The sequence below is a fragment of the Coturnix japonica genome, chromosome 3 (assembly GCF_054131305.1).
Source record: "Coturnix japonica strain WE chromosome 3, WE-NBRP24, whole genome shotgun sequence".
Classification (NCBI taxonomy): Eukaryota; Metazoa; Chordata; class Aves; order Galliformes; family Phasianidae; genus Coturnix; species Coturnix japonica.
This window is the reverse complement of record NC_140665.1, coordinates 91,199,739-91,342,901: the sequence shown is the minus strand read 5'-3', so window position 1 is coordinate 91,342,901 and position 143,163 is coordinate 91,199,739. Positions and strand designations below refer to the sequence as shown.

The window sequence follows — 143,163 nt, the reverse complement described above, 5'->3', positions numbered from 1 at the left end:
TGCACTGCAAGATGATACCTTGTGATGCTAAAAGTTGATAATCTAAATGATCTATGTGGAGGTGCCAGCTTTATTATTTCCCCTGCATCTCCCTGTGCATCAATATACAATTCTTTCACATAAAGCTGGAAAAAAGCGTACAATTAAGTACGTTCCCTTCCATCTCTCCTCTAAATGTCACCTGCAACATATGTTTACAACCTAATAACACCACCATTCCCAGAGGAAATCTCCAGATGTTGAGGTAAACCCTATTCAAGCTCCCTTAAAACTAAATGGGGCTTGCAAACCTTCAGGTTCTTTCAAAAAAGAACCTCATGTTGGCTCTTCATCTTCTACACCTCCCAAGGTAAGAGAAGGCACACGAAGCAGTCCAGATGGACACAGGAGGCTGTCCAGTCTTTTTTGCTGTTGATAGGAACTGGGACTCAGACATAACAAATGTAAATCTCATTGACAAAATTCACACTGAGATATGGACTGAGGCTGTCTCAAGATCAAGAAGATAACTGGTCCTTTGGACTTGCATTTGGCTTGCACACAGAGTAGACACTATATCTTACAGGATGACTCAAGTAAAATGCTGTTGCTGTATCAATCACGTGCACTGCATGCAGAAAAGAAAAACCTTTAAGTCTACTAGCAATTAAACACTCTAATAAGGAATACATAAGGGAAAAAAAAAAAAAAAAAGAAAAAAAAATAGATGTAGGTTAAAATATAATTAGTAGTTATATTTATCACTGGGGCTAATTCTGAAGGAATGGAAAGGAAAGGAGGTGCCAGACTGCCAGCAGACATAGCAACTTTCCAGGAGGCCCCAAATGGGTCCCAATCTGCTGCTGCAGACTGTTCTGCCAGTGCTGAGCACCACAGCGAGACAGGGAAGGAGGCACACAGTTGAGCAGTTCTGAATATGTAAAAAATTGTTCCAAGGATACACAGTTACTTGATACACAATTTCTCCTGAAAGAATGAAAGTTGGAAAAAAAAAAAAAAAGGTAATAAAAAAAATCAATTGGATATTTTAGTCCCACTACTTTGGTCACTGATGGAAATATTCAGCCTACATACATTATAACGAATTTCTTTTACGAAAATTGATCATGTTGTGTGTCAAATACTCGTTAATACATTGATAAATCTGATATAAACCAACTCTTTTAGAAGACAAAGCATTTTTGGTTCTGGTTTTCTGCTGAACTGCATTTGCTGAAAGCCAAAATGTTGCAGAGGGAAACAAATTTAGCTGTAAATACGTTGGTCAGCAATTATACTAATCACGCATTAGTAAATCTAATGCCTTATGAGAGCACAGCCCATGGGGAGCCACTTTTGACATAAGCTGTTTGTTGCCACCACATGCAGCCCTGGGTATGAAAAGGTAGTAGAAAAGGTAACGTATCTAGAGAGCTATAAACAGAGTCCCAGGGACTACACTGACTGTCACTGGCTTTTTCATCAGGATTTCTTGAATTTTTCTATGTTATGTGTTTTGGGAGGGAATAACAAGAAAGGTAGGGTTAGCCCTCAGAAACCAGACATTGTCAGCAAACAGAAGGGAAAAGCTGGAGTTTGGGGCACATGTCAGAGTTTCCAGGGCTGAGATGAGGGGAAGGAAATATATTTTCTCCTCATCAAGCTGAGACATTTGATCTGAAAGCAAAGATGGAAACTTTGCAGCTCCTCTCTGTCCTGGCTTACTTTCAGGTAAAACTGTACTTTCCCTGAGAGTCATGAATGCAGCACTGAAAAAAAGCTGTTAATAAATAATAGCTTGAGTATTTACACAAGATCATTATTTAATCTTTCAGTAATCTTTTGCGATGCATAATTTATGAAATGTTTTATTTATTGCTCTTATTTATTAAAAATTGATTATATTTCTTCTACCTAATGTTGATTTCCAGATGCAATAAAATATTAATATTTAATAAATTAAAAGATGGAAGGGAAGAAATATGGAAAAAGAAGTGCTCACTCCATTTCCTCCGTGTTCTCATAGACATGCCTCTTGCTACACTTTAAGTGATCCCAACCTTGTTATAGTGCCTGGAACTGCATTTAAAGACACAGTTTGGGGAGCATCAACAAGGAGATCCCCATCATTCTCTTGTTCTCTGGGAGGCTGGTTTCAAACCAGGGAGAGTTTCTGAGGCCAAGCACTCATCTCGGAGCATTCATCACTCTACTTTCAAGATGTTTAACACAACCCCAAGAACTAGAAACAATAAATAAGACCTGATCCCCAAAGAAATAAAATGGCTCTGGGGCCAAAGGTTTCAAAAGCCAATAAGATATGATGCAACATGGGATAAGATGGTTCAAAACTTTCACTAAAGCTCTTCCCAGCATGAGCACATGGAGCAATGGCAGCCTTAGATGTGATATCAGTGTCATCAGGAGCTGAGAACACTCATTAGATCTCAAAAAATACCCTGTGTGGAGATAATCTAATTCAAGCTTCTCTTTAGCTCTGACCCATTCACACTCGCAATTGGGCTCATGGGGGAATCATTCGGTGTCATCTGGGCTGACCAAGATGTCCACCTGCAAGACAAGAAAAATCTTCCCCAGCCCTGAGGTCTCAAAACGTGACTTCAGCACAAAATGAAATTAGAACATTTACAAACTGTAAGCATTTAAAAATCTAACTCAGACAACAAGGACCTGAGGGGCTGGAAGGAGTTGAAGAATTAAATCTGTACTACTTGGCTAAGAAGTAACTGTGGAGAACAGAAGTACATCCATGAACTCAAAAGGCTTAATTCTCAGTTTACCTGTGTGACCTGGTGTAGGGAACCTGCTTTGGCAGGGAGGTTGGACTCAATGATCTCTGGAGGCCCTTTCCAACCACTACGAATCTGTGATTCAAGGAAATAAGCATGTGGGGGTATGGGCATGCAAATGGAGCTGGGAGACACGGCAGGGCTGAGAGCAGGGTGATGGTAAACCTCAGGTGAAGAAGGGAACCCATGCTTCTCCAAGCATGGACAATGCACCTGAGGGAGCAACAGACAATACAGCAGCTCAGCCTTCACTTGTGAAAGCAAATAGAACAAGAAGAGCTGGTCGTGCCAAACCAAGTGTGGTGCTGGTCATCCTGGTAGCACCCAGCTGGTCTGATGCACTGCCCTGCCCTGTTAACTTGAGAGGTGTTTCAACTGACAGCGGGTCTTCCCGAGCCTGATGCTCCCCCCACTCCTCCCTGCTCTCAATACACCCTGTACAGATGTATAAATCAGGTTACAATCATTGAGAGCTTGGAAATTAAATGTGACTTCTGGACAAATCTCTGCATAGTGACAAATCCAATATGTTCATTTTAATCCTCTTGCGCTGTTAAAGATATTGACTTCACAGCTCTGCCTTTCTGGACAGAGCCAGAAATGACCCATTCTATGGGATGTCTACTCAGAGACCAAATGTGCTGCTCCTTTTAAAAGGCCATACAGATGAACCTGCCTTTTCCCTGAGGTTTTTCCATGCACCCAATTCAGTGCTGCCACTCCGCTGATCATGCCATGCATGGAGGAGATCCTTTGCCCTGATGATATCCAAAGTCAGCACTTTTTCTAAGACTTCATACTGAAAGAAAGTTCTCCATCAGCTCTTCCTATGTGTTAGAAAAACTTCTGAGCGTGTGCCCACCAGCACTGTAAAAAAACAACAGAATAAACAAGGATGTGCCACATTTAACATTGCGCTGAATGAATCTGCTCAACATCCTGCCCCAGGGATCCAGGATATGAGATAACACATTTCCTACCTCAGAGATTGTTTTGGATCTTGTAATGTCTTTAGGAAAGGGGGAATCGTAACTAATTAAGAGACAGAAAGAAATAAACATGCTTCATTTATCCTGGTTATTCCTGCTTATAGCTGATGGTAAAGATCTGTGATCTAATGCGGGGGAGTTAAGCTAATTTAGGACAACACCATATCCTATTGCCCATCATTTCTACTTCTCACAGCTTCATTGCAAATATTACAGTAAGTGTTATTTTTGAATAGATTCTGCCTATTCGGTTCTGACTACCACTTCAGCATTGTGTTGCTTTCTGTTTTCTGCCCTGTTAAACCACAGTTCCTTCCTTGCCTAATGTCACCAAAGTTGAACACAAATGGTGAGAAAACAGAACAGGTAAACCACCCCTTTAACCTCATGATGTTTTTCAAATAAAATCTTGATCTTTTTGCAACCAGTCTCAATCAACTTCTTTCCCAGCTGACTGAGTTGTACAGAAGATCAGTTTTATTTTCCTTTCCAGCAATCATGGGGAACATCTCAATTAACCAGGTGTGTGAGAACTTACTCCCACTGATCCCTGACTTTTAAGGTTTTCTGTGTGCCCCAGGCAAGTAATTTTCCATCTAAAATAGTAACAGCAACTCAATCCACAGAAAGCAGTAAATCCAAGTTACACCCTTGCCACATTCTTTGGAGCCTATCAGCTCATTCTTCTTACTGTTCCAGTTCAAAACTACAGAAAAAGTTGAGCCTGCTACCATCCTGTCTTACTACAGCCTGGTGCTTATCATCCCCAAAGAAACTCCAGCTGTCAGGGCTGCAGCCTCCAGTATTTTCAAAGATTTTCAAAGTGGGACCTTTGCTTAAGAAAGTATATTAAAACTGACTCCCCCCACATAATATCTAAGCACTTTTCCACTTGTTTCTTAAGGTTTAGCACCCTAGGCTTTGGGCTGGATGAGCCATAGGGCAGCTGGTGGCCTTGGAAAATGGGCTGCAGAAGCTGGGCCAGTGTCACTTCACTTGTCTGGGAAACCTGAGACACTTTGCAGCTTTGCTACAACCCATCTCAGGCCTAATGCTGACATCCAACCCAGCCTTGGTCTCCCCACATCCCCACAGAGCTGCACAGTGTCCTGGCCTGGGACTGCTGGAAGAGGTATGGCTTGAAATCCTTCATTATAAACTTAAAACTTTTGACATAAAAGAGGAATCATTCCTGCGGAAAAGAGACATTTCTGCTAAATAATTTAATTTGGTCTGAATTCCTATATTCCATGAAGAAATGCTTCTGACAGAAAATTTTCTTCCAGATGTCATCACAAGAAATACTAAATGGCATTACAGGAACATCTTAGTTCAGATCAAGAGTCTGCTTTTGGAGCAGAATCTCTTGATGGGCTCCAGTTAACCATGCTTTGATTCACTGGGTGATATTGAACCATGCACACCAGTCTCCTTATTGATGAAGGAAAACCAGAAGGTGGGCTTCAACCACTAATGGTATTTGTGTCCAAGAGAAGAGAGTAGTGCCAGATGAAAGCAAACCTCCTTGAAATACCCACAGTGTGAACACTGGGTCCTCAGCATCAGGTCCTTCCAAAATCAATTAATGTTCCTGGAATGTTAACCTTGAAATCAATTGTTTCAACCAATCTTTAAACTGGCCTGACATATCAGCCTTGTTTCTCATCTGAGAAAAACAAAAAGTACTTCCAGACAACCTGTACTATCTGAATTGTCCGTTGCTTAAGAATACAAAGCAGAAATACACTCTGAAACTACGGGCATTTCTGCAAGGTATGGACTAATTTATTTATTTATTTATTAGAATTTGTTTTCTCAGCATATTGAGGTTGTCCGTATCTGGGTGCTTTTGGCCCAATGATGACTCTTTGCATCACGTATTTCACATTTGTGTCGTATGCGTGAATGGAATCAAAGAATGAGAGTTTCTGAGATAACAGAAACGCAGATGGTACCAAACACAAATGTCTGTGAAAGCTGAGTCATTTGCTTCGCATCAGAAGAAATAACTCATGTAAGAAAACTTGATATAAATAGGATTGCAAATAATGAGACAAATTAAGCAATTCAGACTTTCTTACAGAATGGAGCACAAGGGAGTCAATCTGATGATTAATGCAGGCATTGGCATCTTGAAGCTAACAGATATACGTGTGGGTTCCATGACCACCTACAGACTGCCTCCCAGATGGTGCATGTGTGTCTTGTGTAGAGGTGCACAGGATGCCTGGGGGAAGATATGGTGGGGAAGGGAAGCAGATGTAATAAAACTGGTCACCAAATCAAATATTTGAAGAAAATGATGGCTTGACACAGTTAGAATAGAGCATAAGTTCTGCTGCAACAGGAAGGGGAGTGTAACAAAGAGTCAGCAGCAGCTTGGTGTCTGTTGGTCACTCAACTTGTTCTTACTGCAATTAATGGGATGTGTGACATGCAGCCTTTCCTCTCATGTCCTGTGCTGTCAACTGCTTGGAGCTGACCTAACAAGATCTGCAAGCAGCACATGTGCTGTTCAGCGCACCATCATCAAGAGTAGTAATTAGAAGGAAAAGCACACTGATGTTTTCCTGCTGAATTCCAAGCAGCCATACAAGTGAGATTATGACAGAAAAAGGAGACAAAGTCAGGAAGAAGGCATGAAGAGCAGACAGGTATTACAGACAAAAATACAGCATCAGTTCCCTCATCCTTTCAAAGAAGCATTTCATCTCAGAAGACGTTTGATTCCACATTACTTTGGTTTGCAGTTTGATACCCGTAGTTCAATTCCAACCCCTGCAAAATGTAATTGGCCAAAGACCTGCTTCTGTGCTTGAAACTTCAATTCAATCACCTCTCTCCTATTGTATTCCACAGAGATCCCGAGCTAATGTGAGCTTGGGGTATGAGAAAAATGATTCTCTGGGAGAGCTGAAGTTCAATTCTTTTCTTTAATTTCAATAAACTGAGGCTGACTTTTAAACTGGCAGGCTTGTCAAAGGACATTCTTTATCACAATTAGAAGCTCAGGCATGTAGTAGTCCTATCAAAGGAATGAAAGGTAATTTTTCTATAGTTCTGCAAAAGGTTCAGTCAGAAAAGGCAGAGCAGAGGGAGCACGACCAAAAATATTTTCACAAATATTCATTCTGATCTTAAAAGTGAACTTGCTCCAGCTGTGTCTGCTCCTCTTAGGCAAATAACCCAGCTCTGATCACACGGATTCTCATAGAAAACAAACTTGGGAAACTCATGAGGATTCGTGGAAAGCAAAGTTTACACAAAGGAGGAAACAAGCCAGACAGGAATCAGACTGCACTCATCGCAACCAGCACTGCTCACACATAGAGCTCTTTGTGGGAACACTGGAGGGCACGACCACAGCACTCTGTGCAAGGCTTCCAATGTGTCAGCCCACTGATCTTCAGGAAAATGCTGCCTTGGACAAATTCCTTGTCAGACCCAACCAGGGTCAAGATACACTGCTTTTTGTAATTGTTTAAACCTGTATTTCTCCTGCTTGAGGAACCCTAGGCCAAGAGCATTGGAATTAGTTTATTCATATCTGGATTTGATTCAAATGAGAAACAACAACCTTCTGACCTGACAAAGCCATCTCCCCAGACATCATAGCTGGGAATAATGAGTATTTAATGCAGATGATGCATGAGAAAAATAGGAAGAGCCAGGAAAGATAGTAATAGCAGCCTCAGCATGACCTGCAGCCCAGCCTGCCCTAACACAAGCAAGTTTGATGTTAGTGCTGCAGCTGTGACAGGGCAGAACTAAGACAACAAGGTCTAGTGATAAACACATCAAGTATTGTGTCACAGGCAGAATGAGCCAGGGTAGGATGGCAGCATATCTGTTAGTGGCTGTTGTGACCTTGTTGGGAAGGCACCCTACTTCTGTTGCACATGCTGCCAGTCACAGCCTATGGGGACAACCAATTCCGTTTGCAAAGAAACTGGGTTTTGAGGTAGGTTTGAGCCAGCGCACCAGCCTGTCCCACTTGGCAGCTGCACCACTGACAACAGTGGCCAAGAAAGTCCTTTGAGCAGCAGCGCTGAGATGGTTTATCAGGAGCCAGCTGCAGAGCTGCATGGTTAGAAACTTGCTGGCTACACCTTGCATAAGTTTCATGACAACAGTATCCAACCAGCTGGATAAAAATAAACACACGTAGGTCTATGTAAGTGCAGTGATTATTAGGACAGCACAACCTTATGCCAGGGGCATGATGCCATGAAAAGCTAGACTTCTCATATATAAACTCTTGGGTACCAAGAAAGTAGTCTTGGGAAAAAGCAAGAGTAGTTTTGGAGTTGATATAAAAAAGATTCGCTTTCACACAGACAATTTTCTCTCAATGACATTGTTTTCCACCAATAGCAGTTCAGAACCATGCAGCTGGAGGATTCCCGTGCCATCTGGAGCAGTACTGAATAGGAGTTTCATAAACCATTAAGCAACAATTCACCTCCTTGCATATACTCCCAGGACTGGATTGCAGTGTCCCAGGCACTGTGCTTGAAACCCTTGCCATTCAAACATGATTATCTCTACCTTTCATTTCACCCTTTTTCTGACAGCTCCACTTAACAGACCTTGGCAGGCTCAAGAGCTTTTCAAAGGGCCATTTGGGAGCTTCTCTTTACCTGTGCACAAAGAGGCAGAGTGGATTTCTTTTTCACTGCATGGGTTACTCGTTTTATGAGTCGCAACCCAGAGCACGTAGCAGCTCTGCCAGGTTCACCATGCTTCAGAGAGGGTGGATGGGATGGGGCTGACACTTGAGACCATAGTCATGCCCCACCAGGATGGCACCCACCCAGTGCAGCTCAGCCAACCGAGAAGCATCCAAAAGCCACCCCAAATGGAGAACCAGAGTAGATCCCCCTTTTCTTTGTATCATCCTGCTAGGAAAAATGCAGGCTTTAGAGCTCTCTACCCCACTGGAAAGTCAGCACAACTTCTCCCTGTCTTCAGCCCAGAGCAATAAAGCATCTAGATAGAAATGGAACTGTCCCTTGATGGAAACACAAAACTTTTCACGTGCTGCTTCTGGCTCTTTTTGGCCACTGGAGTAAAGCAAGGGAGTGCACTCTCCTCCCTTACAAAGCCCTTCTTGATAAATTTTGAGGAAAAACAGTAGGTTAATAATTAACGCAGCATATAACAGTTTTGCTCATTACTTGTCAATAGCTTAGCCACAAACATACAATATTCTTGTTATTATATATAAACCTTATTTTTTTCAGTGAGCAGCTTCTACAGAGAAGCTCCCCACCTCTCAGTACTCTCCAACCAGCTCACCACCACCATGCTCACAGCAGCACCCAAATATCCTGGTCACACCAGCAGAAGAAAGGACAGTAAGGCCAAGCTGGTTCCAAACTACAAATACATCTGTGCACAACAGATGCTGAAACTGTGTGGTCCCGTTGTCTTTGAAAACAAAAACGATGGGAGGAAGCACACAAGAACTCCCACTCAAAATACCTTGGTAGCTGAAGTTGTCAGATTGTTATTCCAACACCTTGGGTTGGAGAAAGCCTTTATTAGAGGAGTTGGTAACTTTCCTTAGAAAAGTTTTGCTCATAAACTGTAAAAGGGAAAATCATCTCCATTTGTGGCCTATAACAGCCTTGTTATGAGCTCATGCAGGTGCTGTATGGAAGAAGACACTGACCTGCCCACGGCGGGATAATCCATAGAAACATTTGAGATGGAAGGGAACTTTAAGAGTCATGTGGTCCAGCTCCCTGCAGTGAACAGGGATACCTACAGCCCTCAGCCTGACACTGAATGCCTCCAGGGACAGGGCATCCACCATTCCCTATGGCTACCAGAAACTGAACTCCCCACCTCACATCAGCTGCATCTCAAAGAGATACCATAAAGTGCATGGCAAACCACAGCACATAGCAAAGCAGCCCAGCCTGGCTGCATTGAGCATCCAGGCTTTGTCTCCGTAAAGACAAGCATATGGTGGTCTGCATGGAGCAGGAAGTCTCAGCTTATAGCAGTAAGTTGGATGAAAAGGATCATCTCAGGCCAGGAGCCTCAGCAAGGCTCAGCACATCTGTATCACTCTTCTTTTAAAAGTACATTTCTAAATGTGCTGCCCTGAGGCCATAGAAATCCCCAGAGTGAACATACATTTTTCAGGAGGGTAAGATTTATCCATCGCTGTTCTTGAAGATACAAAGGAAACAAAAAGGCAGTTTTCTGACTTCAAAGAAGACCATCACAGACATTTTCAGTGTAACCTTCCAGCAACATGTGCATACACAAAGACATGTGTAAATATAGCACGTTAAAATAGAGAGATATGTCTGTATGATTCCTATTGCTAATCTTCTGCCAAAAAGCTCCCCACTGCTAATCACCCCAGAAGCCCAATCTGGTAAACCACAGTCACATTCCGTCATCAACATTAACTACTTAAGGTGGAAGTAAAGCATTTTTCTTCCACAAAGCACACTAACTGATTAAGAAGAGAAAAAACACCATGCAGAACTTGCTTTACCTCTTACAAAACCCCAGTAATGTGCAGGGCTTGCTCCCTCTTTACACTCACTGCTGGAACAGGTACAGAGGCACTGACAGGTTGCTGGGTGAGGATGGGGAATGGAAGTTAATTTACAGCACCCTCAGAGCTAATTGTGTGTGCCATCAGGTAAACAGAAAACCCATGTACTTGTCCTTCATCTAAAATAAGAGCCTTACCCCACACATCACATTCACACAATGAAGAAAACAAATATACTGTTCCCTCAGAGACTGAGTGCTAAATCTCAATAAAGCCTTGCTGGACTGCTGGAAGTATTCCTCAGCTAAACGAGCTTCAGGTCAGACACCAAGTGATGGCACAGGCTGCAGATTTTGGGCATCTTCTGCACAGGACGCCCAGCCAGCAAGGCTGCAAGTGTCCACCCAGCACCCAGGAAGATGTATAAAATGCAACCCTGAAGCTTGTAGGAGGTGTAGTTGAAGGCTTATCAGTCTGTGTACTTCTAATGGACATCAAGACACTAGCTATTTCTGGTGGTAATATGGAAAAAAATTGTAATCCTCTGTTACATCTAAATTTGACCTCTGCCTCTTCCACGTACATCCATTTTGACTTTCTGAACAAAGGGGCATCAGGTCCTCTGAAGATGGATACAAACAGATATAATAAGACAGGAACCAAGCTTATTGCTGACAAACATTGCTAATATTTTCCTTCTACACGTGGTTCAGCATGAACAAGCCAATTCCCAGCTTTTCAGTTTGGAGAGGACTTCAGGGCGTCCTCTAGCCCATCCCAATGGCCCAATATCCTCCCCTGGCCAACGCTGGCAAACTTTGATGCCTGGAGTCAAACCAGACTATATGTATGAGCAAAATGATCTAAACAACTGGGACTGACAAACATTTTATCTGACAATATTTTTTTCTGATTGGATGTTTTTTGGCTGCAAGCACGAATGTAAATTCTCCTAATTTCAAGCAGGAAAATATTTCTTTATAACAGGGCTGTGAAAAACAGGTCCATTGTGAGTCATTTCAACTCAGGCAATCTTTCATAATTGGGCTACATAGAACAGACTCCACTTGTTATTGGTGTGATATCAGATAATAAAATAAATAATTTCCCACTTTTGCAAACAGAAGGGAAACAAAACAGATTTATAGCGCTGGGATTTGGAAATGCTTGTTACTTGCTTGTTTTCCATTTTGCGTCTTCTCCAGAGGTTAAACAAAAACATCACTAAATATCTGTCTGCAGAGAGGTACAGTGGAAACAACAGTATGTATGAAATTGAGACTCCAGAGGGGAATTTCAATCAGCGTATTATCAGGATATTCTGACAGTGTTTTAGATCTCTGGAGATAAAAACAGTTACTAGAACTCATACATCTGTTTGATGTTCATCTCTGATTGCTCTCATCCAACAAAAAGCAAGACGAGGAAACAAAAGAAAAAGGAGGATGGAGGAATAAAAAGAAAAAATTAAGGAACATGAAAAAGAAGAAGGAAAGAAGAAGGTTTAGCAAGCAAGGTTTACATTAACGTAAATTCTCAGTTTCGTTATGTCCTGTCTAAAATGGTGTGTTTTAATAAAACACAGGTTTGACTTGCTTTCAGAATGGGAGTAATGTGTAATGGATTCAGTAATGGCTGCAATGCTTAAGATTTCAGAGCACACTCAGAAAGGATATAGAAATAAAAGTAAGTAGATAAGCATAAGTCTGAACAGCATCCTCTCCACCGGCAGAACCTGAACAAGGCAGAGTCCCTCAAGAAGAAATGATAGAGTAAGAAAGCAGAAGACAGCAGAGGTGAATGTAGGGCATTTTCCTTCAGCATTTTCCCCCTTGCAAGCACAGGGCAGGGGAGGTTCAGGTTGGATATGAGGAAAAACTTCTTTTCTGAAACAGTGGTCAGACACTGGAAGAGGCTGCCCAGGGAAATGGTAGAGTCGCTGCCCCTGGAAGTGTTTGAGAAACGTGTAGATGTAGTACTTAGGGACACGGTTTAGTGGACAATATTGATGGTAGGTGGATGGTTGGACTGGATAATCTTAGAGTTTTTTTCCAACCTGAATGATTCTATGACACAGCTGGGCAGAAACTCAGTCTGTATTTTGTATCGCTGCCTAGAGAAGGCTGATTCTTTCTTCATGAGACAAAGATCTCATGACTGGCCCAAACACCAGCAGGTGGGTATTCAAGGTAAACGACGCAATACCTCTCAGACTGCTGCCTGCCCGCCTACTTTCCTGACAAGCCACTCAAGGCGCATTAAAGGCACTGACTCAGTGGAATTGCTTTGCGCAAATTCAATTTAGAAGTTTCTCATTAGTTCAGGGATGTGAAATGATGGGCTGAAAGCTTCAAAACTGTCAAGTACAACTGTGAGAAAGATATTCTGCCTAAGCCTCAGTCTAACTTCAATTCATCTCCCATGCTACTTGACACCTATTTTTGAGCAGTATATACTGGTACAGAATTAAATGATAAAATCTTACAAAACACGGACAGCTTCTTCTTCCGTGAACTTCTAAAGCATCATGTAAACCATGGAAAGAATAAAAATACCATATTGAATAGCTCCCATACAGAAGGAAAATAGAGACAGAAGACTTCTTACACATGGAACGTAGTTTAAGAATATATTGGGTTTTACATAATATCCTAAAACACATATGTGACATTTTAAATATGAAGGTGTACTATTACTAAATAAATCATCACTCAAATGTATCTGAAATATCACAAGCACCAGGGAGAAAGCAGAAAAAATATAAGCAACTGAAGCTGAATTTTTAAAGCTCATCACAACTCGAGCCTTTTCATTCAGTCTAGGTTTAAAAAATTTGAGCATGAATTAGGACAAAATATTCCGATTAGAGTCTACTTGGAACCTGCACACATTAACAGAAACCTGTTTGAGGAAATGTGGCATTCAGAAGTGTTACAATTATTCATCTACTTTCATCACTGGCTGGGAAACATGACGTTCTATCACATGAGTCATCTCTGCACGGAAATGAGCACAAAATGTACCACAAAGCGCACAGAGGAGCTGCAAACACACAACTCAAAGGGAGAAGGAAAGAAGGAAAGTTTCTGATGCGTGACAACTGCATCAGAACAACTGCAGAACACTGTCTAACACGAATTGTGATGGATCTTTGGTGTGAGAGACAGGGCACAGTGAGGAGGTGATAGGGGCAATGACACCTCCCTGGAGGAGACATCTCTAGCAGGAGATGTCCCTACCCATGGCAAGTGGGGAGGGAATCAATCAAATTATCTTTAAAGGTTCCTTTCAAACCGAATCATTCTGTGATTCTATGAAAAGAAGGTCCAGAAGTAGACAGTAAGGAGCTTTGACTCAGAGATACCTAGAGGAATGCTCAGAAACCTAAATTTGCTGAGGTAAAAGATCATTCACCTTTTCAGTGGTGAGGAGCAGCCACTTGAAGAAGCACAGGGAAGTGAACTGCGTCCAACTCCTTCACAGTTCCCTTTTGTCACCAGAGGAAGCACCAAGCCACCCCATACCCAAGCAAATAGCAAGCACTGAGCTTTGGTGGTAAGGCAATCTTGGACCATAGTAGCACACAGGCAGACACCGCTCAGGTAAAGAGATTCCCTTCAGTAAAGAAACCAACAGACAGACTGTGGCCCCTGAGCTGTAGAAAGCAAAGCAGTGGGAGCCTTTCCCAGCCATGACTACTCAACTCAGTCAAAGCAATACTCAGCATCTCCTTCTGTCATTCCTGGCTCCTTGGGAAAAGCTGCCATTCAGACCCTGAGGCAGAAGTAGAGCAGGCAGGCAGCACAACAACTAATTTGCCCAGTGCTCGCCCCATCAGCCCTTTCCTGCAGACACAGTCCCTCAAAAGCCAGAGGTGTCTTTCTGGGGAGGTTTGTTTACATCTCCCTACGGTCTGCCAACAGCTCAGAACTGGAGCACACTATAGATTGCTTAATCACAAAGAACACGTCTGAAATCAGATTCCTCTTGGATGACAGCGGCAAGATCGAAAGCTAAGCTCTTATTTGAGTCATTCATCAGCTCATATGTGAGTTGTCAGCCTTATGAAGGCTTTCCACAGAAGCTACCACACAGTCTGTGCTTTTTATCAGCTCTCCAGCTGTAGCAGTAGAGAGGTGTCAGACCCATTTTTCTTTCCCCACTTATTAAGACTTTCTGCTTATTTTGACAAACTAAAGGGAAGTTCTAGATATAACTGAACTTTAATTGTCTTGCATTGCTCTGAACATCTCTAACCACCAGATCAGAATAGTACACGATGTAAAACACAGAACAAGAATTATTCTCCCTTCTTTCAGGTAATCCTAAGACCCTGCTTTTGTCTCCCCCAAACACCCACTCAGGCTGCTTCCCTGGTCTGGAATGTCCCAGATACCACTGAAGCTTCTGTCCACAGCATCAGTTATACATCCTACAATTTGAAATCTAAATAAATCAAAGAACAAAGACAGCTTTTATGACAGGCTCAGGTCCCTACCTTTTCTAGGTATCCTACTCTGGAAACAAGCACATGTGGGTTTTTAGTCTTCTTGGTAGAAAAGGGTGATTCTCATGAGAAGGGTAGTATTAAGTTGGTGTTGCCAGGGATGAAGCCACAGACATGCATCTCCTGATGGTGTTCACAACCACAGCCGTGTCCCTGCCTGAGGCTGTCCCCAGCAGCAGTCACAGCCTGCTCAGATAGCACCTGGGAGGGCTCCCCGGAGCCATTTTAGTCAAAGTGATCTGGGTTAGTGCACACAGTTTAAATAGAAAGACACAGACTCATCAGCCTAAATTCCATATACAGTCAGTAGCAATGAAAACCATTTCTTTAAGGCAGCTGAGTCTCCTAAGGTCCAAGTCTGCACATGCCTGCTTCTCCCTTTGCTCTATATCAAGCTGGATAATTTGTTCTTAACACAGCTAGTGGAAAAGGTTTTGAGGGGTCCTAATCACCCATCATGGTCAGTGGAAATTCAGCACATGCAGTCAGTAGAGCCTTGAGAAGAACTCAGCCCATCCTGGGGTGGAGTATAATCCCATATGTATGTTTGATTAACTAAACCACTTCCTTAAGTCTGCAGTAGGCACTACTCTCTCCATTGGAGTTGCTGAATCATAAAATGCCCCATGGTAGAGGGGACCTTTGGAGGCCACCTACTTCTGCTCAGATCCAGGGCAGAGAAAGCAAGCTGTACAGAGCCTCATCAATTGACTGTTGAGTACTTCCAGAGGCACAGATCTTCAGCTTTCCCGGTCAGCTATTGTCCATCATTATAACTTAGACACTTAAGGAAAGGCATATCATGGTAATGAGATGGCATGTCTGACTCAGGATGTGCAGAAGATCCTTGATCACCTGGAGAGTAAGCTGGAGGCCAAACAGGACATCATAGGGCTTTTCAGCTACCACTGTGTTCCAGTGACTGAATACAACCGCAGGTGTCCAAACATGGAACCAGTCTCACATGTGGTGCGTAAGGACATTAGAAGCCAGCACTATGGTTTGGTTAAGTGATCCCATCAGCACTGGTCTTCATTATGTCCTCCCACACTTTGACAGATGTTCCCTGACAGCTTCACCAAGCTCAAGATTCATTTTCTCCCAAGTAAAGGTCTGAGAACCAAGCATGACAGCAACTCCTACATGATAAGACCTTAGCAATAAAAATAAATAAAGTAATTGTGGACTTATAAAAATCAGGGTGCATTTTCTACCTCATTTTCAAGCTGTGTGCTCATTATCCCAGACAAGGCAAGGATTAAAGACTGTAAAACACATATCATGTGTAAATTACTTTGCCATAGACAGCTGCTGATCTGTGATGCTTCCCTTATCTCAAGGCCACTTTGCTGTCATGTTATACAGTACCATCAAACATTGCCTTGCTAGGAAAGAGCTTCCAAACCTCAGTGGAAGTAGAACTAACTGCATTTCCAAATGGTTCACAAGACCACATTAAAAGCATTTTGCTAGTGATGTAAAACTAGGTCTGCGTTCCCACATAGAGATATAAGTGAAGCAAAATTCACATACAGTTATTTAGGCTAGTATGAGAGAAAGCTTACACTTGGCTATCAAAAAAAAAAAAGGGACAATCAGTTGAAATCAGTGGGAACTGTACTCAAGTACCACAGTGCAGTGATGAAACATCACAGACATAGCAGAAACCTGTACCGTATTGAGGATTCATGAGGAAGCTGAAGACAATTCTAATCCTACTCACAATCCTTTTTGAAGTAGTACTCACAACTTTGGAAAGCTGGGACCTGACTGCTTCATCTGCCTCACAGCTATAAAAAATAGTGTAGTTATTTCTGCAAGCAGGGCGATGAACTAAGCTTTAGAGTTAGCACTGAAGTGTTATTGAAATTAGCGGAGTTACACTCATTAACAGCATGTACTCCTTTGGCTTTAACACAATACTGTTATAAATCATGCAAAATATCTATGTTGCTAAATGCCCTGAACGAGCTAAACCATCCTCACCTATCTCAATGTTCTCTTTAGCACACAGCACAGTAACTTTGTGAAAAGCAAATAGTGTTGAACAAGGGCTACTCCAAAAGTTTATTGCACCCAGGTGGTGTGTTTCAGCAGTGGGTCACCTCTGCTGGTGCTGATTTTATGAGCACAGCATGCAGGCTCTTGTTCATTACTGGCAAAAATACATAACTCATAAAGGTCACTATATTGAAAAAGTAGTGTTTTGTAGCTGGGAATTTGCTCTAATTGTGTTATTGCGCTCTTTGTATCTGCTGTAGTTTCCATGGAAATAAATAGGAAGCATTACTTTCAGAGGGATCCACGTATTAACTCCCAGACAAGAGAATAAAAACTTCAGAACTTCAGCCTACAAAGGTAGCCAGACTGAAGAGGGAGTTCAGAATGGAAACACTTGGATAACCTCCTTTGTCCAATAACTCATGCTCTAGGTATAATATCCTGGCTCTAAAGCTAAAACTGAAGGGGATTTTATTACAAATGCAGCTGCATTTATAATTAGACAGTGAAAAGTAGTAGGAAAAAATAGCATAGGAACAATTTTGCATGGGGACTGTATGACCTAATAGCTGCTTTTCAGCTCTAATATCAACGATTTTGTGCTCTAGTTTCCTTCATCAACTGACTGGGGACTGTTTTTAAAGTCATTAGGAAACTGGGAACATACTGATTTTATTTGACAATTACAGAGAAATAGTACAGATAAGATGGAGATTTTCCTCTCACCTGCGCTCACTGTGCAGCCCTTACAGTTGACCGATGCAGCAGCCATCCCTGCTTTGCTACTGTGAGATGGGAGGGAGGAATCAGACCCCATATATTTCCAGACAGCAAGTTACAGATGAAACTTGTAGAAGTGGCAGTTCTCTGTGTTTCTATAGCAACCCAAGCTGCAGATGTTAGTAATTAAAATTAACTCCATATTTTTATTAGAATGCCAGGAGTCGCCTTCTCAGATAATGGAGACAAAGCAGAAGCCACAATATCTGCAAAAATAATAGATTTACATACACAGCTCAGTTATTCCATTACAGCTGCACTGCAGCCGAGCCCTTGCAACTTGCAGCACTGTTTCAGCATTGGTTTGCACTGGTAAAAACGTAACTGGAAGGCTGTAACCCTACGCCCATGGCATGGCTTGGCCATGCGTATCAAGGCTGGGCCATAGCAGGACTGTTCCCTTAACATGACTATTAGTCTCACTAGATCAGACTGTGCTGTGGTTGCTTCTCTCTGCCCCACTCCAGCACTCTCCCAGGTGGTTTTGCAACCTCATATGCCCTTGTGCAAAACATCAGCTAAACTCATCACCAGGATCACGTGTAGAAACCACCGCTGCAGCCCACTGCGGCTCTTCAGTCATTTCCCTTCAGACAAGTAGAACTGGAAAAACACAATAAACAGCAATAATCATATTTTTATGGCCAAAATCCCCCCTTATGGGTCCAAGTGCAGTCTCAGGGCCAAGTGCTGTTAGGTGGAGATGCAGGCAGCCTGCTTCAGAAAGAGCAGAATGACACGAGCCAGCCCACGCTCCTTGGCCTCACACCCTGCAATCAGCCCTTGGCACTGTCCTTAACCAGTACAAATATATCCACAGAGAGTACCCAAAACTACTCCTGGCTCCAAAACAAAACCAAAACAACAACAACAACAAAAGCTAAAACCAATGCATCACCTTAATTTAGTAGAAAGGTATATGATTTTGTTTCTTAGAGACATATTTGCCAACTGGCCATGAGGGAGATTCTGGGGAAACTGGTCAATAAAACAAGAAAGTTCATTGGAGTTTCCTTTGCACAAAGACTGGATTTGGGTTTGAAAATCAACTTTTATTTTCTGTTTGCTCATCTCCTCTTATTTGGTGAGAAAACCCTGTGAAGTGCTGCCCTTCCTAGATCTACCACACCACAACTACATGCACAACAGCCCGAAGTGCCCCAAAGCTGTGATTCAGCAAAGCGTCCTTCAGGCTCAACAGCTCAGCCACAATGTTTTCCTTGTTCACCATTTCACCTCAGTGCTCCATGTTCTAATTTCATGCAGAAATACAGCTCTGGTACAGGCACAAACCATATTTTCCAGGAACATCTATGATGGATGTTCAGGAAAAGCAAGTAAGAAAGCTCCTAATGCTTTGGAAGCCAGCTGTGCTTAAAAGTCTCCACAACCACCTCTGGCAGCTCATTACACAGTGCTGCAAATATCCAAAGCCCTACCAGGAGCCAGGATAGTTCCCCAAATGAGGCCGTATTACCGGGTGGTGCTGCTCTGCCGCCTTTGGCTGCTTCCTTTCCCTCCAGCCTGAGGCTCGATAAGATCACAGTGGGAAATGGAACATGAGGTATATAAACAATGGTGCTACTTTGTGAGAAATGCGCTCAGGAATAAAGGAAATCCTACATTTCCTTACAAAGATAACTTTTCAAATAAGACTTGAAGCAAATGCACATTTCCCCAGTCACAGGGGTAGCCTGACACGAGACCCTAAATTAATGGGTGTTGCAAAGGGGCATTTAAGCATCTAATTAAGAAACATCTTACAAATGCAAAAGCAGAAGCTTGTATTCAGATTTGGGGTACAAAGGATTTCATGCTGATGAGCATTAAGCTCTGAGTGTTGGTTGCAGTCCCAGTCACAGCAGTAGCTGTGTCCCAAAGATACCACAGGGGTTTCACAGCACCTCAGGTCAGGGTGGTGATGCTGCATGCATCATGCAAGCAAGGCACAGCACCCACACTGCTGTGCAGTGTTTGTTACAAGGACGGGACAGGCTTTGGGGCCAGAGGGCTGTGCCAGTGCAGCACCACAGCAAGACCTACCTGGGAAGGGTTTCCATACAAGGAACAAGAGAACATGCAGGAAATAGCTGTCAGCACCCCCAACCCAGCCCACCTGGACAAGGCATCATTGGGCCAACCAGTGGCTTTAAAACACGTGCTCTAGTTGTGTGCTAGAAACCCTGTGCCACTTGCCATGTGAGCAGCAACACAGCTTTTCCAAAGCAAGCTGTCTGGAAAGATGCCTGACTTTCTCTGCGTAGGATATGAAACGTTTTTAAGGGACACACTCCAGGGACTTTTCACACATATCACATAAATCCTGCCATTTCACTGCTTTGTTGTCTGTTTTTGTTACTATCTTTCACTCATATAAGAAGTTCAACCTCCTGAGCTGCTGAAAGGCAAAGGTACAGCAGGGAACAACAGCTTCCCCTGGTCCAGCAAGGTCCGAGGTGGTGCAGGGGAACAGGAATCCCACAGTGCTGGATCCAGCTGCCCAGGCACTGCCCCCTACAGCAGTCACCATGAGCTCCCTTCATAGGGACACAGAGAAACAGGCACTCGGATTGCCCAGCACAAGATGCAAATCTGCTGGAAGGGCCAGTTCTTACAGGCAAAATCAGCTCAGAAGGAGCAGTCCTGTGCTTAATTCCAGTGCCCACGTGCAAGTGTGTAGTGCCACAGGACATGAGTGCACTGAGATCCTGGAGTTAGCCACAAGCCTCATCTCATTGCATTGAGAGCAGGATTCAGGTGCGAGCACTTTCACACAAGTGCCCACACACCCATATTTTTGCCTCACCTGTGAGCTTCAGAGCAAGGTAATACCCTGCCCATTTTCTCTATCCAGATCAAATTCAAGCCATTAGAATCTCACCCCACTGTCAGCAAGCAGCTATCTGCACAGTGTGCTGGAGCAATAGAGGAGATAGGAACACCAAACCCTGACAGCATCACTGGAGAGCCCAACACATCTCAACCCCTAACCCCCTCCCCTCCATACACACACACAGCAGGATGCTCCAAGAGCAGCACTCAGACAGTGCTGGCAGAGGCAGTGGAGCATACCCAGACTCCAGCAACTGAGCCTCGCTACCTCTAGAATTGGAAAGATTTAGCAGCAGTGAAGCTTTTAGAGAACAGGTATAGCTTCAGAACATCAGCACCCACTCTGAAAGGCTTAAGTCTGTTCTCTGACCTGCCAATACAGAGAAAAGTTCATCTTTTTCTCTAGCAGTGTCTATACACCACTACACAGCAGGACTCCAGCCTACAGACACCAGTCTCCAGCTTCTAAGGGGCTTTATATGCTTTGTCATGGATGGCTGCATTTTTCAGAGCTCTTCCTCTCGCCTTCATTAAATTTGAATAGAAGAAGAGTCTATTAATGAAATGCAAAGGATTCACTTTTCACGGTCAGCAATAGTCTCCAGTTTTTCAAGGTTAAAGCACAGCTTCTTTCATTTGATCTAATCCCAACAGCAAAGGTGAGGAAGAACCCATTGCAGAGTAATTAAGGACATCAGTACCTTTGAAACAGCTCAGCAAGTCTTCACAATCAGCCACACAAGGTTTCACATGGTGAGCAGTAGGAGGAGAACATCTCAGCACAATCATTCATAACCAGAACCCAGGCCAGTGCCCTCTAGCATTGCAGAGCTCTTCCTTTCCCTGATGGGAACTAAATGTCTGAGGTTGTCCTCATCCAGCTGTGTAAATACCCCCCACCATGGGCACTAAGCTCTTCCAGCTGGGATCAGTAATTACAGGAGCACATAGCCAGCAATTTGGGGACTTGTGAATAGAGGTGGCAGAAATTTTAGTTCTGTTGTTTTGCAGCAAAATATCTCTTTTCAAATGGACGTTGTCTCTCAGTCTTCTAAGACCCCCTGGGCTCTTTTTGAAAGGTTACTAAAAAATAAGAGCCCTATTCTCATAAGAGCTCAGTGCATGGGGCTGGATGCTGCCAGCTGCCAGCTGTCCCTCACCTTACATTGCTGGGAAGTACAGTTACCCACAGCCTGAGCTGCTAGCCAGGAGGGGCATCAAAGCTTGGGGCTTCCTGAGGCTTTAAGACACTGAGAGAGGTGCCTGAAACAACAGCCCAGGTTTCTGGAGATGTCCATGAAGCACATACAGACAGACAGAGTAGGGGGCTGCCTGGAACCTGCAAAATCTCTGGGCTGGCAAAACCTCAAGTGAACCTACGTTTGAATGTATGGCTTTATAAATAAAATAACAAATAATTTCCATCAGGCTTATTGATTCCTGTCTCTGCAAACAAAAGTATGATGAGAGAGTAAGATGTCAAAATAGCCAGCACAATGTTTTTGAACTTGTGGTAATGGGCACTAGAACAGCTGCTCTGTCCAGTATTTTACTTCAAGCAGAGAAGAGCATAGCAGTATTGTGTCCATATAACACAGCTCAAGTCTTCAGCAGCTTTTTAGCTGTTTTTTGTTGGGGATTTTTTTTTGCTGTGAAGCATTCAAAGTAAAGGGATCAAAGAGCAGGAAGTGCATGACACCTGCTCATTGCCCATAGCTGATGGAAACTGGAGGTTGGTTCGTGTTGTTATTGGCTTCTGCTCATTTCCTGCTCCAGCCCAGCAAAACAAGTTTCTTTTATGAGAGCATAGGAGGAGGAATCGATTCAGATGCTTCAAGCTTGAAGTCAGGTTTCAGCCGACCCTTCCTGAATCAAAGTGAATATCCCTCGTTACTTGAAAAATCAGGCAGTGCTCTACAACCTGTCTGTATTTTAAGCCATGTTCTTTGCCTAAGCACTCTGCATATACTCTAATTCTCATAGCAGAGTTGTGCAGCCATTTTGTTATTGCTGTTGTTTAGCCACCTTCCTATGCAGCAAAACAAAGACAGAAAAAACAAACAACTTCCCCTGAGCCCACAGGGATGGTTGTCCCAGACCCATCCCACCGTTCCTTGTTGCCTTCTCTAAGGAGTGGAGAGAAAGAGATGGACAGCACAATGCACCTCTCTTAAGAGATGGATCACCTGGGAGGTGCCCACCTTATCCCATCATGATGCAGGCAGCCAGAGGTGGGCAAGGTGCTTAGCCAAGGACCCTGCTCACTGCCGGAGCCTGTGGTCACAGGAGAATTGCAGCGGCTCTGTACACAGCCTGGAGTGGCTTTTAAAATGCCACAGTATTTAGCCAGACTGCTAATTTTGCTTTCTGTGACCATTAAACTGGAAGCCAGTGTTAAAATATTCCATTCCAAATGTCAGTGTTTTGTTATTCAGAGGTTTTCATTCATCTCACAGAAATTCTGTCTATCTTGCAGACCTTGATGAGCCCAAGTGGGTACGCTTAAGGCAGATCATGCCTCCTGGTCCCCTCATCAGTGTATTCTCTGTGCATACCAAATTGCCCTCGCTAATGCTAATGAGCTCAGATGTTTCTATTCTTGTGGCACCCAGGAATGCTTTCCTTTAGGTTCCTTATGAAAGCTGGATTATGTTGGATTAATATTTGTAAAGCATTCTGTTAGATTCCCTCTGACAAAGGGCCATCAAACCATCTATTTAAATCAGAAAGATGAGCCCCAGTTGTGAGTTGAACATTTAGAAAAACACTTTCAAAACTGTGGGGAGAGGAGGAGAAACTATATATATATTCTCATATATGAGCAATGGAAGTTATAACATTTCTTCCTATTCGAAGGCAAATTAGAGTTTAGATCTTCCAGCTGCCACTAATTCACTGCTAACAAAGACATGATCAATTATCGCTATAAACAAAGCACATTCCAAAACAATTGTAGCTGAGGCAATAAAACCACCCATTAGAGCAGACACATTGGACCAACTCCAGTCAGACTCATTTAGGCAAAGCTCCACTGCAATTTTAGGCATCTGGGAGAGGAGTGGAGCATTCTGGCAGCCATAAATACCCTGTGGAGTCTTCTTTACAGTTAATGGAGATATGTGGATGCTACTGAAGGTTTGCAGAGGATGCACGAGGCAGGGAGACATAGTCCTGATACTTCACAGGCCAGCAGGTCAAGGAGAAAGATGCCACCAGCAATAAGATGGACAACACAGTCCTTTCAGGATCCAGCTCTGCCTTGCCTAAGGCTGCATAAGGAATGTGGGAAGTAGGTGATGCTCATCCCTCCCACCTCTTCCTGGCTTCTTGCAATCAGCAGTTTGGAGATGTCTTGAGCTGGGGGATACACCTGACTTTCATGCTTCATTGACACAATTGACCATATCTTCCAGCCCCTCTTTGCTTTTTACCTCCACAGTATTTTACACGTAATACACCTGTATTATTGAGAGGCAGTGAATAACTGTCTTTTGTTCCCTTCCTCCCTGACCATCTGACATCACCCCTCGGTCATCTCCTTTTGCTGCTCAAAGTCTGATCTGTTCAAAACAGGGTTCATACTTCAGGTGTTAATTGCAGCCTAATGTGTGCATGTACATTTTTCCACAGGCACAATTCAGAGACCAGATTATAGAGACAAGATTTGAAAGTCTGACTCCAAACTCTCCATCTCTGACATGCTTTTCTTTTTGAGATGGATTCTTTCTAAGCAAATTTCACACAGATTCCTGTGGAGAGGGTGGGCTGCAGAGCTCAGAGTCCATCACCGAGGAGCTGGGACCACAGAAACCAGACCCACCAATAGCTCTGCTGATTTCTTCCTTTTTATTGCTCTGTGGTGGCTATGTGCACCCTGACTGTGTGCATCCTTTACATGTTTGCAACATAAGCAGAAACCGTGCATGCTGAGAGACTCGCTTCATCTACCACTATAACCACAGTGAGTGGAAATTTCACACAAAGCTTGTTCAGCTTCACAGAAAGTCCCCCACATTTGAACAGCTCATGCTCATGACCGGCTGCAGAACTGGTGACTGAAGCCCAAACCATTGCATTTGTGGAGACCTGCTGCACCTGCTGGGGTCTGATAGACCTGGAGCAAAGCAGACCCTCATGGCTCCCCAGACAAGTCAGTTTGCAGGGATGGAAGAAGGGAAAGGAGGAATCTCTGTCCTTATCAATGAGCATATATGATCAAAGGCCTCCTGAAACCCCTTAAGCAGGGTATCACAGCCTTTTCTGGTTGTAGGCTTTCATCTTGAAACACATTTTATTTCTCTCATAGCTAGGTGTTGGATAAATGCTTGCTGTATTGACCTAAATTTGCTTGCTTCTTGCTTTTATATACTACCCACAAGCTAGCAGCAAACACAGGTTTAGATTCACCTTTTAGCTTGAACACTTCAGCTCTGCCAGTTCCCAAATAGCAGCAGTACTGCGGGTCCTGCTGGGGCAGCTCACAGTTTCGGAGTGTTGTTTTCTTGCTATCCAGGCTATTTTTAAAAAAATAATATTTGAAAAACAGGAAGTACCTCATTAGTGATAATCTAGGACCCAAACCCTGGCTGCCAGTGTTCTTTTAGGATAGAAAGAAAAAAATGGGATGAATCGACAGAACCTTTCAATTCAGATGCCATTTACTAAAATGCAATACTCGCATTGTCTGCAAATAGCAGCCAGCTAAAACTTGTTAGAAGATTAAGTTTCAATTACAGCTGACATTTCCAAACCATCGTGTGATAGAAAAGTCATTCACATCCCGGACCCAGACAGCCATCTCACACGTCTCCTTCCTGGGCACCAGCTGCTTGAAGGGTCATCGCTGTCAGAAGTCACCAAAGACATGCAATCACTGACATTTCTGTGCTCCAGCAATCATGGAATTCATCAGCACCAGAGGCAGACATGAAGAGCAATCACAGCACTCCCAGCAGCTTGCAGGATGCTCTAGTGTTAAGCACTCACTGTAGTGTGATTCCAAGGGAGGTATGTGTATTGTATGGGCAAGGGAGCTCTACTTATATTCTTCCCTATAATTCTATAGGAGATGAAGATGGAAGAGAAGAGCTCAGCAACAGGTGTCAGTGGTTTGGGGAGGGAAGGTCTACTAGGGTGTTGAAGTTGTTTTGTCACTTCTTACAGTGAGAAGTGGATCTTAGGTAATCTGTATGCCAAATTCAACCAAGGAGTACACTGGAGAGCTGGGCACTGTGAGTTTGGAGAAATACCAGAGAATGCATCCTTCATGTGAATACAGGAGGAGAGGAGAGGAGAGGAGAGGAGAGGAGAGGAGAGGAGAGGAGAGGAGAGGAGAGGAGAGGAGAGGAGAGGAGAGGAGAGGAGAGGAGAGGAGAGGAGAGGAGAGGAGAGGAGAGGAGAGGAGAGGAGAGGAGAGGAGAGGAGAGGAGAGGAGAGGAGAGGAGAGGAGAGGAGAGGAGAGGAGAGGAGAGGAGAGGAGAGGAGAGGAGAGGAGAGGAGAGGAGAGGTGAATCATCTTTGGGAAGAGGTCTTCTTAGAGATCTTTGTCTTTCAATGCCATTAAGGCTGTTCAGGCCATTACTAAAATGCTCTGACCCTTGTGTCCAGCACAGCTAATTAGGCAGTTCATCTTTCAATACCTAACAACACTTGGCAATACTGAGATACATTTCTCAGCCACACAGACCACCTTAAAACTTCTGCGCTGCATTAATCATTACACTTATGAGCATTTCCTACCGTTTCCTTTCTCCTCCTGATATCTTCCCTGATAGCATTTAGCACTATTCAGATTACATTGTACAAATAATCTAAGTGCAGGAGATGTACACAGCAGAGCTATTACTACCAGTTCCACTCTGCAAGAGAGAGAACCCACAGCCACAGCTGACAGCTTTCCCTCTGACATGATCCTTTAATCCCAGTGTGCTGTTGAAATGAGGGGCCTGACCCGAGAGCCATCAGTCATTGGGAAGCTCCACAGGCTGTGAGTAGCAAAACCCATGGGCCTCTCTGCATCCTAACCCAGCGTCAGGATGAAATACAAAGAGCTATTAATCACCCTCCCGTGAGCAGGCTTCAATGGGAGGAAAATCGGTTCGAATGGACATGGTTCAGACAACATACTGATACGAATGATTGAGAGATCAGGACCACGGGGCTCACCGTGGGCACGGTTGGTTTATATTCTGCACATAGCTACTGTTTTCCATGAATGTGGGATGCAGCACTGCATGGCAGGAGCAGTGCTGATGTGCATTTGTGGAACTCTGTTGTGCCCACTCCAGAGGGGGCAGGTAGGTGATGGAGTAGGTGGTGGACAGAGCTGAAAGCCTAAAGGGGATGTTTAATGCCCATACACAACAGATAAATCAAATTCCATTTGCATTTAATTCTCATAGAGGGTCTTAACAAGCTGAAGTGATCCTGCTGGGGCTCTGGTCTGAGTTTTGGCAGCTTCAGCTATACCAGATGTCAGGCTTAGGGCTGCAGAGCTGTTCTGTTTACTTGAGTTATTTCTTCTTTTGTAAAACCACTGCAGTCCTTCCTTTAAGAAATTGTTTAAGAACACAATTCTTCAGTGAATATAAACAAAAATATCTCATTATTGGTAAAGAAGCGGATTTACTGGAATATGTGTAATTAGTTGGTAGCTTAGGCCTTTTCCTCTGCTGATTTGAGTGTGAATACACAGAAAACTGACTTGTTTGTCCATAATAAGTCATTAACAAGTATTTGGAAACAAAATGGTACAGCATCTCCTACTTTAGGCTGACCCTTTTTCTGATACCAAGCACATAGCCTTGCGCCTTCTGCAAACACAATATCTCCTTTTATTGCAGACTCCTATGTAGCTTGTTGCAATACCATTAAGAAAGGAGCTCGCTGAAGAGCAGGATGCAGTCGTTGCCAAGGGACAAGGTGCTCAGAGTTTTTCCAATTAGAAGCCCAATGGGTGTATTTACAGTACATAGCAAAAGAAATGAGTTGCACATACAAACCACAGCTATCTGCTCTATATCAAAAAAGCTACCTCTAGACAGTGTGCTCATATGATAGAAAAAACAACAGGAATCCATTTCAGAAGCTGAATCTTAAGCAGTACATGGTGCATACCTATTCTTGCTGTCATATTTTTAACTAGAAAAACAGTAACAAAAATTACCCTTTCTCTGCTTAACAGTGATGCCAAAAGGATCGTTTCTAGTGTGACATTGTACATGTCGTGAAACCACTTACGTGTCTCCTTGACACACGAAACCAACATTTTCCAAACTTTCATAAACTACATCATCATCAACTTGTACACCCTTATTATTTATGTTTCTGCACTCTTCTGGCTCGTATCTCACACCTCTCCTTCTCCACTTTGCTTAAAATGAAGAAAAATAGATTATTTATTTCCAGCTGGAAGAATTCAGTACATTACCAGGGGCGTAAGTGGCCGTGACTTCATTGGACCCTTCCATTAAAACCTGCAGCTCTTTCTCCAAGAATGCCAGCATACATACCAAATAAATGATATCAGCCAAAAGTCCCTTATCAGCATGCTCAGATTTATTAGTTTAGCCTCTGAACTGCTGCAAACACAGTCATAGATTAAATGTCAGGACGAAGTTCATCCTTATTGTTTCCCCCTTAGATGAGAAAACTGAGTACTGCAAGCTTCTAAATTTGTCATTAGCCGTTGTTATAGGTGAGCTGTGTGAGCTCCTCACCCAGCACTGCCAGACTGAGAGGTAAATGAACAGAGGATGCAGTTCATGGCACACAGCCTGCACACAAATGGCCTTTTTTGAATGAATCTCTGTTAGATACATAGTATTATACCAGTACAAGCACTCCAGATACTCCATGCTCCTGCTTTGTGCAGGTCTGTAATTTGTTGTCTGTCCACCTGTAGCACCAAGGAGCCCTGTTTACACCCTGAAGTGTGCTGTACTTGCATTCCCCCACCCAACAGTCCTCTGTCTTGCTAATATTTCTGGAACAAATTTGTTCTTGTTTCACTATGGTACATAAGGCTTCTGGCACCCTGCTTTTCTACACTGATGCAATGCCCCAGGGCTGAACTGTGGCAAGGGAGTGAGACACACAGTGCTCCAACACAGCAACATTTCCAGCTTAGAAGCCCCAGTCATGGCTCTTTTCTCTGCCATATTCTCTCCCTAGCCAGGAGGTGCCCAGCTCAGTGGCTGAAAAAGAGTGCAAAAGCCCAGATAGACCCAGAGATGCTTTATTCCTTGTGTCCCTGTCTTCAGACAGGAGCAGAGAATCATAGAATCACAAGGTTGGAAAGGACCTATAGGATCATCTAGTCCAACCATCTTCCCTTTACCATACCTACAGAAAACCCCTAAACCAGATCTCCTAGCTCCCTATCCAGACGCTTCTTGAACACTGCCAGGGATGGTGACTCCACCACCTCCCTGGGAAAGAGAGGGGCCCAGCTGGGTCAGAATAATGGCCCCAGTAGGATATGGTGTTTAGGGACAATGTGCTGGTCTCACAGCTTTCGCTGATCCATTTTCCTCACACAACTCTCAGCACCCACAAATGTTGTATTAGGGATTTCATACTACCCGCCCTACTGAGTGTCAACTATTTGCTGATAGATCTGGTGAATGGTAGCTCTACCTTCACTTTATCCACTGCCCTTATTGCTGCCCAGCACTAAACCTTCTCCCACTTGTATAATGGCCACAAAGGCCTGACATCTGCTTCCCATTGGCTAACTAGTTTTCAGCCCATAACAGGATTTACCTCCTCAGAATAACATGTAGTGGTCATCCAAGTATCTATCCAACCTAAATGCATGATACTCACTGGAGCCCTGAAGCAGGCCATCAAAAAAACACTTTATCTGTTGTATACCTGGAATTGTCTCAATCTGTTGCAAAATAAGACCATCATCATGATAACTGGCTGAACGCTGAAGATGTGGTTGGAGCAGGGAGACTTGTGGTGACAGACGGCCTTGTTCTGTCCAAAACTCCCATCTGCTGCAAGTTTTGGCTGTAAACGTGTTGACAACATCATAAATTTAGCAGGTGTAAAAAGATGCCCAAGAGAAACTCAGGAGAGCTTTGAGACTTCAGTACTTTGGAACTTCTGGATGAGCACTCTCACAGACTAAGGACCAAGGCTGGAACCCAGACCAGTGACCTCTTTGCCTGTCCATCTCTCTCTCTTCTTTCTTTTTCCCTCATAAAGTTATTAAGTAATGAAAGATTTAATATGAATTCTTGAAAAATCACGTACTTAGCTGCACAGCTTAAATAGATATAACTGTAAGAATGCCAATACATTGAAGATAACTGTAGTACAGAGATTCTCATTAAAACTAATTATTGTGTTTGGACCTTGAGTATCAGCTTCACCTTAATCTAACCAGGGGGATCTGTGAATCTGGTCACCCCTCCCTTCCTTCAGGGATGGGACATGACATCTTAATTCGGTGTAGTCAGCACGATTCCCTCAGTGTTGGAGATCCGGAGGCTACCTCTCAGCTATACACCAGGAAGGCTATTAGCCAAGAGAGGAATCAGCAGTGGCAAGTCATGGCTGCCTGGAAAATGATAGTGCTTCTCTATTTTACTGTTATTGAGAAGTTGATGATATATAAGGCAAGCTCTTCCCCACTGGGGATCACTTGGGCTCAGAACAATTGGCATGATCCCAATGTAGAAAGGATTACAACCCTTGCTATGAGTGGAGAATGTAGCTGGGAAAAGGAAAAGCCACAGAGTGTGCTGAGACAGAATATGTAAGTAGGGTATTTCTGGCTGTCAGAGATTGAGTTTGGTAATCAGAAGATGAAGCACGGGGATACTGGGAGCTTGAAGTACTCTTAACTACCTCAGCAGACCAGAAGTTAAGAACAAGAAGCCACAAGGGGCTACTTATTGGGCTGGAGACATGGCCCCTTTGGAAAGGGGAAATTCAGTATGTATTGAGATCCCACCTGTAAATCATTTCACAGAAAATGTGCAGAAGGATTATTGTCACCAGCTGATATATGACAAATGTTTAAGCTGGCAACAGCCTTCTCCTATATTATTAATAGCCACCCCTAATAGAATGACCCACCCTGACCCAGGTTCTCATTGAAGCTATATGCAGTTCAGTTACAAGACCATTTGTGGGATGCACTGGCCCTAAGAGCCAGTTGAGGGAGACAGGAAAAACAAAGAGCCCGTGAACTTGGGGGAAATTACCCAGCAATTGATAAACTAAGGCAGAAGGATGGGAATCATAGGGAGTAAAGGTAAATCTAAGCCTAAGAGAACGGAATAGTGAAGAAATTGTCCCCCTCCCCAAAGCCTGGGGGCAAAGAGATCTTTGTAATGGGCTGAAGGAATCCAGAAAGGGCTCTCTCAAGATGTGATGCATGGTCTGCCTTCAGCAGCATTAGAAAAGCTTATCGGAGGGTGACCTTGAGTGTGAGTTTCACCTTAATCTAAGCAGGGGGGGATTTGCAAATCAATCACCTCTCCCTCCCTTCCTGGGCAGGACATGACAGTCCCCACTATCCACATACTTTCTGCTAGTTCCCATAACTATAGGAGGATGGTGGGGCAGAAGTTCCCTTTCCAGAAAACGGCAGAATTCTTTCCCTGTTCTGAAGGAGTACTCAGAAAACTTATTCTTTGTTATGGAGTCCTCCATCTGACAAGGAATGTAAGTCAGTCTCACTTGTTTGTCATATCCAAGGCATCTCTACAGCTTCCTGGGTGGCTGGGAATTAAACAGGCAGTTCAGAAGTTATCTGGCATGATGGTGGTTTGTAAACAGACCTTGGCCAGCAGTTTATAAGTCATCTATTTGATCTAATATTTGCAATGTATTAACTTGACATTGATTTCACTCCTCTGACGCAAGGGTCCTAAAGAGTGCATCTGATGTGGGAATGTCTCCAGCATCTTCAGCAGTCAGTTCATCAGGAATTCATTTAGCCATTCAGCTATGCCTTCCTATCCTGGAGGCCCCAGTATACTTTCCCACTAATTCTTCTCTTGGCATCTTTCAAGACACTTAATGAAATTTCTGCTCTTGAGCACCCTTCCTAAGGCGTTTTCCAAATTCTTTTTTCAAGCCTCTTATTTTCCTGCTTGCATTCAATCTCACGTACTCTATGGGCTTTGCTGCTATACTTTCTTTGTGAAATGGTTCTGTTCTTCTTGGATGCTCATCTTTTCCTTCAGAAAGTCACCCTGAATTTTTATAGACCATGCTGTGCATTACTGGACTGCTTTATTTTCTTTTTGATTTGTAGCACATATCCCACCTGAGCCTTTAGCTTTTCTGACTATTTATTTCAGATTGTTCTGTGTGTTTTCTTTAACTAATTACCTCCTATTAACACTGCTCCCAGTTTCTGGATTTCATATCTACATGCTGCATTAATTTGCTCTGCTCTCTGCCACCACAGTGTTAAAACTATTTGTGTTGTGGTTGCTGTATGGATCCCTTCTCCCACTAATGACTCCCAGTTAGACCCTGTGCACCACTGAAGACTAAATCCAGGTGGATGGCTTCTTTTCCAACACTAATTTCATGGTGTTTTGCTTTATGTAATCCTCCAAGCAGCATGCCACTCCTTTTCACTTACATACTTAATTCTAACATTTCTATAAGCCTTATGGCCTGAGAATCTCAGTTTCAGCATCTTTTTTTCCCTTCCTTCCATCACATCTCTGAGATCCCCACTGCACCAGGGTTGTCTTAACTCTTTCATCTTATGTTTTCAGACATCTAGCACTAGTATAAAATGCTTGGAAACTGTGCCTCCAGTCATTTATTATTGCATACATGCAACAATTGGTCTCCCTTATCTGTATCTGTTGCACTGTTTGTGTCCCCAATGGTCTCCTCAGAGGTTCACTCAAAAGAACATTGACTATCTTCACCTCAGAGTTCATATCAGCCCAGGTTCTTCTGTGCCTGTCAGCTTTCCTACAGCTTCTCTAACAGCTTTCCTACAGCAGATGCTTCTCAGTGCCATCAGCTAAGATCTGTTGTAAGGTATGGCCAAACCTTCTTGTGCAACTTTCTCGTTCCACAGATTCCTTTACATCCTATTTTCTTCCTATCTGCATCACTGTCTCATTAACTCAGTGGGATGTTGGAAGTCAGCCTGTCTCTCAGCCAGCACTGCATGGACATTGTGGATTTCAGTCTCCTTCCCAGCATTTGCATTTAGCCTCTAGAGCATAGCTGCCATGATTCCACATGTGACAGGACCCAGTACAGACCATAACTACTGATTGTCCCCAGGTTATCCATCTGGCTATCCTAAAAGGTCCTTTGTACTCAAGAGGCAAGTTATTGTCCAGTCCTCGAGACATCATAAGCCCTGGGTTATTATTACTTATTATTTATCATAATGAGTTGTTGTTATTATTATTAATAAAGATATGAAATCCATTACCAGCACTGGTCTCTCTCTCTTAATGTGCTCACTGTTGCAGCAGTGAAAGAGGACACTATGACACCACTTGCAGGGCAGTCAAAGACAACAGGTGAGATTCTTCTCCTTCTGAGGACAGCCTGCTTCCCTGAGAATGGGCTTTGCAGCTGCTTCTCAGGCACGGTGACCTTTCCATCAGCTTGTTAGTGAGAACTGCAGAGTTGAGGGAAAAGGAAGAAAAACATTTTCATCCCAGTGAGTCTGTGCAGACTGATTTCACAAGCTCAGCCAGTGAGATGTTTCTCCTAAATAATTCCTTCTGGTCACTGGGGAGAGATGGACCCTCTGGAATGTGATTTAGCTTGGAAACCACTCCACAAGGAAGCCATCTCCCTGTTGTGCCCTTAGGTGCCATGCTGGCATAACGTGAATATGTCAATCACTGCCACTTGCCTCATGTGATGAGTATTCCAGGTTAGCAGAACTAACAAGGTTCATTAACATGAAAAGAAGTAGAAATACACGAGTTACTCCTTAGTTTTACTGATGCACCTTAACCCCTTCCTTATTGACTGCTAGATTGCAGAACTACACATGGTAATAATAACAAATTTCCATCCTATGTGTGCAAAAATCTTGACACACCTGTGTATGCAACAGATGCGTGTGCATCATAATCCTATCATTCAGCTCAAAGCATTGCTTAGATCTAGAGCTGCCTTGTTCACGATCGGTGTCATCATTCACAATAGAGATTCTTCTGATGACATTCTTCAGTGAAAAAATATATATATATATCAGACTATATACACATTTCAGCTAAAGAAAAGTTTGAGACAGAAATTTCATGGCGGGGGAAAGATTCTTTTCCCCACCAGCTTTAATACTTGCTATGTCACAGGCAGAACTATAATTTATAAGATTTCTCCCTGAGGTATCATAAAGAATATCACCACACACTGCTCCATTTTTCAGCTCCAAACATTTGAGTCACTCAAACAGCAGACAGTGGTCTCTGTGAATGCAAAGATGTGCTTATCTATAAAACTTAGTTATTACTCAGCATTTCCAGAATGATGCTGTATCACTAGATCATGCAATTATACGACTTTATGGTGATGGCAGGCTAGTTTATAAGGAGAGCATGTGGTAAATACAGCAGCAGATCAATTAAATTGAAGATGACTTTCATTAAAGCGCTGAGGATGGCAAGACAGTTCTCGAGGCTTTAAGATTACCCATGTTTCATAAATGCCACAGCACAAACATTTTCTGACAGGTTCTGTTTCAGCTTGGTAATATTCTCAATAAATCTGTGCTTGAGCTCCAGTGTGCACCAAGGTCCTGAAATCTGACAGCAAGGACTGGTAAAACCACAGGAGTTGAGGCAGAAGAACTGTCAAATTACAGGAAAGCCTCCAAACACAGGATATATCATGCTCCAATATCACCACGTGTTTCTACCATATCTTTCACCCTCACGTGCCCCATTAACGTTGTGGCAGTGGTTTTAGCTCTCACATAGGCTAAAGTAATAAAAAACACATGCGGGTGGGAGAAAATACCACTAAGAAGATGACAAAATAAATGAAAACACCTTTATAAACTGTCACTGAATGTCTTGAATTGCTGTTCAGCAGAGTGGAAGCTCCACCGCACACAGATTAAATGCATTTCTGCCTCCTGATGTACCTTTAATATGTGGAGCACAAATTAAAATTCTGAAAATAAATGACATTTAAGCAAAAGGAAGGTTATGTCTACGGAGACTGTAATTAACTACTGTAGGAAGTTCTGAAATACCTATTAGCAACAAGGAAAAGAAATGAAATCTTTCCGCTGTTAATTCACAGAAGAAAAAGAAAACACATAAAAGTTTCTCTCAGGATTTCAGATTTTTCCATACCAAGGAATAACAAAGACCAGAATGTTCATTCTGCTATTGAAGGTTCCATTTTTCTCTCTACCAGAGAGAAAATTAAGCCTGGTGCTTAAGTAAAGGCAGAGTATGCCTTTACTTTGGAGAGCCAAATATAATATATATAATAATGCCTTTACTTTGGAGAGCCAAAGGACTTCACAGGTTTTGGAAAAATATACCTCTTTCCCCCCAGCATTTGCAATAGCTGTCAGAGCTATTGGTCTTATGCTTGCTCTAAAACCCTTGCCCACATCAGGAATCTCCTTCTACCTCTGTGGGAGGTAGTTGGGGAGAAGGGGGTGCCATGTGCTTGCTGCTCAGAGGTGGGAGCCTGGGCAGACCAAGGAGCTGGCTCAGGTTCCAGGGTGCTCCAGTTCCAGTTCTACACGGCTCTTCTAATTAATTAAATCTGAGCATTTCAAGGTTAGCATTCACCCTAAACCAGGGAAAATAAACAAAGAAATTGGATTGTGTGCTTTAACCTTCAGTTCATGGTTGCTTGTGCAAGATAAAGAAAAAGCTGCAAGAGGAAACTTAAGCAACAAATTTAACAAGCTTCTGTCTAGCTATCTAGCTGTCACCTGGCATTTATTAATAGAGGAGAAATTTGTCATCTTATGTGATTTTTCCCAAGGGCCTGGCCAGTCGCTTGGTAGCAGTTTTACTTACAGAAATGCCCTACACTTGGCAGCTAGGTCATTTCCTTCCTAGCACTTCTGGGTAACTGCACAGGTCTATCTGACTGTGACCTTCAGTGCACCAACACAGCTATCAGCATTGGCTGGTGATGTGGCCACCAAGCATGCAGGGCAGCTGGTAGGATCACCCACCAGCCGCAGGTCAAGGGGTGGTCTGTAACCTGCAGGCATCCTGTGAACCCCCTTCATAAGCCCCCAGTCTTCTCTAGAAGATGCTGCCCAAATCACAAGTGCAGAGTCAGATTTGGTGGAGTCAGGAAACCCCATGACATCTCACCACACTGTGGGATGCTACATCAGAGTGCCATGAGCACAGAGGTAGGTGGTTCCTGCCTATGGGATGCAGAGAGTGGTACCAAGGTGCCAGTATGCCAAACTAACAAACTGCAGACCCTTCTGGGGAAAGAGACAGAAACTGCTTCATCACGACCATCAGTGTCCTGGAAATTGCCCTGTCGGGCCATGAGAAGTTCACAGCTGAGATTGTCCCCCTGTAATACAGACATCTCAATAGCAGCATTCAGTTTTACCAAGTGATGAAAGGTCTGCAGTGCACAGTGCAATCCAGCAATTTCTGATTTTTCAAGCATCACCGAGATGTGAAAATGAGGATCTCTATGGAAACAGCAGTATTAATCATAGGAAATTCATGGGATGGGTCAGTACTTCCAGGTGACTTGGTTTTAGAGAGAGATCAGTCATTTGCTTGCACTCTTTCTTTTGGTCTGGAGAACAAGGTGCTCCAGGAAAGGCAACCACCAGACTGTGCAGCTCTCTGCTCCTGGTGTCCCACAGATGCCTCAGAAGTAGGTAAAGACAACAGCTGCCAACAGCCATTCCAGGCCACAGCCCCTTCCCTGGCCTTGCTTTTGTGTCCTGTTACGCATCACAAGGATGAAACAGAAGGGTCTGCCCCATGCAGACCAAAGGCTTCTCCTCTCACAACCACCTACCAACCATTTCTGGAGTGAGACATTACAGCATGGCCAAGGGGCAGACACAAGAAGTGGCTTTACCCATCAGAGGTTTCTTGATGCAGCCACTTTGCTGTCAGGAAGACAGACAGAACAGTGCCCAGGGGACTCTACTGGCCAAGTAGAACCTCTGTAGAAGTCAGGGACACAAATCTCACCAAATAGCTTTCCAAGGATATTCATGTGAGTACAGTCCAGTGGAGTTAGGACAACCTTTAACAGAGAGCCATGACCAAAGGGCTTGCAAAGAAAGTCAGTCCTCCACTCGCACTGACTTCCAAATTGATCCAGATATGTGATGCCCTTCACACTGTCTGAAAGTCTCCCCCTTCCGGTGCCAATAATAGTGAGTTTTACTGAACTATTCAGAGCTTATTGTGCCTTCCGATCAATAACACAAAAAATACGGAGTACAAAATCTCATCAAACAGTTGTAGGTGTATAGATGGTATTTGCGAGATGCACCAGCTGGTTCTGCTGCCCTCAAGTGCGAGGCACCATGCAGCCTTCATAAAGGTTGTGTATGTAACAGTTTGAAAGCAGACATGTGGTGTTTAAAGGTGAAAGCAGGCATCAAATGGTGGGATGGGTTTTGAAATAGCATCTGTGTAGGTTTTTTGAGAAATGAGAAGGAAAATTAATTGGCTTGAAATATAATTTAGCCTTTTAAAAGGAGAATGGGAGACTCCTCATATTACAGTGAGTTGGGGCAAATTCTCAAGACTAGAAATGTACGAGTTTCATCTTCAGAACGTATCCATGAAAATAATTAAGAAAATTAATTTGCACTGGAGCAGTGAGCACAACACTGAATGTGCTTTCCTGTAAAGGCATTTCTGTATTAGATTGGTTGACCTGCACGCTTTGCAGCTGAGAATAGGGGGAATCTCCTTTAAATACCAACAGCTGTATTTTCAACAACATATCTGCTCTTTCAACACCTGCATTCCATTTCCAAAGGTGATCTAATCATCTCCAAGGCTAACCGAGGCCGAGAGCTGAGTGCTGAACAGCCCCTTTCACCTTTGAAGGCTGGACTTGGGCAATTCTAATATCCTGCTTCTATTCTCCACTGACCCGTATGGTTTCTGCTGCTGCTGCTCCGCTCCGGGCAGCATGAGGCATTTTGTGGATATACAAGTCAGTCTCACTGAACTGAAAATGTGAGACTCGTCCTCTGCAACCTAATAAACACAAGGATTGTCTTCTGCCAACACAGCACACCTATATTTCAAAGGAGGAAATAGGAAGGTGCCAATATTCCTCTGATAATTACTTTGGCAAGACTGAGGCTTAAGAAATAATGCCTCCACAGTTAATGTAGTTGGTGTATAATCCTTATAACTTGTATGGTTTTGTAAACAAGTGCAGGGGGAGAAAAAATGGAATGGGATAAATTAAAATAAAATAGTAAAGAGCAAGTGCTTCAATGCTTCCCAAGCTGGGTGATGTAACAACTGACACTAAGAAATAGAGGGTATGACTACCAATGATCCAAGGCATATTGAAAACTATTACAGACTGCAATAACGTGGAGTGGGAGTAAAAAGACACTTCATACAGGTGGAAACTGCAAAGTCAATCTATAAAGTAACTATTGTGCTTATACAGCTACCCATCTCTCAGGTGCAAGCTGGAGGGAGAAAAGATGGCATTCAGCTCCAAGCTTTCCATAGCAGCACACGGAGAAGCCGTCAAGGCAGGCATTCAGCATGGCATGCCACAGATGTACAAGAAAGCTTTAACAAGGGAGGGTCAGATTGGTGAAGCAAGAGCTGCCAGTAATAAGTTCCCAGGAACTTCAAGCAGTTCCTCTCAGCCCAATGACAGGTTTGTTCATCTATAATGCAGCAGAAGCAAGGTGGTGCCTGACAAACAATCAGAAAATTCCTTTGTCTCTTAAGCTTTGCATATAGATGTCTGCCATGTGCTGCTTTCCGAAAATAACCAAGACAGGCACTTCATCTGGGAAACAACACATTCTATTGCATGTGGAGGTATGTCAGATTTCCATTTACCATAGTGTAATCAACACAGAAAACCCTCCTGACAAATACTGCTATCTGCCAGGTGGTGATTATAAGAAATGCTAGCAATTGGCACGTGAGCATGGGAGCAATATGTTGGGGCCCCTTGAAGTGTTTCGGTTTTATCTCTATTCCATCTTTTTTTGCCTAAAGCCATAATTTCCCTGAAAACACTTTTTTTTTTAACTTATCAGACATAAGCAAATGTTCACGACTGAAATATCAGATTCTCGGAGCAGTCGAGGTTGGCAGGGACCTCTCGATTTGGAAGCAATTCTAAGTGCTTTCCAGGAGCAATTTCTCCTTTACCTTCGCTAGGATTGAGGTGAGGGTCAATGGCCCACAGCTCTCTGGACCTTTATTCTTTCCCTTCTTGAAGGCAATAGTGACATTTGCACTTCAGAAACCTCTCCCAGTCACCATGACAGCACTGCTAAGCCATGTGAAAGGTACAGTCTGGACCTGTTACAGTCCTGATATCTCTCAATATCTCCCCACATTCTCCCCATAGAAAGTAAGTGATATATTTGGGGAAAGAAAAACAATGTGGTCTAGCCCATTCATTAGAGATGGACTGGATTTTCTCATCCTGGTTTGTTAGGTCTGGAAATGGACCACTTTTATTGGAAATATTTATTGTTTTGATATATTTCCCCAAAGTTGCAACTTCCCGTGGCAACAAAACCCCAACCATAAGCCAACTATATCACAAAAGAAAATGCAATAACATAAAGAGTCTGCGCTGTAGGGATGCTCTGAAATTGAGACCCAAAAAAAATGCATCAACACTTGTGAGGTCATCAGCAATGACTATTGTGTACTCATTGCTCTACTGTTCACTCCTTTAACGCCAACGTCCTGCTGGTAACAGTAGGGCTCAGTGAAAGGCTATCCTGCTGCCTGTATCAGCTGCATTTTCCTCCCATGTACAACTAAATTATTGAAATCCTATCCATTCCTTCCATAACTCCCACAAAGATGTTGAGAAATGCTTTGAGACCAGTGGCAGATGAACAAGCATCCATCATCCCCACACCCATCAGGTGCTGGGGGCAGGAGGCTACATTGGGAGCGCTGGCAATTCCCAGACACTGGATAGAATGAAGCTCTACAGGAGCAGATATAAATCATATTTGTCAATGCCCTTCTACTGTATAGAAAAAGCATGCAGAGCTTAGGAAAAGCATTGATATATGCATTATTAATAGAAAGCTAGTGTGCAGTAATAGTACTTTCTGCTGCAACTGTTGTCTGCAGAAGGATGAAAGAAGGCCACCAGAGAAGTACTGATGAGAGGCATGAATGATTATTACAAACTCATGAATAAATCTTGTTCTGTTCTGTTGAAATACATCTTAATTTGAAAACTGCATTTGCACACACTCCTCCCCAAACACCAGCATGTTCAAAATGCAAAAGCTCACTGAGAGTCACTGTTCAGGTGCTTTTTCCATTGATACCTGAAGAGGGAATGGTGTCGTTTCTACACATCAGCCTGCATGGTATAACATATGTCTGTACAAACCTGTGACAGTATCACAAGGACAGATTCCCTCCTGAATGTGTTTCCAGACCAGTTCAAGAAGATCAGGGCATAAATGAAAAAAAAGGAATGAGGGGATTTCTGATAATATTATTTTATATGCTTTCTTTAAATGACAACTTAATCCACAGGGACTTAAAGAACAATCTTTATCCTACCACAGCAAATTCTTATGTGCCAACATGAGCTTTCCAGCGCAACAGTACTTTTACTTAAGCAGTGCATTTCACAGAGAAAAAGCTGATCAAAAGCAGGCACAAAAGCTGCATAATACAGTCAGCCACCTCAGCAAATGATGTGCAACACTGTTAGAAATATGGTTTGAACTCTGGTTGGTCCCACACGGAGCCAGGAGCTGGACCTAGCAATCTGGTGGGTCCCTTCTGACTGGATGTTCTGTGATTCTGTGCTCTTTGTTCCGCATCACCTGTCATTTCTGCCCACAGAAAAGGAGCCACAGGGGTTGCTGTAACGTGTATCCATGTGGCTGTTTTTGGGTGCTATTCACCAGAAACCACTAAGCTCCCTCTGATTCCTGTGCTGTTTACTTTGTGTTTCTACTACCCAGCCACAAGGGCAGAGTGCTGCAGGATGAAAGTAAGTTAAATTGTGAATAGCATTTCCAGGGAGTTTTCTCAGAAAAACTCCAGCTGACTCCAGCCATGAAAGAACATGGATTTCTCCTCACCAACATTAAACCTGTCCAAAGGTGCTCATGGCTTGTGTCATTTGACTCAAGTAGTCATTCAACTATTTGGGGGTCCCGCCATAAGCTAAATGAGCTGAAAATTTACCCGGTTCCTAACCCAATAGCTGCGCGTCAGCCTTTCAGTCCAAGTGAATAGGCAAAAAGCTATTTTGATATGACTTTTTAGGTCAGACTGTACCAGGACTTGATAAACTGCTCGCAGGTGCTGAATTTTTTATAGCGATATTTTCAAGAGAATGGTCATTAGGTTGCGCAGTGTTTGCTCTGGCAGATACAGCTGTTTCCATGGCATGCAAGAGAGGAGAAGCTTGTTGGAAACTTAAAAAAAAAAAAAAAAAAAAAAAAGAATAAAGGAGATAAGGGCACTGTAATAACAATCCTCCATCTGTTCATCACATGACCCCACCCTCCTCTTCTTGCATGTATTCAGAGCATCTCCGCTCATATCAGCAATTCTTGATGTCTGGAAGCTTTGTCTTTTTCTTTTTTTTTAATGCAAAGGAATATTTATGTATTTATGGATCCATTCAGAGCTTTAGTCATGTACGCAGCTTAATCTGTAGCACCTTGTCAAATACAAGCGGAAGAGAAATGCCAGGAGCTAGCTTTAATGATGCCAACCTCCGCCCTTGCAGGATGTACTTTGCCACCTGTGGGTAGAAGCCTCACCCAGGCTCCTCTGCTCCATCAACAAGAAAAGCATCTAGCAACTTGTGCCTTCCCAGGGAAAGCAGAAGCAAACATCCCTTCTCCAGCCTAGCTTGGGTTTCATGGAAAGGCACAGGGTGCAATGGCGTGCTGCATTTTGTTTGCATTTCATTTTTACTTGAGCATTCGCTCCCAATTTGTGTAATGAGGGCTAGGGCTCCGAGCTGCTTTACAGATCACAGCGAAGTGAGCAGCAGCAGCAGATTTCCCTCAGCTGTTTTCCTTGCACAGAGCTGAATATGGAGGGAGAGGGAGAGGGAGGAGGAGAGGGAGAGGGAGAGGGAGAGGGAGAGGGAGAGGGAGAGGGAGAGGGAGAGGGAGAGGGAGAGGGAGAGGGAGAGGGAGAGGGAGAGGGAGAGGAGAGATCACAGTGAGCAGTGAGTCCCTTGGTAGTGCTCTTAAGCGCTGTGCAAGGAACTGTTATGAAAGTGCCCGGTTTATTGCTATGTCTATCTAAAAAGACTGGGAAACCATCTGCTATGGAAATGTAAAACATTAACAGCTGTAAGATACTGGACCTGAGGACACAGTCCCTCCGAAGCAACAATCTTAGGACATATCACAGATCTGCTCTCCAAAGCCTTCAGGCAGGAGCTAGAATTTATTTGGGTCTGGCTCCCTCAACCATGAGAATCTCTCTCCCAAAATACAGCCATTAAGCTGAGAAAGGTCACTTAAAGCCTTCCCACAAAACCACTTGGAAGGTCCCATGATGGGTGAGCTCTCTGCTCACTCAAATGTCCAGATGCTAATCTGGGTGCAAAACCATGGCACTCCAAAGATTCTTTACTCCTCCAAGGTTAGCAGTCAGGTGAGGGCCTCCATAGCAAAGCAAGTGACAAGGAGTCTTTCCAAGAACAACAGTCATCCTAAGCCATGACAGCCCTGGAAGTAGCAGAGTTCTTGCACACTTCCTTTCCTATGCATTTCATTTGCTACTTGCAAGCAGCACTAAATCATAGAATCACAGACTCATTAATGTTGAAAAAGACCACTAAGACAATACAGCCTAACCATCAGCCCATCAGCATCATGCCCACTGATTACTTTCCTCAGTGCCACATCTACCCTTTTCTTGAAAACCTCCAGGGACTCTAAATGGTAAATGGCAATTTGCCATGAAAACAAAATGTGGAGACCAGGCTTGTATCCTCACATCCCTTGGGGAGCACATCCCTTTGGAAGCCACAGCTCCTACGGTCACAGTGCTTGATTTGCATGGTTGGATACCATCACAAACCTCTGCCAGACAGCGTGTGACCCCACTACAGCATCATTCCACTCCTTCTGTGCAGAGCATACTGCATATTTACATAATAGATGAGACATATCAAAGCATAATATATTTATGCTAGGTCTCAAGCCACCTGTGCATTATCATTCCAGTAGCCTCTCCAGCCGGAAATGAATTCTCACATCTCCACAAAAAGGAGATGCAGAAATTAATTGATATCATACATTCATTAGGAACCAAAATTTGTGGCAGATTGTTCAGCCAAAATTAAATGGCCCGTCTCTGGGAAAAGAAAAAAGAAAAAAAGAAAAAAGAAAAAAGAAAAAAGAAAAAAGAAAAAAGAAAAAAGAAAAAAGAAAAAAGAAAAAAGAAAAAAGAAAAAAGAAAAAAGAAAAAAGAAAAAAGAAAAAAGAAAAAAGAAAAAGAAGAAAAAAGAAAAAGAAAAAAGAGGGGGAGGTTTATCATTTTAGGACCTTTCGGTCTGATAGGTGTATGGTTCTGTTAGTGATTGTTACTTGGGCCCTTGGTCAAGTAAGTAGAAGAAAAATATATTCCTCTGTGCATGAGTGTAGAACTGCAAGTCAGACAAGATATCATCTGGAGTCATACTGTTATGTACACGTGTGTGTGTGTGTAGATACATATGGCAACGCCTAGGAATCACCATGGGTGATTAAAAGTATACGTCAGAAATACCCATATGGAAATGTGAAGCTCACAGAAGAGAGCTATTCTTTCTTCATCTCCTTCAAGGTAAATACTGCTGTTCACTCTGAAATGGCAGGGCTGGCCAATTTTGACCTCCATATATTCCACTCTCACTTTTTCGTATGTCAAGAGCACAGGAGAAATAAATGCTGTATTAATATTAATATTCTCCTTGAGAAGCAAATAAGCGTAGTGTTTGTGCAGGGGGATACTAACCTGCTGCCCTGTTAATGCAGGAGCTCAAGTTCAAAGCCAAAGCCAAAGGCTGTCCTGCACCACGCAACATGCTTCAGCTGATCCCCTCCAGAGACAATGCTGCTGCAGCAGAGCCCTATGTCTGTCCCCAGCAGCGTAGAAGCAGTTGTAGAGTACTCTAAAGCAAGGTGAGCGAGAGGTTTGCCACACTTTTGATCCAAGCTTTTAAATTGTTCATTGATGGGGTTAGTTCCCTGATGAGCAAACAGCTTTTAAAAGAATAAAAATAGATCCTCACCTTCGTTGTACAAAAATTATCCCTATTATTAATTCTGAATTTGAGATTAAAACATCACAGTACTCAAAGGGTGGCTACAAACAGAACAGAAGTTCTCCCTTCATGAGGAGCCTCGCAGAGAAGGTAAGGGGCAACAAGTACAAGGTATACTGGGAGAGGTTTTATCTTGATATAAGAAATAATTGTTTTTACAGTGAACACAATCAATCTTAGGAACAACCTTTGTTAACAGGAAAGCTGGAAACAGGAACTACTTCTGCAGTGCTGCACTGGGGTGTTTAGAAGTTCTCCTTTATTACTGTGTGTGATGGACTTCTTCACATACACTCACCATGACACGATGCTTCACCAGCCTGATCAAAATGCCTCCAAGATTACACAGCTGTGTCTTAATATCCCACCAAGAGGGCTCCTGCCTTTCAACAACATTTACAGGCTCAGCCAACTGGAATTCACCAGGTCCACAAACACCTCTTTTTCCCTCTCTTCTCTAAGCAAAGAGCTTCAGTTCTCCTCCCCACCCTGGATTCACAGCCTGCTTTGGAGGGCCACCACTCTGTGTGGCCTTTTTCTTGGGAGGCATCCAAGACCGGCCTGGAAGCTCTGCGCCACACAGCACCAAATTCTCTCTTGGTGCTTAATGAATACTAATTAGAGGAATGTGTAAAACAGCAGAGCAATTAAAATGAGGTATTTTCTCCCATGGAAGAATGATTAATATCTTGGACAGATGTGAGCGTTGTTCTTTGTTAGCGGTATATCGCGTGGCAGATAGGCGCACACACAAACAGCACTCCATCAGAATACCAATTAGTCTTCCTGAATGCAATTCATTAAAAAGACAATATTCCAAATTCCACACGACTAATGTCACAATTAAAACACTTGAATAGCTCTCTCATTTTAAACTCCATAGAGAAATGCTGGCACATGCCTACACACTCAGAGAAAACAGAGCCAGAGATAAATGCACTTAAGATCTTTTAGACTGGAAGAACTGAATGGAAGGTCCACCTTCAAAGTTAGTAATACTCTGTACCCACTGGCACTCTGTTGATTGCACTGACTTCATGCTTTCACATTTTTGCCTATATATCTCCCAAAGGTGCAAGGCAGCAGCTAGCAGGATTTTCCAGTATCAAGTTGAGATCAGCTCTCACCCAAGTCAGCACACACAGCAACCCCACAAAATCCCTCCTGCTTTCTGCGTAGCTTTACAAACTAGTTCTTAAAAAAATTATTTCCTTCCCCTTGTAGTTGGCAGAAACAGCCTAGAAACACACCATATTTCATCCACTGTTGTTAAACCAGGTGGAGGACGTCACCAGGTGAAGAAGTGCTGCTTCCTAGGAAGAGGTCCCATTGGACATTCTCCTTAGAAAATGTTGTCCCATTGGATATTTTCCTTGGAAAATATTTCCAAATAATTCACAATCAAAATCTGTGGTCTTGTTACATTTCCAGCCCCTCTTTGTTCTTATCATTGCAATGGAATAGCATATTGCAATAGAACAGAATGGAATGGGATGGGATGAAATACGGTTTTCAACTTACTAGATGAAATTGCCTGGCATTCATGGCACACTTTGACACCACTGAAATGTTGCATTTCAAGAAATCTGTCTTCTGTTTGCAACTAGAAACGTTTCAGCTTTTCTGTTTCACAAAAACATCTTAAAATTCCAACTTTTTTTCCAACATAACTAATGACAGATGCAAATTATACGATGTCGGAATTCCTTACAAAACTTACTCTTTCACTAGGCTGCTCTTGAGCTGCTGGGTTTCGTAGTGCAGTGCCCCATCTCTAAATGAATGATTTTTTATAATTAAATGGAGAAATTGAACTGCAGGATTAAACACAAAAATCAAGACTGACTGCTGGCAAATATAAGCAGGCATTTCTCTGGGGTTGCAGACCGCCCTTGATACTTCTCAAAACAAAACAGAGATTTAAAACCAAACATATGAAATAACCAAAAAAGCACTCACAAAACAACGGCTATGCGTTTAGTATTCAACTTGCTCTACTCATCATAAAATATTTCCAAACACACCAGCCTTTGCCTATCTGCATCCTTTTTCAAGGTATACTCCCTCGTCAATGATAGTTTCCCACTAATATATATTAATAGCCTTTTCACAAATTGACCCAAGAACTTCAATATCTTGACAAGTCACTTGAAATAACTGTTCAAGTCAACCTGCATTTATGGCATGTTTGAGTCACAGATATTGGACTTGTCAGCTGAATTTTTCAATCTGGCACCAAAGAAAACCAAATTGCTATTGATGCACAAGATAAACTGCCCTGATCCCTGGATGCAAGGTGTCAAAGGGGAGCCTAGGGGTCCAGAGGAATAAAACATTGGAACCGGGCTGTCATGAAATTAGCAGGTGTTCCTAAGAAGCAAGGAAACAATCTGCTGTCACTTTTTTTATGCTTACACCAAGAATTTCCTCGGCTGGATTTTTGTTAGTCACGCATGACAGGACTGCAAGTTTCCTTTGTTCCCAGCTCATTTTCTAGGACACTTTACAGACTTACTTCTGAGCCTCAGGTCTGTGCACGGCAAGCACACCTGGTGTCACATCTGTTTGGCCTGTATGCTGGGGAGAGAAGGTGGCTGACAGCAGTCATGTAATAATAGTCAAAGTCTCAAGAACCTGAATGAATATTTAACCATTAATTGAATCAGTAAAGTGCACATTATTTTCATTACTATACACTTAAAAATAAAAATAAAAACCCTCAAGCAGCAAAGAATGGCAAGGCAGCTGAGCTTGATACACAGCCTTTAAAATAAAATTACTAGGTGTAGGACTTGTATATGCCTTAGTGTTTGTGTTCAGCTGCACATCCATTTATTGAGCTGCCACTGTGAGGGATGGATGGCCGCACGGAAGATGTGCACAGCAATGTCAGTCTGTGCAATAATCTTTAAATCACAGCGTGTCACAGGGACTCATCTCTAATAACAAAGGCTCTGTGCAGGATGATGACAGCCTAAAGAGGATACTGTAATAGTGATGCTGCCATGAGCAACACAGGCTTCCTCCCATCCTTTTCTCCTTGCCAGGCACTTTTAGCCGAGAGCACAAAGCTATAAAGACTGGCAGCAGTGTCATAGGGAGAGAAGGATGATGGCAGAAGTTCAATAGCCAGGGATCATCTCCCAGAGATCAAATGAAAGTCTGAAAGAGTTTCACACACACCTTTGTTGGGGTCAGGATTAGTCATTAGGCCTTCTCATTGTCTCGGACTTTGAAGATCACATCCTTGCTGCTCTCCCAGCACAGCCATTTAAAGAAAATTGCTGTCACATTGTGATAAAACTTCAAGTTGCTCCAGGGAGGGTCCCCCTCAATCTGACCTTCACCAAGACCCATACTGAGCTTTGTTCCTGCCTCATCAAAGGAGCAATATCTCCCTGGTTAACAAAGTAATAAGTGCTAGGGTCTGGTGGCAGCAATGGCCTGAGCAGCTGCCATAACTGCTCTCCACAAGGCCATCTCCATACTGAGACAGCGCTGAGCTTCCCCTCCTCAGCCCAAATACTTCAGAACAGATTTGATGCTTCATTAATGTGTGCACAGCCCTCCTGATCTGTCCTGCTACCAGGCAGCAGGGCCAGGGGTAAACCAGCCTGGGGGTAATCCTCACTGCCACTATGCAAAAGAGATGATTTGGGCGTTAGAGCTAACAGTCATCCAAAAGGCACAAAATGAGGGCTTGGTTTGTCACACACTCCTCCATTTCTGAGCTAGTCTCAGCAGCTTATTACTGGAAGTTAGTCTCGTGGTATGCTGATGCTTAACAGTATGGCTGGACCCCACTCAGGGAGTACATGAGGGTGTGACTTAATTGAGTTCCCTAAAGAACAGACAAGGGTTGGTAACCAATGAGGAGATTTATTCATAAATGGGTGCAGCCCAGCTCCTCAGCTTCCATCTATTTTCCTGTAATTACAGGGACATATGGTTGTGTTTTATAATTAATTTCCACAAATTAGGGGTGTTAGTATTTGGCTGCTTAGAACGAAACAATCAAAGTCTTGTGGGAGTTTGCATTTTCATTCATTTATTTACAAATATTTGCAAATTCATTATCCTCATGGCAGAAAGAATGCTTTATACCTTCAGAACACTTTGTGATGGTGACTCCAGGGCCTTTGTTGAATTTAAACAAAATTGATTTCTCAATAATATTCATTGGCCAGAATATAATTTCTCTATAGAAGGTAAGACTGAAAAACAAAAAGCGGGTCTTTTGACTCAGTGCTGTTAGAAGAATCTGTAAGTATGATAAAAGTAAGAGAAATACTTTAATTTATATTTTTACGATTCCTTATTTTTAACGACAATACTTATTCTGCTGGCATATTGCCTAGATGTAACTGCATCAGACTTATACTACAAAGAAGTATTGTGTGCATACTTGGATTTGTGGAGGATCAGTGAGTAGACCTTTCCAGATAACATCTATATAAGAGGTCCTGGAAAAACCTACAGATGTTTTAGGTCATGGAGCTTCGCTAAGGTTTTGGTTTGGTTTTTCTTCAAATAAGTGCCATGTAGGGATATTAATGATGTAACATGCAATACATAGAAATCAATTTGGAAATAACAGGAATTAAGAGATCCTGAAATTTCCCCGAATACCCAGAAGAATTCCTGGAGAATGAAGCAGTGGAATAATTCCCCAGGTGAGCAGTCTGCCATGACTTTCCAAATTAAATCGCTGCCTTGGATGGAGTACTGGAAAAACAAACAGTAGTAAAATAAATCCCGCCCTGTCCATAAATTCTGTTTGTAGCTCCCAGGATTAATAGACAAGTTTTTCTTTTTGAAATAGAGATTGAGTGAAAGAGCTACACGAACTGCTGCTTTCCAGCGGGCCCACAAATACTGCTTCAATTTCAAACAGAATATTCATCATCTGCTCTACATTCAAATATACTCTCCACTGATATTAAATTAAACAGTACTTCAGAGAAAGAAAAAGAGCGTTTCTCCAGGAAACTAGCAAAATTCACAGAAATTCCAGATTTTAATAGATTTTTTTTCCCCTTCTTTCCATGCAGCCAAAGGAATCATTCAGAAAACAAAACCAAAGCAGAACGATACTCTAAGAAGTCCTTTAAATAAATATGGAAAATAAATTATCTTACTCTGTTCACTTCTTCAGAGGAAAAATCCAGTGGAGTCTCTTTGGCATTTCCTGATGATTGTCCTTGATGTAAATATTAAAGAGATCTTTGAATTTAATATTTTCTGTCTGCAAGTCACAGAAAATTCAGCCTGGAAGAGACTTCACAGCAGTCCCTACTCCAACATCCTATTCAAAACAGGACCGGTTCCAAAGTCCTTCATGTGCAAGGTTTTACTGCCTTATATATCACACCTGGAGCAGCAGCAGATAATGAACATGACACTTCATCTGTAACACCTGAAGCAGAGCCAGCATAACTGAAGTTACAATTTTAAGACAGTCTCCATTGGCTGCATGGTCATCTGCTCAGGCCACATTTGCAGAAGGGCTCAGCCATGGCCTAACAAGTTTGGTGGAAGAAGAAAGACCCCCACGGCAAGGAATCCATCCCACTTGGGCATCCTTTTCAAAGCAGGTCAATTTAGGTCCAGCATCCAAAGGCGGTGGTTTCTCCTCCCTGACAGACCCCAGAGATCAGGTCTGAACATTTCCATTACAGGCTGAACATAGGTTAAACGAATCCATCCAAGACATGAACCATAGAGTCACAGAATTCTGGACTGTTCCCAAGTTATGTGTTTTCACTGATATGTTTTGAGACCTTTTACATCCAAAATAACGTTCTTAAAACTGCAGCAGAGCATAACAAAGCAGACAGCACAGCAAAAGGAGAAGCTAACAGTATTAGATCTCCCAGTCTCCAAGTGGGATTTGTCATGACTAATTATGCTGTCCCATTGAGCATAAATCTGATTTTTTTTCCTTTCTGCAGCTAAACAAACTGTACACCTCCAACACATACAGCAATGTACTTCCACGTGCTACAAGTCCCACATAAGCCAAGCAATTCCATCACTAGAGATGGGAAGGGATTATCCTTAGCAGAGTAGAAATCAGCATAAGAGAAACTTAATTTTGCTGCTTAAAGGATTTTCAGATATCGTTCCTCTGTGTAGAAAAATAACAACAGGGAGTGAAAGTGTGAGTACAGTGGTCTACATCCCTACCAGACGTGACCTGGGCATCTCTCACACCTCTCCCACATCACTGCAGGGAGAACAGCAGGGCTTTGTTTTGAGTGCCCATGATACCATGCAGGTAAGCAAACACATGGGGAAGAGCAACAAGATGGAAAAGTAAATGAGGGAGAGAGGATCCCACATTATGTAACACTGCACTTAAGAGAATTAATTGGGGCAGACTGATAAGAATGAATTGAATGTGTGAAAGCTACAGTTGTTTTAATTGAGCTGCTTTTCTCCGGGGAAGAGAGCTAAGTTTAAACCATCTGTCCAATTTCAGTGTCATTCGCCAAGGAAATGATTAAAATATTTTAAGATTAAATCAAAACTCTGGGAATCAAGGCGGAAGCCCAGTAATAAATGATTTGGGGATTTGCTTGACTGTAAAGTGAAGCTGAAGGCTGGAGAATGTTAAACACCGCTTCTCTCTCCACGCGCACACACACATATGGACTTACCCCTGCAAGTTTCCAGTGGAACAAGTGAACTCTAGGAAAACATGGAGACTGGTTAAGATAGTTAAGCACAAGACCAGCTGTGCTCTTTATGCACAGATATTCCAAAAAGTACATCGCTCGGTGGAGTTGTTCCAAACCAGACTTTTTGGTAAGGGAATAAATTGCTATAGCTCTTTACTTTTCAAAACAGCTTTTCTGCAGTCTGCTTGGGGACCTGGAGCACACACAGGGTGCAGGACAGCCCACTGCAAGCTGGTTTCACGCAGAGGAAATAACGACTTAACTCTAAAACAGCAGACACCTTTGTTTCTATGGTTGCTTTTTTCCATGAGGAATAGAGAAATTTTCTTCATGAAATGTAGTGAGAAACTCATTCCCAGCTACGAACACATCCTGTGCAATTCGTGCTGACTGTGCTAATGACCAGCCTTAACAAATTATCACTCAGCGTTTTAATTATGGGCAAACGGTATCAGCAAAAGTAATATCCCTCACTTTATGGATACAAATCTTGACTAACTCTGGGGCAAGAACAAATCATATCTTTGCTGTTCGCTGCTGTAGACTGATAATAGATATTTTTGGATCTGCTATTTAAACTGGTTTCTACCCACAAGTGTTCCCCGTGTAGGGCAGACAGCTCCTTAAGCCCATTATTCATTAACTCATAATTTCTGTTTTCACTGTCTCCCAGTAACTGCCTGCATTTCCTTGTATCCAGGTAATCCATCAATTCCCCTTTCACCTTTATTAAATATTGATTTGTTTACAGAAATTTTCTTAACCAGAACCACTTCTTTTATTGTTTTGTCAATCTTCCTTACGTTAATGAGCAAAATATCATCTCTTTTCCTTGTTAGTCGTTGAAAAAGAATCACTTCCCACGTACATAGAAGATGCAGGTGCTTGTTGGACATTCCTCTTGCTTACACACAAAATGTGCAAAACTGAGGTGCCTGCACCCCTTAAAAATAAGTAACTCCACAGTGATAAGTTTCTCTTCCTTTAGAGCAACTGCACTACTGACCTAGGACAAATCAAAAGCTGATCTTGCATCCACAGAAAATGGATTTTTAAAGCATGAAAGTATATTGTAGAATTTACTGTCATGATTCTTGGGACCTCCAAGGCTACTGTGCTGCTAGCAGCATGGGTCTCTGACTAGAATGGTGAGGCTGGGACAGAGAACCAAATTCCTAGCACAGTAGATCTACTAAAGAGAATAAATTTGCAAACATAGGGATATTTTTTCATATTGGAGTACCTAATATTCTTCCTTTCTTACAAAAAAGAATGTAGGTACTATTTTGTATTCTATAAAACATTTTTTCTGCTAGAGAAGTCCTTTAACTATTGAATTTTTCTTCATTTTTGACAATATTATTTCTAGCCCAGCCTTTCAATTTAATGAAGGCTGTATTTCTTCTGGGAAATCTGAAATAAAGGAGAACTGTTCTGATGAAAAAAAATCATCATAGAATTACAGACTGTATTTTGTTCTGTCGCAGCAAAATGTGTGAAAAATATTGTCTAAAATAATCCACGCACAACCATTCCGTGTGTCTATTTTAAAACAGGATTATTGGATATTTTTTGTCGTTGCTGGGTTATAGTTTCTACTCAAAACAGTAGCTTGCACATTTCAAAATTAAACCTCTGCTAGAGCTATTAGAGACTATAGAAAGGGGAAGAAAGATGTAATACTTCTAGATTGCTTGCTTTTTTTTCCCCTTAAATTTCGGTCACGATAATAGTTGTTCATTCCAAAGCAAAAATAAGAACATAGCAGAGGATGGTTTCGATCCATCGACCTCTGGGTTATGGGCCCAGCACGCTTCCGCTGCGCCACTCTGCTGTGGGTAGAAGTTTCTCTCTGGATTCTTCTTGAGCCATGGGAGCTGACATGGCAGGAAGGACCCACTGGGTGGCTGCGGGCTGCAGACCCCAAACTAAGCTTCAACAGCAGTTCCGTGTGCCACTGGGACACAAAGATCCAGGTGCACCTTTCTGCTAAATCACATCTCCTTGGAATAACACTTTAAGCATCAAAAGCCCATGCGTGTCCTACAACACCCTCTCATTGCTTGTCAGGTTATACCATATGAGACCACAAAGGAATTATTAATGGAAGGATCCACAATATACAGAAGGAAGGGCTGGGGGATTGGACCAAAGGACTTCCAGATGTCCCTTCCAGCCTCAGCTACTTTGTGACTGTGTATGTAGGCAGCCCAGCCCTGCACACACCCCTTACACGGAGGTGGTTCTTCCTGTTTTTGCTTGCTAAGTCAGGTTAAACATCTCCCCAGGCAAGAGTATATTCATGACTGTGAAACCTGTGGTGTTGCTGGTGTTCTTGTCTCCTGTCATACACATGCCTGTTAAATAGACAGAACTCTTCAGAACTTCTGTAGTGCAAATGTGTGGTTGTGTGGTTTGTGCACATCACTGTAGAACTGCAGGTTGAACTTGAAGCAAACTCAAACCAAAATGCCCCGAAACCATGCTAAAAAAGCATCTGCATTAGATGAGACACTTCACTGCACTCTGCAAGCCAGCTCTGCTGCTAATACAAGCACCCAGGAGTCACACAGCTGCTCACCAAAATAGCTCCCTACAACTGGTATGTGCTTCTACACAGGTGAACCAGAGTGACTTTTGACCTGAGTGCTGCATTGAGAGATTCATTCCTACAAAACCCTTTGTTTTCCTCAGCACCTTTCAGCCAACACATGTATTTCTCCAGCCTTTGAAGTTCTGCCTAGAAATCATGGAAAGCTTTGCCAACCAGAGAAGCAGCAGAGAAATGGATTCGGAGATGAGAAAATAATTTTAGTAAAGAGAAGCTCCACACACCTTCAAGACAAGAACAGCCAGAGAAATACAAAAGACTGAAAAGAGACGCAGCAAATGAAACCGTCTTGAAAGAAACGAAGCAGTGGAAGAAAAACTTAGCATGAGTAGGGGAAACAGTATAATTAGTAATTATGGCTGAATCTCAACACCGAGAAATATTTCTACTGGAAAAACTGATACAGAAATAAGTACTGTAACTTAATTTCAGTGCCCAGTAGCGGGATCAGGACTAAATCTTCCCAGTCCCAACCCACTACCATGCACATTGAACCTGATGAATTTGGAAGATGAAGTCTAACGTCCTCCAGCTACCTGCGTGTTATTAACTTTTTTACATATTTTTAAAAACAAAGCTTTATATGATTGCTTTGAAACTAAGTCTGGAGGCTTTCTCTCATTCAGCAGACAAGCTAACTAGAAGATACCAAGACACTTGAAAGTCAGAAATGTAGGTAATGTTGATAACATCATCATACAGTGCAATAATGGTGTTAAGTCACTCAAGGTCTTTCATTTTTGGAACTGCCCCACATGAGCGTGACATTCATTAGTTCAAACCTGTATCGTGCTACAGCAGTTAGAAAAAAAGTCACTAGAAAAAGTATTAAAAATTGCATGAGGAGTCTTTCCCTCAGGCATTTCTTTTCAAGGTCAGAAAGCCTTGTTCTTGTTTTTCTCTGCTGACATGAAAACATTCAGAGAAATAACATGACATGAAGACCCATACCTAATCCGGCTCTTTAATTTCAAACACCTTCATCTTCATACAGTGTTTCAAATACGACTTGGTTTGATCTCCATCAAATAAAATATGTGCCACGTTCCCTGACATTCCTGCTGCAGGATGTGCAAGTAAAAAATCACACCAGGCTGGGCAAAGCCTCATGAATAAACACTGCTTCAAACTTCCCTTCACCCAAACCAGAAGAAAACATTTCTGACAGCTGAAAGGTACGATGAGTGTTGCGCCTCTTCGCTTCTCTCATATTTTCCTCTTTGCTTAATGCAACAGCTTTCATTTATTCATAGATTCAGCCAATGCCTTGTCACAAAGATATTATTATGCTAATTGGAACAAACATTTACCAAAAACGCTTATCTTTGAACGATTCCTGGGCAAAATTTCCCTTAGTACCTCTCTGCTTTCAAGAGGGAATGTGCACCCAGGACAGTTTGCCCACAGATAACCAAAGGGAAATCCTGAATTTGCCACACAGTTGCAGATACATTAGACCAGCAGCCCCAGCACGAAGGACTCTGCCTAAGCTGGAAGACCCTGCTGGTCTTTCTGGCTATGCTCCCCATGGTCATTAGTCCATGTCCCCTGATAGAGCTCCAAACTCTGTTTATTTGGTCTGCAATTAGGAGGCCCCAATTCTGAATTTCATGGCATCCATTTCTGAAGATGACTGGCAATGTCAAGAGGAAAAGCAGGCCCATTTGGCTTCTCCTCTCGCAAAGCACATGGCAATTCCCAGTGCACCACAAGGCTTTCAAAATGCAGTGTACAGAGCTGTGCAGGGGCAATTGTATCAGCATTAAAAGCAGCGTTTGTTAATATTTTATGACTTTCCTCCCCGCCTCCAGCCTTTCTGGAAGCAAAAAAATAAAAGGGCCTTTTTTCAAGTTCAGATATGCTTTTTTCATAAACAATTCAGTTTTCCAGTGATTGACCAGGTTTATCAAAATTACAGAGTAAAAGGACGTAATATTTTGGAAGTATCAACGCGTTTAAACTACTTAAATCTTCTCTCATAATTATAGTGAAGCCCTTGCTCTCCCAATTCAGTAAAATTGGCTTTTAAGGCTCCCAATATGAAGTCTCATGACCAAGCACTGTTAGCTGAGGACAGCACAAAAGCACAAAGCCAGTGTTAAAAGATGCGCTCAAACATGGACTCCAGGCAGACCAGAGCCCAAAAAGGTCTCAAGGCAAGTCATCACGTGTCCTGCACAGGAGAAGGAAGGACACACAGAGCTGGTAGACAAAGAGCAGCCCAACAACACACAACGGCTGGGCTCAGACAAGTCTCAGCTTTGTTTTGCTGAATGCAGTCCAGGAAATCCATTTGCTCCCGTGCTAATGGTCATGCTTTTTCACCATCTAATTTTACAAGGCCTTTCTAACACAGATAGCCTCTGTACAGTGTATACAGAAGGCTTCAGCGTTGACCTTCAAAGATAATGGCTTTGTCTACATTGAAGATGTTTGCATTTTTACTTTTAAAGCCAGATCTTGGGTTGATAAGCATTGCTAGCAAAATTGCTGGCATTCCTGGTCAGCCAACCGTAACTCCAGAATCAGCTGTGGAAACAGATCCAAGAGAGACCTCCTACCATGCAATCAGGATGCTTCTCTCCATTTGGTAACGCTCAACACTGCTGCCAGTTTTTGGGGACCAGCAGCATGTTCCTGTCAAGAATATATTTAAATGATAGGAAGCCTTGTTGGGATGAAGACTCATACAACTAAGGTTACTATAATTGATACCATCAGCCTAACCCCTGGCAGCAGTTCACTTACACACAGCTGCTATGAGTTTGTGTCCTGGTAGGGTCTAAAAGCACTGTAAGAAACACAAGAAACTGGTGCTCCAGGGAACCTGCAGCCTAGAAGGGACACGCAAGAGAGGAGAGTAATTGATTGTCCTGTTCACAGTCAGCCTGGCTTCTGAGCAAAGAACTTAGCATCAAATTACTATCTTATCTCTGTTTCTATACTTTGCAGAATAGCACAGTCATGAAAAGCAAGTGTATTAGATTTCTTCATCTTTTAATAGTCTCTCTGGTAACATCTGAGTGTCAGTACCCTCTGTCAATATCCACCTTGAGTGGTGGTTTACTACATAGCTGACAGCAAATAGAAGCTGACATTAGATGAAAGCAAGGAGACAAATGCTCCTGAAACAGAGAAGTTTATATCAAGGTCCTGAAATGACAAAAGCAGAACTGTGGCCTTACCATTATTTTTCATCTGACCTTTGTGTAAGCCTTTGCATTACACAAACCTGGCTTAAAGACAGACTCGGGACAAGAGGTGCTGAAAGCCTATATGGAAAAGCTTAGAAGAAACAAACACATGGTCAGAGGGGTTTGGGGGAAAATACCTCCTTCAACTCTATATACAGCAGCTAGGATCCCAAAAGCCATTTGCAAATAATTTCCAGGAAGTTTTTATTGCCTCCAGTAAAGTATTTGCAGACAGTACAACCTGGAATAGTTAATATGTACCTGTCCATCATCACTTATAAGGTGCTGCTCATAATGAGCTAATGAGTAGATGGCAATTAGAAGTTCCTATTTTAGTGCCAACCCATGGAAATAAATGGAAACAAAAGCAACGGAGAGAAACAGGCCAGAGCTGAATAACAAGAAGTTCTGCTGCATTCCCAGCAGTTGTGCCTGTGAGAGCTTCTTCCTATGCTGAACCTCATCCTCCAAGAGCCATAGTCAGGCTGGAGAGACTCAGTACACGCTTCTGCTGTGGTTTTGAGGCTCAGAAGCAATTGCAGGTGTGCTGCTGCAAGGACTTCACACATCCAGTGGGAAAAAGTAACCAGCAGTGCCAGTCATGGTCAAGCCCCTACAAAAAAAGGTAATGAAAGTTTTGAACACTGAACCAGAAGAGCAGAGCTTTGACTCCTCACAGGGTCTGGCAAACAACCACCCACCTTCAGTTTCATAACCCCTCATCAAACATGGGCAGGCCCTGAAATGGACGCCCAGAGCAACTGTCCCTTATGCAATTAAGAGCTGAGAACAGCACCATAATAGTGCAGCTTTTCACTTAGCAGGCAGCCAATTATTCTCATTTAATTGTACCTGATGAGTGACACATGCAGGCCCCATGCTGTTTAAAATTTGACACATCGTTTTATTTATCATAGCAGCTTCTACAGTTCCACAAATGGATGACACACAATCCATTATCGTTTTGGAAGCATTATTATTCATACAAACATGTCCCAGAACTCCAGACTTTTTTATTATTCCTCTTTTTTTTCCATATTCCTTTTACATTCAGATTGCAAATTCCCTATCTTGCCAATGAGATTTCCTCCTCCTCACCAACCCAAAATAAATTAGAGAACAAACTGCTAGCTCTAAAAGCTTTATAAATAAAACATACAGCACATACACACACAAAGGCTACAATTTGGGAGTACTTTTGTATCCTGGATGGGTTTAGAGTTGTCATTGCAAATGCACAGATGCTGCCAGCCATGGGAGCTTAACAAGTGCTCTGCAGTTTGACATCCCATCAGACTGTGGCCTTTCATGGCAGTTGAGGCCTCCTAGGGTAGAAAGCAACACGCCAATTGCTTCTATCAAGGAGAGAACATACTGGGAACCACACTGGCAGATTCATCAAGAGACTGAACTAAAATTCCTCTTCCCTGGTTCAACTAAATTAAAACTGTGACAGACTGAGACAACGTTGAAAGTGTTCGGGAAGTGACTGAATCACATCAATCCATGTAGTCAGTGCAAACACCTCTTTACTTCAGAAAGGAAATATTTTTCCTTAAGAAAAAAATGAAGTTTATTTTATCATCTTTTCCAACAGAAACGTGTGAAACACAAAGAGAGGACAAGAAAAAAACATTCCAGAACTAAGAAAGCCTGATTTTCAACAAAATGGTACTGATTTCTAACTGAATTCCAACAATCCTCCTGCCTATCCACTGTCAGACTCCATTGGGTATCTGCTTTGAAATGGGCTGGTGGAGGGACAGGCTGCAGCAAGTCTTCCTTTCCACAGTTGATTCTGCCACAGCCCAGCTCCAACTCAGGGCCATTGGTAGCTTCCATTCCTCCACACACAGAGTCTGAATTGGCAAAGGAGGTTCGTTCTGCTCAGAAATGCTCTCAGCCAGCTTCAGACATGGTTTCCTATGCTCTCCAATGCATCCTGAGCATCCCAGGGATGGGACATCCCCCTGCACATTCTCTCCCTAAGCCAGAAGAGAGGGATCTGGCACCACAGAAATCTTTCATTCATCCAGCTCACAAAATAAGCCCCCAGACAATTGCCCTGCTTCCTGTGGGTTTAAAAATGCCTTGAGGGATCACACACAGATTTAAGAGCCAACTCAGAGCAGTGCCTGTCAGACAGTGTGTGCAGTGGGAAGCATCTGGCCTTGCTGACATTTTCTATGAAATAAGATATACCACTCCATATCACCTTTGTCTGCCCTGAAACCAGGGCTTTCAATACCTGTGTGGTTATTTGTTAGTTTAGACTGTACTGATCCCAGCCTCAGTGAAGTCTCACAGACAGACAGTAAACAGAGCTAACAAATAACTTTCCCCACTCCTGTTTTATTTATTATCTCCCATTTTCACCGATTTCTCCCTGCTTTTGGATTGGGAGAATGAGCAAAGAACACTGAAATGACCTTCTGTGTCTCCAATTGGTTTTTCTACACCTCGCTCCCAACTAGTTTCTCCACAAACCAGAGCCCCAGCCACTCTTCACACAAATCCCACTGTGGCATCAGTCACAGGAGCATGCCTCATCCTATGTCTGTTGTGCTTTTAGGTAACAGAAAGTCTGAATCCATCCCAACTAACCCTGGGCACCTTAGTGATGGCAGCAGGACTGTCATGCACACACAGCCACAGCACTAAGGCTTAGCCGCAGAGTCCAAGGAAAGCTGACAACAGGCGAAGTACAAAGAAGAAAATCAAGCTGCCATTTTAGATATGATTCCAGTGATTCAGGGAAGTCATTTCAGACAATCCACTAGTTCATGAGTGAGCTCCACTGGCACGAGGTCAAACTGCAATTACGTGAAAGCATTTCTTCATTTCAGTTGTTCTTTTCTCTGCTTCCAGTCCTTCATTTCAACTTGATGAACAGCACTAAAAAAAGAGTGAAAAAGCAGCTTTCCATCTTCACTGCAGAAAAGGACTTACATGCTTGGCATCCATGTTTTCTTCCATCATTTTCTCTTTTCATCCCAGCCCTGTTCCCCAGCCTGCCAATACTTTAGCTGTGAGAAACATTTTTAATAGGCATAAATGAATGATACATAAACACTGAATAGCAACTAGAGATCAATTAAACAGCCCTAAGCAGCAACACATTGAAATGCAGGAAAGGCAAATGCTAACCAGCAACAGGTCAGTGTAATATGCTGACTTCTAACAGAACTGATCTATCCAAATAAATAAATCCAGCTAGTGTTTCATCTTATTTACATCTGATCTCCAGCATCAGCTGGCAGCAACAAGATGATTAGCTGAAGGCAACAGAGGAACTTGCATTAATTATTCAGACTCCTTCATTACAGGTACCAAAGTACCTCAAACTCTTCACACCTTCAGAGTTCATGAGAACCCAAAGCAAAGCTTTTTGGCTCACATCCCTCTAGAAGGACATGAGACAGCAACAGAAGCAGTACTATGTTGTGTTCCCCTGCAATCTGTGGCCATATCTGTCCTTTTGCTCCTTTGACCATGCTGTGCAAGAGGGGCCATTCTCTACTTTCAGAAACCATCTTCAAACATCTCTCTCCCTCCAGCCAAACTTTAGCTTATTAAAATACATAGTAAAGGCATTGAAATTGCCAGAAGAGAGACCAAAAAAACAACCTTTGACAGGCCTATGGGGATACCTCTAGGTAGGACTGAAGTATACAAAGCAGCAGGTGGTAATGGCAGCAGAGAAGAGGTGTCCTTCCCCCCTCATGCCTGCCCTTTGGAGGAGGCATTCAGGGAACACTCATCCCAGACATCCTGGTTGTTTTTTCTACACATCTTCCCAGCTGTTTCCATCAAAGCCAAAGGCTGAATATCCCTCAAGCATTTTGTGTACTTAGAGGGATCAGGGCAGCTGCTCTCAGAAGCACAAAGTACTCAGACTATGTCTTTTGCCAAAACCATCTCACCGTTGCTGTTATAACTATCCTACTTTACTAATCTTCCCTCCAATGGAAGTACTGTAGAAAGAGTTGAGACCAAAGATAAGGCAGTCTATAATAAGTTTAGACAATGCTCTGAACTTGTTTTGGCCATAAGAGGAAATTTCAATCCAAGACAGAATTTCAAAGGTTGACTTTCCAAAACAACCTTTACCTCTGCTTCCCAAGCAAGGGAGAGCTCTTTCATGCTGATTCTCCCCCCTTGATTTTTTAATAAGATGAAACTGAGCAGACTTGAGTTACTGGGACTTGGGACATAAAAGCATAGAAAGAAAATACTGTTTCAGTTAAGCGCTTTTCTTTTACAGTGCTCTGTCTTATTAAACTCAAATTGTTGACCTTAAGAATATCAGTTTAACAGCCCACTTTAGCAAAAATATACATATGCATGTGAGTGTTAAAATGAACCTTTGAAAGAAGCACTAAATCAAATAATGACTGACAGCTCACAGTTTCTATGCCAGCAACGAAGCACTGCTTATTTCAGCATCTGCATGAAATACAAAAGACTACCAAGCACATCTCACATTCTCCTTATCTCTGCAGAGTAAGCTCATCTTCACATTGATACCTTCACTTCAAGGCCTTCTTTCTGTTCTTTGCTTATACAGCATCTCACACAATGATGCTTATGACAGAGCCCCAAGGTGCTGCCACAAAGGAGATCACAGGAATTGCCATACAAATGATCTGTAACACTTTATACTTTTCAGACTTCAGATTAGCATTTTTCTTAGAAATCTTGGAATTTCAAACAGAGGTGATCCTGCCCCTCTACTCTGCATTGGTGAGGTCTCATGTGGAGCACTGCATCCAGATGTGGAGTCCCCAGTACAGAAAGACGTGGACCTGTCTTTTACAGTGAAGCACTGGAACAGGTTGCCCAGAGATGTGGTTCATGCTTCATCCCTGGAGGCTTTCAATGCAAGGCTGGATTAGGCCCTCAGCAACCTGATCTAGCTGTGGTGTCCCTGTTCACTGCAGGGGAGTTGGACTAGATGGCCCTCAGGGGTGCCTTCCAACTCTAAGGATTTTATGATGTTTCAGGCATACATAGATTACCCTGTGAAGCTTCTAACTCCCATCACATCAAGTTCTGTCTTGCACCACTTTTTTGTTAGATTGACCTGTCATTTCTCACCTTAAACCAAACATTATGGCCATGGACTTGCCACTGATCTATCTAAACTGAGAGACGGGCAGTGTGTGCACTCCAAGCTTCTGGGAAATGTGGGGGCAATTCTAGACTTCTAATCTGAATTAACCTACATTTGCCACGGCTAAAAGCAAACACTGAAGCAGATACCAGGACTAGATGATCTTGTAGGTTCTTTCCAACCGTGCAATTCTATGATTCTATACCAGTGGATAAAGAGTGGCCAATCATCATGTAGTAGCAGCTTGAGTCTGAGCTCCTGACTGCAGTTCAAAGATGCCACAAACCTTCTTCCATTTCTGTGAAGCACCTCACAGATGTGGCCTGGGTCCCTCAAGGCAATCACAATTAAGCATTACCCTCAAAAGGAGCAGAATCCTCTGACAAAGTACTGCTGGGTTCCTCTGTATTACCTTCTTATCCATGAATAAATGCAGCAGGCTTATCTTTGCTACTCTATTTGCTTTAATAACTAGCACAAAGCCTGTATTTATTACCCAAATCCTGTTTTTAAATCTCACTCCTAGATAAAGCAGTAATGGCATGGCTGTTCTGCTCAGATAACCCCACAGCAGCTTCCCAAAGCAAATGTGCATAGGGCACATTTATATTTATTCAAACAGTGGAAAAGACTGATTCGTCCAAAAACAAAGGCAGAGCAGCATCTGGATTCTCCTCAAGACACACATGAGTAACAGAAAGCACACTTACAAAAGGCACAAATGTGAGGGCCTCATTAAGAGAGATGTTCAGGTCTATACATCTCTGAATGTCTAAAGCAGAATGAAGCCTGGCAGTCACAGCAGAAAGAGCTGGAGAGTTTCTTTGGCTGGGAAACTGCTCGTCTCCGGGAGGAGCATCCACACATTAATCCTCTCATTCCTTCTTCCAAACCAAGGTAGGACAATGGCATTTTCTGTAAACAAGAAACATTTGGCTTGAGTACAGACACAGGAGAGCTGGTGAGGTGAGGAAAGAAGGCTTAGATATTGACAAATACATAGAAAGGGATAAACACTCAGGTTTTCTACAACCAGCTTTTAAAGAGATTTAGAATTGTCCTCTTCTGGCTCTAATAGCTCTGACAGCAGATTACCAGTCCCAGCTGCTCATCAGATTACTTCTGCCGCTCCCTCAGTGAGCGGAGCAGGCGGTAGGAAGGTCAAATCCTGCCTCATTACATCAGAGCTGGCAGACACCAGCAGCAATCTGCACCCATGGCAGCAGGCATCAAGAAGCAAAGCTGCTTCTGTCCATGCTGCTCACAGATCCCAGTGACACAGCCAGACTGGGGAGAAGTCCCCAGTCTCTCTGTCTCTTGGTCCAGCTATAGCCACCTCCATGAACATCACCCTCAATCCTTCCTTTACCCTTGTGAAGATGACCATTGCCTCCAATCCATTGGCATGAGAGCATGTCAGCAGTCCCCAAAGTGGTTTAGTCAAGTGATGAAGTAGCATTAGCTTAAACAAACATAATTAGTATACTAGTGTTCTGGCATGTGTTTTTTTTTCCCCCCCTCTAAACCAGCTCACTGTGACCACATTAGGCTGCTGGATAATCACACGTGCAAGTAGATGGGCACAGCTGGTAGGACAACAAAGACATGCACAAGGACAGCTGGGAGAACATCAGCAGTCCCTGCTGAGGTCTGGGGCCACAAGAGTCTCTGATGAAGCACACCAACATAGTTGTGTTAGATGCTGTTAATTAGTCGCTGCTTGTTTTGGCTTTCATTGATTTCCACTAAAACAGGTTTAAGGCCAGACTAGATTAAAGGACTGGGATTGCATTTTGCAAGAGCTGTGCATGTCACTGTATTTAATTACAAGCAACACTGGAGAATCCCTTTTCCCCTCATCAGTGCTACCTTAGGAAAGAATATTTAACGAAAAACAACTGTGCTATGAGGCAGAACATTAACATGGATTTTCAAATACTTGGATGCTCCTGTAAGCCCACCTTGGTACAAACGGGGCACTGTGACCCAGAGGCTGTAAGGAAGTGACAGTGCCTACTGTGTGCTCCACATTAGAGCAGGAATCTTTGTTTTAAAAAAGCTGAAGTATTAGCTTTTAAGTAAGTGTTCAGAGATTTCAATCTAGTTCACACTATATTAGGAAAACCAAGCAATTTCTGTGTAGGTGGTTCTGATAGAACCTGGCACATGCTGGGTTTTCCAGATATTTAGGTGGATAAGTGATGAAAACAAGTTTTAAGGAGTCAAATCCTGGTACATGTAAGTAGAAAAGTTGACTAAAACCAAGTCATACTATGGACAGAAACTTGCCATCTGCACTTTTGTGCACTCTCACCTGAGAGCTGTTCTTTCACACTGCAATTACAAGGGCACCACTTCACCGCACGTACTTTCATATCCATGTGACATTCTACAGTGTCACACCAAAAGACACAGGGACAATTTATAGCTAATGCACCCAGGTGGTTGACTGTTGTGTTGTAAGCACAGTTTGATGAGGAGACGTTGCAAGATCAGTCCCTGTTAGCAGTCAGTGCAGGAAGGCCAGGCTTTTGCTGCATGTTGGTTGAGCAATCAAAAGATGACCGCCACATGCAGCCAAAGCAGCAGCCAAAGAGCTTTACAGTTCAGGAATGGTCCCACAAAAACTCTTCACATCATCCCGCTGTTCGCAACAAGCCTTTAAACTCATGCTGATGTTTAGATTGGCAGGAGCTGAAGTAATTTCCTTCCAAGCCACTGGGACCCGGTCACGACTCCTGAATGACTTCCCGTCATGAAAGCCCCGGGGGAGTCTGGGCACAGACCTAACTTAGGTCAGTGAAAAGCAAACTCCAGAACAGGACTAATTCAGCAAAATCCAATCTAACAGCCAGCACTAAATGATGGCAGTGATTTCCAATGGGACTAGAGTCTGCATACAGAGGCATCGTCCACAGAGACAGCCTCAATCTCTTTGGAGTGCATTTTGGCTAAGACATTGATGCTAGCCACACCATCTATGAGGGGGAACTGAGGAAGGATTCCCTGTCAGAGTTCAGCTGGACAAGTAACAGCATACACAAGTCTCAGTTCCACATCCGCAGGAGAAAGCTCATCCTCCCTCGGGCTTCCAGCTTATCTATCAAAACCAATTAAATATCATCAGCTTGTGAATTTTTACAGGCAATGAAGTTATTTACTGACACAAGTGGATACAAGCACTTCTCTCTCCATCTACTTCACCCTTTTATCTGCTACGATGAATAGGTGAGCTTGCTTCCTCCCTTTTTTGTTCATTTCCTTCTTATAATTAACAGTATCAGCTTTTTCCAGCAGCATGGAACACACTTCATTCATGATTGAAACTAAGCAGATTCAACAAGAAAAATCACCATATCCTGCTGGAGTTATACCAGCTCTAGAGGGATGATCTGGATAAAACGTCTTTCCCTGAAATCCTACCCTGTGTAACAGCTTAGCTTTTTGCGAGAGGAGACATTGAAGAGATGGGTTCAGAATGTAAAGCATCTTTTCCACCTTTCATCCATCTAAATAAATAAAATAAAATTCAATCAGCAAATACCGAGTACTTCTCTGTGGGTCGATAGGTAGTAAAACAATTTGAAAGAGTCCCTGACCTCAATTGAGCGACCTCTGAGATGATGCATGATCCCAAGCTCTGCCATTTGTCAGGTCATGCAGCCGAGAGCACTCCCAGCCCAAAACCAGCCATCGGGAGCAGCTGCAGACAGGACTGAATCTGAACCCAGAGGTTGGGAACCAGACCTCATCGATGTGATCCAGAATTTGGTGGCTCAGTGGGGAGCCCAGAAAGCTGGCTATGAAATCTCCCTTTATTTGCAGTGTCCCTTACAGAAAAGGGACTCTACTACTTATCATTTGGTGCCTGGTGATGTGGCTTTCATTAGGAAGCGTCACATGAACGATTAGCTTGTAAATACACAATTAAATCTGAATCATTACTGTTGCAGTTATCCAAGTCAGGAGCGTTTGTTAGAATTTGGTTCTTTCATCATGGTCATTAATGATACCTAAATGTCAAGCAAAAAGCACCTTTGTGTATATAATCATTTTACAGTCCTCATTTATTCACTGAGCAAAGGTCAGGAGTTAGCTGAATTACAAATGCAATTGTTTAGAGCAACTTAACGCGACTTTGCAGAAGCTGCACTCAGTTTGTTCAATGTAGCATCCTAGAAGTATCCATAGAAAAATATTGCGCCAGACACATTAAGTGTGAATTACATTATACATTCATTTATAATTAAAACTGCCATTTCTGTGCCTCCTGCCAGGCCCCACACTCTGCTGAACAGACATTCCTTGAATCTCAACTCTTTTTATAGCACTGTTATTTAAGATATTTAAGACCCACCTGGAGAATTTCTTTTGCAACCTACTCTGGAAACCTTCTTTAGCAGGTGGGTTGGATTTGATCTCCCAAAGGTCCCTTCCTACAGTTCTGTTTCTGTGATAGCTGCTTTGGTGCCTTCCCTGGGACAAAGCCCCAGTTAACACAGCTCCTCTCAAGAACGCCCCAGCAGCTCCTTAGTCAGCCATACACAGCAGCACCCCGTGCCAGCAGGGATGTCAACCCCTGGAGCAGTCCACATGTAGCACCAGGAAGACACTAACATGTGATGTGCTTTTCTCTTTGGCATGATACACAGCCCAAGTTTGTTTGTCTGCACTGAGTTTCCTATCACTGATTTCCAACCACCCCCCCGCAAGAACACTATTTCTGGCCTGTGCCCTGTGGGACAGCACCTGCCTCGGACCCCTGCTGGGCCAGGACATAGATATAAGCTTTCCTTGCAAACACATGCTTTAAAGCAAGGTTATGATACCCTTGGTTAAAAGGGCAGTAGAAGTGCAACTTAATTACCCAGTATTGTAAGGCAGCTATTCTGAGAGGCTGCAGAAGGAAACTGGCACTGTTTTGATGGAATATTCCACATGGTTAACAGCAATATCATGCAACCTCTCAGAAGACAGGCAGTTATCTGTTTCTGTTGAAAGGTAAATGTGATGTGTAAGATGTTATTCTTTCCTTACGTGAAGCATAACTATGTATTTTCAGGCTATGTAACTTATATTTTTAGACGAGGGGAAAAAAAGCAAAGCAAGAAAAATAAATTCTAAAGTTAAGCTGGAAACAAATTGGACACAATTCAAAAGGACAGTGGAAAAATACAGGATGAGAAGGCGATGGTAAGCAGCAAGCAAACAGAAAAGAGACAGAGCATTACCATGCACAACGAGTCAGCAGTGCCACACAAGTGGTCTGCAGGCTCACAGTGCAAAACAAACAAACAGCCAAGCACAGGCTGACACCTAGGAGTGCAAGAGATGAAAAGTACCAAGAAATTGCTAAGGTTTCTCAGCTCTAAGCTCTCAACAGGATATCCACGTGTAGCTGTAAATGCTGGTTTTCAGATGTGGGTAGACAGAAGAGACTCCAGTCACACAAAGTGCATGACTGGTCACCCAGGGAGTCAGCCCTTTGAAGAAGGATGGGATTAGATGGGGGGTGTAGGCAGGTTAGGGAAGAGGGAGCTGAGAAGAGTCTTGGTAATCCTCTTTAAAGTTTTTAAAAAAGAAAAGAAATAATAATAAAAAGAGTCATAAAGCAGAAAAGACTGAGCTGGTCTGGCCTGGGGGAGAGCAAAACTAAGAGCTCTGAGTCACCTCTCCATTAGCATTTCCAAAGACTGAGCAGTCCTCACCATGCTCCAACAAGAATTCAAGACTACATGAGGACAGCACAGTCCAAAAAGAATTCCACCACACATTCAAAAATCTCCAAGGTTGGAAAAGATCTTTAAGATCATCCAGACCAACCGCCCACCTATCACCAGTATTTCCCACTAAACCATGTTCCTCAGTTCAACATCTAAATGCTTCTTGAACATCTGGCCACACCAAATGCTCAGAAAGAAGGATCCAGGGGAACGGAAGAGTTGCTCCTTTTGCTTACTGTGCTGCAGGTTGGTAAGGAAAGCCAAGGGCCCATCTCTCAGCATCAGCAGTGGCCAGACCTGACCTCATCCACACAATGACAGGACTGCAGGGGTTAGAAGGGACATCTGGAGGTCATAGAGTCCAATCCCACTGCTAAAGCAGGTCCCCTCTGCAGGTGATACAGCTGGGCATGCAGACAGGAGCACATCCACTCACTGACTTATTTATTGGAAAGAAATTCAGCAGTAGGAGTGTCTTGACCAAGCACTGTCAGGCAGCACATGTTGCTCTGGGATGCAAAGGTCCCTGAGAGAGGCAGACCCCATAAAAGGCTCCAGCTGCTTTAACTGTGCTTGGTCCACTCACACCTTTATCTTTTGTTGTGCGCTGAAAAATGTCTCCGTTAGACATCTACTAGCTCACGTCAGTGCTAATTCTCCCCCAAGTGGCTTGCTAGTCACAGCAAGATAGCTAAAGCAACACTCATTACTTTGTGAACAAGATTTAAAGAAAAAAAATGCAGCTAATTGTACAAAGCAGCCACTATTTGAAATGCTTTCCAAGTGCCTAAGACAGGAACACCTAACCTCTACTTGGAAAGGTTGTGAGCGCTGTTCCACAGTGCTGCATATGAGTGTTAGCACAGAAGTCTTTTGTCTGGTTCTAATCTTAACTCGTAGAACAGTTTATGTGTTTCCTTCACTCTTTTTGCCCTGTTACTTTTTAAGTAACAGTATAGTTTCTTTCCTGCAGCCAGCAGTGCTAAATGCACCTGTCTGAACTCCAGCATGCTTTATCAAGATCTAAGTTTTGATTGAAAGGCATAAAAGGAAGCTTGCAAAGGCTGGAAAAGGAAGCCACGCATCTAGCAGTCAAAGACTGCATGAAGGACTATGGATGACACAGACCCAACACCTCCCACCAGCAGCGTAAACCTACAGCCCTCTCCCCAGCTCCATCCACTACTTAGGCAAGCATCTTAATGGAAAGTGCTCAACAAACTGTCTATGCAAATAAAAATCAATCATGAATAGGTAGAAGCTAAAACAGAAACTGCATTGCAAGAAACCATAATAATATATTCTACTTCCATAAAGCCAAATAATAGCTGTATTTACACCTTTTTTAAAAGCTTTATCTGATCGCTTTAAATAACTTCTTTTAAAAACAGGTGTGTATATATATGTTTATATATATTTATATATTTAATATCTACAGCTACCCCAAATGATCAAAACATTAAGGTTCCCCCACTATGGGATTTGACTATTTCCTGATGAAGATCACTCATATAATCTGAATTAAATTAGTTTTGAAATGCAATTAAAAACGCTGCCTGTGGTCTGAAAGCACTGAAATATCAGTAAATGTCAATACGCTATTAAATCACACCATCCTTAGAACCTGCAGCTCCCAGGTTAAGATTCAGGATTTGAGCTCGTGTCATTCAAATTTTGCCTTTCCTTAAGCTGAATAAAACATGACCTGTGTCTGTTTGCTCTGCATCTCTCATTCACTGTAGCTCGCTTGCCTGCAAATCTCAAAGGAAAATTCAGTAAAATATAAATGAAGATTGTGGGATGTTTGTCCTCCAGGGTGACTTGACTTCCGCCTTTTAAAGCATCTCGCTATTGATCACGCTACTAAAGTGCTCCAGCACAATTGGCTTTTTTATTATTATTAATTTTGTTGATGCTATTCTATTATTTACTGCACCTAAACCCAATTGCTTCTGTTCATTGGGGTGGACAGTTGAACTAGATGACCTTACAGATCCTTTCCGGTCTTAATGATTCTGGCTGATTATGGTTGGCCAAGGATAACGGTGTGACAAAGCACTGATTGAACACGGAAGAGGCTCTGAATAAAACAAGCACCATGTAAGGGAACACATACCTTAAATGTTCTTACCTGCCATAGGTGAAGGAGGAGGTGCCCTACAGAGCAGAAACTGGGAGCTTTATTAAGAACAGCAAAGTCTGGTCTGATTCCTTCAGTTGCCTTAGGCATTCAAGATAGCTTCTTAATTCAGTCAAATTAACTCCAAGGTCCCTCCAGGCTTCTTTCTACTTCCAAGAAGCCAAGCTACAAAATCCACACTGCAAACCTTAGAAAGCTGAAGAGTCCATGCTCCCATTCAGAGGCTCTTGTCCTACTCCCTGGACAGCAGAATATTTACTCTAAGAGTGAACAGCACTGAACTGAAGACGACAAAATCCCTTGGAACACATGGTCTGCACCCTATAGTAAGAGCTGGCAAACTGAGAAAGGGAGGAGTGCTGTAACTAGAACCAGGCACAGGCTGTACACTGCTGCATGCCTGAAGGGAACCTCAGAGCTTTTTCCTTAAGGCTATGAGGGAAGAACGTTTCTTCTCCCTTGCAGAATTAAAGATGTGTTCTATTGGTTTTCTCCCATCAAGGGAAGGCTGAACATCGCAGTTCTGTTTCTTCAAAAGCATAAGCTTCTGCTTACCGAAAGCTTCACCATCTCTTCACCCTCCCAAAAGACCAGCGTAAGGAACAGCCTGATAACAGACCTCCTGCATCTCACATTTCAGACCCTTAATATCTGCAGATCACTGCTCCGTCCCCACATCAGGTAGCTGAGGATGAGGTTCCCCAACCTTCATCAAACCTCATGAAGGAGGCTGTCCCACAGCCTAACGCCTGGGTTTGCTTGCATCCCTGTGACACCAAGCTCACTACATGTGGGCTCAGATACACCAGCTTCAGTTGGTGAAGGAAAGCACAAAGTCTGGTTATGGGAGTGCAGCTCTGAACAGCCGATAGAATTAGAGATGCAGGCTTTGCCCTCAGCACTGGCCCTTTCAACAGAAAGGGGGGAAAAAGAAATACCATTAATTTCTGTTTCTTTCCTCTGAGGATCTGTCAAATACGTAAGCAGCCAAGCATCAAAATAGTGTTATTATGCTCTTTGTACATGTTGAAGTTTTCATGGAAAGACATAGGAGGCAATACTTCCGGAGCAACTTCTGTGTCTTCACAAATAGATACGCTGATGTGTAAATAATGTCCACAATAACCGCCGCTTTAATCTGATTTCATTACACGCTCCTCACATCCATGACACGAACCATCCAACATGTTAATCTTCAGCACAGATTAAGCATGACCTAAATTTTGCCCTGCTCCCTGCACACTGGTGCAGGAGAAAGGCTGTGTGCAGTCACACAGCTCAGGCACAATCATGGGGAACTGCAGGCAGCTCAGGTATCCGCTCCACATGAGCCCTGGACTGCCCACTGCCACCTGTGCAGAAGCACCCAGCACCCTTCTTACATTCCTTTTTCAGCCACTCTGCAGATGCAGGCATCCCATGGAAAAAAAAACAGCACAAACACAGTGATGTCTGCACTATTCCAACCACCTTGATGCCACATCAAGCAGAACATCAGGGCAAGGCAGGAGGGAGCAAGGACACAAGGGAGAGAAGGAAAACAGGTCACGCAAAGCAGAAATAAAAATGCAAAACAAAAGCCACAACAGGAGAGATCAAGAACAAAAGAAGCAAATTCAGGAGACAGGCACCAGCAAACTTGACAGGTGAAGTGATGCGAGGCACCGTGTATGACTGGGCTTCAGTAGATATGATGATGCTCTCGTTCCTATCAAAATGGCTGTTGCATGAATGCCTCTATTGTTCCTCTTTATCTGTCTTTGCTGAAATAAGGCTCCCAGCCTGGGACAGCAGGCAGCCATTCAGAATTTAGCAATCAGCTGTGTCTGCTGAGAGCAGCACTGACAGATGGGCACTGCTGGATTTAGCCATGCTGGCTTGCAGAGCTCCTGCTCACAGTGCTGCACATGGCTGTAAGCTGCCCTCCTTAGGTTCACCCTCTCTTTGGCACCTCTGCGATTAGGCAGCAAACCGAGCACCTGCTCAGAACAGGTCTGGCAAAGGACAGAACAATAAGGAAGTGCAGAATGGAGGAGAATAGGCAGGACCCCAGCATGGGGCTAGGGACCAGCATGAGATATCTCATTTACAAAGCTCACAGGCTCCAAATGCATCAAGAATCCCACACAGCATATCTCCATAAGGCTGGAGTTCATCTGGCTAGATGTGAATGTCAACATCAGAGTTAATCAGCAGCATCACCTGCACCATTCACAGAAAGAAATGGGCACTTGGCAGACATCTTCTATCTGTCCCACTGGAAGCTGGTATCTGTGCCAGCCAGATAAGCTACAAACAAGCTGCCCCTTCCCCTTCATTAACCAGAGCCTGGGGTTACCAGCCCAGGTACAGATTTCTCTGCCATAAGCATGGAAACATTAGTGAAATGAAATTAATCCCAGGACAACACATGTGACACTTGCTTGTCATGCTGCCACATGCCAGTTCTGTGCCAGCAGCTCTTTGTCCAAGATGAATAAATATCCCTTTGACAATTTGATAATTAAAATTAAACATCTTCAACACCGTGTCAATGGAAAACTGAGGGTAGTGGCTTTATGTAATAATTAACAACTGCTTGGGGAGATTATTCAATAAGCTTTAAGGGCAGCGTTATTTGTCATACACCTGTCCTAATCAAGATCAACAACAAGAAAATGTGGCTGCCCTGTGGGAAATTACTCATCTTGTTGGCAGCATAGGAAGAAAAGTCATGACTTTTCTCATAATTGGGCACTTGGAGATAAGGTCAAGAAGACACTGGGGAGTCGAGGTGTAAGCATTATGATGCTTATGGGCTTCAAAGAGAAAACAATCCAGTTTTAGGAACCTGTACCCAAAACACCTTGTTGTGAGTCCAACAGAAGCAGCCTCAGGGGCAGGCCATAGCCACACTGGAAGCACAGTAAGGATGCTTACCTTCTTGCTATCCCTTTGCTCCCAGATCTGACACCCCCCTGCAAGGCCCAAGCAAGCAGAGCCTCCAATAGTGCCAAGCATTAGTAACCCTTTGCTCTGTAGAGGGAGCCATAGACCTGTAATGCGCAATGAGGCTAATAATATCTTTGGGAAGCATGGGCCTGGGTAAGAAAGGACACAATGGTGATTCAGCTTATAATTAAACTTCCTGTTAGAAATATCAAGGTTCCTCTGATAGCACAGGCAATTACACTTCTGACTCACCTAGCTGTTACTGTAACCAGGCAAAATAAAACCTTTTTTGATCCTGAAGGTATAAATAATTAAAGAAACTATTGTTTTGAAAGAGTACCTGGCATTTCACAGTTACTGAAACACCATCAAAATAAATAGCTACATGCAGAGAAAAACACTACATTATACTTGAGAACAGTGGCTTTTATTACGACATGTGTTACCTCAAAGAGAGTGATAGAGCATCCATTCATCCCTCACGTAGAAGTTTACCACTCATGCATATGTGCTTCCAGCAAGATTAGCCTATGGGGACAAACAGACCATTACTAGTTCGGTGCTAATGAGGAGTCATAGAATAATTAACTTTGAAAAAGGTGTCCAAGATCATCTAGTCCAGCCACCAACCCATCCTCACCATGCCTACTGACTGCATCCCTCATGCCATATCTCCATGGTTCTTGAACACCTCCAGGGACAGTGACTGCACCACCTCCCTGGGCAGCCTGTGCCACTGCCTCAACACTCCTTCTGAGAAGAAATTTCCCCTAATATCCAATCCAAGCCTCCCCCGGTATAGCTTAAAACTATTATTTGTCATCCTATTACAGTTACCTGGGAGAAGAGACCAACCCCACCTCACTGCAACCTCCTTTCAGGTGACTGTAGAGAGTAACAGGATCTCCCTCAAGCCTCCTCTTCTCCATACTGAACAATCCCATTTCCCCCACTTCCAGGCCTTTCTTATGGGATCAGTAAGCTTAGAATGTCTCAATCACCTGACACACATGCTTTAATTTTCCTTTAACTTAGCGGTGTCTCAAAGCCTGTCGCCCTGGGGCTGTGAGCACTGCCACAGCATGAACCTCCACTGCCTGAAGCTCACCCTCTTGGCTCTGAGGAACAGAAGCTTTCACTCCCAGCAGAAAAACGTGAGGGCCTTACAGCCCACCCCAGCAAAAGGTGACCATTCTCCAGGGGACAAGGTGCTTGTCCACAGGCCCAGAACAAAAGCTACATTGGTTCAGTTGGCCCTTTACCACAAGGCTCTCAGGGGCCCTTATGAGAAAGGGTATGTCCTCTTCTAAACAACAACACGGTGTTTTTAACTTGCCTCTGGGGAGGCCTGACACAGGATCAGCAAGGCCTCAGGCCTGAGCCAGCAGGGTGGCACCCCAAGCTGCAGAGAAGCATGAAGGCAGCTTATTAATTAGAGCAGGTTTGTAAGGGCCTCACAGCCTGCTCTTACCCTCATTACAGGCCCAGTGAGCAGCGCCATTCATAGTTCAGCATTTGAAATGGGCTACCAAGCTCAGAAGTACATGGTTTTCTCAGTAAGTCAAATGTGCTCTCCAGGTGAAGCCACTCAAAACAAGAGCTGCCTTCCATCTGGGTTAAATACCAGCTACTGCTTCAGTTAGCAGCAGGGAGAGGGCAGGTGTGTGTGTTCAAATGTGCTAAGCCCATCATTAACACCTCACCCCAGATTTACTGTGCAGTCGAGCTGGAATGCAAGCTATACCTATACTGACATCATCCTGAGAGGAGGTTTTACAGGACAAAATGAAGAACTCACCTTTGCTGCCTTCTCGTTGCTGCACCCCTCTCATTCACCCCAGGACTTCTAACATCGAATCCACATTCCTGTTTGGATTCATTTTATTCTACAAAAGGCTGAAAAGAGACATGTAACCCTGATTTCTGCAGGAAAACTAAAGTAATAGACATCAGGCTCTCCCCTTCGGAGGGGTCTTGAGATAGCACCTTGGGAAGTCTGTCTTCCCAAGAGTTACACAGCTGACTTGCTATGGCTGGGAAAGGGCAGAGCAATGAGTAAGAGGAAGTATTAGCAGTCCTGTCATTTATTAAAACACATGGCACAGATGCTAGGAGCATTCCCATCTTCACTTGCGTTGCATGGTGACATTCAGGTCTGTGAGTACACAGTATGTGGTATGTCTGCACTGCTGCAGGAGAAGCACTCATACTGCAGAACAGGCAACCCCCCAAAACTCCCAGCAACACAGACTACATAGCCTGCTGTGAAATCTACAGCAAAGCATGATTTACGCATGTACTTTAATCCTGCACTCAGCATGTAAACAGGGGATGCCCTGTATTCATGTACAGGAATACGTTCCATGTCTTTCCAGAAGGGAAACCCCATCAGCCCAGCTCTCACTCAGATGTTACACTCACCCAGGACTAAAAGAGGGCATGCAGGATGTTCACGGACACAGCGAAGATCCTCACGCAGCAGCCCCCTGCTGACAGCTAAATGCAGTGCTTGCTTCAGGGAATCTGTGAGCAGGTACAGAGCATCACAAAGCATGAACATAAAATCATACAATCCTTAGAGTTGGAAGGAACCTCCAAGAGCCACCTAGTCCAAATCCCCTGCAATGAGCAGGGACACAACAGCTAGATCAGGTTGCCCAGGATCCAGCCTCACCTTGAATGTTGCCAGGGGCAGAGCATCAACCACATCTCTGGGCAACCTGTTCCAGTGCCACACCGCCCTCACTGCAAGACATTTCCCTTATATCTAACCTTAATCTACTCTCTCTGAGCTTGAAGCCATTTCTCTTTGTCCTGTCACCACAGACCCTGCTAAAGAATCCATCTCCTTCATTCCCATAGCTCCCCTTTAGATACCGAAAGGCCACTATCAGGTCACCTCATAGCCTTCTCTGCTCTGGACAGCCCCAGCTCTCTCAGCCTGTCCTCATAGGAGAGCTGTTCCATCCCTTGGATCATCTCAGTGGCCCTTCTCTGGATGTTCTCCAACAGGCCCATGCCTCTCCTGTACTAAGTACCCAACATTTGGATGCAGTGCTCCAAGTAAGGCCTCACCAGCGCAGAGTAGAGGAGCAAGACCACCTCCCTCAACCTGCTGGCCACTCAGCTTTTGATGCAGCCCAGGATATGGCTGGCTTACGCAAGAGCAGATTGCTGGCTTATGTCCAGGTTCCCATCCACCATTACACCCAGGGCTGCTCTCAATCCTTGGTAATGGGGGTTGCCTCAACCCAGGTGCAAAAACTTGCATTTGGATTTGTTGAACCTCATGATGTTCACCTGGGCCCAGTGCCCAAGCCTGCTTAGGTCCCACTGGAAGGCATCCCATCCCTCTGGTGTGTCAACACCCCACAGCTTGGTGTGATCAGCAAACCTTATGGGAGTTCACTCAACTCACTGTCAGTGTCATCGATGAAGATATTAAATAGTATATATATTAAAGAGTCCCCAGCAGCGACCCCTGGGGGACTGCGTGCCATCCAGACTGAGCCATTGACCACCACTTCCCAGCCTCAACCCTGCAGCCAGTTCTTCATCCAAAGAGTTCACCCATCAAATCCAATTAAGTGCCTCAGCCTACTCCTTAAATCTTAAATCTCCTTCTCCTTAGGTCTTAGATTAAATGCTAGGGCAGATCCTAATGCAAAGAAAAATCATGTTAGCGTTAACTGAGTGCATGCACACGGCAGGAGCTAGTAGCTCAATCCCACCTGCAGCAATGAGGGGACAGCTGCTGCAGGAGGCTCAGACACAGAGGAGTTCCCCATCCAGATGTGCAATCCCCCAGGCACAGCAGCATCCGTCCAACAAACCTCCACAGACTCATAAAATCACAACCCCAGGGACCAGTTTTATGTTGGTTATGGAGAAGCCCATCTCTAGATGGCTCTCTTCAAGCAGAATTCCTTCATCTTTGCAAACAACTTCTCTCTTAAGCAGGAGAAAAATCCCCTCCTCCCCAGAGCCTGAACAGCTCGAACAGCACTGCTCAAGTTTATGAGCATATTAGAATTGGTCTCAATCCTTTTTCATGTCTTATTTAGGGACATAAGCAGTGAAATCCATCTGCTGCCTAAATACCTATACAACAATATTTAACATTTCATTTGAAACATTATTTTTGCTTTAATCGATTTAAATGTATCCCAGCCGTTCTGTTATTCCACATGTAAAGCTGGGATTTAGTGGTGGGAAGTGCAATATCACAATTAAGTAATGAAAAAGCAGCAAGATTAAAACATTCTCATGAAGTTAGCCTACTTGACACAGTAAATAGCTCCTCAATTTAATGAGGGATAAGCATTTTATAGAAGTCTATTAAGAAAGAACCCTGTTATGTTCTCCAGTGCTCGCCTGTCTTAGTTCATATGCAGCAATAAATCCAGTCTTGCTGTTTCCTATATACCAACATACGTTTACAGCACTATCAAGAGCAAGTGTGATTGCTATATCAATAGAATACACAATTTCCAGAAGCAGTAATTGAAACTGTGAAGTTACCATTAAGCCTTGAACATGTTTTGCTTGAAGCTGCTACAGAATCCAATACACAATTAATATTTCAATTCCTTTTAGGAGTGAATTGCATTTCGCCCTCCTTATAGCTGAGATCACATTTAAGTGGCATCACAGAAATTTACGGCCAAGTCATCTGCAAATAAGAACACTTGGCCCTGCCAGCATCTCTGTTGTGCCGTGCCCATCTCTAGCTCACTGCCTAAGAACAGCGCTGCTGAAATTACCTAATGACGGCTCCCTGCCCTGTGCTACTTTGAAAGCAAATTCACAGAGGAGATAAATCATTTAATTAAATACCAGGAGAGGTGCAATGGAATCTGGCTGTCAGTACGATGCACAGAACCCAGCTAAAACTAATGCGCGTGGCAACCTGAGCCTGCTGTTTAGTTGTGTCTTGATATGGAAAACACATGTCAGCGTCTTGCAGAGCAGTGATTCGGGGTGGGAGGATGGAGGTGAGTTCTGAAGCACCGACACAAATACACGTACTGAAAGCTCCTGGATAACAGAAAAAACTAAACGTTACATAAAACAGCACAGAGGGAGTGAGATAGTCACAAGAAACAGCCCAAGCCTTCTTCTCTCAGTGAGAGTTCAGCCTTTAATCAATTCCCTTAGCAGACTTCACTACCCAGTAATTCATCTGATAACTCCAGCTGGAGTGGTTACTACAATGAGCTTCTAAACACCAGCTGGAGTGGTTACTACAATGAGCTTCTAGGGGGAAAACGGGTGTAGCACAGTACACTGAAGGAAGTAAAGACCACAAGGGCCATCCTAGACTTTACCAGCAGCACTTGACCGTTCTGAAGGGTGTAACAGAGGCAGCAGCACCCCCTAGACCCAAGAACGGGAACAACTCAGAAGGTTTGGGGTTTTTTTGGAAGCTCAGCACCCCCAAGCTGCCGATACACAAGAACTGCAATCTCTCATTTCAAGCCAAAACTTGGAAGCACAACTTACTGATAACTAACAGCAGGAACTGGCCTGGATTGCTTCACTCCCTGTCTGAGAAACATCAGGGGGTATCCAACAAGTGTGTATCCAACACAAGACTCTTCATTCCGTGGTCATGAGAAAAACTGCATGCAGGTGTTCAGCATCAGCCAAGTGCTCCATGGCATCAGCACCTCCCCGTGATTCACTGCCAAACAAAGCAGTGCTGCCTGTGGGATGAGCAGCACACTACAATACAACAAGGGAAGGAGCAGAAGAGGGCTTTGGTTACAAGGAATAATTAGAAAGCTATTCCATTAAGGTATTTATCTCTTGATGTTTGAAATCTCAAAGCAGCGAATAACAGCAGGGGGAAGAAAAGGTATTCATTTTAAATTCATTCTCCCTTGATGCATCTCAGAATTTCTGCTCTCAGAATATAAGCATCCACAGCAGGGGGAGATTCTGACCCAGCCCTTTCTTCTGCCTTGTGCAGCCCTCTCTCACAGAGCATCTCTCTCCTGTAGATTCAGAAGCACATAGTGATGATTATACAAGCTGAGATGCAGAGTCGGACAGCTCTGGTGGCCAGCAGTGCCCTGGGTTTGCTGCTCACTCTGAGTGACAGTAGCAGATATTTCCCAGATGATGCTCAAATGTGGGATTGAGAACTGCAGGTGTTCTTGCTTTATCCTGTCCTATACCTACCTTCCATTTAACTAAGAGCCCAGTGAATACTGCCTTGTTTGAGGATCAGTGAAGACACTGCTGAAGATGTCACCTGGGTGACCAGTCTGATAGATGAGGGTAAGGCAGTTGATGTAGTCTACCTGGGCTACAGCAAGGCCTTTGACAGTCTCTCACAGTATCCTCCTGAGGAAGCTGGCTGCCCATGGCCTACACAGGTATATCCTTCTTTGGGTAAGGAACTGGCTGGAGGGCCATGCCCAGAGGGTAGTGGTTTATGGAGTTAAGTCCAGCTGGCGACCCATTACAAGTGGTGTCCCCCAGGGGTCGGTTCTAGGGCCCATCTTGTTTTACACCTTCATTGATGACCTGGATGAGGGAATTGAGAGCATGCTAAGTAAGTTTGCAGATGACACCAAGTCGGGAGGTGGTGTTGATCTGCCTGAGAGTAGGAAGGCCCTTCAGAGGGATCTGCATAGGCTGAATCTCTGGGATGAGGTTCAACAAGGCCAAGTGCCGGGTCCTGCACTTTGGCCACAATAACCCCATGCAGCACTATAGGCTTGGGGCAGAGTGGCTGGATGATTGTGAAGAGGAAAGGGACGTGGGGGTGTTGGTCGATGCTCAGCTGAACATGAGCCATCAGTGTACCCAGGTGGCCAAGGCGGCCAATGGCATCCTGGCCTGTATAAGAAATAGTGTGGCCTGCAGGAGGCTCAGGGGAGACCTCATTGCACTTTACAACTTCCTGAAGGGAGGTTGGGGTGAGGAGGGGCTTGGCCTCTTCTGCCAGGCAACAAACAGGACCCGAGGAAATGGCCACAGGTTGTATCAGATGAGGTTTAGACTGGACATAAGAAGGAACTTTTTCTCTCAGAGTGAGCAGTCCGGCTGCTCTCAGCCCCACTTCCAAAGCTGTCTGGGTAAGCAGGCACACACACATCCCTCCTTCTGAGGAGTTTGGTCGGCGCCATTTCAACCGCGCTCTGGAACCAGCCCTGCCCGAGCAGGGCAGCCCTTTGTGATTGGTCCTCGTGACACCCAGGCATAGCTGGCACCACAGTAGGCGACCTGCAGTGTCTGTCAGGGCAGCGAGGAGACAGGGCAGGAGTGTGCGGGTCTGGCCAAGAGCCTCCGAGCGCAGCCCAAGTCTTTTCCCTCTACCTTTGGCAGCCCCGCGGCTGCCCCATCCCCACCCTCAGCCTTCATCCCACGGCATGGAGGAGAGACCCCCCAGCCGCTCCAGCATGGCCGGGGAGGGGAGTGGGGCTCCCCAGGAGAGGAGATCTTCACCGGAGCCCCACAAAGTGCCCGAGTTGAACCCACTACATGCTGGTGAGGGTCCCCAGCGGGGTGGGCAGGGCTGGGGCAGCGATTGCCCCCCCCCCCCCCCCGCTCGACACCAGGGCCCCTTGTCCTGACAGGCACGGGCAGACTGAGCCAGGGGAGCGAGCCCAGGGCTGGAGAGGCCAGAGCTCCTTCCTCTGCTCGCGCCTGCCTCTGGCCCCTCTATAGCACTGCTCTGTCTCCTTGGTCAGATGCTGACTGGCTGCCTCTGTCCAAAGTGGAACAGGATGCCGTAGATTACATCAAAGCCGACGGCATCAGCAAGGCAAAGGCAAGAGCAGCCATCTCCATCTTGGCTGTGCCTGCATTTCCAGACGGTCCCTCTGGCTCTGCTTTCAGGCTGCAGGAGGGCTGCTGGCCGGGCAGAGCTGCTGCTGTCCTGCAGCTGTCCTGCACTGCTCCACAGCCCGCAATGCCTGGTCCTCCTGGCCATGGCTCTCCTCACTCACTCTCCTTGGTCTCTGTGCTTGCCAGGATCTGGAGCAGAAGCTGCAGTTCCTGAACTGCATTTGCTCACTGTGCAGCACTGATGGAAAGAAGGGCTGGACAGTGAGCCTGAATATCTTCTGCTTCCTCAAAGATCTGTCCAAGAAGATTGAGGTGAGGGGACATGGCACCCAGGTACCTGTGCCCTGTGAGAAGAACAGGACAGGGGGAGGCAGAAAAATCATGCACAGACACCATAGTGCCCCAGATGGGACTCCAGGTGCTGCTGAGACCTCAGCAGTGGAGGTTGACAGCAGCACCAGTGTGCCAGGGTTTGTCGAGGGCCACTGGGGCGACTCAGGCCCTACCGGCCAGTGGCAGATTTACTGTTGCTGGGTGCTGGCAGTTGCCAGGTGCCATCCTGATTGTGCTTTGCAGGTTCTGTTGTGTGAGGAGCCCAGGGAGCAGCTGAGCACAGCACTGAGATACTGCTGCATGGATGCTATTGCTGCCCTGAGGTACCTGCCCAGCCCCTGGTTTTGCCAGCACATCCCCTGGGCACCATCCTGGTGGCCCTGACGCAGCTCCTCACTAAGTCTTGGCCCTTGCCCCATTGCTGGTGGCATCAGGACTTTCCACTGACCCAGAGCAGCCCCGTGGGGGAGGAGGCACCTCCTGGCAGGGCTTCCCATCCCTCTCAGAGAGCCCTGCCCAGCGGAGGACCTGTTCCACCCCTGCCTCAGCACCAAGGAACTGCTCCTAGCATCAGTGTCTCTCTGTTTGCAGCAAAGGGAAGGCAATTTCGGAGGAGGAAATATTACATCTCTTCAATGTGTGCTGCAGCATCATCTTCAACCTTCCTCCAGCAAGGGCCTTGAACGTTTTCCTCTACAACCATGTGTGTACTGGGCAATCTATTGTTGACCCCATGCCTCTGGGCTGTCTCTTGGATTACTTGTGTCCAGAGATCTATAAAGATGTTTGTGGGACAAGGTAGAAGCCTTGCTTGCCTTCACCCCTCTCACTGTTGCCTTGGGCTTGGCAAACGCCTTGTGCTTGTAGCCTGGTCCGTGCGCAGCAGCTTTGCAGGTTGTCCCTCTGCACAGATATGTGGGCATCCTTCCTTGGCAGCTGGAGGGGCTCACATCAGTCACCTGGGTATGAAAGGGAACCTGAAAGACTCTTTCAGGTTCCTTCTTACTGTAGCCACTTGGAAGAAACCTTCCCCCTTCTCAGAGGACAGACATTGCCCTTGTGACCCTTGAGAAGATCATTGGAGATTATAGCTTTGATGAAAAGAAGTAGGCTGAGACTATGCTGGATGTAGTGTGGAGAGACCCTGGAACCTGGCTGATGGATGTAAGCAGTGTGAGGCTGGATTGTCACACCCTACCCTGCCCACCACAGCTCTTGGGAATCTGAAGCCATTTTAAGGCAGCAAAGAGCTGTGGGAAGGGCAGTAATAACACAGCCTGGGAGGCAAATGGCTGCAGTCCAGTGGCAGCAGCAGTCACCCTGTGTATTCACAACAGGTGCCAGAGATTCTGGGATGCATCCACACAAACCTGAAAATCCAGAGCACATCAGTTCAGCAGATCCACTTCTCAGTGCTGGATGTGCTGACCATCCAGTTTCCCATGGACGTACTGAGGAGTGTGTTGACTGACCTTCCACAGACTGACAGGTATCAGCCCAAACAGCCCCACACGTTTGTTCCATGTGAATAGCAGGGCTCAGAAACGGTCTGGTTGCCAGAGCCACGGAAAGCTGCAGGACATCCCGAGGAGCAGGCCCTCCATCCCACTGTGCCATCAAGTGCTGGTGGGCCGCTCAGGGCTGCAGCAGCCAATACCAACCATGGCAGCCCAGAGCTCCCCATCAGGCTCCTGTCCTGCCCCTCGGGGAAGGCCATCTCAGTCCCTACTGCTTGCCCAGGCCAGGCCTCCATGTCCACCCAAGCACGTGGGGCAGCAGGGCCAGGGCTGCAGCACAGCCTGGGGCCTAGTGGACCAGCCTGAGCCATGGTGCTGTGGCTAAGGCAGCCCTAATGACACAGCATTGCTCTCTGTTTGTAGCACTACCCTGGACATATTGAAGGCTGTGCTGCCCCTGCTGGAAACGTCCGAGGGGATCATGGACGAACTGAGCAGTGTTCTCCATGACCAACAGCTGTGAGATATTGAGCATCACCAAAGCAGAGTCGGGCCTCCTCTTGTCTGTGAGTTCCTGGACAAGGCACCGTGCTCTCCTTCAGGGCACTCTCTCCCCAGCTCCCTGCCTCCCCCTGCCATCCTGCATAGGCCTGGGCGCAGAGGGATGGTGGGGCCCTCCAAAGGCACCACTGCCTCAGGCCGGACAATGTCTCCCCAGTGCCCTGCCCTGAGAGCCAGAGCAGCCGTTCCCTGGCATCTGAGACAATCCAGAAGCTGAGACATCAAAAGCAGAAGGTGGCACCAGCACAGAGCAGGCTCGCAGCCCTTCGCTGCTGGTCCTGCATCTGAAAGATAATTCTTGTACTGTAACGTTGCTAGGACACACATTCCTGTCATGCAAGACAGACCCTCTTAACAACAGAAGGAGCCTAGGAGCACAGACATCTTGAAACAAAAGAACAGGAACCAAGCTAGTTAGAACTGGGTCTGTCGTTAGTGACTGATTAAGGTGAAAAGCACACCAGAAAGCCTTTGCATGAAAGACCTGAAGACATCTGCCCATGACTGTTAGAGAGCAACACACAAGCACGCAGATGCAGAACGTATCATAATCTCCCTGACTTAACTGGAACTCATCGTATGAGTTCTTGGAATTGTTTAAGCAAGCAGAAAAGTTACGGCTTACCTCGCTTTTGCAAAGCTGAAATGCTGGGCAGCCAAGCTCCTGCTTGCTTATAGTGCTGTGTGCCCGGGCATAAGTAAGTGTCATGTGGAAAAAGACAAAAAAACATATTTTCTTTTCCTATATCTTGGATACCCAGGAATCCAGACTTCAAGATCTTTGCTTTCAAGTTTGCACTTCAAAACCAGATTAGAAATTATTCTGCAAACTTTCTTTGCTGATATTTGACTCGTAAAATAACACCAATAATACTGCTTTTATTACTACTACTAATAGCAATGCAACAACAAAATAATGGAAGATGAAGGAAGGCACAGGGAGAAGAGTCGCTTGAGGAAATTTCTCCTATGAACTGGAGTTAGGGTCCCTGTGCACAAGAACCAAGGATAGAGCAAGCATTCCAAGGTGGGACCACTCCCATGACTGGAGTGCTGTGATGGATGGTTACAAGCTCTTCAGAAGGGATGGACAAGGAAGGAAGGGTGGTGATGTAGCCCTTTCTATTAAGGACTACTTTGAAGTTGAAGAGCTTGGGGTTGGGAATGATAAAGTGGAGTGTCTGTGGGTAAGGATCAGGGGAAAGGCCTGCAGGGGTGTGACATCTTGGTGGGGGTCTGTTATAGACCACCTAATTAGGATGAAGAGATGGACGAGGCATTCTATGAGCAGCTGGCAGAAGCTGCACATTCACCAGCACTCATTCTCATGGGAGACTTCAACTTCCCTGATATAGGCTGGGAATATAATATGGTGCAGAAGAAGCAGTCCAAGAGGTTTCTGGAGTGTGGAAGATGCATCCTTATGCAGGTGGTACAAGAGCCTACTAGGGGTGGTGCCCTGCTAGACCTGCTCTTCACTAACAGTGAAGGACTGATGGGAGATGTGAAGGCAGGGGACTGTCAAGTACACAATACACTCCAAAGGGATAAAGTCATTCCCCAGATACTCCGCAGGCTCAGGCAGGAGCAATGCCATCATTATTTTGAGGACAAAACAGAAAAAGCTCTTAAAGATCAATGTCCACGGCACAAAGACCTACCACACATTTTATGTTAGCTTAATCTTTGGCCCTTCTGCATGTGAAGGCTGTTTTTCTACAGAAATCAAGGAGTTGTCTGATATCAATAACACTCCATCCCATGGGCAAATCCCTAACAAAAAACAATAGCTTTCCATCAGCAAACAGGGCCTGAGACTCAACTCTTAACTCTCAAATCCCTTCTGACGGAAGCATTTACTTCTTACAATTAATTAGGCACAAAAAGAGGCCAGAGTGCTAAGATGTCATCAACAGCTTAAAATAAAAGGAGCCGGTCCTGACTGAGAAGTAGGCTTTGATAGAAGAACTTTGCTCATTTACTGCTTTCTGCCAGGCAAAGTTTGACTTGTCATTGGTGTAGAGGAAGTGGTTACCCTTTGGGGACTGCACCAGATGGTGAGTACTCCTTCAGATCCGCAGGCTGGCTGTGCCCTGCTGCAGTCATGAGCAGCAGAAACTGTTCTCTGACCTCTTCTGGGCACAAATTGCTGTAATCACTCCAGGAAATTTGAGAGCTCTGGGGATTTTCTTTGTCTTTACATTGTGATGTTGCAGCTGCTTCCTGAGGACAAGTCAAAAGGGGTTGCTACCCTTACTCTTCAGTGTTGCTTAAGAATTTATGTCTAACACATAATTCAAAAGGGGAAAAGAAAGCACCAATTAAAGAGTTTTCTTACCTGGAAGCAGCTTTCTTACCTGGAGCCATGCTTTCCCCCATTAAAGTCACAATAGGAAATAAAGTTAACAAGAGAAATGATGCTCAGAGTAACCATTCCTCCATTGTAATAGCACCTCCACCTGGCGCTATTAAAAGCTGTTAGTTTTAACAGCAGTAAAACACACTGGGGAATAGTTAGGGATCAGTTCTGTGTATATTAACTGACAGGCAGAGCACGGCACCAGGCACAACCACTTTCACTTATCACTGTTTTTCCTCTCCTAGCCTTACCACCTTCCACTTGCAGCAATTACTGCACCAGAACCCCCAGCTGACAGCTGTTCTCATTCAGATGGGTATAAAGAAAGCAGCACTTTCACCACTTCAAATCTCTACCAGTTCTTCAAACTCCGCTCCTGTATGAATTTCAGAATCCATTTTTACTAATTCCTATCTAATCCATCTCTGATACATCCATGATCCTATGATTCTGTCTATGGTACCTATTATCCTATAAGCACACTTAGCTAAAAGACTCCTCCTACCTGCCATAACAAGAAGCTTACTTGGCCTTCCATCGATTTCAAGTTGTCCTGATAGTATGTTGAAAACTCGGTTCTACTTCTTGTCTCCTGAATTAGGGGAGGACAAATTAAAGCCTTCCATCCCAATCGTTTCCATCTCAGTGTATTAAGAATCAATTGGGAAAAGATAACTATGACTCAGCTGAACTTCTCATTCCCCTCTTGTTAGTCTCATGCTCTAAATGACACCATGAGTTCTGATGCTTTGAACAAGTTCTGTAAAGCACCAACCAAACAGGTATAAGGAAGGCAGCTTGGAGGGCACATCTTGTTACTAAGGTGCCAATCGTGGAAATCTTTACTTCAGTGACTTTCAGTCTCACCAAGAATTAACGTGGCTTCACTGCATCTTGTTCACAACTCGACCTGAGACCATAGGAAACTCCCCCACATTCCACACAGCATTAGCACAGCACAGTGCAGAAGGAAATAAACACACAGCTTTGCCCACCGGAGCACAGCTTCAAATGGAACCAGCTCTTTATTACTAAATAAAATAATGTTCCCAGACATCAAAAAAAAGCAAAGCCCACAAGCCAGTGGTACGTTATTTCCAATGCACAGAATTATCAATGCTTATCCATTTGTTCACCTGCCATGCCAAGTTCCTTTATGTTCTTCAACACACTTAAATATCACTGTTTTGCAGCACCATTCATTTATCTTACACACCAGGAGAAGCACAAGTCACGACATCTATAGCTTCAGAACTCTGAAGCCTTAGACTTGCATTTTACCCATTAGAGTATTACAAGACAGTTCTTTATTTTGAAAAAATAAAGTGCCCGGTTTATGTACAAACTATTAAAATAATAGTTAAAAAAAGTAAACTTAAAAACCTGCCTAGAAAGCAGTGATGCCAAGCTGTTGCCTCCAGGGGATCCATTGAGTTTAAGAGCAGAAATCCTCAACTGCTTCCTTATGCAGAGGTAGTGGTTAAGTTGCCCATTACCCCCCATCTAGCAGAAGGCTGATGCCCACATTTCATAAAAGACGAGTAACGTTTTACCTAAGCATTCTAAGAATCAACACCTTTGGCAAAACCTAATAAAAAGGGATCTTGCTGTCAGAGCTACACTAGCCTCCTTAGAAGTACCAGTATCACCACACTTCTCAAGAGTGGGACTTGAACGCAAAAATCAAGGCACGCTGGCTCAATATGCTCAACACTTCCTTGCAAAGAGGGGAGCGTACACACACTAACTCGTGCCTCAGTCCCTTTAAAACTCTGCATCCAGGGTGAAGGAGTTGTCTGTGGGCTTCGACATGACTCCCATCCTCTGATATTCACCTACTCGCTTCTCAAAGAAATTGGTCTTGCCTTCCAGAGAGATGTTCTCCATGAAATCAAAAGGATTCTCCACCTTGTATATCTGAAACGCAAAGGCAATTCTATGGTCACTGGGGATTCTCTAATCTTTGATACAAGAAAACATTAAAAGAATAGGTAAAGAGGTGTACAATGATGCCACTGGTGGGCTAACTAGCTGAGTAAAGCAATCTTGGTCCCAAACCTTTCCTACTATGCTCATTTCTATCTTTAAACTGCAGATTATTCAGTGGAGAGAAGCATAGCAACTCTTATGTGGTTTTCATCAGCATCCTTTCACTTCTTATTCTGTGGTTATCCAAACAGTTTCCAACCGTGGGACTACTAACTGAGTTTATTTCAATAATGCTGCTGCCATTTTAGGATTAGGGTTTCAGGAAGAAATTAAACTTCATATGATCTTTTCCCTCATGACAGATTCCGTGTATTAGCCTTACCTTTCTAAATCCCAGTTCCAACATCAGCCGGTCTGCTACGAACTCGATGTATTGTTTCATTAAAGTGCAGTTCATGCCAATCAACTTAACAGGCAGTGCCTCCGTCAAGAATTCCTGCAGATAACAGAAGCACACTGTGTACAGAAGCTGGCATTCGTTCTGAGCTGCCTAGGGTAATGTTATACCCAACAGCTCACAGCTTTACACTTAATTGTAACCAAGTTCCCAAACAAGGAGCAGACAATTACCTGTTCTATGAGAACTGCATTCATGATGATTTCCTTTACTCTTTCCTCTGACGGTTTGTGTATCAAGTGCTTGAACATGAGGCAGGCAAAATCGCAGTGCAAGCCCTTGAAAGAATCATCAGGAAGTTCTTTAAAGAACACAGATTTAAAAGTACCGCTCCAACCAGAAGCACAGATATAGAGCCTACAGTCTAAGCATCTGGCCCCATCTGGAGTACTGTGTCCAGGTGTGGAGCCCTCAGTACAAAGACATGGAGATTTTGGAAAGGGTCCAGAGGAGGGACAGGAAGATGATCAGGGGGCTGGAGCATCTCCCCTATGAGGACAGGCTGAGGGAGCTGGACTTGTTCAGCCTGGAGAAGAGAAGGTTGCAGGGTGACCTCATTGCAGCCTTTCAACACCTGAAGGGAACTTACTCCCAGAAGGGGAGTAAACTCTTCGAAAGGGCTGACAATAGCAGGACACGGGGAAATGGTTTTAAGTTGAAAGAGGGAAGATTTAGGTTGGATGTTAGGGGGAAGTTCTTCACTAGGAGAGTGGTTAGGCCCTGGAACAGGCTGCCCAGGGAGGTTGTGGATGCCCCATCCTTGGAGGTGTTCAAGACCAGGTTGGATGGGGCCCTGGGCAACCTGATCTAGTAAATGTGTATGTTTGGTGGCCCTGCCAGGCAGGGGGGTTGGAACTACATGAACCTTGAGGTCCCTTCCAACCCGGGTCATTCTGTGATTCTGTGAAGCACCATCATGGTACTTAGTATCTACTGGTATCTACACACAACTCTGCCTAACCAGGAAGATGTACACTTGAATTCAGGCCATTCCAACTGCACATGTTCCCACAGCACTGAGCAAGAGCTGGTGAGAAACCTGATGCTACTTAAGTTAAATGGTGCTTTCATTCATTTGCTGCTCTAAGATCCACAATGCTTCATATTTACACACTTCAGTGAGCTTTACATACTGCCCATTTCTAAATGTATTCCTGCTGTAGAATAGAGGCTCCAACAAGCTACATGGCACACTACCATCTTGACTGCTGGAACTTGATTCTTACCTCATCTCTACTGATGAGCTCATTAGAAAAAGTGAGTCCAGGCATTAAACCTCTTTTCTTCAGCCAAAAAATGGATGCAAAAGAGCCAGAAAAGAAGATTCCTTCCACTGCTGCAAATGCTACTACACGTTCTCCTATTAAAAGAAGACAGATGGATATCAACCATGAAAACTTATCAGGATTAATACTCAGTTGTGATAAGAGCAGCAAGCAGTCCTCCAAACAGGAATGAAGGAGCTTCTACTGAAGTGTGCTACAGCTTATCCCAACAACTATTATAGTAAAGGCTACTGGATAACAAGTGAAGCTTTAAAACATGATAAATGGTAACAGTAGCTGAAGGCAAGAATCCCTCCCCTAGGTTAACAATCAATCCCACCTCTTTCTGAAGGCTGCACAAAGTAGTCATTTTAGCAACAAACTGAAGTCACTGTTTATCCCTCTATCAAGAGAGACACTGGCCTCAAAGGATACTTTATTACTAATAAAATTGTGACCACTTCCATCTCACCTTCAAAGTGAGGCACCAAGAATCAATAGGGTAGAGGAGCCATAGCCTACAACAGTTAAGAGTCCTCTGGTAGAGAATGGCCAGCACCATTCTGGTCAATTATGCTAACGAGCATTTATTCATCCATTTGATATCCCTGTGAACTGTGAAGTCTAGAGAAATAGCGGTTCCTCTGTTCTGCTAGGAGAGGAATCCCACTTTGCTTCCAATAGATGTGCTCACCGTATGTTGCTTTCTTGTCCCCGATCCAGCGTAGGGCCCAGTCAGCCTTCTTCTTAACACACGGTAATGTTTCAATGGCATTAAAAAGGAATTCCCTGAAAAGCAGTCATCAGTACGAGACATCAGGACAACAAGAAATTCAGCATTCGTAGCCATAGATACATACACTCTTATTTGTCTCATGTCTTTTACAGTTGCATTCCTTAGTTTCAGTGGAAAGCAGTTTCAGTTTCACTCAAATGAGATCTCACAACTTAAAAGCAGATATTTTTGATCGAGGTTGCTCCTAAGCAGCACTTTTAGCAGTATTTTATTGAAATCTTGTTTAAAACCCAGTTTTCGCTTCACAGTAACTGGTAGGCAACACATCCTAACAATTAAGAGCTTCAAACCATGCATGACAAGGCAATACAAACCTCTCTTTAGAATCTTTAATGTATGTGTCAATGAGAAGACTGTACATTTCTGAATGTATATTTTCCATGGCAATCTGGAAGCCATAGAAACAACGTGCTTCTGTGATTTGCACTTCCTGACTGAACCGCTCCACCTAGAGGAAACAAACGAGTATTTGTGAGCACACTTATAACCAAGCTGCAGGTCAGAGGCATTAATGCTGCCTGCAATTACTACTGCTCAGCCCAGAGAACTCTGCAGATCAGCTCCAGATGTGTGGGCTTCAAACAGCAACATGAAGAGCAGTAGCAGCCCCTCATAGCACACTCACCACCTCTCCAGGCAAGCTGAACACATTACTAAGGGCAGCAATGCTCCCATCAGGCTCTTTCCACACTCACCAAGTTCTCATTCACGATGCCATCGCTGGCAGCAAAGAAGGCGAGGACGTGAGAGATGAAGTACTTCTCCTCGGGCTTCAGGGACTCCCAGTGCTGAAGATCTTTAGACAGATCCACCTACACACAAGTAAGGGCATCTGAGATGTGAGCCAGCGCCCCGGGGCCACCCTGCACTGCGGCACAGCCAAGGGGAGCAATGGCGGGACACCTCACAGAATCACAGAATGACCCGGGTTGGAAGGGACCTCAAGGATCATGTAGTTCCAACCCCCCTGCCTGGCAGGGCCACCAAACATACACCTTTACTAGATCAGGTTGCCCAGGGCCCCATCCAACCTGGTCTTGAACACCTCCAAGGACGGGGCATCCACAACCTCCCTGGGCAGCCTGTTCCAGGGCCTAACCACTCTCCTAGTGAAGAACTTCCCCCTAACATCCAACCTAAATCTTCCCTCTTTTAACTTAAAACCATTTCCCCATGTCCTGCTATTGTCAGCCCTTTCGAAGAGTTTACTCCCCTCCTGGGTGTAAGTTCCCTTCAGGTATTGAAAGGCTGCAATGAGGTCACCCCGCAACCTTCTCTTCTCCAGGCTGAACAAACCCAACTCCCTCAGCCTGTCCTCATAGGGGAGGTGCTCCAGCCCCCTGATCATCTTCGTGGCCCTCCTCTGGACCCTTTCCAAAATCTCTATGTCTTTTTTGTACTGAGGGCTCCACACCTGGACACAGTACTCCAGATGGGGCCTCACAAGAGCTGAGTAGAGAGGGACAATCACTTCCCTATCCCTGCTGACCACCCCTCTCCTGATGGAGCCCAGGATCCCATTTGCTTTCCGGGACCAGAGCGCACTGCTGGCTCATGTTGAGTCTTTCGCCCATCAGGACCCCCAGGTCCTTCTCTGCCGAGCAGCTCTCAAGTACCACTCCTCCCAGCCTGTACAGGTGCCTGGGGTTACTCACCTCCTCCGCCGTCCAGAAGGAGGCCTCGGCCTTCTTGTACATCTGCCAGATGTCGTGGTACTGGATGGGGAAGATGACGAACCGCCGGGGGTTCTCCCGCAGCAGCGGTTCATCCTCCTCCGCGCCCCGCGCCACCTGCGGGGGACACAGAGCGGGTCAGGACGGCACCGCGCCATGGGGAGCAGGGCCGGGAGGAGAAGGAGAGGGGGAAGATGGCGGCCAAGGGGGGCCCGGGGCCGCGGGCACTCACCGGCTTCACTTCGCTCTGCTGGAAGATGTTGCGCGCTGTCTTGCTGGCCAGGACGCGGCTGCTGCTGAGCGCGGGGGGCTGTGAGGAGAGAGAGCGATGAGAGCGCCGTCATAGCGGGAGAGAGGCAGGAGGAAGGAAAGGAGGGAGGAAGGAAGGGCGCTCACCGTGTTCTCCTTGTCGCTCAGCGCCAGGTTCTTCATGGGGGACAGCCGGGGCTGCTCCTGCAGGGCGGACAGCGGGGCGCGGGCAGACAGCATGGCGACAGCGCGGGAACGGAGTGGGCGCGAGAAAGGAATGGGCGCTTCTTTATATCCCCTTCGAACTTGGCGCCAGAACACCCGGCCGCCAATCACAAATCACGCCGAGCGCGCGGCCTCCCGCCCCATGACGCCTATTGGCTGGAATGGAGGGCGGGATCCGCCTCCCATTGTAGAGGAGAAGGCGGGAGAAAGGAGCAAGGGGGGCAAAAACGCGCCAAAGTGAGGAAGTCCCGCGGCACGGCGGAGCGGGAACAGAGCGGGAACAGAGCGGGCACCGAGTGACTGCGGGGACGGGCTGGGCCACAAGGACCGGGCTGTGCCATGAGCCATGGGCTGTGTGCAGCTGGGTATCACAGAACTGTAGGGGTTGGAAGGGGCCTCTAGAGATCATCGAGTCCAACCCCCCTGCCAAAGCAGGTTCCCTACACCATGTCACACAGGTAGGCGTCCAGGTGGGTCTTGAATATCTCCAGAGAAGGAGACTCCACCACCTCCCTGGGCACCTCCCTGTTATCGCTATGGGCCAGCTGCTCTTTGTGGTGGTGGTACACGGCCTGAGCTCTGCACACCGAACAATGGCTATCAAGCAAGCCCTGTCACAAGAACCCAGCTGTATGCATGCTGCCTTCACGTAGCGCCACATCAGGCTTCGTTAGCTTGATTCTTCCTGAATCGAGGTGGAAAATTACTGGCCGTCCCCCCTCACAGCGCCCATCAGTCACTAAACGAACACTGAGCGTTCCTTTGGGTTACATTCCTCTACGTTTACTACTACGTTTACCTGAAGGCACCTCCAGCTCCCTCCTTCCTGAGCAGCAAAGGTTGTTCACGTTAAGCACAGCTCTGCTGCACCTCAACTATTGCTGCTGCAGCACCGGCTGCTGGCCGCAGGAATCCAGCCTGCTGTGTCTGCAGGACGGCCGGGAGCCCCACGACTGTAGGGCGCAGACTGGGCTGTGATCCGCCCCCCGGCGGACTTAACCCGGCGGGGACGGGAGAGGGAGCCCGCGGCCTCCGAACGGCTCCGAGCGGGGAAGCAAATGAGCAACTGTAGGGCGAAACCCTGCTGGTAACTCCTAGCGCATGTCATGTCTTCTTACTTCTTACTTCTCCATCTCAGGAGCAGCGGATGGTGCAGGTCGCACCCTCAGTAGTTCTGCAAAAGCCCAATAAACCTGCCATCCCAGGAGGCCGAGAGCCACCCCTCTGAGATACCTGCCCCCTGGGGACCCTCATGGCATAAGGGTGCATTGAGCTCTAATGCACACAGCACGGTGGCCCCTGACATGGTGCCAGCTGTTGAGTCGGGGCTTTGCCTGCTCCAACTGACTCAGCTGGAAGCAGGCTGGCACCAAGCCCCGCCTGGAGCAAGGCACTGCCGTCAGCACAAAGCGAGTCCATGCACATGGCTTTGGAGCACACCGGTTATTATTCCCATCATTATTACGCCGAGGCGTCAAACAAGATGCTGGAGATTAAACGGCAACAGTTAGCACACTAATGGCTATGCTGGCGTGCAGCCCCACACCCCGCTCCACACCATACCTGCACAGAAGCACCAAGGACACCCTCCAACAGCCCCCACAGACCAAGAGCTCTTTATCAAGTCACAAACATGCATTGACATATTGTCAGCCAAGGGACGTGTCCAAGGGGCTCTTTCACGGCCCTTCTAGCTGTGGTTTTAAAGAAAGAAAGAACCTTCTAATTAAATACGTCTTCAAAAACCCACCCCATCATCAGTTGGTTCAGCACTGGTTCTCCTGAGGATACGGGAGCGATTTAGACCAGCCAACAAACCCTCTGCTGTGCCCTGTTCTGTCTTATGCAGAGCAGAGGTAACCACATCCACCTGAACAGAGGCAGGGAGGCTTAATTAACTAATAGTTACACAATGCTTTCACAGGGAAATCTTGTGTTTACAGCTTCGTTTGGTAATAAACAGTGTCGATGTCTCCAGAAGTTTAACACCCAATCTGTGTAAGGGACGTTTTACAAAGCTCAGCACCAAAATCCCTGTTATTAAGCAACCTATTATTCCTATGTAAGTGTGCTCCTGTAGAAGCCCCGACATGCCTGAGAAGAATCAGGCAGTAGGCAAAAGTCTGACTGGCTCGTGACTCAGTGACATGAAGTCATCCTGCTTTAACTAACTGTGAGCTCTACACAGCTGAGGGGATATAACAAAGGGATGTTCTTTGTGTATTCAAGGTGAGCCCAGCTCTGATGGCTTATCTGAACACAGGGGTGGGGGGAGACAGAATGATTTGGGGCTAAAAGCTGATCCAGTTTCTGTCACTGGTCCTGGTCCTACATCACTCCCTTGATGCTTGAATCTCCATACAAGCAGAGGCAACAAGCCCAGGTTCCCCATGTTTGGTGTGCTCAGCAGCAGATCCAGGGCCAACTACTCAAGGGGTGATTTGCTCTGCCAAGCTGCTTTGTTTCCATCTGTTAATCAGTGACAGCACGATGGGCAGACAAGCATTTACAGCTCATGATGCCATTGGCCTGGTGCGATGCTGGTCACCTGTGTGGGACCCAGCCAGAAACGCCACCCAGAGAACTGGACTTCAGCCTTCCTTGCAAACAGATGTAGCCTCAGAGGATCCATCTGTGTTGTAAATAAGGCTGGCCAGGGCTTGTGCATGACCCAGAGGCTTTGTGACACAACCTGGCTGCCTCTCTACCACGCTGGTCTCTCACTGAAGCTGGAGGGCTACACCCAAACCATGCAGTGGCAGCGCAGCCTGGTGGCCTACCCCAAAGTCTCTGAGCCTCTTGGCCAGGCTGAAGGCCAAGCACAGGGACTGACCTTCAGGCCACAGGTGGGTATTCTGACCACTACAACCTTCCTTCTTCTCCCCCTGGGATGGTCTTTTCCAGCAGGACCAACAGCTTTATGTTCCCCCAGCTGACACAACACCCTGGCAAACCCAAACATTGGGATGGGATGGGCCTCATGGCCGTTACCTGCCCGCAGGGTCTGCTGCCAACTCAAAGCAGGTTGCCCTGGGCCAGGCAAGTTCTGACGGGATGGAGAGCCCCAGCCTCTCTGAGCAGCCAGCTCAGTGCTTCACCACCTCGGGGTGAAGAACTTTCCCTCATGCTTGATGTGAATTTAGCCTCTTGCCGTTTGGTCCTAATCCAGCTCCATAGACACTTGAAAGCTGAGATAGATGAAAGGAGGGTCTGTTCACAGCTGATGCTGCCAGCAATCCCATTCACACCACCTTCTCCATACAAAACCTGGGAGCTCCTATCTTGCCTCACCACTTAGTGGTGGTCCTCTGCCCTGTTATATCAGGGCTCACTTTGGCAGCTGTTACAGACCCCCATAATCCCTGAGCCTGCTCAGCAGACAGAGGGCTCATGCACCAAAACAGTTCGTGCATACCACAGACAGATCAGCCATGATCGTGTTACAGCCTCTCAGCAAGTTATTCCAGGACCGGAGCCACTGACATTATTCCAGCACATGCCTGTAACCAGCCTGTGTGTGGGACACTGCCCTGCAGCCTGCTGAGGGCACACAGGGACAGCCAGAGTAGCCCTGCTGCCAGGTGACAGCCCTGTCAGCTCGTGTAGATGTCTGAATACCAGGTCAGCTTTATTGCCTGCTGGTAAAATATTAACCTCAGCTAGTTTTTTTTTTTTCCTCCGTGCAACTGGAGAAACAAATCAGATGCTGTCCAGGAAGCAATAACAGCTTCTGCTTTGGGAAAACAAACCTGGTACCACCAGACCAGGCTGCCCAGAGCCACATCCAGCCTTGGCCCTGAAGTTCCTTTCATGTCACACTGGGACAGGGTCAGAAGCATGGGATGTGACCCCACACCAACCCCAAAGAGCCATCACCATTATGTTTCACAGGATGTTTGGGGCTAGAAAACCCATGTGCAGGCAACACCTGGGAAAAGGCTTTGGAAGTGAGGCCAGCTGTAGTGTTGTGTGATAGAGGCACTGTGATGTGAGCAATGCAAACAGCCCTTCTGCTGTGAGCCAGTTAATGCTAAAAGGCAGATTAATAACTAAACCTGCTCACTGAGGGGTGATGCCGGCACGGCACTTTGCCATGGGAAAGATTCAGCCTTCCCTGCTCCCTCTGTAGAGATCAGCCTCCTCAATGTACGGTCTGTAAGTGCCCTAGAGAAGTTCTGGTGGGAACAGAAGCCTGAGAAAATAAAGCTCTGCAGGCTGTGTTTGGGTTCTTACAGAGGCAGGATCCTGTTATTCCTTTTATCCTGTGAGTGAGCTCCTTCCTGGCTCTCTGGCCTTCCAGCAGTGAAGGTGATGACACCGCTCCTGTGGCAGCTGCTGCCATTCCCCACCGTGCCCACTGACCACGGCCCTCAGCGCCACATCTCCATGGTTCCTGAGCAGATCCAGGCTCAGTGACTGCACCACCTCCCTGTGCAGCCTGTGCCGCTGCATCACCACTCAGTGTCTAAGAAATGTTTCCTAATATCCAACCTGAAGCTTCCCTGGTGCTGTAGTAAAGTCACAGCGCTGCCCACATCCTCGCCCCTCACCACCCTCCAGCCCGGCCCTCCCTGCCCGGCTCGGGGCCGCCCCGCAGCGAGGCGGCCCTTGGCGACGGCCCCGACTCCGACTCCGGCCCCGTCTGTGTTGTGGCGGCCATGGGCAGCGGCAGCAGCCGCCGGCGGGGCCGTGTTGGCGGCGCTCCGAGGCAGGAGGAGGAGGCGGCTCCGCTCCCAGCCGCGGAGGAGCGGCGGGCACCGGGGACGGAGCTGGAGGCTGCCCCGCCCGGCCCCGCCCAGCCCCAGCCGGAGGTGAGTGCCCGAGTGCCCGGCGTGTCCCGAAGGGCGGCGGGGCCGGGACGGTTCGGTCCGTGATGGGGAACGGGGGGAGCTCGGGGAGCAAGTGGAGCTCGGGGCCGGAGCGCGGCGCCTCCTCGGAGCTCAGCGGCCGCTCCAACACCGCGCTCGGCTCCCTGTTCTCGCAGAATAGTTCCGGTTTTCCGGACGTTCCTTTAGAGAGAGCGGAGATCTGCTTGTTTATTTCCCTGCCCCAAATAACAGCCCAGTCTCTGTGGCTGTCGGGAGGGGCCGGGGGTTGGGGCAGGCCGTGCAGCACAGGGCGGTGGGCACGGAACGGGCTGCTTGCAGGACCAGCACTGTCTGCTCAGTGCTCCTTGTCTTTAAAAACAGCCCGAATTCAGCAGTGTCAGCCCCCTCGGTCACACCCACGCAGCTGTGCTGCAGCTGTGCTCCCAAAGCCGCCCCTCCTTGGATGTTTAATCCACAGCATCACTCAGCAGAGCACGGCTCCTCTTTGAGCTGGCACATCCCCGCCACATCCTCAACACATCCCTGGGCATCCTTGACACCATCCCCTGCCCAAGAACAAGCACCAGGCTGTGGCATTTTGTCACTTCCCCGCAGATCTCAGAGCTCCAAGTGAAATAGGTGCTGCTGCTGCTGACAGATCCCTCGCAGAAGGTGGGAGCTGGTTTTGCAGATGGAAGCAACTTTTTGCTAACCGGAGCCGCTCCGTCCTGATGACTAATTGATTCTGTTTTCTGCCCACACACCACGTACAGCTCGTAACACACAGTCAGCCACAAAGGGAAGAAGGCCTGTCTTCCAAGCCCATCCTTTGCCCAGAAGTGCTGGGAATGGGTTCTCAGGGTGGGAACCCCAGAGGTGGGTTGGGGTGCAAATGTGGCTAATGAAACACAAAGACGGCTTTGTATCATCATAACTGAAACACGTGATGTTTATTCTTTCCAAGGCCTCCTCTCCACGACGCCCCTCAGACCCAGAGAACAACAACATCAGCAACGAGTGAGTAGCCCCTGTTTCCCTTTCCCCTGCTGTGCTTTTTGTTGCCGTCATGGCCACCCGGGAGCCCTAAGAACCCATGTGAGCTCCCATGCTGCAGCAGTTAGAGACAGGGATCATCAGGTAGCAAGGGAGAGAGGTGGGGATCTGCTGCTCTGGGCATCCAACAAACAAAACCTGAACACTTCCCTCCACAAACAGCGATGCTGGCTGTGTCCCCAGGTCTAGTAACAGTTTCATGCGCGTGTTAGAGAAGCCAAGATGAAATTAAAAGGCTTGGTAAACCATCTCCTTGCACTAAGGAGGGATCCCTTTCAATGCTAGGCTGTCACACAGCCCCTCTGCCCTTGAGGTATGTGTTAAACTGAAGAGCAGGGAGGAAAGAAAAAGAGGTAAGGAGACTTCATAGAACTACAGCATGGTGGGGGTGGCAGATCCCTCTGGGTCCATTGGGCCCAGCCCCTGCTCCAATAGGGACACCCAGAGCAGGGTGCCCAGCACCTGCTGTCACCTAAAAGAGCAGCCACGTGAGATAGAGGCTGGAGGAGTGACACCAAATAACCGCCTAAATCGGGCTCTAATGAACACCCTCCAAGCGGGAATGTGTGTGTGTTCTTTGCTATATCACGTTACCTCTTTTTTTTTTCCCACACACCAACAGTCCAACCAATGGAATGACACGGCTCAGGAATGTCACAACGATCTTCTAATTGCTCTCAACCCCTGTGTCATGCACAGTGTTATCCAAGCGTGGCTTTGACCCATTTTTTGGCTGCTAGGTCTTGCTGAAGGCATTTTAATGATTAATCCTGTACTTTCCCATCCTCAGCAAAAAGATAAAAAACAGTGGCCTAGATTCATCCCACCTCGCTCTGACTGGACTCGTTCAGGTGGGGTTAAGGAATCTGGGGCTCTGCCCCAGAGGGTGGTGGGCATGGAACAAGCTGCCCAGGGCAGTGGGCACAGCCCTGAGTGCTGGAGTTCAAGGCATTCAAGGCCAGGCTGGATGTGGCTCTGGGCAGCCTGTGGTTGGCGACCCTGCACATGGCAGGGGGGTTGAAACTGGATGATCATTGTGGTCCTTTTCAACCCAGGCCATTCTATGATCCCATGATTTAATAACCTGCTCCCTCCACCCACAGGTGCCCATCGCAGGGCAGTAAGCAACCCGTGGGGTGCCCGGCCATCTTGTACCATGGCTCAGAAGAGGAGCTGATGGCCAGCATCGAGCGGGAGTACGGCTGCTGAGCTCCACGCGGGGCGTATCTGGAGCAGCAGAGCTGCCAGTGGAACAGTGCAATGCCTGGGATGGTGCGGAGCTGTGCAAGGAGCCAGACCAAAAAGAGCACACCTTGAGAATCAGCATCTCGAAGCTCCTTCTGAAATGGCTTTTTTACTAGATTTACTAGAGTTTTGTTGAGATGTGGGGCTTTGAGGGAAGAAGACCTTTGACTTGTCCTGGCAGGAAGAAAATACAGCAAGATCACTCCAATTAGATCAGACTTTGGGAGCATGCTGTGAAATGCAGCAAGCTCGGATGCATTTCTGCTCCCTGGCAGAAAAAATCACTGCATTGTATCCTTAGCTGGTCCAAAGTAAAACAGAAGGGCTGGGTCTCTGAAGAAAATAATGCTTTCTGTGCTCCCTGTGCAGCAGGGAAGTTGCAGGGTTTCTGCCTTTGTTTTACCTGTGTCTTAATGTATCATGAGCAGCTGCTTCTTATCAGAAGGAGAAAAATCTTTCTAATTTCTGTCTTTAGCTGAAGCATTCAAGGCGTCAGATGAAATACAGAGTGTGAGTGCAAGAGGAAATAATACATAATACATCTTAAGATGCTGTATTATGACATCTTTGTCATTCCAGATATTTGTGCAAGTATATGGACCTGTATGCTACATACCTTTCAATAAAGGCCACAGTAGTGGTTTGAAGCAGAGTCTCCTGGAACAAAAAAGCCTGTTTTGAATGCAGGCACTTCTTGGAGGGAGCAGAAATAGTGAGGTTTGGGCCCGTGGCTGGAGCAGACTCCAGAGAGATCACAAGGGAGAAAATAGAATCTGAAGCGTTCTTCTCATCTAAAAGAAAAGCTGTTCCAGGGAAGGGCAGGCTCTGTGTGCGTGTATGAGATGCGCTCGTGGCCATCTGCACACACCAGGAAGTGAGCGTTACCCAATTTCCTTCTCCCACGCTCCAGAACTGAGGCAGACACTGAGGGAGCCCGTGTTTGCTGGAGGAAGAAACTGATCATGAAAGTAACTGCCTCAGTGCCAACGCGCCCCGCGGAGGAGCCATCCCACAGCACTCTGTGATGGCTGTGAGCGCGGCTGAGGTGTCACGGCATCCTCAGTTGTCTACAGCTTCCTCAGCCCATGCGCTGCCATTTCCTGACTCATCATCCGCTGCTCCTGCATGTGTGAGTTTGCCTTTTCCTGGCCACGACCTGCCTTAAGCAGGAGTCAAATGTTTCTGCGTCTAGAACAAGATAAGATTTTCTTTCAAGGTCTCAGTATATAAGTGAAGCAATCTGTAGTTATTAGGTAGAAGTCGTAGGTGCAAAGACTGCAGCTCCTGTCTGTCCAGCTGTATGAAACAAAACTACTGATTTTTGGTGCTGGACAAATAAGACCTGAGTAATAAAGGATCCTCCCAGGTTATAAACGTGTTGCAGTAGCAACCAAAAGCCAAACTTCCTGATGTAGGAACTTCTGAGCAAAAAAGAGCAAAGTCTTCCTTTCTGCACCATACACAGTGCAAGCATTCGCTGCCAGGGGGGAGCACAGAGCTGCATGTGCACACACTCCCCAGCACGTCTGCTGCCCGTGGGATGATGGTGCAGCACACAAGCAGGGCGTGGGTGTTTTAAAGGTGAGGCGCAGCACTTCAGTACACCCAGCACAACGCTCCGGTGCGGGCCAAAAACTTGTTACCATTAATTATAACTACAGAGCTAAGTGTAAAAAAAGAATGACAGATTCAGCTTTCAACTGCAAAAGGCCCCTGCTGATTTCAGGGGAGTGCTGAGATCAGCAAGTCTGTCTAAATGAGAACAGCGCACTGCCCACAATGAGAAACAAGGCCTGTGTTTAGAACAAAGCCATGCAGGAGATCAGTGCATCCCTACAGACCTGCATTTTGCACATCCAGGTGAACAACAAGTCCCTGTCCAGCACCCAAATAAGTTCAATATAGGAGAGGTTGAAGATAAGAGTCCCGGAGGTTGAAACACTTCATAACAGGTGAGATTTGGCCAGCAAAACAGCAGCTGGCACCTCGCAGCACACACATATACCCACCTGTACAAGGGCTGCTGAGCCAGCACACAGCACAGAGCTCTGCAGCCACCCATCGCACTCCTCAGTCACATTTACACGTGGCATGAAAAGAAAATGCAGCCAAGAGGGAGAGCATCTCGTTTAATAGAAAAGGGTGATTTGATACAAAGTACTGTGAAGTGTAAGGCCACGTGAAGAGCATCATCGAGCTGACAAAGGTGGCTGTTTCTTAAGACATGACCAGTATTTGTCCTGGTGCTTTGATGCGGGTCATCAAAAGCCTGGAATAATTTTCTATGAGGTGCATCAGCATCCACAATGCGTAAACCTCATGTTCCATTTCTCCTGTATTTAAAACAAAATGCAAACACGGACCCAGCTAATTGCTCACACCTTATCCTGCCATTTTTGCTACCTTTCAGTAGACTTTAATACTCTGATTTTGTGGGGCTGAAAGTAAAGCGTCGTTTTTAGTGTCAAAGCTGCTGAACAGCATCTGTGCTTCTACATCCAGCAGAGCAGCCTGGCTCCCCAGTGCTTTGCTTGGGCAGAGTTGGGACCCAGGAACACGCAGTGTGTCAAGCTTTCCTAGTAGCCACAACAGCTTCCACTTGCAAAGAGTATGAACTGATGCAGTGCTGAGGATTCCAACATTTCTGAAAGTCATTCTAGGGTGGTTTTGTTGGGTTGGTTTTGAGCTCGCTGTTATCTCAAACTATCCAACATCCAACAGCAGCTGCACAAGGAGGGTCTAACAGCACCCATCTACTGCAGGACCAGAATCCAGAAGCGTGAAATCCCCAGCACCGCATTTCTGAGCATTACACGCTCACACAATGCACCGAATGCATTTGGTTGGGCTTACAGGAAAGTAGCTCCCAAAGCCCCGGGTTTCATCCTGCACAACTCTACTAACGCAGGGCAAGTCAGCCTGCATACGAAGATCCAAAGGAATAAATACAAAATATATTTGGTATAGAAAACACTAGTATCAAAAATTGAAAATCACCCTGTTGCACTGTCCATCCAAATATTAACAGCAAGCAATGCGCGTTGACTTGTTTAAACCTATTGACTTGTTTAAACCTATAGCCAAAATCATTTCAAAAGAGTCCTGCCTTCCTGAAGTGCTGGTGATTGCATCCGCCCAAACATCCAACACACAAACAAAAGGATGAGGACACAGCATCCATTTCTCCCCTAGCATTATTAACTACAATGAAGAGAACCCAAGTATGTACAAACAAACACGCTGAGGGGGTGAAGAGGGCCGTGCTGTCAGTCCTGTTGTAGCCAGCAGAGCTCTGTGCGACTCATAGTAAGTTTAGAGGAGGTGCTTTGTCCCGCTGCCCTGGCAGACGGATGGCACAGGGATGAGCATACTCAGAGCGCCGCTGCCTTTCGGTTTCTCGGTCATGGCGATTCTGTTCAGTTTGCCCAGCTCCGTCTGCCAGCTGGGGACCTTCTTGGTGGCCATGTGGCGCCGCGTGTGCTTGGTCAGGTGGTCGCTGCGCATGAAGCGCCGCTCGCACACGGGGCAGGCAAACTTCTTCTCTCCCGTGTGAGTTCTGCGGTGCCGCGACAGTTCATCCGAGCGGGCAAACTTCTTGTCACAGCCTTCCCAGCTGCAGCTGAAGGGCTTTTCTCCTGCGGAACGTGAAAGGAAGAGAGCTCCCATTAAGCTGTGTCTTACCACAGAGCTGTGTCCTTTTGTTTAAAGAAAAGCAACATTAACTACAGACTTCACCAAAACCTGATCCCTGAGACCATCCTTCCTACGTGGCCACAGCTCTATGAGCACTACACATCATGAGCAAATGCTGTGGGTAAAAAGAAAAGCTGGACTTCAAGCTCCCTGCAGCACTCCCTCCATCCCTTCCTGCTCAAGTGACCTGCACACCCATGCAACACATCAGACAGCCCACGTGCCCAGAGACCCAGACTCCTACAGGAGCTCTGGATGCCAAGGAAGGAGAGCAGCCAGGAAGGCTTTCAGCAGCAGCTTCTCGTGCTGGATGACTGCTTAACATCACACCTGTCCTAAACAATGTCATCTGCTGACTGCAGCCCCCATAGACCTCAAGAAAAACAAGATAAACATCTACTCTTTACCATCAATCTGGGGAACTCTTTGGAGCCAAACAAAAAGTCCATCAGAAAAGATGCAGCACAGCAGCTGCGTTCTTACTGCAGATGGCAAGCGAGGCTCAGTGTGCACGATGCCCACATAGCTGCTCAGTGAGCGGGATGAAGCAGGAAAAGCAAGTTGCTGCTGCTCTGCACACTGATGCTGCACAGCAGGATGGCAAGTGATGGGACCACGTGCTTCCCCAGCCACGGGTGCTCATCTTAACATCACTGCAGACACGGCTTCCCTGGTGGGTCAGCAGCGGTACGTGCCAAGGGAGAGGTCTGCTGCCACAGACCAGAAGCAGAACCACCATTCTGCCTCTGAGCTCCAGTTTACAAGGATTATCAGCTCCATACAGAGCTTAAGCTCTGTTCTCATAGGAACTGTACAGACAAGCTAGCAAACTGGTGTACATCCTGCCATGGAACCACAGAGGGTGGCGGAAATAAGCAAAGGGAAAACAAATGAAGACATTTAGATGAGCTCTTCTTTATCAATCACCTGCTGTGCTCGTTCCTCAACATCAGAAACAGCCCCTGCCAAGAACTCAGCCTTTAGTTTTGATTTAATGGGATCTGAGAGTTTAAAAGAGAACAGATAGAGCACACTTACACTGCCTCTACGCTAACCAGATGTTATGGAACAAATCACAGTGATTATAACTTACAGTTACCTAACATAAAACCAGTTACATCCCTGCAGGAGCTCGACTTCCTAACGCTGTGGCCCAAAATCTTAACACACACCTATTTAGCCTGGCCAAAACTCTAGGAATTCTAATCGTAGTGGTATTGGTCGTATTGGAATGTTCCTTTTCTTTCATTCACATGCAAACTAAGAACAACTACCTGCACTGTGGATTGCTCACACCAGAGCCCTCCACGCTCAAAATAAAGACTTGCACAATTCTCTGCAATCCAGTCCAGCTGGCAGAGTTCCACTCCAATCTAAACACATGCACACAGAGGGCAAAGCTTTGCTCCAACTAAAGCATGTGAAACTCAACCAACGCTACGGGGTCGGCTGAGGTCTCAGAACAAAGTCTGTTTTGTTTTGCTTGCCCGTGGAGAATGAGCATTCTGCTCCTCTCCCAGATGAGCACAAGATCCCCGACCACCTGCCCCTTTCCTTTCCCACCCGCTGCCACGCACCCTTGAGCACCCCAACGACAGCTCACCCCACGTTACACACCAGTGTGGGTACGAAGGTGGGCTTTGAGGTGGGAGCTCTTGAAATAGGTTTTCTTGCACCCGGGGAAGATGCAAACGTAATTCCTCCGTCTCGAAAAGTCCATCTGGGGGGCGCAGCTTTGACCAGAAGCAATGAACACGGGGGCAGGAGCGAGGGGCAGGAGCTTGGTGTTCCCAACAGTCATTACTGTTTGCGGGCACTGCGGCGTCGGTGCGACAGCAGTCTGTGGAAGAACCAACATGACGGTCCCCTGAGGCACAGAAGATCCCACGAGCACGGGTTGAGAAAGCGGAGCCGTCTGCGGTAAAATAGGTTTCATGGGAGCCGAGATGGTTGGAGCTGAAGGTTTGACATAGGCATTAATCACACCACTCTGTCCGCTCAAAGGGATCATTTGACAGAGGACCTGGGGGCTCGACACAGGGACCGGTGTCACTGGGGTAGCTCTTGTTTGCAAGTCATCCTCGCAACTCTTTGGTAAGTGGGTCTGTGGAGAAACAGGTCGGATTGGAAGCTGTGCCTTGCTGGGCACCACATCACTGCAGTCAGCCGCACATGGCTGGTGCACCAGGGAGGCCTTGTTAATTAAAGCATCGGCAGCACACGTGTCCTGTGACAGGCTGGAATGGCTTCGGTCCTCAGCTCCACGCTGCTCCCCTGAAGTCCCACAGCCTGGAGCTGCCTTTGCCTTCTCTGCTCTGTGGTGGTAAGCAGAGCTGTCAGCCGTGTGCCGTATGACGCTGGTCACCATGGCCCTGCAAGGCTGAGGGGCAGAGGCTTCCACGAGGGCCGCCCTCTGCTCACACTGCCTGTCCACACTCAGAACGGACGGCTTGGCTGCAGGAGTCGTGTTGGTGGTGGATGTGACCGAGCAGGCGGCCGTGTTTGCCATGACGGTCCTGGGCTTGGAGTAAGTGACCTGCGAGGGGAGCAGCACGGCGGCAGACATGTCCACAAAGTCGGGGCTGTGCGGAGGGGTCATGCACTGTGGAAAGAAAGCACTGTTACACAACGCTGCTAATGCACCACACCATTATACACAGCCTGCAGTGCAAAAAGGAAATCACACCTGCTCCTCAGAAACCGCTTCTTGGGGAAAGCAATTAAAGCTGCATTGCCTCATCTGATGGTCATTCAGAACAGGCTCAGAAATACACTAATTAATAAAAGGAAGGCAATGAGGCAGACTGCAGACCTACATTAAATATTGTGTTCTACCCAGTGCACTACACAAACCCTCTCATATCTTCTCCCAGCAATGGGCGCAGATGTAAGAGGCTGATGACACAGACGGACAAGCAATAGACAGCAGTACTGTACCACGTGAGCTTCAATGTTCCAGTAAGACTTGGATATTTTTATCTTTAATTTAATTATAAATGATACTTCAATAATTTAAGATCTTTAAATAACGATTCCTCCAGCAGCTGCTGGCTATTCCCAAGATACACACAAGTGGAACTGCTCTTCCACCCCCTCACACACCCCTGTACTGCCACCTCTCCTCCCCCTCTTAGCACTGCAATCCCAGCCCAATTCCTGTCTGCTGGGCAGCTCACAGTCCCACACTGAGTGACAGCAGGATAACAGCAGAGCTCCACCAGCCACTTGCTGCATCATCTCAGCCTTCTTGTCTCTCCTATTCCCTTTCTGTGACGTAACTGCATGTTAAAAGCCAGCTGGCTGAAACAGGTCCTAGCCTTCTAAAACACAAATGATAGTCTTGTCTTTTTTAATCTACTTTTATTGCAACATAAATTGAAACAAAAAAAAAAAAACAAAAAACCCAACTGTGATTCAATGGATGTTCATCAGCCAGAGCGGGCCAATGCACAGCATAAAAACCAATTAGATCTGCTGTTTCATAATTGTAACCTGTACCAGCCATCAGTGCGAGGCCTAATGCCGTCAAGAGCCTTCATAAAGGCCTTCAGGTAAGTCAGCGCTGAATCACTGAGGCTCCTTCTGCCTTTTGTGCTCTAAATGCTCCAAGAGCCAGGCAGCACTTCTGTGCCGTGCAGCTGATGGAGCACAGAGCCGAGGGCAGGGGCTGGGGTCTCCTCCTCAGGGACCCCCAGATGCGGTGCTGGGCACGAGCCCCATTACCAGCAATCTCTGCAGGGTCACATAGGAGGGGTATCTTAGCCAAGTGACAACAGGGATGTACCATACAGGTATCACACACTCTGCAGTCACACCTTCCTTACCAGTGTAGACAAATAATCCTTTGGTAACTCCGAAGTGGCCTCAGCGTGCGTTGTGAAATCTCCCGAATCCGAGAAGGGTGTGAGGGGCCTTATCTTTAATATGTCACCTTTCTGCAGTCTTTGCCCCCAGGAGCTCATACAAACAAGCGCCTCGACGGCTTCGATGTCATTCTGCTCCAAGGTGCTGCAGCTCGAGCGCTCGCTGTCGTGGCGCTGCCGCTCCCGGATGGATTCGTAGATATCCACGATGTCAACCTGGATGTAATCGCATTACAGGCTATTAGCACGAGGCAGAACACAAAGCTGACGCCACCCACACGCTGTCTGCTCACCATGAAGGTCAGCTGAAACAGATCCCTGCAGCCAGGCTTTCACCCATCAGCTCTGCTCTCACCCTCCCCCTGCCAGCTTCATACGAGCTATAAGGGAAGAACTTCCGACCTTGTTTAGACAAGGCTGCCTGCCGGCCGCAGAAGATGGCTGCTCATTAGCACTAATCTCATCGCCGGAGCATGTGGAAAACACACTTGGTGCTGCCCGTGCCCTCATCTCCGCCCGCGGGCACCACGCTTTGCACAAGCATTGCCAGCTTTAGTTTTACCGCCGGCAAAGAGAGCGGGGAATCACAGGGAACAAGGCGAGGAGCTGGTGGAGCACAGCAGGGCTGCTCCCAAAGGGCAGGAGCTGGCTGTGCACACACGGCGGGCAGCACACCCAGCACAGGAAACCCCAGGGCACAGGCAAACCCTGCAGCCATAGGGAGGGGAAGGGGGGCTGAAAGCAGCCGGCGGCGCCACAGCCCGCAGCACCGAGGGAACCGCCTCATGTCATCGGGGCGCTGAGCTCCGCCACTGACTCACGTAGTGGGGCCGCCACGATACGGATACGTGACATCGCCTCCTCCGCTCGGCCGGGCGGGGACTCCACGCGACGCCTCGCGGCCGGGACGTGTGTCCCCGCGTCACCCCGCCTGGATAACGGCCCCAGCCCCCCGGATAACGGCCCCATCCCCCGGATAACGGCCCCATCCCCCCGGATAACGGCCCCACACCTCACGCACCGGCCCCGACCCCCCCCGTCCCCTCAGCTAACGGCTCCGGCCGCCCCCCGCCTCCCTGAGGGGAAACTAAGGGTCCCCGCGTCGCTCACCGCGGCCGCATCTCCCATGTCCGGGCAGGGCGAAGCGGAGCCGTGCATGGCGGGTCGGTGCGAGCGGGAAGCCGTGAGGCGGCACGGACAGAGCGGCTCGCAGAGCAGCACACAGCCGGCACAGCACGGCACCGCCCCGCCTCCTTCCCTTCCCCGCCCGCGGGGCCGACACGCCGCTCCCGCGCTCAGCAGACAGCGCGGGCGGGACGGGCTCCGTCCGCCAATGGGAGCCAATGGGAGCCCGGCAACCACCGCATGCGGCCAACGGGAGGCGGCTGATGGCGGCTGCCATAGGGGGGAGCCGGGGGGGCGGTGCGTGGGCGCGGCCCTGGGCGGCGGGAGATGGAAAGTGGGGGAAAGGTCGGGGATGGGCGGGACGGCGGCCGGGAATGCCCGGGGTGGGGCGGGGGCGGGGCGGGGCGGAGCCGGGAACGAGCTCCACGCCCATCGTGTGCGTGCAGGGGTGCACGTGGGGTGCGGGGGGGGGGGATGCGGGGCGCCCACTGCCATCTGACAGACCCGTGTCCGCGTTAGAGAACCACAGAATGACCCGGGTTGGAAGGGACCTCAAGGATCATGTAGTTCCAACCCCCCTGCCTGGCAGGGCCACCAAACATACACCTTTACTAGATCAGGTTGCCCAGGGCCCCGTCCAACCTGGTCTTGAACACCTCCAAGGACGGGGCATCCACAACCTCCCTGGGCAGCCTGTTCCAGGATCTCACCACTACATACACGGCCGCTCCCAGGAGCAGCCCCCCGTTACGTACCGGCGATGAGCTCCGTGCCCGGCCCTGCCCTGCGGCACAAACACCCACACGGGGCCCGGCCCTGCACGGGAGGATGCCAAGGTGGGGGCTGGGATGGGGGAAAAGGGGCCGGGACACGAGGCTGCCTCCGCCATGAGCTGCTGGCGGTGGGACACAGCGTCATGGGGCCGGACGGACAGCCCGGGATCCACACAGCACTGCCGGATCCAAACCCCCAGTTTGGAGTTCTGGGCTCCCCAGTACAAAAAAGACAGGGATCTCTTGGAAAGAGTCCAGCGGAGGGCCACTAAGATGGTGAAGGGCCTGGAGCATCTCCCCTATGAGGAGAGACTTAGGGAACTGGGTCTGTTTAGCCTTGAGAAAAGAAGGCTGAGAGGGGACTTGATCCAGGTTTATAAATACCTGAGGTGTGGGAGCCATAGTGGTGAGGCTGGTCTATTTTCAGTAGTGCGTGGGGACAGGACTAGGGGTAATGGGATGAAAGTACAGCATAGGAAGTTCCACATGAATGTGCGGAAGAACTTCTTTACAGTGCGGGTGACGGAGCACTGGAACAGGCTGCCCAGGGAGGTGGTGGAGTCTCCTTCTCTGGAGATATTCAAGACCCACCTGGACGCCTACCTGTGTGACATGGTGTAGGGAGCCTGCTTTGGCAGGGGGGTAGGACTCGATGATCTCTAGAGGTCCCTTCCAACCCCTACAATTCTGTGATACCCAGGTCTCAGGTGCCGCCCAAACGCTCCCTGCTCTGCAGCCGCTCCAGCGCCTCCCTCAGCCCCAGCTGCCCCTCCATGTGTCATGTGGGAGATGCCGGGGAAGGCAGTCGTGCTCATTGCGCATAAGACCGACTCAGCGTTAGAAATGAACATATAAAATTTAATGGCTTGCTTTAAAATCCTTTTTCAATTAAAAAACAGCAGGCAAAAACCAAACAAATCGGTTCCGTAACACGTACCACGAGGTTGCTGCTACAGTGAGAAGACCCGCGTCCCATAGAGCCTCAGAGGGAAACAATCAGCAGGTTTAAGTTCACATACTTCATTACAGTAAAAAAGAAATAATGCTTGAGTCAACCCTACCCCTATGGAGACCCTAAACTACTTCCCGCAGCCCAGACTGAGTTTCTGTAATACAACTTCCATTTTCAATACAGATGTGACGAGATACACGTATTCCATCTATCAGCTTTATAAACGTCCCTTGTGGTGGTGCCCGTATCTCACAAGGGAGGCCTGATGGCACTGCAGGCCCAGCAGGCTGTTAGTGGTGCTGAGAGAGGGGAGGAGGGATGGGATGCTCTGTGTGCCTGCATGGGGATGGCCAGAGCATAAATCCCACAGTCCCAGTGCTTCCTACCTGCTCACATCCCACCCTGCAGTGCAGCCATTACTGTGTGCTGCTAACCAGAGGGCACCTTTCCTTCTTCCTAAGCTCAAAGGCACGATGTGTAAGCACTATAGAACCTGCTGCCGTGGCTGTTTGTGGAGGTTTCTGGCAGCCAGGCCCAGGCCGAGTGCTGCTACCAGCTGCCCTCATTGCTTCTCCCACCAGCTCAGTGCCACATGATACATGTCTGCAGCACCCTGCTGTCCAGAGGGGTCGGGGAGAGCTGCTCCCCTTCCCTCCACACAGGAAAATGCATGTTGAACAAGGTCTGTGTGCGTTCTACGAACGTACCCATGTGTGCTCACCTTTGGTGCATGTTAAGGCTTCGTCCTTTTTCTTAAATAGCTACGTTAAATATCTGTTTTCTCTGTCTATGGCATCCTTTTAGATGGGCTTCTTTGCATATATTCATGGTATATATACACAAACACCGTATTTTATATATATTATATATCACTTGTTATGTACACATTTACAAACCTTCAAAAATATATTGCACTTATATACAACATAGCTTCATCTGATGAGAGTTCACACAGTTACTAAGGCGAGTTCTTCATAAGCAAGGCAGTATTACGTTCCCCCCCATTGACACACGTGATTCCGACAGCCTGCCCTGACAAAGAGTAAACATCGTGATGACTTTTCTCCTACCTGCACGCAGTTCCTACCAGTTTCAGTCAGTAGTTTGGCAGCTCTACCTAACAAAAAACAGTCCAGTAATACGCTCTCAGCTGATAACGGGCTCAAATCGTGGGTGCTGAATAGATAAATAAGACATCACCGCTCTAAAAGGCCACCTTCCAAGGGTTTCCCCTCCCTTATCTACTAGTCTTTTATACACGCTCTATTTAATTGCTGTTCTTTGCTCACGGGTTTCAAGTGCAAATAAGGTCATGAGCATTACAACGTTCTCTAGAAAGAACAGAGACACAAAGGTATCGAGCAGAAACACCTCTCTGATCCCCAGCACAAGTCAACCCCTGACTTGCTCCTGGAGAAGGCGAGCGGTGTTTTACCCAACACACGACATTATGGGAAGATGATCACTCGAGATCCGTGCTTCACATCCACAGAGGATCCGTGATCTTAGATCTCAGTGAGAGTCAGCTTGTAAGATCCTCCGACTTCTTCGATCTGCAACTGGAAGGTATCTTCATTGGAATAGTGTTTCACAATGTTATCATCCATGTTGACCAGGATTCTGGAACAATAAGATAAGGTGGGGAAATATTAGAGTTCTAAAGGCCGAAGCCAGCAAAGCCACACTCAGACCTCAGAGCACTGAGACTGTCCAGAGGTAAGATGGACTGAACCTTCACCTGCCATAGCAAATCTAGCTGCTCTTATCACTCAGACCTGCCACCAAGGGCTGCAGCTTCCCAGCTGAAGGAAAGCATGAAGGGAACTGGGAGGGAAGGGGATCTCAGGAATGGCACAAATCCCATCAGATGCTGAACACGCTTTGGCAGCCGTGGGGCTCTTAACTGGTTTGTTTGACAGTTATAAATAATCAGCAGTTTTAAATAACCCCCACAGAGTCCACACTGAAGAAACAGCCAATATGTGGCCACTTTTACTTGCCAGAATGAACATGTATTTGTAAGTGTGTGTACAAAAGCGTGTGCACACCCAAACACACAGAGCTGTCCTCAGTGCTGCTTTAGCTACCACCGATTCCAAACTCTTGCTGTTATTCTGGTGTGGCAATTCTGCTACAAAAGCACTTCTACTGCTTGAAATTACATTGCAAAGGTGATTAAAGGGCTTAATGCTCCTGGGCAGAGGGACTTGGGGGGGATGAAGTAAAGAAACTGAAGTGACTTTGGAGAAGGGCCATGAAAATTACTAACAGGAAAAATAAAGGCACGTTCATGAACTCAACTATGAACTCAAGGACTGTGGCCTTTGCAGGGAATGGGTATTTCACAAGCAGAGCTCTCTGCAGTGTAGCACACAAAAAGACCCAGGTTAAGTAACCACAGCCAAATATAGACAGTGAGAACTGTCTATAAACAATTTCGCATGGGTTCAGGTAGGTTCTTTGTCACTTGGGGCCTTTGCACAAACAGAACTCTTCTCTGGCATGATCAAGTCTGATTCAAATAGCAGCCAACTCGAAGCCCAGTGACTTGCATTTATAGAGCGAGTCCAACTGTTGAGCTCTACAGGACCTTTATGCTTTAGTGCTCTATGAGTTACACTGGAACAGGATTAGTTCAGGGCCTGAACACACACACACACACACACACACAAATGACATCTGCATACACACAGAGCTGACGTTCTCAGAGCCGCTCCAAGGACACATACTCACCCTTTTTTACATTTCTTGAAGATTTTTCCTATTTTATCAAATGGAACATCGTACTTGTCAGATATCTAGAAGAGAAGAAAGAAAACACCTGTAAAGCAGGGAGGCTGCTAAGACTGCCCTTCACTTCAGTGCAAAACACTCAGTTATGATCTAAACACGGGCACTGATTCTTGATCTAGCAGCTCCCTGCTGACTCAACAAAGAGCTACACAGAGAGAACAACACTGCACCCCCTCTGGGCTCTCTGGTGTCTGCTTGAGCTGCTCTCACAATTATCCATCAATAGAATTATCTTCTGCCTCCTGTTCCTCACCCACATTTGCAGAGAACAGGCCAAGAACATCATACTATGAAGCACCATGGGCAGGAAAGGGTCTTGTGTTACAGAGCCGTCTCTGGTCCCAAAGAAGGCTGCACAGCCAGGTATTGCCTTCTGAGGCCTCTGTCCTCCAAGCCTCCACGAGGCATTAGTCACAGAATGACAATCAGAAATGGCAATTCTGAGCTAGTGCCAAGCATTACATCATTCCCCAGAGTTAAGCTCTGTACTTCCCCTGCAGCATTAAAGCTGCAGGAGTTGTGGAAAGCTATTTTGGAAGGCAAGCACCAGAGTATAATTTCACGCTTGCGTGCACAGATGCATAGAACAGTTCAAAGCACACTGCTCTGTTCTAAGCTGGGGCTTTGAAAGAACTCCTCTCTGGAAGCCTGCAGAGGGGAAGGCAGGCCCCCAAACAAGGCCTTCAGACAGAAATAAACCCAAGCCATTGAACATGCTCTAGAAATTACTCCACCTCCTGATTCAGCTCTTATCTCTGACACAAAGGACATTCCAAGTGGGAGCCCATTGACTGTTTTTTCCTCAAGGAAAAGACCTACAAACTGCTTGCTGCTGCCACGTGCCCAGAACAGGACCTGCATACAGAGCGAGCCCAGAGGTCTGTCTTTCCAGCAGTGCCTAACAGTGTGCAGCTCTTCAGCTCAGATTTTCAAGGAAGGTTAAGAAACACCTTCTTATACCCAGATCTCATGTGTGTGGAATAAGATGCTTAAACAGGAAGCTTCCAAAAGCCCCTTCAACAATGAACTGAAGCATTATTTACATTAATTTCCCCTTCACTGAAAGAGCATTGGCCTTCTGCATCGTTTCCAGAAGCAGCAGAGATACACGGACACAACTACAATCAGCATAATTATAAATCCTATGATTTTCCATCACACACTGACTGGGCCACTTGCTTTTTCTCAAGCAGGAGGCAAGGACTACAAAGCAGCCTTCGTACTTACGGCTTCCATCAGGCCTTTCAGAGATGGTGTCTTTAACATAAGTGCATCAAAGACTTCCTCTGATTCTTTTCGGACATAAAGCAACACTGAAAAGCAAATCACAGACAGGAATTAACTGCACAGTCCATTCTCATGGCTAAGTAAGGAGCAATACAGACTAAAGGTCTAATGAAGAGAAGTACATACGTACACCTTCTATACTCTGAAGAGGTACAGCTAGGTTAGCTCACAAGGCACTGTTCATGTACAAAAATACTATGTACTTACATGTCAAACACGTCAAGTTTTTCACTACCTGATATCTTCTTCACATTTTGAAAGATTACATTTAAAACCCAGAAAGGAGGGATGCAAAACATGGAGCTTTGAGAATCTAGCGCTCCTTCGTATCTCCCAAATTACCTACCATAAGGTTTTTCACAATTAACCAACTTGACAGACACCATCATATATTTATTTGTACACTGCCCCTCTCCTCCTACACCATCTCATCTGCCTTCCCCCTCCATGCCACATGTGAGGAATACCCGCTCCATCTCAGCTGACATTAACCACATGCTCTTTTTCCTGCTAGGAGGGGGACCAAAGAATAAGACACCCAATGAGGTAAGTATCTCTAGCGTTCTCAAGCTTGCAGAGTCATTGTATGTAACATCAGCCTCATTAAAAACTGCATTTAGGCTGAGGAATAAGCCGTAAGAGCAAAAAAGCTTGGACTTGAACGGCTTTGCTGCCTTTAATCCATCTTCTAATGACTAGGTACTGCAAGCTGGATTGTTTACAAGGGTTCATTAGCTACACGCCTTTGACACGCCTGCAATACTGTGCAATTACTGGTCTAAGATGACCAAGGTGAGCTAAGGACAGCACGACACCTTGATTTCCTTTGCTAGGAGATTCAGAACAAAAATTGTAGATTTTAAAACGAAGAGAGCACAAACACTCTCAGTAACAGCACAGGTAGGACGCCAGAGCAGTCAAACTACAGATAATCCCATGGGTCTCATTTTATTGCACACAGTCAAGAGAAACCAAGAGTTCACACACTTCCTTTTATAAAATCCATCATCTTGAATTAGTTTACACAGACTATCAAAGTACAGCCCTATTCAGGTCAAACTTGCAAGGTGGCAAAGGTTAAACCTAGCAAGTTTAATCTTCATCTTTTAATCCCTTAAGCTTTGTCCTGGTCTTCACATTCACAGCTGTCATCAGGCAGTCAATCCCCTATACCTCCTCCACAAGGGATCTCATTTTCTTCCATGACACCACAGTACCATCCAACTCCACAAAGACAGAAAATAGGCTTAAAATAAACAAAATATGCTCTCATTTTGCTCATTTCTGCCAGAAAAACCCCAAAAATTCTCCCATGGCAAAAAGGTTTGTGAAACTGAACTACAGTCTTACACACGTTCATTTTGTTATTTGTCAAAACCAGAAGGTCAGTATATTGAAGAATAAAATCTCAGAGGCATCTCCCTACCCTGATGGACAAGCACACTGATGACGCGGTCTTTGAAAGGAGGAAGTAATACCTCTTTTTGGTTCTTCCATTCTAGCCATTTTGTTTGGAGTAGCAATGAAGTCCTCTTCGCCAATGTAACCTCCTCTCTTCAGGTTGGAGCTGTCATTGATAGAGCAAAACATCAGCCACAATTACAGGGTATTAGCTCCTTCCCAAGGGCAAAGCTTCGGGAGTCTGAAAGAGCACAACTCTTACCTTTCACCTTCCAGCTCTTCAGAAGCAACAGGAAGGACCTTTTAAAACAAAGAAGAGATTCTCTTGAAATATGCAGAAAAACATACATCGATTTAACTAGCTACTGAGAACCTCAAAGGGTATTTTGTCCTCTGAGAAAACTTAGTAGTGTGAACTCTGCAAAACAAAGTCACATGATGACATACCATTTGGCTGGCATAACACGGCCCTGCCAGCAATATATTTCCCTTCAAGTGTTAACTGCTAACAGCAGCTTTATTGCCATAGATTTGTTTACACTGAAGAGTCACTGCAATTGAGCAATTCTGCTGTATCCCACACAAGCAAAGGTTCAACAGTGACAAGTTTTTGTTCTAGAAGAGAGAACCCCTAAACACATGGTAGGAAACAGAGGGGAAAGGCAGTTGGCTCCCTTGTTCAGCTGACTCATAAGCACAGCACAAGGCTACAGGGGAGAAAGGGGCTGTCAAGAAGGGAGCCAGACATGCTACTGTTTACTACTACAAGTAAGATCCTTTGATCCAAGCTAGAAACCATCGCCTTCATTTTAATAAACAGATAATACTTTTGCTCAGGGTTGTGCAAACTTTACCCAGAACTGGAATTCATTTCCTCTTTATCTTTCAACTCTGTATCAAACAACACTTAGACTCAATCTTCCAGAAGCCACTAAGTACTTTCTTTACCACTTTTCCTACAGAGAAAATGGAAGGATCTCAAATGCTAAGGACGGGAATGCACAAGAGTTCTCTGTCTGAGCTAATGCAGTCTTTGAATAGCATTTAAAACTGCATCTGTTGTAGGATAAGGTACAGAAAAGTTCTTAGTGGATCCCAGTTTATTCTGATTCTCTGTTAGGAACTGAGGCGACCGTCTTAAAAAAGTACTGCTGATATTCTATTAGAGCATGTCACAACTCTAAACACAGCAAGACCGAAGATTTTGAAATTCAATTGCACTCATTTTTTCCCTTCCAGCTTCCTGTCAGCTGGGACTTTCCAGGAATGCTGGGGCAGGGTGCTCTGGCAGCAGATCACAGGGCTGACATGCTTGCCAGCTCCACAGAACAGCTTCTCACTCTGCAGCAGCCTGAAATCTACAGCAGCACAGCAAAAAGCCAGCAGGCTTTACAAGAGAAAACCAGCCTGCAGTTCCTTCTGTGAACTCTCAGCTGGAAATGCTTTGGAAAAAAATCATTTCAGGTTCTCAACAACAGTAGCTCACAGGAAAATAATTTATTCAGAAAACATCCCCAGTTAAGTCCAGCCAACACATCTAAGATCAACGTCTCTTGCTCATGTAAGACTCAGCCTGTGTTTGTTTACAGCATCAGTGCAGACAGTCTGGTATTTCATATTTAGCACAAACACACAACATCCGAGACTCATTGCAAATACACCCCATAGCACTCCTCACCCCCACACCCACAGGCTTTACTTACGTGAGCACCACGCTGCAGATTTGCAAAGTGAACATCGGGAATGAAGAGGACTGGCTGAGTGTCTAAATCCATGAAGGGCTTGAAGATAGTGATGTCTGTCCGCTTGTGTGAGGGAAGCATTGGCACTTTGACATCGGAAACTGGAGAGAGAGCAAAGGCTGGATCAGAGGACAGTACAGACAGTGAGGATGGTGTAGGCAATGATGAGGTTGAAGCTTTCCTATATCGTTTAAAAGGCACACACGAGGCTGTCTGACCCTGTAGTCAGGGTCAAAGGGAGAAGCTTCCGTAGTGGAGGAGTTTGAACCTGGGTTGTCTTGAGTGAGGGCCTGGACTCCAACAGAAGAGCAGAGAACAAATTCCATCTAAGTGATGTGACTCCATTTGAGTATTGAGCTGGGCTGCAGGGTGGTCTGACCACCAACTCCAACAGAAAAGCCTAGGTCTTCCATATACCAAGTGGAACAAAGAACAAAAGCTGTTTAAAGCCCCCCTGTCCCTTCTGCCAAACCAATCCCCCACAACGGGCTGCTGAATTTCCCCACACCAGAAAGAAGAGAAAGAAGGAAACAGGCTGCCACCCACACAGCTGGGCACCTCTCCAAAGTCAGTACTAAAAAGCACGTTTGCTCTAAAGAGATGTCCAAATCTGCTCACGAGTTGCATTTCCATTCTTCTTCATTTATGTTTTTCTTCATCGTTCACACTGGTCACTCCCAGGCTGCCATCCCCCACCAGCACCATCTCCCACAGCGGACTTCGGCTCTCACCACGCACCAGTGAAGTGACACAAGGCGCCCACAAAAGCCCATTTGGGAGAGAGTGAGGCAGGAGGTGCCTCCAACTGCTGTTCTGATACGATCATGTCAGAACCACAGATTTCCACTTAATTACCACATGGAAACTCTTACGCTTGGAGTCAAACCAACTGCAAGCAAAGCAGTGAGGTGAACTCTCAAGTCTCCGGTCAGAAATAAACACCTTTTGCCTTGTAAACCTGACTTTTCTAACACTGTTTGATCCCTGTAAAATAACTGTTTTGACCAAAAGTCAAAGTTTCTGCTGTTGCTGAGTCTGCATGCAAGAGGTATCAGTAACCCCAGAGGTGGGTACAACAGCTTATGTCTTTACAGCAATTAAAAACTCCTCACGTAAAATCCAAACAGCGGGGCATTGTATTTTCCAAGGAAATCAAGGGCTCTCCAGGTTAAGTCCAAGCTTAGGAAATTCTCACTAGAAAGCAGCTTCTGAACAATCATGAGATCCTGGAAATCGGGACTGAAACTGAGTTCTCCCCTTCCAGCAATCTTCTGAGAGCCAACGGGGCAACTATGTTTGTGAAATGCTAGCAGTGTGCTAAAGCTGCCTTCTACATAGGGATAAGAGAATCAAAACACATCCCTTCAACGTCTGCCCTTGAGCAAAAGGGTTCCCTCAGAGCACTATGTTCTTCTGAAGCAGCTCCAGCAGCCTGTACCTGCTGCGTCAGGAAAATCCTGCCCAACAAGCTGTGAGCTGCATGCTTGTCCAACCGGTTGGACTGTTAATAGCACAGCTCTGACAAGCAAAGGAAGAGCACACGCCTGCCCCATTAAATGAAGCATAGGGAGATGCGTTCTCTAAGCAGCTCTGTTAGCCAATAACAAGCCATCAGAGCACGGGATCTGCTGCAGTCAAGATACACAGACCTCACCTGCTGCGGCTAAAGGGAAGATACTCGGCAGGAGGCAGCTCCACAGCCTTTGTCTACTGAGAATGCTGAGATCTTCACATCACTCACATGTATGGAAACCATTTCTACTGAAGATAGTGAATAAGGATGGCTTCACAATGGAAGAGTGAGCGCTGAGCTGGGAGGCACAGACCCAAGGCTGCCACCATGTTGCTGCACAGCTGAAAGCACCTTCCAACATACATTAAGGCTTAAGTTTAAGATCAAGTTGGAAGCTCCAGTTCTTATGGACACCTAAATCTACAGGGGCTGCAGCAAGTATCCAGACATCACACACACCTCACCACTTCAACTGCAGCTAAATGTGTACCAGAATCCTGTCTTGGACAGGAAAAAACTATGTAAGTCCTAAAAAAAAACTATGTAAGTCCTAAATGACTCAGTAACTTGTTCAATGCAATTAATGATCCATAAAAAACAGCTTAAAACAAAACCAACTCCACAGGGAATAAAAAAAAAATTGACTTAAGAGTACTAGTACATCAATTATTTGTAGCCAAAGTGAGATCTAATATTTAAAATACTCGTGGAATAGTTTCTACTTACAGGCATTCAACTGAGAGCTGGGGTCAGTGCACTTGCCTTTTCTTTTGCTCTGCTTTCGTTCTTCATCCCTGATCTTCCTTTCTGCACCCTGCCAAGAGATGAAGGGAAGCAGAAGTGAGGAGGAATGTTGCACCTGGAGTCAGCAGCAGCTATACAAGCCTCTATAGTCTAAAGCTGTAGACATCCACCGCTTTCAAGTAGGCATTATTTATTTCTTTCCTTTGCATCAGCACTGGGCTGCGGTAGAAGCCACAGAGACCAAGCTGAGTTGCTGCCCACCAAGCTCCTGGCACTCGGTGTGTGGGGACACACGGTTAAGGTAGATGCAGACAGCTAGAATAGAACAGAGAATCACTTTCCTTCCTCCAGCTCTGAACAGAATCCCACATGACTGTGGGTTAGGATAGGGATGTCACACAGCCAGCTGCAGGAAGTGACCAGCCCAAAGTAGCTACCCAAAATTAAATTCAGTGCTGCCATCAGACCACTGCCCCAGATGGAGCACACAAGCTCTGCCTTCCTCTAAAACAGGCTAACAGTTATCTGTCCACAGAGGAATTACAGGAAGCCATCGCTACTTCTTTCTAGCCCTGCAGAGCTGCCAGTAACACACCCGCATCCTTGTGCGGAGCAGAGGAATGTTCAGATCCACTGGCAGGATTTATAAGTGTTTTGAGGAAACCTCCTTTGACCTGTCCATTACTGCACGGTCACAGAGCTCTGTTATACAGTCAGCTGGTTCTCCATGAGTCCCTGCATCACCTCAGCTGCTTTTCTGGTTTGTCAGCTTGTTACCAGGAGCCAGGGGGAAGGAAAAACTAAAAATGACTTAGGATATTGGAATCCCATATTCTGCAGTTATGGAGTAAGTATGCTCATAAGAAAAAGGTTTGCCCAACTTCCTCACCAGCCTGAAATACAAGATTTCACACTCTTGCCAACATATTAAAGGCTGCAGGACTTTTCTCTGTTATTTCTCCTCCCTCATATAACGGGTTCTTGAGCTGTCAAAGGGAAGCTGTGCTCTGGAGAGCCATCGTTCCTCCCTCCTGCAGCAAAACACAGCTTACACGATAAGCAACAGCTGCACAGGGAGAGAGTGCAAAGCTGTGACACAGTCAATATGGCACAGTCTTCAGGACACCGCTGGGCTGCCTTTCTCCTGCCTACGTGCCGGGTACAACAGACATGCTCGAAGATGTCCCCAGCCCCTCTTGTTTAGGTAGGGCTCTGGCAGCCTGCCCACAATGTGGAGCAGCTGCCCAGTGGGACAGGCTCACCCCAGCCAGCAGCTGGGCATCCTGTCCACGTGCCCAGCATGTCTCCACATCTGACAGTGCGGTGAGGATGCTTAGCTGGTGGAGAAACGTTACTACAAGAGACTTCTGCTACTCTCTTGTTTGTGGAAACTAGGGCAAAGGGATGTGGAGACATGAGAGCAAAAGGGACACTGAGCCAAAGGGGTCTAAAAACAGCACGTCACTGTTGAGAGCCAGCTGGAGGCTCGAGCTGTGACCCATGGCATGCAGGGGGGGCTGGAGAGATACCACTTCTCACAGGTCCTTGGGGCTGCCCCTTGGTGTCTCTTGTCTCCTTGCTGTGAGGTTCATGAAGTAGGTCAGAGAAGAAGAGATCTAATAGGAGAAGCTGCTCACTGCAGAAGCAATAGCAACTCTAGGAGGGATTTACTGGGCTGGGGCAGAGGCAGAAAGTGTTGTCCCCTCTCAGGCAATCTGCACCAGCACAGCCTGTACCCACCCAGCTGCATCACCTCCATGACATCTTCTTTCAACAACATCTCACTGGTTTCAGCACCCCATAAAAACCCTCCCAATGGCAGCTCCTGGAGGACACCATCAACAACAGTTTGTGAGAGCATGTATTTAATCACCCCTTGCCCATGTAGCACTCAGCCATGCCCCAGAGGTCTTCCTTTGGGGGATCACCCCCATCCCTGGTAGCCCAAGCACTTCTGTGACAAGTCTAAACAATGCTTGCACTGCAATGAACTACAGAATGGCATCAGTGTTGAGGCAGTGGCACAGGCTGCCCAGGGAGGTGATGGAGTCACCATCCCTGAAGGTGTTCAAGAACCATGGAGCTGCGGCACTGAGGGATGTGGCTATAGGGGAAGGTGGATATGATTATCTTAGTGGCCTTTTCCAACCTTAATGATTTTATGATTCTGTTTAAAAACAAAAATGAACAATAAAACATGGCAGGGTTATTTACTAGGGTGCTATTAACAGAGGCAGACTAGAGGGCTCCATAGATAGGGACAGAGAAAATGAAACGAGACACTCATTTTCCAGTTGCAGGCTAAAGAAAGACTGCAGATGATGAGACCAATGCCTGCTAGTTCAGGCCTCCAGAGGGAGGGTGTCAGCCTTTCTCAGACCTGGGGCTGCAGAGGTGTGTGAGATCTCACAAACAGTCCATCTGATGAAGAGAGGCTGGATGCAAAGACAGGCCCCAGCCAAGTACAGTGTCAGCAAGGCAGAAGTTCAGCACAGCTCCCAGTGATCAACAGAGGGACAGGGGAAGCTATGCAGCACTCATGCCAGCCAGGAGAGCTCTGGAGCTCTGTAACACTGCATATCACTTGCTATCCTCCCTTGAAAGATTGTTCAGAGGGGAGAAGGTTACAATAACTGAGAAATCCTTCTTCACAAACCCAGAGAAGCTCTTACAAGTGCTTTCAGCTCAGCTCCTGTAGCTTCCTTCACTGCTTCAGGTGATCCATGACTAAGCAAGGTATTAATTCTTGAGGTGTTAAATGCATGAGGCAGAAGAGTCAAACTACAGCACCTATCCAGCCTGTCAACAGACTTCACTACACGGCAGTATCCCATAGGGCCACAATGAGAACAGCTCCATTTTGTGCTCACAGAAGGGTCAACTTGATAGCAAAAGAAAAGCGTAATAAGAAAACACAAAGATATTACAAGGGATGATGTGGTACAACTTGGGCAAAAATGAATGCCTTCACTTGCCCGTACCAATTGCACTGTTCAAACAAAAGCCCCCTAAGCTGAGGAGCAGCCTTTCCCAAAGTGCCATATGCACACTGAGCCACGCTTACCTTGTCACAGAAGACTTTAATCTGGCAGTAGGCACGGTGCACAGGTTTATTACTCCTGTTGTTGTAGCTGTAGGTGTCGATCTGAAGATTCAGGGGCAGGCCTTTAACTCCTTTCTGAGAGGAAAAGTCTGTGCTGAGGCAGTTCACGGAGATGAAAACCTGCAGAAGAGGTAATACAGTACTCAGCAGTGACACACATGGAGCAGACTAATACAGCAAGTAGAGTTCTAGATGCCGGTCTTTCTGTCTTCTGAGATTCCAGGTAAAAATCCATGAGAGACATCACTGCATTCCTAATTCTTTATCCAAGTAAAGTCACTTCAAGGGTGAACTTGAGTACATTCTCAAGCTTTATGAGATCTCCATCCACCTTCCCTAGACAGTTATACCAGGCCTTTCTCCAGACACAATGCTCACTGCTGGCACAGCTCACAAGAAGCTGCTGGAGATATTACAGGAGCACTGTCCCACCAGCTAACTGGTTTCTTCTTTTGCTACTGAAGCAAAGCACCAGACTGACACTGTGCAGAGAATTAGTGCCACCTTCCGGAGCCATCTCAGCATTGCAAAATCCCCTGCTCTTTTGCAAGTTGTGAATGGGTTTGACCAGGATCTGTGGTTTTGCAAAGTGCTTATCAAAGACCTCTTTGCACAAGTCCTGCAACGTCCTTCTCAAGTTCTGACACAACAGAGGAAATGGAAATGCAATGACTATCAACAGATTAGGGAAGCGAGCTCTTATTTCCATATAAAACAGTACTAGAAGAGCTCAAAAAGGAAGAAACAAAGAACAGTGAGACTGGCTGCCCAGTCGAGCACTGCTAAGCACAACCCCTGGCACAAAAGCCGCTGCCTCTTCACCAGGACCTTACCAACACCCCACCAGGACCTGTTCCTGCAGGGAAACTGAAACGTGTGAAATATCTCCAGTAAACATCAGCAATCCACAACCACCTGCACGCCGAGCTCCAGGGCCTGGAATGGGCAGAGGGTGCTGGCAGCACTGCCAGGGTGAGCAGCTGCTCCAAGGAAGCTGAAGAGATGCTCTCAGCTGCTCTGGGGCTGTGTAATCAGCTGCATGCACAGCCTGGGTAAATGTGCTCCCCAAGCACTGGTTTTGTTTGTAAGAGAGCCTTAACTCTGCTGTCTGCATATTTTTACATCTTTTCAATTTTAAATATACATACTCACTATGAATATTCACATGCAGCTCTCCTGTCTGCATGGGAAACATGACTACACGCTGCAATGAAACATGCACCAGCAGCTGCTCCGTACCTCCCACAGCCCCAACATTCCTGCAGAACTCCTCCCTGGAGTCCCACACCACTGCACCCCAAGAGACCGAGCACCCACTAAGTGGTGCCACATCTCCTCTGGCAAATTCAGGTCTGAGTGTGGAGCACTGCACTGGAAGAGGCCCCCGGGCCCAGCCTTACCAGCTATGCAAAGCACGCACAGCACTCCAGGCAAAAGGCGGCAGCCCTGGCACAACAGCTACGTGCTGCTGCGGCACAACTGTGTGGGGATCTCATGGGAACCAGGGATGGGCTGTCAGATGACAAAGATTATCCTCCTACTCGAAATTCTCCTCATTTGATTAGTTCTGGCTTTGAAGAGTCGACTTCATTTCAATGCCATTTAAGTCCTCAGGACTCCGGGTGGGAGATGACAACCCAAACTTTCTTGTGTCTTTCAGAGCCTGATTTCACCCATCTGTACCAAACCACCTCAGTTAAAAGGGATCGTGTGCTTCTCCCAGCCCATCCTGCAACTCCAAGCCTCACTGTGAGCCTGAAGTTGCTTCAAATTCCACAACAGGGGCAACTCAGAGAAGTGCTTTCCTAGGCTGGGCTAACACCATCTCAGCCAGGTGCTTTGCTCAGGAAGATGTGGCTGTGCTCACAGATTGAAACGCGGGGCTGGGTGAGTGAGCCAACCCTGTGAGCCAGCTCCATCCCCACCCCACAACTGCCAGAAGAAAGAAAAACGTAACCGCAGAAGTTGCTCCACGTCTTCAGCCTGCTGAGCAAGATTCCTTTTCATGTGTCCAACCTATTTTTCTAAGGGCAGTTCCGCATTCTCAGCTATATTAAGATTTGCTGTTACTTCAACAAAAAAAAAAAACAAACCAACCCATTTTCATCTCACCTCCCAAGATTCAACGTAAAGACGGCACTTAAAAATAGAGCGCTGTCAAGCCTGAGCACTTACAAACATGAGTCAAACCTTCCAAAGTTACACAGATTGTCTTTAAAGATCTGGAAAAGGATTAGAAACCTGTTCCCGAGTTATATTTTGCTTGCCTGGCAGTTAAGCCTTGGTGTGTATTGAATCATATTTCCAGGCTTTGCCAGACTTTATTTTTTGTTGTTGTTATTAATGAAAGCTGACAAATAGCTCTGCAGAGCTGTGTTGGAGATAGAACACTGAACAACAAAGCCTGCAAGCCAGGACTCGATGCTATAACTCCACAATGGGCGACATTCATCCCAGCACACTCCAGCCTTCCCAGGGCCGCAGTCAGCACCGTGCAGCCATGGGGCAGGTGAGCAGCAGCCCAGCCCTGCAGAAAGAACAAACCGAGGCACAGGGATGAAAGCAGCTGCTCAGAGATCACACAGGAAGGCGGTGTGGGAAGAGCACAGACCTCTTGACTTCCTGGGCCATTCTAACCACCCAGCCTCTCACAGCTCCAAAGGAACACACTGTGCCCATGGTCAGATCTGCAAGAAACGATCTTTAGTTTTAAGTCTGCAGAATAAAACTAATCTGGCTGCCCTGCCGCACGCCCTCAAGGAAGGGCAGCAGAGACAGCCAAGTTCTTTCCACGCAGCACCTTTCTGCTAACAAGATCTGCCTTTCAAACAAACCAGGAAAAACAGGCGTAATTAAAGGGCAATCAAAGCGCTGCAGGAACCTCGCTGTCAGCGAGATGAAAGATGTCTTTATAACATGAAGGCTTGCATACCTACATCTCCTCTCCTTGGTTTATCTTGGACGCGAAGCTCTTTGGTCACACAAGAAGCACCAGCAATTTTGCTTAGTCCAAAGGCTACATATGCAGAAGCTTTAGATGAGATACCACTTGCACAGCCTCCTCTTACTCACTCTTAGGTAGACAAAAGCCTCTGAATTTAATGAGATACTGAACTCGAACCTATCAGGATGCTTGAGACTTTGGTTCAGTGTATTTTGAGACAATACAGTGGAGTCTACAACATACCCAAAAGCGACAAGTTAAACTGCTGTAAGCTGCTTCCTTGGGAATGCAATATAAACCATTCTTCTTGATCTTGGCCTATTAGTTCCAGCGCTCTGCCCAAAAATGCAGCAGGCAAAGGGATTCCACTGTATCTCATTTCCATAACACCAAGGCACAGTCTTGCTGCAGATGGCTCACCAGACTCCCTGCTCCCAGAACCAGCCTGGGGCCTCACAGACCTCACCCAACAGGACCCACTGGGTCCGTGCTGCATTGCACTCCGCTTTCCCTTGGTGCAGCAAGCTCATTCCTGTGGTCTCTGGCTGGGGAAGGCAGCAGTTGCTGTACAGCTGACTTTATCTCTGCGTTCATTTCACTTTTTATAGAACAGAGAGCCATGGAACCCCTCAACCGAACTAACCTGAAGAGGAACCTTTGAGGCTTCCACACGAGATTAAAAACCAGGGGAACAAATAAGGCGAAGGATGCGTCTAGCTTAAATAAAAGACTGTGGTTTGGACCAGTGGATTGGAACCTGTGTGCCAGCAGGAGCTCTGGGAATGTCAGCTCCAAGTGTGAGAGCTGCCTGTTAGCATGGTGACCCACAGATGCACGCAGCCACATGGTTACCAAACTCCTTCCTGGATAGCTGGAGGAACAGCCTGAGGCCCAAATTCCACAGACAGCTCATTTATCAGCCATCCACCAAAGAAAAATTACCTAGAAGCTCAAAGGTCAGTATTTAAGTGCTGATGGCTGAGAGCACATGGGTTCTCTAAAGGCTTTGCTAAATGCAGACATGAAAGAGAAAAACTCAGGGGTCTTTCCTAAAGACACAAGCACTTGGATGTACGCAGGATAGACCTTAAAGTGCTCGATCCTGCTGAGCTGAATGCAAACCTTCTCTAGCCCCAGAGCCTTATAAAGGACACCAGTGCAGCCCCTAGAGGCAGAGTGCTGTGCTAACGAGGCCACGTGGCTTCCAGGAGTAGAGCTGGGCTATGGCCAGGCAGCTGGCAGTGCAGGCTAAGCATGGGTCTGTCTGCACACATCCATGAAGGTACAGCCCAGGAAAGTAGAGTTTGAAAGGCAGAGCAGCCTTCCCAAGAAGGAAGGAAAAAAAAAAAAACAACAAAACCAAAACCAACACCTTGGTACCGATCACCTGAGAGGTCGCTAATCTTGCTGCTCTCACATTCGTTTCTTCACCTCCCACATGCACCGCAGGTTTTGCATCAGCAGGATGAGAGCCAAGACAGAGATAAAAATTAGGCAACTCATGCACCTGTGGGCTCCCCAGCCACCTCCTGCCTTCGGGATCGGACGCTCCAAATAAGGGTTGTCTGGCAGATCCGCGATAGGGCCGCATCCGCTTTGGCTCTTTGAGACCCAGCGCCATCCTGCTGGGAGCCCAAGGAATTTGTTTGCATTCAAAGCCTCCAAAGCCCAATCCGAGCGACTGGCACAACGCACTGTGTGGGTCCCACACCCTGCCAAGCAAGGCGGAGTGGGAAACATTACCCAGTCCCAGATAAAAGAACATCCTCCTTGCAAGCTTGTTCCGGCAACAGAATGAAAATGCATAGTAATGAAAGGAAAATACATATTCCTGCTCACAAAGAGCAACACTGATTGCTATTCCAACATGTGTGTGAGCATTTCCTTGCCCCAGAACATGGGAAAACCAGGGATAGAGGTTCCCATTCCTACAGTACTCCCCCCGCCCCATACGCTGATAAGATAAAGATGCAGCTCAGGTGTTGCTCTCATTGGAGTGAGTGGAAAGAAAATAACAGCGGAGTTTGGCAAGGAAAAAAAACCCAACAAAGTAACAAAGCAATATGTTAAAAAAAATCTGGAAGAACGAAGTCTACTACGGCACAAAAATGGCTGAAGAGGAAGTTTTGCAATCAGGTATGAAAGGAATGGAGTTAAAATCATCACCACCCAGTTCTGTTAAAGGGAAGCTACCGCAGGAAGGTTTCTGCTTTGGTTTTAAGAGATGTGTTGTGAGCTCCATGTTGGAAGTCCAGAAAGATGGTGGGTTCAAGACGCCAAGCTCTGGAGGAACGGCTCTTAGCTGAAGAACTGCCTCTGATTTGCAGTGTTTAAAATAATGGGCAACAGACACTTGGTTTCAGATAACCCAGCACAGAGAACGGAGCAGCCTGTGTTAGCAGGCAGGTAGGCAAGGCTTGCTGTGACTTTCCTACATCCCTGCTCCTAAAGCTGTATGTACTTGTGCACCAAAGCACTTGTGGTCTGTAGCCTTGGCTTCACACCAATCTCTTCCCTTCAAGTATGTTTGACTCATCACATTTCATAGTTTCATTTCCAACTAACCAAACCTGTACCTCCTCAATACTGCAGAAGGTGGCAACACCTTCTTTAATGAGGCATATGACTGCTGCTTCATTACAATGGCATCTGTATAAATACATGGAATATTCATCAATCAAAAAAGTTGAAATTTTTCCTACGGTGAACACCGAGTGAAGACTGTGCTAGAATAAGCTCTTAAAATAAACCAGCAGTGTACAGCCCAGCCTTACTTCAAATACCAGCAAAAGATCCACCCTCTCCAGAAAGACACCTAACGAAAACCTGCCCGAGAGCTGCAGTTGACATCCATGAGGACCTGTCCAAAGACCACCCTCAATGGGCAAGCTCTACTACAGTGTTCTCCAGCCCTGAAGCTGCTGTTACACCCTGACTGTGTACCTCATTTTAGTAGAAATGGTCTTTCACGTGCAGAGCCTGGCTTACAATGCCTTTTTTTGTTTTTGGAGGGAAGGAGTGGGAAGACAATAGGGCCCTTAATGTGCAATGACATCACTTTTGGCTGCAGTCCTACCATCCAGCCTAAAGCAAGCAGAGAGAAGCCCTCCACAGGGCTCTGCCAAGAAGCCACTGACTTTCAGAGCAACCCACTGGCAAGCATGGAAGGCTGCCTCCAACACCAGCAGGGACCTGTGGTTCACACAGCCACATAACCTGTCAAAGACACAACTGCCATGAAGATACCAGCTTGCTCTATTGTGCTCTGCTCACACCTGTTCTTCCCAGTTGCAGCTCTTGGGTTTTCAGCCAAACAGGTTGGGAGCAGAGCTGCTGCACAGCACGCACAGCACAGGTGTCAGCAGCAAGGCAGTAAGAATGGAGCGAGCCACCTCAGTGCTGAACTGTGCGGCTGAGCCCCTCTGTGAAGCCCACAGCCCAGAGCAGAGCACGCTGCCTTGCCCAGGGCAGACACAGGGCAAGAGCTCAGACAGCACCTGAGCAAAGCTGGATCCAGCAAAGCCAGTTAACCCTGGGGAAACCGATCTGTCCAGATTGTTCAGCTGTCACTGACTTGAGAGCAGGCCATGTCTCCAGGCCAAGGTTAAGGGAGAGAGAATTTGTTTCACAGCCTAACGGCTAACAGCTAATAGGGCAATGGCCAATGTTAAGGACAGAGCAGCAGGTAAGACCCATAGAAATGTACATTTAACCATATACACATTAACTATTCTCATAGAACCAGTAAGATTGGAGAAGGCCACTAAGACCAACTAGTCCAACAATCAACCCAGCAATACACCCACCACCAATGTCCTTAAGTGTTCACTGGAACAGGTTGCCCAAGGAGGCTGTGGATGCCCCATCCCTGGAGGCATTCAAGGCCAGGCTGGATGTGGCTCTGGGCAGCCTGGTCTGCTGGTTGGCGACCCTGCACATAGCAGGGGGTTGGAAACTGAATGAACATTGTGGTCCTTTTCAACCCAGGACATTATATGATTCCACAATTCTATGAGCCACACACAACTTCTGCATGAGAATCTCCAGATAGAGTGACTCCACCAGTTCCCTGGGCAAAACCTCTACCGGGTATCAACCAAAAGGAGAATGAGGCACGCTGTGTAGTCTGAAGAAGATACGGTTTTCAGTTTTCAAAACTCATAACCTGTACCTACAACTACTTATCCTGGCTTGCCAGATGGAGTCAAATACACAAAAAGAGCAACAAAAACAGGATTTCTCTTCCCTACGTTAAGGAGCTGACTTCAAAGAACATCAAATCAGTGGAGAATGGCAGACACCTCCACAGAAAGCTCCATCCCAGCTCTAGACACTCCATACCTAATAAAGGGACAGAAGCAAAAGGCAACAGGTTTGTGTTCAGACACCTAAAAGCTGTTAGCAGAAAAAAATAATCCTGCCCTGACTGTCTGGCCAGAGAGGCAGAGGCCCAGGATAGGGTGGGAAGCTGTTTGAAGTCTCCGAAAGCCTCAGGGTAACTCCAGCATTACCTGTTGCGTGCGAGCGAGTGTATCAGCTACACATCTCTGTCAGACTCATCAGACTACGCTTCCACCCAACTGGGACTGCTCCTGAGAAGCTGTGCTGACTCTCCTAAGTATCCAATTCAACAGTTCACCATTTTGTCAGCTATGTTACCAGTTCCCTCTCCAAACCTGGTAGTCATCTTCCCACCCTCAGCTCCCTCCACTGCCTCAGAGCACAGGGAATTTTCAGATCCTGGGCCCTTTCCAGTTCAAACGCGTTTGCAAAAGCCACAGAGTACTCACTACACTGCTATTCCACAGGCTGGCCATTTCCAGCAACTTCTGTGCTGTCCTGAAGAAACAGAAGAGGGCAGAGAGGAGCCATTAGAAAGAAGTACACAACATCCCTGAAATCCATAGACTCAGAACCCAGAGTGGGAAAAGCCTGTTGTACATGAAATACTCCTGCCCCCACACACATGGGATGACCTACCAGCACACAAATACAGCCAGCTGTATGATGATAACTCCAATTGCTTCAAGCAGGACCTGCCTCCTACAGCTCATGTCCGGTGTCTGGGAATCACACTCAGCTCTCCTAGCTGGGAAATACTCAGTGATGAGGGGACCAGTAACCCGTTCTCTCAGAGAACAAGGTGACAGAGAGCACAGATAAAGTGGTGGTAGAGGCCTGATGCTTCTGTAGAGCCCCACATAGCAAGGGCTAGCACAAGAAGGGAAGGCAAATTCTCATAGGACTCTGGTCCCAGAGCTGCTAGGGGCAATTTCTTGTGAAGATATGCTATTTCTGCTTTAGGACTTCTAACACACGTGAGTAATTGCACCAGAAACATCAGATTCAGAGCCCTGCACCACCGTACTACCGCTGTACAGGACCAGATCCTTCCCACAGCTATCAGGAGTCAAGAGCAAGAGGGAACGGAGAGCAGCAGCAACCCTGAAAGAATCCTCTGGCTCTAGTCCAGGTAACTCCAGGGCTCAGGAAACAAGTTTCTAATAATCAAGGCTTGCTGGCTGATTGAACATAACAGCAGTGTTACATAGATAGTATTAAACACAAGACAGTATTTATTACTGCAAAGGACTTTCTGCGGCATCCGAAATCCAGCTCTCCTTATTCTCTATTCCTCACATACTTGAAGACTATTGTTTGAGGAAGAAAAGAAAAGAAAGGAGATTGAGAGAGTGCGAGAGAGAGAGTGCACGTGTATGCAAGGTAAACAAACCATGCAATAAAAATTGTTGAAATTGGCTCAGGCATCTCCTGATAAGATCACAGGAGTTGAGAAAGAGCTGCAGCTCACGGATGAGAAATCCGACCATTGACAAAATGCATCCACTAAGGAAAAAAAAGATAACAAAGCTAAATAGACGTTTAAACACACAGAGCACTTGTTAAAAGCGATATTTGTGTCCAGAGTATTTCTGCCTTAAGATCTGGATTCCAGGAGGTATTAACAGTGCCTTCTCCATATTCATACGAACCAGCACTGAAAGCACATGGATATTGTGCTGAAAGGAAACCTGTCTTACATAGCCATAAAACCAGTCTCAGTAACAGCTTTACATACCAGTTAATCCTACATATATTAGCCATGAGATGAAATACAACTTTGAGGGTCCTCAGACCTTTTCAAGCCGTTACTGGTAATTTCACTGTGAATCTGCAATAACTAAGTTACTCATTCAGGTGCCTGTAGAACACCTGAGAAAAAAACACCTGCATCAGCTTCTAAATAGATACACTGAAATTCATCAGTTATGCGCTGACAAACCTGTTTAAAAGGTTTGGTTCATCTTTTGGTTCACCTAGATGAATACTGCTGTACCCACTAAAACCAAAGTCTCTGCCTGGACATGCCAAGGATGACACGGTGGAGCTGTTGAACAGTTTGCTCCTCTGTTCACAGAAGAATCACCAAATCCTGGGCATATATGTTGATCTACTCATTGCCGGTTTATTGGGACTGCCCTGAGGGGTAAAATCAGAAGAAAATTACCAGGTTGTCAGCTGGTGGGACAGGATCGCTTTCCACAGGATGGTCACCAAGTTCCCAGCATCAGCTCTATGCCCTGCTCCTTGGTTATGCTCTCGTGCAGCATAGAGTAAAACTTGCAATAGCAACAAGCTCAGTGCAGCAACATTTTGTGTCTCTTGCAGAGCACAGCAGCTCTAGAAGGATCGTTGCACTTGCTGCCAACAGCTCCAACGTGCCCCCTACTAGGGCCCTCCCTAGACATGGCACTGCGGTCCCCAGCTCTCCTCACAATGCTGGTGCTAGCAAGAGAACAGTCAGTCCACAAAAAACAAAGGAAACACTTCCCAAATTTTGAAGAAAACTGTCAGCCCAGGCAGTAAAGAAATTCTCTAAAGAAGACATCTGCACTCTAACTCCAGCTACAGTGCAGCAACTTGGGAACTGAGGATACTGTGTTCTCTTTGACCTGCTATCACGCCAGCTAGAAAACACAAGAGTCCCTTCCAAATAATGGAATGGCTTCAAACAGCCACAGTTCTCTAACTAGGAAAGCTGTCTGCACTTACACACCTACTGTAATGCCCAAAGTTTGGCAAAAAGATGAAAACAGAGTTCACCAGGAGGCTGCTCTAACATTAAATAGGTCACAGTGCATTGGGATCTGTGGTTTCAGCAACACATACTTTGTTAGCTCAACAGCAGCAGCTACTGAGAAATTGCCCTCCCTGCTTCCTACCAAGGGAACATGCTGCTGCTGAACCCAGTTACACTCAACACCACCTCTTGTACCATTTATCTGCTCTGGAGAAGCTCTGTGTTTCCTTTTGCTGGTATTTGTCTTTCAGCAGACAATTCTGCCAAGAACCTTAGAGCAGTTGCAAAGCCCTCTATAGTTGCACATAGAAACCCTCTTAAGAAATAGCCAGGAGGTTTTGCCTAATATAAGAGCGTAAACAAACTTGTTACATGCTAATCACTGGGTAGGCCACACACCCTTCTCCTCCCTCCACGCTGTGAATCTACTGAAAGGACAGGAAATAAAGCCGTGGTCACATACCTTTGCTTCCTCGTTGATGTCCCATGTGAAGGATATGGCATTGTATGCGATCTCTTCAATGTTACTGATGGTGTTGAAGCTCTCCTTGTAATCAGCTGGTAGAAAAAAAAAAGAAGCGTGAGGGAGAAGAAGAGGTGATAGCACCCAGAGTTCTTCACACATACACAGCAGCAAAAAGCTGCGCCTCCTGAGCAGCACCTTGGGGGCAAAGGAAGGTGAATTGTATTTAAGAATGGATCACTAAAAAGTCTGGAAATGGCTCTCAGACCAAAAGCCAAACATTAAAAGGAAAAAAGCCAACATAAAACCCAAACCCCACACACTTTGGAAGAGGAAAATGGGGCATTTATAGAAAACCCCAACTAGAAACTCCAGTGAGAAAGGCAGACATCACAGATATTGTAAGTCCTGAGTCATAAGCTGCTGTGTAGGGGAAACTGTACGGCAATGGTAAAAGCTCTCAATAAAACTCATCCAATAACAAACAAAGATTTGCATGTACGTCTGCTTTAAGCGCCAAGTGATTAATCCCTGCTTTTATTCACAGAAGGAAGACTCAGTACAACCCAGCTTTCTGCTGGGAGTTTGGAAGCTGTCCAGCCACACTCTTATCTAGAGGCGAGTGGAAATTTGCAGCGTTTTCCTTTTTTGTTTGGGAACTAAAGGCCAGTTGTGAACAAACTTCACTCAAGCTGAGGTACTTCTCTACAAGGATTTTACCCTTTGGAGAAATACTAACATCTAGGACAGCCACAGAGTCTTTAAGATGCAATTTAGCCACAGCTACCAAGATCCACGCCAAAAGCAATTGTAATCTGGAGAGGGTCATCAGATCACCCAATGTAAGTACCCAAACTCAGCTCATTCAGGAACCAAATAAAACCTGCCAGAAATCCAGCCTCCGTAAGGAGTCCTAAAAGCTACATAAGCTCAACCAGAAGCACCCTCCAGTCTTTCAGAAAATTACAGAGCTGAAAGCATAACACAAAGACTCCTTAAAACGACAAAGCTTCAGCAGAAAATCCATGCCAACAAATTAAGTTTAGAGTTTGACATCAGCGAGAAGTGTTCCTTTACCTATGTCAATGCATCTTTGTTTAGCTGTGTGTTGTCTTGAGTGCCAGTATTTCCAGTGCCGGAGCTGATCTTCTCTTGTTTTGTCTTCAGCAAACACTACCATGATGACACTCTAAAGGGAGAGGGGGAGGGCAGAAGATTAAAGAAAATAAAACACAAACATGCCAAAGACAAAAGGCCACAGAGTACATTTGTTTTGGAAGTTCTCCTTGGTATCAAGTTTTCCTCATTAGGCTTTCCAAAGCAATGCAGTACAGCACACCTGGCACACAACAGGAAGGCAGACAGAAGAGTTTTCTGGGTCATAAACAGATGAGCAGAACTGCCCTCCTAACTGGAGTTCATGAATCTCATTCCAGGTGTTGCATCACTTTTACACAAGTGCTGACAACGCTTCTTAGCAGACTGAGCCAAGATAGGTTGGTCTGAAGTAGGTGGACAGCGAAGGAATGAATGCTGATGTAACAGCTGGTAAGCTGCCCTTAGTGCTGATACTCTGGTTCAGATTACTGCACTTTGGGAGAGTTTGAGGCTACCAACATACACACCCCTCTTTCCCAAGAAACCACAAGAGCTGCCACTCACACGAACTTTACTGATGGGGTGATGGATTCCTTCACTGCTGCTGATTTCTTTCAGGGTGATTGGGTAAAACTGACCCTTATTTAGGTAAGTCATCGTGCTGTCCCCAGGCTTCTGTCGGAGAGACTTGGAGGCTTCCAGAGTATATTCAAAGTTATTCCTACAAAGCAAAGATGGCAGTGATTGGTAAGACACTTTCCTGGAAAGCTGCTTAAACGTTCTACATTTAATTTGGAGAAATTCCAAAGTCATTAGTTGACTCACTAAGCCATCAATAGGCAAGGAGGCTGAAAAACAGGATGAGCCCCTTCTTAAACTATGTCCTTCATTGAATGAAGATTTAAAGAGAAATTCTTCACAAGCAAAACCCCAAGTCACAGCAGAAGGCAAGTCTGGAAGCTCCTTATTCCACCTCAGAGCAGCAAGCTGCTCTCATGCAATAGGAAACCACTAGTAACTGATTCACAAGCTAATAAGCCATTCAGTGGCCACAGTCTCCTCTTCCCTCCTGATCAACTGCAACTAACCTAACAACTACGTTATTCTCCTCCACTGAAGTTCATACAGTTTCACGCTTCTTGTTTTTGCTGTAGGTTTCCAGCAGGGAGAGAGGAAGGCAAGAAGGCAAGGAAGTAAATGGAAGCCAGCTGAGATCACTGCCAAGCTGACAGACAGCGCTGCATCTCCTTATGGGATAGGAAGTCCTTACAAGGACAGCAACTGGAACAGGGTGATGTTTCCAGTCCCACAGGTATTTTTCCTTAGGGATGTAGGCACGATTTTCAACTACAAAATAATCAAGTACTGTTTGTGCTTCTGAATTCTATAGTCTCCAGTGCCTGACAGGGACTCACTGCAGAAGAGTGAGCTTGGCCAAACCAATGCTAAGAAAACAAGAGGGAAAGGGCTGAGAGGGAGGCTTGAAGCATTACCCAGAAATACTGTCAAAAACATAATCTTCTGAGTTCATGTTGGCCATCCGGAGATTCAATTCAGCAGGAAAGAAAACCTGGGGTAGACAGAAAACAACACAACTAACACAGCAGCAACAACAAAAGTCAAGATTATACAGATAGGTGTTAACACAGAACTTCTGGTAGGCTGATCACCAGGTAACAGCTGGTTTCTGGTCTGTGAAAACAGGACACTGGGGCAGGGTTTCAATCAAAAACTTGGGTGCCAGTTAAGCACAACATCTCACATGTCATCTTAGTTAGATTATAGCAACATTTCAAAGCTTTCCCAAATCTCAAAGAAAAGAGCACAGCTACATCCTCAAGGCATGTCCTTAAAATAAAGAAAATCAAAACACGGTTGCCCTCTCAGTTGGTAAGACAAAACAAAACACATGGATTTGCATCCAAGTTTACCACATAGTCAAGGCCCTTACTACTGTTTTCCACTGACACATACTACACCTAGAAACCAGCAGCGAGGGAGCTTGTAAACACAGTCACTTCAGCTAGGTACCTGCACAGGCCCTGCTGAGCACTGAACTCTTTCTTGCAAAACCTAACCCAGTGCTGTGGATCAAGATAACAATTTCCACACTCTGCAAGCCAACAGCTCTGTCATCAGTAGGATTAGTCATTTGCTTTTGATAATGATTTCACATTGTATGGGTTTTACAGACAAGGTTATACCTATGTACCCCTCTGAGAAAACCTATTTCTAAATCACTAGACGCATTTCTGCCTTACGTAGCAAAAACAATAGAAGATGGAACTGCATCTCTATAGAGAGATTTAAAACACACACAGAGTGCCTCCTGGTACCTCTTGCACGCCTTCCTTGAAGGTCTCTGAAAAGGTAGAGTCCGGTGTTCGCCTCTGGGAGTTCTGTGGCTGGGTGTTGGAATTGAACTGGTCGGGAGTGAGGTTCCTGTCAAACACCACCACCCGCTCGGGGGGCTCGGGGTGGTAGACGCTTGGAGGGATGCCCACTGCAAAGCTGTGGGGCTGCGTCTCCGTTTTGATGGAATGGGTGGGCATTGTTGCAATCGAAACAGTGACCGTCGTGTCGGGGGTTGTGAGGTGGCCTCTCTTGTCCATGCCCATCTGGGGTGTATGAGGAAGGACAATATTGAAAGGTACATTTTTCAGAACTTGGACTCTGTTTTCTCCGGTGGAAATAAGTGATTGCTCCGTCACATTTGGGATGCTGTTCCTTTAAAAGGTAAGAAGGAAAAAGCACGTTAATTTTTACAGCTTGTTTTCTCATTCCACAATAACCAGAATCACTTCTCAGCATTTTAGACAAGGACAGCTGATACAAACTCTGGTGTTTGTGAAGAACTGCTCCACCCTAACCTGAAAAATGGAGAAAACTCACTCAAAAGAATAAAACAAAAGAAATCCTCACCCACTGCCAACAACTCTACCCTGAAGGAAAGAGTGAGGATTCACTGCCCAGATTCTCACCGGAGAAGACAGCAGTCCAGACCCAAGCACTGAGGCTTCTCTCACTTCACATCAGCACAGCCTGGCTCACACCAGGCTGCACAAAATTGCTTTTTGGTGGATGAAGGGGGATCAAGAGTAAAGTAGCTGTTGCTCTGCCATAAAACTGTATGCCACTCAAGGGGAGTTCAAAGGGAAATTACAGCCCTCTTTCATATACAGCCCCTCAAGAAAATCCACATCAGGACTCCCTAGAATGGTTTACATTGCTTCACACTCTCATTGCTGCCAGGATGCCATTTACACCTGTGGTGAGCTGACCTCACAGTTAGCAGCCACTAAGAGTCAACCCTCCCTTCCTTTCTCCCTTCCAACAACATGGTCCTGCCCTCTCCAAAGCACCAATTCAGACACTCCCCTGTCCTCTTGGTGAGCCAGTTTGGCTTGTTCAACTGACAGCAAGCTAATCACTTTTTTCTCCTGCTAAGTTATGGGTCAGTAGAAGACTACATCTCATACTAGGGGAGCAGTAGGAACACACGGCTGGGAACCAGACTGCTCTTTTCAATGAGAAGTCATTCAGTCAGCTCAACCAGATCACAAAGCCTCAACACAGGTCCTTAAGACATTCTTATCTTCTATATCAGTCCAAAGGAAAGCACGGGGGGAGAGGAAGACTGGCTTGAATGAAGTTCATGTATACAGTATTTACCTAACCAGTATCATCTGCTTTGAGTAGAGAGGCACAAGACAGAGGAAGCAGGAAGATGAAGAAAGAAAGGAGTTCCAGAGGACACAAGAGAGGCCCATAAACAGTACAAAACCACACTAAATCCCAAGCACTCTGAAATCCCTCCCTACCAGCCCATGCACGAAGGAGCAGCACTGTTGTTGTCCAACACCAAAATTCTCAGCGCACAGCCAAGGAAACCACATGCAAAAACAAAAGGGTCACCAGTCACCTCTGTGAGCCTGGGAAGGGGAACCTGCGTTATCAAGATGGTACCCAAATTTCAAGAAAGAAGCTTTTGCCAAGCAGATTATGACACAAGTAGACAGAAAGCAGATGGATGGCAATGAAAAGCAGTTAGGGTCTCAGCTCTCCACAGCACGGTGCAGTCCCTCCCTGTTCCTAGGGCAGACAAGGCAAAGTTCCTTCAGAAGCTTTGATGGAAAGGGGGATAAGCAGACACACAGTAGTAAAAACTAATACCTTTTGCTATGGTCTTGGTCGGGATGTTCCACCTCTGGTTTAGCTGTTGAAGATCTCCTCTCCCTTGGAACCTGGGAAATACAACACATGCTATAAGTGCGTTCTTCCTTCCACATATATTAAAAAAAAAAAAAAGAGCTCCTTCAATTGCAGCCATTAAAGCTCTTCCCCCTTGTTTGGTCAAATTAAGAAAGCATCACTCTTTGATACCAGTCATTATTAGCATTGCAGCCTGACTGACGGTAACGCAGCTGCTTTGGGACACCAGGCCCATCCCACATGCAGATCCTGCTGTCAGCAACCCAGCCAGCATTAGATCGTGCTAAAACCAGAGGCAAAGCGGCACTCCTAAGCTCTGCTGGTGTTCCAGCTCAAGTGGATCAGAAGGTAAGTTCTTAAGTTCCCAAAACCACTCAAGACTTCACTTCTTCCTCAGGGACCTGGAATCTGGGGGGCTCAAATGATGCTCCTGGCAGCAGCAAACCCAGTTCTTGGCTCAGCAGCACCTCCCAAAGGGGTGAGCAAATAGGGGGAGGTGACCCCAGCCCTGTCCCAAAGAGACTGCCCCCACATCCTCTGCTGGGAGACACTATGGGGACATTTCAGAGCAGAAAGCAGAGCCTTGGACACACGCTCACTTAGTGGTGGTTCACAGTGCAACTCACCCCACAGCCATTGGTGATAGCTCGACCCTGAGCTCAGCTAACAGCCACAGGGCAGAACAGGCTGGATCACCCCCTCTGCTGCATGGTTATGCCCATAAGTCCCTCCACAAACATACACATGACAGTCACGGCTTTTGCCAGTCTCAAATGATGCTGAATGATTAAAGCAAACATTTTCCTGTGTGAGGAGGAGCAAACTCTCAACTTTTCCCCTTGTTGAAGCGTGCATTACAAGCATGTTTGGAAGCTCAAGTGCAACGTGAAGAATCACTGCTTTACTGCTAATTAACCCTAATGCTGCTGACATAACTACATGGAAAGCATCCTTCTCTTAATAGCCAGGACTGAAGCCTAAACATGGACACTCTACACAACATGAACTCTCTACCAACACTAGAATTGGTTCTACCACAGTCAAATGCAGAATCCTGAGAACCTCTGAGTGAATAACCAGCGATAACTATTTATTGCCAAACCAAAGCTCTTGCAAACTGCCTTTGGACAGAAGTCTAGACCTGCAGAATCCAGATGTTGGCCAAACATTTATTTCCTGTAAGGTCCTACAAGCACCAATGGAACTACCGCAGTAGCCCATTAGTCAAATAGAAGACAATTCAAACCCAGTTGTTTGCTTTTATTTTTTTTTGTGCATTCGGATTTTGTGATGAATGTTTGTTTTCTAATGGTTTGTTAGTTTTTGTTTTAAATATAAGACATTCAAAGGTGATCTCATCAGCTCCTTTTAATATTGCAAAGGAAGAAGAGGCGTATTCGGAATGCCTAGACGCTGTCCCTCCAGCATTACTTCATAACAATAAATCTTTCAACCTCCAGCCAATCTGCCTCTCACAAGTCTGCCAAATACCTGTTTTTCCACTGATTTTTCTACACACCTACTGGTATCGAAGCATGAAGAAACCCAAAACCAGACACAAATGTACAGCAAATCCCTACTGCTTTGCTGAGCGTGAAGGATCGACACCGACGATCCCTTTGTAACTTACAGATTTTGATATCAAAGTAGACTTTGTGGATTAAAGTTGTTCTGGTATGTAGGGAGGGATTATTGAGAGGTACCCCCCCGCTCCCCCCGTTCCTCCTTGAAAGCACAAAAACCACGAGCACAAAGCAGAAAGTTTTCTCACAAAACTGGCTGAATAACATCCACATCAATGAGTTTGGGGCATTTTGTTGTGCACGTAGAGCACTAACCCCCATATTTTAAGCATTACAAGAACATTTGGATATTTAAGGCATATTTAAGGCCTTTTCTAAGCAAGAATACAATACAAAAAAGACAACCTCTCCCACAGTTTGAGGAATGCACCGAGGCCGGCAGTTACACTCACTACTCTTCAAAGACATTCACCACAATACCAGGCAGCAGAAACAAGCCAGACTTCTGGTGTCCCTGCCTGCTCAGTAAAGAGCACACAGGCATCTCCACATGCTGAGCCGGGCTACCATGCACAAGCAGGTCACCCTCTGCATGCAAGTGTCTCCTGCTCTCCTCCCACTTGAACACCGGGGTGAAGAAAAACCACCCCATCTTAGATGTCCACACAGAATCACACAGAATGACCTGGGTTGGAAGGGACCTCAAGGATCATGTAGTTCCAACCCCCTGCCTGGCAGGGCCACCAAACATACACATTTACTAGATCAGGTTGCCCAGGGCCCCGTCCAACCTGGCCTTGAACACCTCCAAGGACGGGGCATCCACAACCTCCCTGGGCAGCCTGTTCCAGGGCTTAACTACTCTCCTATTAAAGAAGGTAAAGGAAGTCCAATACTTAGGGAAGTTATCCATGAGAATCTAGCAAGGTAAATGCCTCTGAGAAGCCCCTGAATGCTAGAGAAGATGAGCAGGCTTGTCCAAGAACTAACAGATTATGACAGCAGAAGCTCACCAAAGCTTAAAGGGATGCACACAGTAAGCCCACCTTGTAATAATCATACAGCAGTCCCAGGGCGGCTGCGCTGTCCTCATCTCCATTGATGCTCATCATAGCTTTGGTGGCTGCCGTGAGGGGGTTTTCAAGGAAGGATTTCCAGGCCTCATCTTCACTGGTGTAAGGGCGTCTCTGGGAGTAGAGCGAGTCATTCTGAAGAACCAACACGGGTCTTTTACTTGAATCGTGGAAAAAAAAGAAGAAAAAAAAAAAGAAAAAAAAACCCAGACACCTGTTAGAACACACGAAAAACATTCCTGAAGTTTTTCAGAGTTCGCTGCCCCACTTTCACAGGGTTCAGGTTCTGATTCAGTGCACGGCAAGGATTAGTCAACACAAAAAGCCTAGAAACCTAATTCCCATCTCATTCGTGCTCCGCGGACGTTGGGATTACTTGGACCAAGCTCAGCTGGGTTACAGCAGCCTGCACTCAATCACAGCGCTGCCTCAGAGCACCACCAACACTCTGAATCCAACCCAGAAGCCATACGTGCGCATTGGGCTGCCACCTACCAAACCTCCAGCACACCTACGGAACACCAGCGAGCCGCGACCTGCTCTAGTTTCCATGTGGGACTAGGAAGTGCAAATGAACCTCACATCTTTCTCCCAGTGCTTCCAGAAGGCAGCGCCCAGCAGCCGCACGGGGAAACCAGCCCCAAGTCAGGGCAGCCCTCGCTGCTTCTGGTGAGTGAAGATGCACCGTCTGCTTATCTGCTTAAAAAGAAAAGGGCAACCAGCACCAAAGCCACCCCACCCTCACCACCACATTATCCCCCCCCAGAACAGGATTCATTTCATCCGCTCTTTACCCAGATGCATTCAGACCCAAATATACTACAGATAGAAAAAGTTGTGAAACTCCGAGTTGTGAAATGCTCTAATCACTATAATCAGCTTAGCGCGATCCCGCATTTATCACCACCTTCCACCAAAAAGATTGCCAAGCACTTTGTAAATGATGCGTCCCATCGCTTACACAAGTGGTCTCATGAGCCTCAACGGGACACCCGGCTGGGCTCCAGCAGCTGGAGCAAGGGGGAGTTGCCAGGGTTTATATGAGCACTTTGTACCTATAAAGTACTATCAGAGCAGGGGAAAAAGCAAACAGAGAAGCCAAGCTCTCCCAACACTTCATGTTTGCAGGGCTTTACCCTCATACACTCCTACACAGATGCTGACCGTACCTGGGACATCCACTTTCTACCATAGACAACAAAAGACAAGCTGAGTTTCCTTCAGCACCCCATGGGCACCGCCACAGAGCTCAGGCTGTAGGGCTGTGGGTAGAGCCGGCGTCCTACACAGCACAACGGGAGCCCAGCACCTCCTTAAGAAGCCACAGTCGGAACGCACCGCTATGGGCCGCCCCGTCCAACACGCAGCTAACGCCGAGAAGCTCCGATCGCAGACGGGAGCCACTAACAGCGGGCACACCATGAACAGCGGGAACATCGCTACCAAACATCGGGATCGCCGGCAGCCCCCGACGTGCGGCCGTTACCTGCCGAAATCCACCTTTCCGGAGGGGTGCGCCTCGTAGAAATCCATGGGGCCGTTCCAGCTCCGTCCGCCACACGCGGAGCCCGGGCCGGGCGGGCCGACAGCGGCTGAGGCGGCAGCTCCGGCCCCACCACAGCACAGCACCCCACACACAGCCCAGCAGCACACCGAGCAGTGCCGGCCCGGCGCCGCCGCCCGCCTTTAAGGCGCGGTGTGGGGCGGGAGGCGGTCGGCGCAGCGCTGCCCCACGCCCGGCGGCGGTGTCGTGTTTCAAAGCGGCCCAGCCCGGCGCTGCCGCTGATAAGGGCGGGGGGAGCGGAGAGGAGAGGGGCGGGATGGCCGAGGGGGGCTCACACCGCCCCCTCCCGCCGCGTCGCGCCGCCCCCCCGAGGCGATGTGGCCCGCACAGCCCCCCCCCCACCCCCCCCTGCCCTCGGAGGCAGCGCCGGTCGGACCGGACGCGGTTCCGTCGCTCCCCGCCCCGCGCGCTCACTTGTCGTAGTCTTGTGTCATGTCTGGCGGAGGCGGCGGAACTGGCCCGGCGGGTCGGGAGGGAGCGGGGGCGAGCGGAGAGAGAGAGAGAGAGAGCGAGCAGCGTACAGCGCGGCACAGCGCACAGCCCGCCGCACTGACGGGTTCTGGCGGCTTTTCTCGCCCGCTCAGGTGGCTCCAGCTGCCGCAGGTGGACGGCCGCCGAGGGACGCCTCCCATTGGCTGCCGGAGGAGAAGGGGCGGGGCCGACGAGTCCCATTGGTCGGCCGGGAGGGAGGGGGCGGGGCTAGAATGAATCACAGAATGACCCGGGTTGGAAGGGACCTCAAGGATCATGTAGTTCCAACCCCCTGCCTGGCAGGGCCACCAAACATACACCTTTACTAGATCAGGTTGCCCAGGGCCCCGTCCAACCTGGTCTTGAACACCTCCAAGGACGGGGCATCCACAACCTCCCTGGGCAGCCTGTTCCAGGGCCTAACCACTCTCCTAGTGAAGAACTTCCCCCTAACATCCAACCTAAATCTTCCCTCTTTTAACTTAAAACCATTTCCCCTAGTCCTGCTATTATCAGCCCTTTCCAAGAGTTTACTCCCCTCCTGGGAGTAAGTTCCCTTCAGGTATTGAAAGGCTGCAATGAGGTCACCCCGCAACCTTCTCTTCTCCAGGCTGAACAAACCCAACCCCCTCAGCCTGTCCTCATAGGGGAGGTGCTCCAGCCCCCTGATCATCTTCCTGTCCCTCCTCTGGACCCTTTCCAAAATCTCCATGTCTTTTTTGTACTGAGGGCTCCACACCTGGACACAGTACAACAGATGGGGCCTCACAAGAGCAGAGTAGAGAGGGACAATCACCTCCCTATCCCTGCTGACCACCCCTCTCCTGATGGAGCCCAGGATCCCATTTGCTTCAATATTGGAAGCACTGCTGGGGTCTGTGTGTGGCAGAGCTGTTGGGAGCACTGCTGTGCTGCTGCTTGTTCTGCTCCTGGAGCTCTGGGATGTGCTCACACCATCACTGCTCTGCCACACGTGCTCGCTGTTCATGAACAACCGAAGCACGATGCTCCGAGCCACACAGGTGCTGCACGTGTTGAAGCTCAGCCACCTCTTTACATCACACCCCAATTGCTGCAGTCTCAGTAACACACCACACTCGGTACTCCTGCTTTACTAAAACCCACCAAGCTCCTATTCCACATCAATCAGAGCTGTTCCCTCTGCGGAAGGGCTGCTCTCCCCGACTGCCTGATTCACTGAGGAAAACTTCAGCTGTGGACGCAGCGATCACTTCCACATTGGGGAGACAATGATCCAAACACGGATTGTGACA

The 143,163-nt window shown here is 46.2% G+C and overlaps 4 protein-coding genes, 2 long non-coding RNA genes and 1 other non-coding gene across 10 annotated transcripts; 1 reads left to right on the top strand and 6 right to left on the bottom strand.

The window, feature by feature from the left end:
* Positions 1-52,314: 52,314 nt before the first annotated feature.
* On the bottom strand, positions 52,315-52,386 carry TRNAM-CAU (transfer RNA methionine (anticodon CAU)). Its single transcript has one exon. It is a non-coding gene; the product is annotated as a tRNA-Met (tRNA).
* Positions 52,387-58,689: 6,303 nt separating this feature from the next.
* LOC107312236 (uncharacterized) lies at positions 58,690-63,435 on the bottom strand. Its single transcript, XR_014944929.1, has 2 exons — positions 62,181-63,435; positions 58,690-59,383 (listed from the first exon to the last, which is right to left on the bottom strand). It is a non-coding gene; the product is annotated as an uncharacterized LOC107312236 (long non-coding RNA).
* Positions 63,436-75,736: 12,301 nt separating this feature from the next.
* LOC146761558 (uncharacterized) lies at positions 75,737-79,795 on the bottom strand. The gene is made up of 3 exons (XR_014944928.1): positions 78,448-79,795; positions 77,767-77,988; positions 75,737-77,301 (listed from the first exon to the last, which is right to left on the bottom strand). It is a non-coding gene; the product is annotated as an uncharacterized LOC146761558 (long non-coding RNA).
* A 5,982-nt stretch (positions 79,796-85,777) lies between these two features.
* RRM2 (ribonucleotide reductase regulatory subunit M2) lies at positions 85,778-91,406 on the bottom strand. The gene is made up of 10 exons (XM_015859481.3): positions 91,288-91,406; positions 91,124-91,201; positions 90,874-91,008; positions 89,914-90,030; positions 89,533-89,666; positions 89,117-89,211; positions 88,384-88,517; positions 87,331-87,435; positions 87,083-87,196; positions 85,778-86,688 (listed from the first exon to the last, which is right to left on the bottom strand). The coding sequence occupies exons 1-10, from the start codon at positions 91,378-91,380 to the stop codon at positions 86,536-86,538; spliced, it is 1,158 nt and encodes a 385-aa protein (XP_015714967.1). The 5' UTR covers positions 91,381-91,406; the 3' UTR covers positions 85,778-86,535.
* A 4,142-nt stretch (positions 91,407-95,548) lies between these two features.
* Positions 95,549-99,123, top strand: CYS1 (cystin 1). The gene is made up of 3 exons (XM_015859470.3): positions 95,549-96,176; positions 97,138-97,190; positions 98,330-99,123. Exons 1-3 carry the CDS (start codon positions 96,024-96,026, stop codon positions 98,433-98,435), a joined length of 312 nt encoding a protein of 103 aa, XP_015714956.3. The 5' UTR covers positions 95,549-96,023; the 3' UTR covers positions 98,436-99,123.
* Positions 99,124-100,583: 1,460 nt separating this feature from the next.
* Positions 100,584-107,275, bottom strand: KLF11 (KLF transcription factor 11). The gene is made up of 4 exons (XM_015859469.3): positions 107,138-107,275; positions 105,989-106,243; positions 103,782-104,766; positions 100,584-102,106 (listed from the first exon to the last, which is right to left on the bottom strand). The coding sequence occupies exons 1-4, from the start codon at positions 107,183-107,185 to the stop codon at positions 101,784-101,786; spliced, it is 1,611 nt and encodes a 536-aa protein (XP_015714955.2). The 5' UTR covers positions 107,186-107,275; the 3' UTR covers positions 100,584-101,783.
* Positions 107,276-108,762: 1,487 nt separating this feature from the next.
* GRHL1 (grainyhead like transcription factor 1) lies at positions 108,763-142,052 on the bottom strand. Of its 4 annotated transcripts, none has more exons than XM_085543948.1 (16): positions 141,833-142,052; positions 139,828-140,014; positions 137,220-137,290; positions 135,383-135,773; positions 134,540-134,616; positions 133,611-133,767; positions 133,026-133,137; positions 131,949-132,043; positions 121,422-121,580; positions 118,376-118,427; positions 116,062-116,201; positions 114,621-114,658; positions 114,436-114,524; positions 112,898-112,983; positions 111,611-111,675; positions 108,763-110,497 (listed from the first exon to the last, which is right to left on the bottom strand). In XM_085543948.1, the coding sequence occupies exons 1-16, from the start codon at positions 142,048-142,050 to the stop codon at positions 110,383-110,385; spliced, it is 2,052 nt and encodes a 683-aa protein (XP_085400074.1). In that variant the 5' UTR covers positions 142,051-142,052; the 3' UTR covers positions 108,763-110,382. The 4 variants fall into 4 exon arrangements, with proteins under 4 accessions (XP_085400074.1, XP_015714958.1, XP_015714957.1 ...); XM_015859472.3 differs by having other exon boundaries at positions 118,340-118,427; positions 141,833-142,035; XM_015859471.2 differs by lacking the exon at positions 141,833-142,052 and adding an exon at positions 141,341-141,557 and having other exon boundaries at positions 118,340-118,427.
* Positions 142,053-143,163: the final 1,111 nt, after the last annotated feature.

Coding starts and splice junctions, on each gene's coding strand:
- KLF11 (XM_015859469.3), bottom strand. CDS start 107,185: ATGCACGGCTCCGCTTCGCCCTGCCCGGACATGGGAGATGCGGCCGCG. Junction 106,244..107,137: donor ACATGGGAGATGCGGCCGCG/GTGAGCGACGCG, acceptor GATTACATCCAG/GTTGACATCGTGGATATCTA. Junction 104,767..105,988: donor AGGATTATTTGTCTACACTG/GTAAGGAAGGTG, acceptor TTCTTTCCACAG/TGCATGACCCCTCCGCACAG.
- GRHL1 (XM_085543948.1), bottom strand. CDS start 142,050: ATGGGAGGCGTCCCTCGGCGGCCGTCCACCTGCGGCAGCTGGAGCCAC. Junction 137,291..139,827: donor TGCTGTATGATTATTACAAG/GTGGGCTTACTG, acceptor TGTATTTCCCAG/GTTCCAAGGGAGAGGAGATC. Junction 133,138..133,610: donor ACCCCATCAGTAAAGTTCGT/GTGAGTGGCAGC, acceptor CTCTCCCTTTAG/AGTGTCATCATGGTAGTGTT.
- RRM2 (XM_015859481.3), bottom strand. CDS start 91,380: ATGCTGTCTGCCCGCGCCCCGCTGTCCGCCCTGCAGGAGCAGCCCCGG. Junction 89,212..89,532: donor ATTAAAGATTCTAAAGAGAG/GTTTGTATTGCC, acceptor ACTGCTTTTCAG/GGAATTCCTTTTTAATGCCA. Junction 86,689..87,082: donor TGGAACTGGGATTTAGAAAG/GTAAGGCTAATA, acceptor TTTGCGTTTCAG/ATATACAAGGTGGAGAATCC.
- CYS1 (XM_015859470.3), top strand. CDS start 96,024: ATGGGCAGCGGCAGCAGCCGCCGGCGGGGCCGTGTTGGCGGCGCTCCG. Junction 96,177..97,137: donor CCGCCCAGCCCCAGCCGGAG/GTGAGTGCCCGA, acceptor ATTCTTTCCAAG/GCCTCCTCTCCACGACGCCC. Junction 97,191..98,329: donor AACAACAACATCAGCAACGA/GTGAGTAGCCCC, acceptor CTCCACCCACAG/GTGCCCATCGCAGGGCAGTA.